General features: G+C 32.4%; 6 protein-coding genes across 7 annotated transcripts; 4 read left to right on the top strand and 2 right to left on the bottom strand.

Annotated features, from left to right (window-relative positions):
• The first annotated feature begins 2,488 nt into the window (after window positions 1–2,488).
• Window positions 2,489–41,416, top strand: MS3_00000396 (uncharacterized protein). 2 transcript variants are annotated; one of them, XM_051208178.1, is made up of 18 exons: window positions 2,489–2,549; window positions 3,010–3,157; window positions 3,197–3,308; window positions 3,346–3,436; window positions 3,476–3,706; window positions 9,195–9,710; window positions 12,435–12,870; window positions 16,642–17,018; window positions 17,370–17,576; window positions 18,615–18,839; window positions 19,486–19,671; window positions 26,042–26,178; window positions 30,447–30,516; window positions 31,473–31,777; window positions 33,134–33,215; window positions 34,032–34,451; window positions 36,380–36,678; window positions 39,583–41,416. In XM_051208178.1, the coding sequence occupies exons 2-18, from the start codon at window positions 3,061–3,063 to the stop codon at window positions 39,665–39,667; spliced, it is 3,876 nt and encodes a 1,291-aa protein (XP_051073712.1). In that variant the 5' UTR covers window positions 2,489–2,549; window positions 3,010–3,060; the 3' UTR covers window positions 39,668–41,416. The 2 variants fall into 2 exon arrangements, with proteins under 2 accessions (XP_051073712.1, XP_051073711.1); XM_051208179.1 differs by lacking the exons at window positions 26,042–26,178; window positions 30,447–30,516; window positions 31,473–31,777; ... (2 more) ...; window positions 36,380–36,678; window positions 39,583–41,416 and having other exon boundaries at window positions 2,489–2,573; window positions 2,622–3,157; window positions 3,343–3,436; window positions 19,486–20,146.
• Window positions 40,889–43,027, top strand: MS3_00010093 (uncharacterized protein; the record flags this gene model as incomplete). The annotated part of the gene is made up of 2 exons (XM_051218429.1): window positions 40,889–40,928; window positions 42,693–43,027. 2 exons carry the CDS (start codon window positions 40,889–40,891, stop codon window positions 43,025–43,027), a joined length of 375 nt encoding a protein of 124 aa, XP_051073713.1.
• Window positions 43,028–45,897: 2,870 nt separating this feature from the next.
• MS3_00010094 (uncharacterized protein) lies at window positions 45,898–69,776 on the top strand (the record flags this gene model as incomplete). The annotated part of the gene is made up of 14 exons (XM_051218430.1): window positions 45,898–46,317; window positions 48,757–49,038; window positions 50,466–50,594; window positions 52,301–52,571; window positions 53,262–53,527; window positions 54,632–54,853; window positions 55,255–55,649; window positions 56,523–57,012; window positions 57,154–57,468; window positions 58,912–59,271; window positions 59,920–60,309; window positions 61,788–61,973; window positions 67,820–68,047; window positions 69,567–69,776. The coding sequence occupies 14 exons, from the start codon at window positions 45,898–45,900 to the stop codon at window positions 69,774–69,776; spliced, it is 4,164 nt and encodes a 1,387-aa protein (XP_051073714.1).
• Window positions 69,777–79,336: 9,560 nt separating this feature from the next.
• On the top strand, window positions 79,337–97,179 carry MS3_00007473 (uncharacterized protein; the record flags this gene model as incomplete). Its single annotated transcript, XM_035731469.2, has 8 exons — window positions 79,337–79,393; window positions 81,061–81,182; window positions 83,147–83,216; window positions 89,835–90,088; window positions 93,165–93,246; window positions 95,330–95,499; window positions 95,550–95,658; window positions 96,353–97,179. The coding sequence occupies 8 exons, from the start codon at window positions 79,337–79,339 to the stop codon at window positions 96,635–96,637; spliced, it is 1,149 nt and encodes a 382-aa protein (XP_035586904.1). The 3' UTR covers window positions 96,638–97,179.
• On the bottom strand, window positions 87,017–89,288 carry MS3_00007484 (uncharacterized protein). The gene is made up of 2 exons (XM_051215765.1): window positions 88,005–89,288; window positions 87,017–87,971 (listed from the first exon to the last, which is right to left on the bottom strand). Exons 1-2 carry the CDS (start codon window positions 88,025–88,027, stop codon window positions 87,260–87,262), a joined length of 735 nt encoding a protein of 244 aa, XP_051073715.1. The 5' UTR covers window positions 88,028–89,288; the 3' UTR covers window positions 87,017–87,259.
• MS3_00007495 (uncharacterized protein) lies at window positions 96,120–123,027 on the bottom strand. The gene is made up of 3 exons (XM_051215778.1): window positions 120,250–123,027; window positions 96,879–97,291; window positions 96,120–96,608 (listed from the first exon to the last, which is right to left on the bottom strand). The coding sequence occupies exon 1, from the start codon at window positions 122,645–122,647 to the stop codon at window positions 121,919–121,921; it is 729 nt and encodes a 242-aa protein (XP_051073716.1). The 5' UTR covers window positions 122,648–123,027; the 3' UTR covers window positions 96,120–96,608; window positions 96,879–97,291; window positions 120,250–121,918.
• Window positions 123,028–144,179: the final 21,152 nt, after the last annotated feature.

Genomic DNA, 144,179 nt, shown 5'->3' on the forward strand with positions numbered 1-144,179 from the left:
ATTTTATGCATCATAGTTGTCCACTCAGCACCACTTGAAGACACTGCCTTGTACAGTTTTCCGCAAATCTATAAAACATTCACCGTCAGTTTCCAAACATTTGATGTGCTCGAATGGAGTGCGTTTTCGCATTGTCTTTAAACCATATCTGTTTTATTTTTCAATAAACAAATAAGCAAATTTGTTATGAAAACAAAAATAGAACTGTCAGTATGAAATAATTTATAAATTGGGAAACAATGCTTAAAATATACATACCTGATAGGAAATGGATTGCATTTCCTTCAATAAAACCTAATTATAAATTCTTCGAGTAATAATCTTGACTATGTCAGTAGAATAAATACACGTGAATTGGAAGTCAAGTAAGTATGATAAGTTTATGATACCAATGGATAGACGACTTGGTCAATTGTACCTCAAAATAAAATTAATTATACGTTTATTGTAAAAGGATGAAACTGTGATAAATAAACACTCATAAAATATTTTACCTTTGTGTAATGAAGTAGTTGACTTCATTATATGAACTAGGAATCCCATTGAGTCTGGCGTGACTTCTTTCACCCCTCGCCGTTAACAAGAGGTGCCCAGTTTTCACTAACAGATTACAATATTTAGACAGTAACTAGGAAGACTGAAACGTCTTTTCTCGTAAAATTCACCAGAATGAGACGATATCTACTCTGTAATCTTGAAACAATGAAGGTGAGCCATCAGCACATCTGTAATTGATCTGTTCTAGAACTCACTAGAGTCACGTCAGCTGCAAAAGGAGTGGAAACAGTTTACTATCTCTAATATTCATAGGGACAGATGAAAAAGATCCAGTCTGCTACAGAACAGCAACATTGCTGCTAGTACTTTCCAACGTAATCGAAGGGGTGATAAATGAAACAAAAGGAATACATACATGGGAACATCATCTCGTATGATGTTCAATATGGGTTTTGTAAGGCCAAGTCTAGTGTGTCGAATCGTCTCATACCATGGGTCAACCCGTCGGATGAAAAGGAATATATTCATATAATATTCCTTAACGTTGCAAAAGCTTTCGACACAGTACCGTAAGATGTGATTCGTTGACCAACTTTATTCTAGACTCCGACACTATCTAGAGAACGAGTGTTTTTCCTACTACGGTAAGTAGAATGGGTGCGAGCTGGAGGATCTCAAAGTCGGGAATTTCAAGGGGGATAATCTTAGGTCCAGTCCTGTTCCTGATATTCACTAATGAACTTTGGAAAAATTAGCTCAGCAGTACTAGTTTATGCGGGCAGTAGACTATAGGTTGAAACTTAACTTGTTGAAAGGCCATCTAATGACCGTTCTGCCCACTTTGACAAAAATAATTTACGTCCTCCGTGGAAATCTGCTCCCAGTTGTCTTCTCAGAGCGTTATCTCGAGCTAATAACCACAAGAGCCCTGACATCTGTTGAAACTTCACAAGGGATGCATTCAAGACGAACGCAACACCTCACGTTAGAAGAAGACAACTTGGAGCAATCACCGTCGAACTGTTCCTAATTCCTTTGAAAGCATACAAGTGCTCCCATCTTGAAGTTCACAGTGCTGGCGCATCCACCTTTTCCAAGGGTGACTGATATCTTTTGGGCTAAGTAGAGAGGCGAGCAACTAAGTGGGTAGTGGGGCAAAAACATATATCTTACAAAGTCAGATTCCAACACTTGAGACTATTTCTCTCTGAGCTACAAGAGAACAATAATGGCGCACAACATACTAAGTACACTAATTTACCCTAAAACATGTTTTGGACTGAAAATCAACAACATGCTTCTCAAGGCAGCTCCTGAAAAATCACATATGGACGAGCAAACATCCTACTAATCCATTTTACTCGTTAAGATTTCAACTCGTTTTGGATGCTTTCCTAGAAGGAGTAAGTACAGCCCTCTTAGTAGATAGCTTCAAGAGAACATTTGGTTAACACTTCATCATCCATGTAATACAATCTTCTGCGTGAACCAGCTTTACATGACCAACGTCTCGTAATTTACCTTCTGTTACCATTATGACATGCCAGTAACACCTCTGTATCTCTCTTAATATCACCTCTGCTTTCACTTCCATTCTTTGACTCCGATCTTCCCACACTATCTGGATTGCCAACTTATAAAGTTTTATTTATTACTTGAAACAATTATCTCTTAACACTCGAATTATCACCTTATTGTTCATTACATTGCAAAGTACCTCCTGATTATAAATGTTATAGATGCCGCTATCCGGAAACCCTACTTCCCTGAGGCAAATGAACTTACTTGAATTACAAAATCTACAAATCTACAAATAACTACCAAACTGGCTGGAGCAGTTAATTCGCGTGTCTAGACTGCCACGCATTGAACGCTACCAAAATCGTAAAATCGTGCCAAAACAGCAAGAAGTGAATAATAAAAAATCATTCGGTGAATACGAGCTTTTAGAAATATTGTATGTTTTGAATTCTAGCATTCTGAGGTTTCGGGGCGGTATCCTTAAATGTGTCGTTACCTCAAGAAGAGTTTTTAAATTATGGAGAGAGACGGTATGTCTATGTACATGAACAGGCGTATGTAGCTCTAAATTCTAGACTGTTGAAAATAAATTCTTTCGTTAGATGGTTTGATGATGATATGTAAGAAAAAGCACCCAAATATGACTCAATTATCACAAATTACAGTTGGAATTGTTTAGTTTATCACTTAGGTCGTGAAAGTTTATGAAATAAATAAATTTACTATGTGACTGGTTTTTAGGGTCTATATATAATTGACTTTTTGAGTTTACTAATAAAATGTTAAAAAGAATAGCTCGTATTTTTGCCCTTCCTACTCCTCGTTCTTAAACTTTATTATTAGGATGCCCAGACAGATGTCGCTCTAACAGTTTTCAAGGACTTATTCTTAGGTATATCCTCCAACCTTTTGTTCTTACCCTTAAATTAGACTTTCTAGTAGGCTGACTTAATATGTTAGATTTTCTATCGTTCTCTCGTAAATTTACAGAAATTATTTTGTGGCACCTTGAAGTAATTTAAGTTAAAGGAAAATCCAGAGATGACAGACAACCACTCGATTTCAAGCAACCGACATTCACCGATTTTAGCTAAAGATATAAAGGACGTACTCCTAAGGAGGTACGCTATATTCACAGGTAAGATCATGTTGTTCCTAGTATTTTCTTTAATCATAGGTGGCCATGATAAGGAATTCCGCTCCCTTATAATTTTCCAAGATCGCGGTCTAGATGGATTAGGTGATGATTCATACATTTTTCTTATGCAGTATTTTTCTTCATTATCAACGTAAGTTGCTTCTCGTAATTATCCCTCAAAAAAGCAGAATGCTAACATGTGTTCAAGAGTTTACTGTCGTTATTGATAGGCGTACTGGTAATTGGACAGTTGTCAAGTCGATTGTTGCCAGGCTAAATGTTAGTAATTGTCCGAGTTTTCCTCACTGAAATATTTAGGAAAAGTTCCCAGGAAACTTACATCAAATATTTATTATCAAACCTCAAGGTTTTATGCAAGGTTTTTTCTTGGAGAAAACAATAAACTCAATTCGTGATGGCTGTAAAATTCCGTTAATTTTCGTCGACAAAACTGAAGAATTGCTTCCTTTCATAGATCAACAACATTTGACAAGTGACTTGGGCGGTGAACTTAATTTCGACATTGAAGACTGGCTTACTAACAGGATAGTAAGTTCTTCTAAATACGTGGATTCATTATTAGTGCCTTTTTCATTGAAGTATTTTGTAATAAATTTCGGTCCATATTTGGCTTTGTATCATGATTCATAGTGGCTCTTTCGTGTTATATTTACTTGTGCCTGTTACCCCTTGTGGAGGAGCACAGGCAGCCCACCAGCATTGTCCATCGAACTGTTTCCTGGTTAGTCCTTTCGAGTTGTTTTAAGTCGTTATTCGTTATTTCGATGTCCATTCCCAATTGTCGGCGCGAAATGTTCTTCGGCCTTCCTCTTACGTTCCCGCTCACGACTCCTAGTTATCCCTTGCCCTGCATTATTTGTTTATTTAAACACAAATATTGGTACAAAAGAGGCACCGGATATACATGCGCAACACAAGTCACTTGATTAGTGTGTGACTGGTTATACTGCCTGGGTGCGCAGACCGAAGCAGTTGGTTCTCCTAGAGAGCCACACCCAGAGCCTCCGACCTAAAAGTCTAATCAACGAGACAGTGGAGCAACGTCAAGAGAAGCCGTCACATGGTAGCCAGTCACCGGCAGTAGGTTAATACTCCATTTCTTCCCTCCGGGTCCTGGAGCCCATGTACACCATTGTTCAGAATCAGGGTTTTCTAACTTCCCTAGGTGGGTCCTCTATATCCACCAATCCGGTTAAAGCACCGGACATTCGCTTTTCGTTCTCTCAGTTTCGTAAGAAACAGTAATGTCGCGAGAAAATAGTTATCAGGACATCCCTGACAGTGGTTGTATGCACATGGCCATGTGAGAGCATTTTGAGAGGGAAATAGGTCTCTCCCCACTCGGTCGTACCAGGGCATTTGGGAGCTTGCTTTGTGATGCAGTTTGGTGTTTTCCTCAGTGTGTGCCCTATCAACCTTCAACGTCTCCTAATTTCCTCTTCAGCTGGATGCTAATTTGTTCTCTGCCACTGTAGACCGTTGCTGATGGTGTCCAATCAGCGGACATTCAGTATCTTGCGTAGAAAATTGTTTATAAATATTCATACTTTTTTGGTGATGACTGCAGTAGTTCTTCAAGTTTTAGCTCCTTACAGTAGGATTGTCTTGACGTTCGTATTGAAGATTCTGACTTTGGTGTTGGTTGACAGTTGTTTTAAGTTCCGTATGTTCTTCAACTGCAGGAATGCTGCACTTACTTTGTCATTCCTCGTCTTTACGTCTGCACCAGATTTTCATCGTTCATCGATGCTGCTCACAGGTGCATCAAAGTTTCCACCTTTTCCAGTGATTGGGCTGGTGTTCTCCTTGTTGTATTTGAGGACCTTGGTTTTTCTCTTGTGTATGGGATAGAGGGGCCAGGTTATCTGCAAAGTCCAAATCCTCAAGTTGCATCCAACCTGTCCATTTCATTCCGTGTTTTCCTTGAGACAAAGATCTTCACAATCCAGGCAACCACCAAAAGAAAGAGAAAGAGTAAAAGTAATTAGCTATATCTGACACTGGTTCTAGAACACAGACACATTCAGACGCCCCACAATGGTAGTATTTCTCGACCTTAAGGCGGCGTTCGACTCTGTTGATCGTAAGGTTCTATGGCAGTGTTTGTCACTGAAAGGAGTACCAAAAAAGTACATTAACCTTATAAAGGCTCTCTACTCGAACACAACTGGTAGAGTGAGAGCTTATGGCGAACTGTCATCAGAATCGATTACCTCAAGTGGTGTTCGTCAGGGCTGCCCACTCTCTCCATTCTTGTTCAACTATGTCGTCGACGTACTTTTAGAGATAACACTTTCCTCGTCTAGATTTCCAGGGGTTGAACTTCTACTGGGAGGTTCACTTGTTGACTTAGAATATGCTGATGACATAGTTTTATTTGGTGAAGACGCTGACAAAATGCAGAGTCTTCTGACCACTCTAAGCAACAATGCAAGCATGTTCGGAATGCGATTCTCCCCATCGAAATGCAAAATATTGCTTCAGGATTGGGTTACATCGACACCCGAACTAGTGATAGGGAGTGAAGTAGTTGAGTGTGTCGACCTCTTCACTTATCTTGGAAGTCTCATCAGTCCTTGTGGTCTGGTGCGTAACGAGATCTCAGCACGGATACAGAAGGCTCGACTAGCTTTTGCCAACTTGCGTCATTTATGACGTAGGCGAGATATCCGTCTACCAACCAAAGGACGAGTTTACTGCGCAGCAGTTCGTTCTGTCCTACTTTATGGCAATGAAACATGGCCGGTGAGAGTAGAGGATATCCGTAGGTTACCAGTATTTGATCATAGGTGCCTTCGAAATATTGCTCGTATATCCTGGGACCATCGAGTAAGTAATGCAGTTGTTAGGAAACGAGTACTAGGTAAGGATGGCAAATCAATTGATGACGTAGTGAAACTTCATCAGTTGAGATGGCTGGGACACGTGTTACGTATGCCCAACCACTGACTGCTTCAACGTGTGATGTTTAATTGTGTAGGTGTAGGTTGGAAGAAAGCTAGGGGCGGCCAAACCAAAACATGGCACAAGTTCATGAAGTCACTGACAAGTGGACTAAGCCATGTTGGTAGGTGTAGACTACCTGGTTGAGATCTGCGAGATGATAGCAACCGATGGTTAGAGACCCTGAATGACATGGCTCAAAATCGTTTGCAATGGCGCAGGTGCATACACTCTTTGTGTTCTCCCAAATTCTGATCTTCTTATTCCTCCTTGTCTCTTTTTTTTCTCTTCCCAAATTTATTTCACTGTATTATACTCTTTAAGTAACATCTCCAAACACTAATCTTCCCGATTACTGCTTATACTCTTATTACCTCTACCACTACGGGGTTTAAATCGACCACTGCATCTCTGTGCTAATGTGGTGTGGCAACTCGAACTGATGTACGTGCGTACGAAGTTCTACGTTGTTACTGACTGACTGACTGACTTAGAATGGGTTCGTCAGCTGTCCTCCATGCACAACTTTGCAGTGTAATCCGTCGTATGAATTCCGTATGATGGTGACGATCTCCTCAGGTAAATCATAGTGTGGAAGAAGGTTCCATAAGGTTTTCCTATCCACACTATCATATGCTTTATCATAGTCAAGGAATTTGACGTATAGTGACGAGTGCCACTCAATTGGTTGTTCAACGATGATAAGCGATTTGGTTAGTACACGACAGCCTGTTGGTCTTGAAGTTGGACGTCTACTGAATCTTTCATCCAGTTCAACAGCACTGTTGAAAACTATTTCTGATATTGATAGTTGTGTGATTATCACACTTGCTAAGATCTTTCTTTGGTATCTTGATGGGATATTCTTCTTTCCAGCCTGTCGGTGACACTTGCTCCTCCTCCCAAATCTTCCTGAATAGAGTGCGAAACGTGTTTTCAGTTGCTTCTATGTGTGACTTCAGTGCTTCATTTGGTATATTGTCAGGTCTAGCTGCTTTTCCACTTGATTTGTCTGATGGCCGTGTTGTTTTCTTTGATCGTTTGTGGAGTGACAGTTATAGGATGGTCTGTAGATGCTGCTTCGATTTCCGGTGGATCCAACAGAGCTGTTCTATTTAAGGGCTTCTGAAAGTGTTCCACACATCTGTTCTTCTGTCCTCGAATCTCAATTATTGGCTTGCCTTCTTTGTCGTTGATTGGTCTCTATGGTTTACTATATTTCCCTGCTAGTCTGTTCGTTGCGTCATATGGCTGTCTCATATTTCCTTCTCTTGCAGCTTTTTCTGCTGTCGTTGCTAGCTCTTTCATGTATTTTTACTTGTCAGCTCTAATGCCCCTCTTCACTCTTTTGTTTGCTTCTATGTATTCAGTTTTTGCCTGGGTTTAATCTGTTCTTGTTCGGTTGTTGTTAATTGCTGACTTCTTGTTCATCCTTTCTTGAATCTTGTTCAGGATTTCCATGGAGTTCCGTTTTTTATGGTGCTTCTTGCGGCTCAGAGCCTCCTGACGCGTTGAAGCTAGTGCTTCTTTGATCGCTTTCTAGTTGTTTTCCATAGTAGTTTCTTCTTTGAATAAATCTTTTTCATATTTTTTAGTCATTAATTGTCATAATTTGTTAGTGAAACACCTTTCAGTGCAGGATTGCTCAGGTTTCTTTCCACCAGACCGAAAAAATCCGGTATTCTCACACAGTAACAAAGATCATTGTGGTGACTGTATCTAAGCTACGGATGCCAAATATTTCCCATTTAAGGAGGGATGGCAAAACGGAACCCCGTTATACTCTTTCGCTGGTTCAGAACGTTGAATTAGGTAATGATATTTACCCTCACTTAGTATTGTTTTTATACAGATTTTTAAACATGGTATCCGAATTCTGGTGTTTCAGGTGAAAAGTGGTTATTGGTAATTGTCTATACCTGTAATAATTGTGAATAAATTTTCCATTAGCCATTATGAGACGTCTTAATACTAACTACGAGTACTATATAAAGCCAATAATTAACATAATACAGAAGCAGTTTTACTATATTATCTCGACTCTAAAAATATCAATCGCAGAAATCTAAAACGGTAGTTAAAACCATTTTGTACAAAACCTGGGAGTTGAGCAGGATTCTGTCTTAAGGAGTTAGTTTGGAAATAATGAAACCTCTAACTATGTTTTAACATAGCTGCCCAATTTATATCATTGTCTTTTGTTTGACATTTCCAATCAATACTATTGAAAAATTATTACACGAATATCACACTTATTTATCCGTACATTTCTCACCAGGTTCGACAACATATTTTACATTATGCTACTCGAAAAGATTTCTGTCTTCAGTTTTCACAAGTAGGTATTATATATATATCAACCAAACCTTATCCATTTATTCTTCTAATCTGTTTTCTGTATATGGGCTTAGATAAATAATCATATTTTCTCATTGCACACTCATTTTATAATAAGGATAACACTTAAACATAAACACGCGAGTCTTACGCTTATATTTTTAATTATTCATGAATTTTCGCAATAATCCAATGATATTTTATGATTAATAAGAGTAAAATCACCAATGATTGGCTAATCTAACCTAAAACTAATTTTGTTTGCTTTTATGTGTGTCTAATCGTAAGACAAAAGAACAAAATAAAACAAATAAGTAACAGAATAGTGGCCTCATTTTATATGCATATTATTCACTTGTTGTTTGCCATTAATTTCTTTGATTTTTTTCGACTGTCTGTTTTATATGGTTATCATTTTAACCAATACTGAGTACTAAAATATACCCTGAGTATTGTCGGAGTATAATTAATCTCATCTATATCTGAAGCTTAACAGAATGGATTTGTAATCTTTGCGACAGATTTATTATCTGTTATTTGATTTGATTTAATGCTATTGCTTATTAATCTAATACGACTATCCCAATCTTTTTCGCTTCTTACTTACTTGTCACATCTCTTTATTCGAAGCGGAATTATTTTTTCTGTCTAATCATTTTGTTCCTGTATTTACTTCTTGTAATTATAAATAATGTGTAATAATTATTCGTTATCTTTACAATTCTTCAAATTAAAGGATATTGAAGAATACTTTGAAGAAGTTGAACATTTAAACACTGAGTTGAAAAACATCATGAATCAGTGTATTAATCAAAACTATAATCAACGACAGGATTATTATTGCAATCCAAAATCAAGAACTTGCTATTTAAACCAATTTTATAGTTGTGAAAATATGCTCGAATTACGTAAAAAATGTCATCATTGGTTACATCGCGTTTCACACTGTGAAGTAAAGGGTTTGAAAATACGTGAAAATTTACTTAAGAAAAATTTAAATCAGTCATGTACAACTATACGAGAAGAAGACACTACAATAAAATGTGATATACCATCGAAAACGGGGACATGGGCTAATACAAGTGATGCATATGACTTACCAGTCGATTATGTCTTTCATATAATTACTTTTGATCGTATACTCATTAGGTTAACTGAGGCTCGTACCGAATTAAGACGATACTGGCGTGAATACATGAAACGAGTACGTGTTACATTTCTGGTTGATGATGTTGAAAACCAATATTACGAAGTAAGTATAAGTATGTTTTGAATATAATATTATTTATTTGTAGTGGAATTTTTATTGTTTCTGTTTTGTGTGTAATTAAGACTTTTTAGACAATAAGTATGACACTAGACTGATAGTGTGAGTGTGATAAGTAAAAGTTGTGTCCAAACACCTGATTGAAGTAGCATTAAACTCTACATTTTGTATTTCCACTTTGAAGATATGTACATTATTCATTTTAACCATTTTATCCAGGACAGTGAAAGCGTGTTTTGTTCGAATCTTCGTTAAATAGTACAATTACGATCAGTATACTTAAGCACAAAATCTGTAGTTGAATCACGGTTCTCTGAAAAACCTGTTATTGAAATGAGGTTATTTAGAAGTACATTTGCAAATAGAAATTAAAATGGATATATCTGACAAACCTTACTTAACAAAGCCTTTTCTCAGATAATAGCTCTATTCAACCTCTCATTTAACTCCTTTTTGGTACAAAGCCTCCAGTAATGTTATTTATTTGTTAAGTACTTATTTTAGTGCGAAACTATTTAAAGCTTTGCCAATTGATTGGTTCGAATTCACCTTATCTCCATAAGACTATTCATTTTCAACATAACTTCTAAATAAATACATTTTTGTACACGTTGTTATTCAAAACTTTCTTCGTTAGCTCGAAAGTAATCAAATAAGTAAGATAAAATAACATATATCTCTAAACACATACAGGTTAGTGTACTAGTCTATGGACTAAATTCTCCATGTAACTATAAACGATTCTACCTGGTTGTCAAAACTTTGATATGTATGGTCGAATTTAAGTCGGTGACCCATTAATCGAGTCCTTTGACCAGTAAACCACAGCTCCCATTTGTAAAAACTTCATTACTGATATTATAAACCTAAATCTTAATGTACAGACAAGAAAATTACAAAAAGTGGGGAAAGCGTATTAGAATTAACTCAAAGGTTATGATTGAATGAATTATACCTAAATATAGAATAGTAAGATTTTCAAAATAGAGACGAAGATATTTGTCGTCTAGTATACCTTCAATACCATTGAGGACTTTGAATAATCAGTGTTTATTTCAAATCATCATGAAATATCTATATAATATATAGTTTGAAATTAGTTTATTATGGACAGTAAATCAATTAAAGAAGTCCAATTCATTGTGGGTCTGCTAATTGTGGTGTGTATAAACAACTCTGGTACTCTCAATGATAAATATATTTTTGTTATATCCCAATGAATAGGAAAATCGCATTTCTGACGTTTTGTGACCTAATGTAAGCCACTTCAGAAATGCAATTTTTCTACGCATTAGGATATAACAAAAATATGTTTATTATTTTATTTGAAATTATCAAGTCCAACCTTGGCATTGATACCTATAAACACATAAACAATCTGGTATTCTTTTTTTGAGTTTCTCATCAACTCCCTAATGGCTAATAATGATCTCGTTGTCATAAGACGAAGTTCGGTAATATATGCTACTTATTTCACATAACTCCAACCAATAACCAGTGACCTAATGAATTTGTGACAAGTTTTATTTTTACCATATTAGAATTTTATAATCCTATTATGACCACCCAGAAGATGCATCATTACATATCACTAAGTGCACGCAACACGTGTTTTAACCACTTCATCTGTATCCGATTTACAATCTCATTAACTAACCTTAAACTTTTAAGTTCCATTGGTTTGTTTTTGTCAGAATCTATGTCAAAGGTATATTTGTAAAATGCAGATCGGAAATACTTTAAAAAAATCAAAACAAGATGAGTCATACAAATGCGGGTTGTAAAGGTTATTTTAAAGTTATTCTGTAGTCATATGATGGTTGTACCTGCTTTCAAACATAAGTTTTGTAGCACTAACAAATTATAAATGAGATTATTTTAGTACAGTATGGATAATTTCGGAATTATTACAAGCTGAGAAAACATGTTTTCTGTGTATTATTTTTTGTAACTAAACTGGGATCAAACTACCATGAGAAGTGTTGTTGCCGTAATTGACCTATACTGAGAGTTGTGCGGGGATAACTTATAATCAATGTTGTAAAGTGTGCATCTGTTAGTAATATGTTTGGTTTTAATGTATGTGAAAATCTTCTTACAGTTTTACTAACTTACCACTTTTGAAATCCAAATCAATGCTAATATAAATCTAAGTATACATAATATACTCCATGAACAACAAGTTAAATCTGGGAACGAAAGTTTAAGGTTACGCTATGAATTCGACAGATGAAAAATAAACCCATTGCAGTAACAAATTTTGGGCAATTCTCTTCAAGGTTCTCATTCATTAACTCCAGTTAGGAAGTGTTCACTTTTCGATAAGGCTCAGATCAACAAATAATGACTTCTTAAACTGATGCTATTTATTGATCCTTTTGCAATCTAATTTTTTTACAACCTATGTTGGTCAGTGTAGTAAGCTGAGGTAGGTGATGGCAAAATCTACACCTCATGTCTGTTAGTAATGAAGTTCAAATCTCTTGATCCAGCTATCGAGCACTGAATCTTTCAACTAGTAAATCATGGTTTTAACTGGTCAGTTATCACTACATGTTGGTTATGGGACCAGAGATTTTTTGATAAATCGTAAAGTGATTTCAGTATAATGGTTTAATTGAGAATAACTTCCATTTTTCGTATTGATAGTGTTTCAATATGCGTAGAATCTCATTCTTATTTTTATCTTTTCAAAAATTCTTTTCATAGTTTACTAATCTTGCCAGTACATGGAATAATCTAATTGAATCTCTAGTTGATTATTTACCTGTTAAAATGTCCAACTCCTCCACTTTATCTCCAGCACATCAACATTATCATAATCAATCATTAAAAGATGATAGGGAGAACAGTTGCATTCATAATAGTAATAATTCACCATGTTCCCCTTCACATTTCATTATACTTTCTGCATTGAAAAATGATGATGATGAAACGGATACATCGTTAAGTAAAACAATATTGGAAAGTTTAGAATTACTATCTTGTCGTATATTGGAAGCGGAAGCCACTGGTAATCGACTATTAGCAAGATTAAAAGAATTAGATAAGATTGCAAGCAATTTTGCTTTATTTATAATTGATAACGTGGAAGAAAAAGAAGGAGTGTTACTGAACAATTCTAATGAGAAAGACAATCATCAAGGTAGTTAATTGCATTTAGCATTTAAGTATTTGTTATTGCATGTTCTGTGTAAATATGTTCGTCGAATCTTATATCATGTGGTCTTTTTTTGTATTTCAATTTGGTATCCAAACTCTGCCTGCGTATAATTGATATTACTTTGAAGGAGGGATTTGAATTTAAAACCTAGTGGTCAGTAGTCAAGTGGATTAATCACTAGGTCAAAGTTTCGTACTTTTTTCTGTGGGTTTTTTTAGATGATAAATATTGAGTTGACCAAAATGCAACAACGTTAAGTAAGCAGAGACGAATACATAAGCAAAATAATTTTTTCAAATGATTCCACGAGATTCATCATCGACAGTGCTCAGAAAAACCTGATAGATGCGGTTGAGAAGCGTCTTTTGTCAAAGTTGAAAGGGCTCTTGAAGAAAAACTTGATCAATAATCCTACGTACAACAAATTGATGCCGAAAAATCTCAATTACCTTGTACTGCTTACCTAAAATGCACAAGTCAAACATTACATTGAGGCCAATATTATCGATAACCAAATCGCCTTTTCACAATCTCGCCTGCTAGTTGACATGGTGTTTAGAACCAATCCACCAGAAAATAGCCTTCTACAGTCTGAAGGATAGTTTCGAATTTGTACAAAAGCTTGATGGCTTAAATATTTCCGAAAAATTTGTGGTATCTTTCGACGTCTCACCAATTCTGGGGGAAACGGCTGAAATTATATGTCATTATCCTCAACTCCTTCCTTCCCTAACCAATGAATTCAAACAGATCTTGTTTATGTGTACCAAAAATATTCAATTGCACTTCAACAGTGTGTTGTACTTCCGGATTGATGGAGTTGCTCTGAGTCCAATTTTGACTGATATACTTATGGGAAACCTGGAACAGAAGAAGCTTAAGCACACTCAGTCGAAGGAACTATACTCTATCGTAAATATATTAATGACACATTTCTTGTTTGTAACAATTAGAAGTTTTCTGTGTACTCGCTCAGTCTGTTTAACACAGCACACAACGATAGAGACTTTACTATGAAACATGAAATAGAAGGTAAATCCCATTTCTTAGATGCTAGAATCGAACGAACTTCAAAAGCTACACAACTACTGCAAAAATGCATGGAGTGGAGTTTATCTAAACTAAAACAGCTTCTCTCTAATAAGTTACAAAAACGGGGTTGTACGAACCCCTTTTTGACTGCGCTCGTAAACTTTTCCTGAAGGAAAGCTTGGAAGAAGAACTCATCTTCATCACAAATTGCTTACGTGAAAATGCACATTCAGCGAAATGTATAGAGAAATATGCAAAAACCAACCTACATGTTAATAACGATACAGTTGATAAGAAAACCTGCTTCTTATATTCACGCTTCAAAGATGAAATCACTGGAATAATTAAATACATAATAAATGTCGCGATGAAGATTGCGTATTCATTAGCAAGATTGACGACGTTGTGCGAAACTAACTGTTCGCTCAAACAAATAAAAATTGACAAGTCATCTTTTCTCAGTACCTCCAGCTGTATTTACCAATCTACATGTACGTGCCAAAACACATAGATTAGAAGAACAAAGAGAAGAGTACATGTTCGCACTTCTGAGAACGTTCCGAACAACTTGAGACTGAGAGGTGCAAAAACTCCATATAGTGCAATAGCTCTGCATTTGATTGATACCGGGAATACGTTTGATATTCCTCAACCCTTCAAAATTATCAGCAGACATACAAACACAGCGTCTCTTTGGTTTACCGAAGTAGTGGCAATAAAGATACTCAAATCTAAATTATGTATCCAGAAAGAGACAGTAATCGACTTATCACTACCCTAGTAGATCGTTATTTCCCATTGGTATCATTATTATTTTATTAGTGTTTACTTTGTTATGTGGTCTTAATCAAACTAATTCTTATTTTACACCGAAATCACCCCTTAGTTCGTTAGTTTTTTTCATTCACTCAATTCTCTAAACTTATGTAAGCCTCTTCAAATCCTGTTTAATTATTACGCAACCCACCTTATCGATTCCTAATTCTATACAATTATCGTCTCAACGCTTCAAATCTTCTATATCTATTTTGGTGATTTGAATTTTACGTAAGTTCTTCACAAATTCTATACTTGGCACACAATCTGTATTATCTGCCTCCGGACTTCATTTGATTACTGTCTCACCCGCCCTCCTATGCTTTTAGGACTCCATCTCCAAATGACCTCACACAACTGTTATTACACGGATATCTATTTATAGTTACTATTGATAAACTTTGTTGTTCTAATTCTTTCCGTCATCAATGCCAATTGATGCACATTATATCATAACTCAATGTTACATTTTAATACATATATGGTTGTAAGCGACAGATGGGAAACCACGAAATGTAATAAATCCATGTTGTTTTGGCTATAGTCAACTGTTATATTAGAAATTATTGATGATCTGAGTCACTGATACGAAATGCACTCATTCTCTGTGCACTCTTCTGAATCTTGAAATTCATTTTTACAATTTACGTACTAGTTTCCTTTTAATTCATTTTTGAATACCTTTCAATTCGTTGATATTCTTTCCTTCTCACCGAACGTGTGACAATGTAAATCGATTGTGTTCCGTGAGAGTTTCTCCTGACTATGTCAGATTAGTATTTTTGTTTAGTAGATTATTATTAATCTGCTTTTATTAGCTTTAATATTCATGGTGTAATATTGCTTTTTTTCTGAATTCAGCTCAAAAGTTTTTTTTCCAAAATGTGGTCTTCTTCATCTCTGATTAATGGAATTTGACTTTTTGAGTAAATCTCGATATTATTTAATTTATCCTGTATATATGTTCATCTTTTTGATTTTTATGAACGCAAAATATTCAAATTTTTTATTGTATGTTCGACAAACTATTTTAAGGCTCAGTCCCATCTGATCTTGAGAGCAGTTGTTTATTTTAAGCATTCTTATGAAATGGTCGACCTTTGGAATATTGAGATATTCAATCCAAACGGACCATCTTTCAGACTTTAAAGGAATATAGTTCATCTGGTAATGATTTCAAAGCTGCCACTGTTTTTATGTTCGATGTCTCGTTATTAATTTTATTTCAAAATGGCGAAGATTTATTAGTTAGACATAGCTTATTAGATGCGGTCGTTTGATTTCAAATTTTCATTGTCAGGCTAAATAATAGTCCTTACAATTTGCTTGTGATTGGAGTGCCTCATACAGTGATTTCTGTAAGTTATTACTAGACTGTTAATTTACCAAATTCTTTACACGATCAGCATGGATATAACATCTAAACTTTGTAAGACAATTATCTAGCTAAGAAAAACCATCATTGCTAAATTAATATTACTCCATATTGTGTAGTTATAGTATTTTTGATCGTTACTGTTCCATCACTTTCTAGTTATCTATTCATTGATTTTCATTTTTGATATACTTTTTTAGAATTCCATTTGAACAGTTAGTTAGTGGTTAAACCATTTGATTTTCGATCAGTGAACTACTTGTTCTAATTCAATTTCATTTAATTTGGTTTTGAAACCGGACAGTATCGCTATTAATAAATGATATATACATATACCTAATCATTAATAAATCAATTGATCGGATCACTTCACTTACTGTAGTATAATCAGTAGTATTAATACTTCTCGTTGTTATATAATAAAAGTGACTCCTAGTATGATTATTATTTTGTATATTCATCTATTGTTAAGTAAATCGAGTGAATTCGTTTTAGTCTTAAATGATAATTGATTAGATATTCTTTTTCAGCTTCATTTCTCTGTTGTGATGTAAATCGATTGGTCAGTACAAATTTAGTCTCAAATATTATTTGTCCAGATTTGTCAATAAAATTAAATGGAAGTAATCAACAAAATGATGTTAACCTAAATACCAGTTGCTTATCTCTATATTCTGGAGAGGAAGATGAATCATCTAATCTTGTTATGTCTGATGAAATTAATCATAGTTCTAATGAAAAAACTGATGAATCCATGCAACAATATTTTCTTCCTATCAAATTTCCTTCAAATGTAAAAGAATGGTCTTTGTTATTTAAAAATATGATTGATTTAGCTAGTATAGATTTACCAAAAGCAGCTGATCAAATTAATCGTTTGCTACAACTGTACACAGAAATTGATAATGTGAGTAGTGTCACTTTTTATATTTACAACATTGTTATTAATTGTTCTTTCATGTTTCTTGTCTTTTTACTCAGTCTTCTCAATTACCTACCTAAATTATGCATTCAATGGATATATATATATATTATAATTTCTAGTAACAGAAAAAGATGTGGTTTGTATATAAAGGACCAGAACTTGTACTTGGAATATTTTCCTCATATTTAGGTTTCTTATGGATAATATATGTGACTGTGATTGAACTTTTTCTTCGACTATTTAATGTAGCTATTTCGTTCGGTTTTATAGCGTTTTAACATTTTCTGTTTTTTCGACTTTTCAAAGATTTACTCTAATCTTTATTCCTTATAGGCTGCTTCATGGATTAAAGAAGGTCATCATTTATTGAAGACAGTAACACCACCGAATAAGCTCACTACAATGAATTTAGTGGAATGTCGGTCACGTATGGATGAATTGATTACATTTACTTCTTCACGTCAGAGTAGATTAGAGTTACTTCGAAATCCTAAACTGTTTCATTCACGATTAGTTGGATTATTAGACGCTGACTTGAAGGTGGGTTTTGTTTAATTATTATCGTGAAACATTGCTACAAATTCTCTTTTCTATCATATTCGTTCTTTAAATTAAAATGTTTCTAGTTTTAAATAAATGATAAATAATTGAAATGAAATTCACATGACGGTGATCTCTACAAACAAAACATGTATCACTTTAAAAATCCCCATAGAATAATTCAAAAAAGAGAATTATTTGTTTTTGAAACATGTATCATTCTGTAAACCTCGTATATTTCATGAAATAAAATTATCTACTAATACCAAGAAAGTCGAGTGCTTTTTTGGTTGGAATAGTCTTTTCTCTATTATCATTTCGTAATGCTTGAAGATTCATATTTATGGCATAGTATCTTGATAGGACTTTGGTTCCGTGCTGTCAGCTTTTAGCATCGATGAAAACTGTAGTTCAAGGCTTGAGCCCTTGAGATGTTGGAAGTCGATGGTTTAAGATAATGGAATATAGCTCAGAATTCATCACCATAATGCTGATTCTCGTACTTTTTATCCCTTATTTTTAACTTCTCAACTATGTTGTCACCATGAATGTGATTCACTTGCTAATTACAAGTTTATTAACCAGCATTTGGGTCACATTTTTCTGTGCAGTCTGATGATACTACCCAGTTGTCCAAATGGGAGTTTGGGGAATAGGGTTTGAATCTACGAGCAACTGGTTATAATCGGGATTCTTTAACCACTAATTCAACCCCTCACTTATTACCATTGTTTTAATACAAAAAACTTAATCAAAGGTCTATCTGTACATACTCTGTAGTTCCGCAGTGTCAAACATTGCCAGTAAAACTGCTTCAGTAATAATCTATTCCCCTGTAAGACTATATTGTATACACATATTGGTTTGGGAATAGTAATAATGTGATTTCTACTCCTCATTGTGAATCTAATTTTATATCTCTTTACGATACACTGATTCCGCAATTGAAGATTTTTCTAATTATGATTGTTTTATTCTAGTGTTTTCAATTGATATCCTTCTATGCATCGATGTGTTGTTTTTATTTTTAATCTGTAGAGTCATTTAAGTAAATTATTGAAACAAGTAGAAGATTTAGCACAAAATTGTAATCTTGCTACTGCTTCAATTCGTCAACACATTTCACGAACAAGTTTCCCAAGAAATCATCCCAACTCTAAATCTTTTAATAGTAGTACTAATAGCAGTGGTAGTACTTTGACTAGTCCTGGGACAAATTCACCCATTCAAGAAGCTATTGAATCAGCATCATCATCTTCAGAAGTAAGTTTTTATTTCTAATACTATATACTCTGGCTACTTTCCCATAGATCTTAGAGTTGAACAATATTTTCAAACTTTTTATTCATGAATTAATGAAAAATTCATCAAATAGTGGTTTTTAAAATCACACTTGTATTGATCATTCAACATAGATGGTTTTGTATGATGAATTTTCCGATTTGAATTATTGTTTTATAAATAAATAGCATACTTCTGTGAGTGTTGTTAATTTGCTGAAGTTTATAAACCATCAACTCACCAAATAATACTTCATATTTATATCCGACTTTAAGTCACACATTTTATGTAACAGGTAGTGATATCACTTCAAGTAAGCGTAACCATTGTTTGAACCTTCAGCGCAGTCGTCATAGACTGAGTGTTTTAATGACTAAGTTACTTCTCCTTTGAGGTAACTATTCAGTAGGCCTACATTTCTGCAGTGTTTGTGTCACTTCTGTCAATCTACGGTTTACGTTTTAACGTCATGAATTTTTAATAACAGATCAAGCGAACTAACCTAATGTATCTACATTGAACGGGACTGGAAGTTCTACTCATTTATAACCTCGTACGATTTTATATTTTGTAGGAGAATCTTATTCTTACTATACTAATTAAAGTTTTCTGCTTTTATTAAATGTAGGGTCTTAACAACCACAATAACAAAGTTTCCAATTCCATTCAAGGCTCAAACTCAACTTCATATCAGCTATCACAGTTAGAATCTCCAACTTCATTATCAACTCCAGGTAAACGATATCAATTAGCATGGAAAGAACTGGTAGATACAGAAAAATCTTATGTGAATTTTCTACAACATGTTTATGATGTAAGTTCAGTATGTTCCAATGTATTATCAAACTACTATTAAGTGATGCGGTTATAAACCTCTTGTTTTTTGCTGGTAATTCTTCATTGCATCTCTTACAACTGATTAATCTTAGCTTTCCTCACGCGGTACACATACTGCACATAGTCTTCAGGAAAATACGCCTGTTGTAGTGATTGTTTATGTGTAGTGTGTTCTGTGCTTAGACAGTGAAGGTTCGCTCTGACGTTTATAAAATTGACAATAAGATCTGAGTTATTTAATTATTGATCATTATCTTTGTATTCTACTAACTGTATCTAAGAGATTTGACACCATTGTTGTGTGTATCAAAGATACAAAAAATACCACAGTCTGCAAATAGTTTTCTAACTTATTAGCCTGATATATCATTTTTTTAAAAGAGAAACTTGTCAATTAACTTTCATTGTTTACTTACTCTCACTGTATAGGAATTGTAAATGTAAACATTTTCTACCGAAATATTTTCATAAGATAAATTGTATTGTTTATTTTAAAAATTCAACCTTAGTTTATTGATTTTCAGATGAAAATAAATAGTTCATTTTTTAATTTTTAACTGATTAATAGATAAGTTTAAGAAATGCTTGTAGTTGAAATATTCATGTGTTTAAGAACAAAACCTTATCAAATATGAATCCTTTCTTTCTTATCTTAGTGTTAGACCGTTTTCATTTGAAAGTTGAAAATTTGTATTTTTCCATATGGTGGAGATTCGTAGCTCAGGTGGATAATTTTGATGAAGTTTTGTTATCTGAGCTGGATGTTTTGGTCGCGGAGCTTTCATCGTTCTTCTGAACGATATCATCAGCACAAACTTCAAGTAGAAGTGAAGTGTTCAAATTTCTGCACATGTGGTTCACAGCTTGTCCTGTGAACTTCGATGTTGATTTGCTCTTGTTGACCTTAAACCTGTTATTGTTTACTTATTTATTTTGGTTGTATCTCCCATTGGCTTGGTTTTCTGTCCTATGTCTCTCCGTAATTTTTCTGATTGGTTGATAAATTGGATCGATTCCAATGTGCTTGCTGATTGCTGATTGATCCGAGTGACAAGCCGCCCCAAAAAATTCTCTGGTGTTTTTAGTATTGCCTCTACCAAGATCTCCACATATTTCCAGTTGAATGTGTATCCATAGTTGTCCACGTGCATTGATATAAGTGAGGATATGTTATGGCGCTTGGCCGCTAATTGATGTTCATATAGACGAAGATGAAGAGGGCGTATTTTTCCATACTATAGTGCATGGCTGAGACAGTTTCTAGGTATTGAGTGACAGGGTAACTTGATTCGGAGCCCAAGTAACCAGTAATTATGTGACCGTTTCTTTTAAATTTCCAATTTAAGTGGAAAAAAGATAGTAAACGTTCTTTGGATGTAAACCTATATCTCTACTTTCCTCTATTTATTCCCTCATTTTTTTTACCTATCTCTTCCTTTATATCACCACAAAGTTGTCTTACTGGTTTTCATATGATATCTGTTTATGTAACACTGATTGTCCAGTGATTTTATCAAGTGAGAATGATTCCCCGAATCCACTTGTGTTCGAGTACCTTGCTCCAGACTGTTCAGCAAATCAGAGCTCATTGATTTCCTAAAGTTTATTAAGTACTCGCTTAGTGGTGAAAGCACTTGTTTTCTAATCAGTAGGTCACAGATTCAAGCGTCGCTCTAAGTAGTTTGATAGTGTCCTTATTCTTCATCCAAACAGTATGGCTCCATGCAAAGCAAACTAGGTGGAAACCTGTGTTTGGTAAACGGGTTGAATATTAGTGCGTATGTGTTAGTGCGCAAAATTCAGTACTATTTTCTATGTGGATATCGTTTTCAGCATGGGCTGACATTATTACCACGGTTATTATGTGATTCCCGACCCCTATTGATGAAAATTTAGGAGCATGATTATAATTATTTAATGATAAGTGATTTGTTAGCTTTTATTTCGAAATCTGCGCTCGTGTTTCTAGGAACAAGCATTCTTTTACTTGTGATAATTTGTTTATTGGCTATAAATTGTGCATTGTTGTAGTATGATTAGTTAAAATCAATTTAGCATAAACTGTTTTGATTGAATGTTAGAACTCACATTTTAATTTTATTTTAATAAAAACTGTCAGACGAATCCATCATCGTTTAATATAAAACTGTAACTTCTGAAAAAGGCCACATCAATCATATTAGACCGGGGTATTCTACAACTGGCTGTTAATAGATATTGAGATCCAAAACGAAATTAATTTTCTTATTGATCACGTGGAAACAGAACTCAGTTTGTGTCCTTATTTCGATTGAAACCGGCAGTAATTGTGATGAGAGAAAGGCTATGTATATCATTAGAAGCAAAATGGAAAAAATAACTTTCGAACAAGACACAGATTTGTAATTACAATAATGATTTTTGTGCCTGAAAGCTAATAAAATTCTTAATACAAGAGGAGAGAACTGATTTTCTTTTCAGCATTTCAACGAATTATTTTAACATATCGTTTGAGCTTGTAATAATCGTTATATGTGTTTAAACATGTGAATAAATCACTGTTATAAGATCATGTAAAAGGTTTATTTAATTCGTCCATGACAATTCCAAGCAGACTCCAGTTATTGGTTGAGCTGTTGAAGAATTACAGAAATCGTGAAAGTAGTACTGAAATTAAATGACGAATAAAGAGTATGGAGATTGGTATGGCCATTAGATCCATATCTAAGGTCATAGTTTGAATGAGAAATAAATTCTCGTTTCTGGGTTGTAAGGACACCTTGTGTCGCATATTAAAGACATCCTGCTGATTTCAGCTATGTCAGTAAACCTCTCAGAAAGCAATATTACAGAATTGATCAGCTTACATTCATCAATTAGTAATTGTAGATCATGTAGCTAGTGCCAAGTAAATTGTTAACGTTCATGTTGTAACGTGTGGACTGCAGGTTTTGATAAGCAGCGTTTATATCGATCGATTACAGTGACACGGAAAACACGTAGTGGACGACCCAGTGCCCTGATTGGTCCCGCTTCCATGTCTAGCCCAGCCAGTTGAGTCCAGAACGCAAGTCACAGCCTCTGAGTTATGAATCATTATATTTCAGACATACTCTATTTATATACCAACCAAACAGACCACATCGTACCATAAAAATAGAAAACAACATCTGTACAACATTTAACGAATGAAATAAATCATGGCCAATACGGAATGCCCATTTAGAGTCCAAGGACATCATTAGACTTAACATGATAATGATTGGTATATTATTCTGCATCCATAACAGTTCACAGCTAGAAGAGTTGAATGTTGAGGAAATCATTACTTTTAATATTACTCTTCGAAAAATAATAACCGATAGCTTCCTTTGCAAAACTGTTCATTTTATTGAACAAAACGGGATGAGAAATTTTTTGATCTAAAAAATGTACCAGAATCACCGTGATGTAAATACTGGTTTTCATTTTGAACGTCTCTGGCGGTCTTATTTCATTCTTGTGAAACCATTTGTACTTTTTGATCACAAAATTAATTTTCGTCCAATACATCACATTGTCATCCAAACATAGTTTATTCATCTTTGTTTTCAAACAAATAGTGATATACAAACTAGTCTTACATAATTCACCTTATCTCTCTCCCCTTTGTACTTTTATGTTTGATATTCAGATGGGTAAGCTAATAATTTGTCAAATGGTCCACTGATTTCGTCTTGTTCCAACATTACTTTCAGTCCTATAGACGACGTTATATCTTTGTGTGTCTTTTTGTATGTATCTGTAGTTCAAATCCAGCTTGACATGACATATTTATATAAATATACATATATATATATCAGTGTTTATATACTACTAGCTAATGGTGTTAGGTTTGGTTTTTCAGTTGTTGATCAGTTTTTGTCTTTACTAGTTAACCTTCACAGTGTTTGTTCGCTGTAATTTGACTTACTGAAGTTTTGTTTAGTAATAAAAATACATGAAAACATTATTGTTAATTGTGTTTGTTTGTGTAGGGCTTGTTTGATCTTCCTGTCTTTCTGTGAATAGTTTTAGTTGATCGTAAGGAATCATTTATTGTTTTTATCTATAACTTATTTCTCTGATTGAGTCGATTTCAGACGACACGCAATCATCGATAGTTGTGTAATCTGCTTTTTGTTTTCAAAATATTTATATCAGTGATTATAATATTTGGATGGAATCCAACAAGAACTAAGATCTGCTTGCCTTTTTTTGTTATGAAAATAACGTTGTAAACAGTTGTCAATGTTCAATAATCGTACTAATTGATTTTTAGATGAAATAACAAGTTTCCTGCATAGTTGTTTTTCATCGTGTACGTGTTTATGTTTATGTATAGGGTAAGTACATACCTTGTACATATGGGGCTGATGTGCAAGAATTCAACTGTTCACTAATAAAATGATCAAAACTTATTCAAACATACAATGGTAAAAGTGTTGATAAGTCTTTTTTTAGTACTTCTTACAGACGTATTCCATTGATTGTTGTTCGTAATGCTGTCGTTGTAGTTATTAGTGCTGTATGTGTTTTGATAAAATGAACACTTATCGAAATCTTCCACTTCTTGTAAGTAGTAGTCAAGAGAATCACGATAGTGATGGATTTTCAGTTAAAATATTTCGGCTTTGAAAGTTAGGTCTTATTTCCGAACATTACTCCAGCTTATTCAGGTTACTTGCCGAGTAGCACAAAGATATACCGTGGATGCGCACTGCTGAGGGATTCCGTACTAGAATTAAACGGCCGTTTAGTGCTTCAGGGTTTTTAACGATGATTCATTATTTTTAATGAAATTCAATAGTCTCCGCAACCCTGTACTGAAAATATGCAGTATAGTTTGAATAATAGTGACAATAATCAATAAATCAATTTCTGAACTGTCTATTTGATGAAAATTAGAAAATTACCAGTGTATCTGTACTTATAGGATATTTGTATACAGAATTTATTCAAAATTCATCCAATTTTTTAAACGAAATATCTATTGAGTAAATTTTTCGCTAAAAGTATAGTGTACTGACAACCTTGAAATGACCAATCGGAATTAAGATAAACCCTCGTGCATTTTACGCAAAGTATGAAGCGCAGTGATGGATTACTTGTATATCATTATCAACTAGATGAAAACTGTTAATGATTGATTCTTAAAATGCTCGGAATCAATAGAAATAAGGCAAATTGTTTGTTACAGTGCTTAATTATTATTTCAACACAGATATTGGTACAAAGAGGCACCAGATACATATGCGCCACACAAATCTCATTCGAAATGTGTGAGGGCTGTGATACTGCCCGGGTACCCAAATCGAAGCAGGTGGTTTTCTTAGGGGGCCACTCCCCGAGCCTTCGACCTGAAGGTCTGATCCACAAGGCACTGGAGAATCGTCAGGAGATGCAGTCCCATGGAAGCCGGTGACCAACGATTGGTTCATACGCCATTTGTTCCCGCAGGATACTGGAGCCCATGTGCACCATTGGTTTGGAATCCGGTTAAAGCGCCGGACATTCGCTTTTCGTCCTCTCATTTTCGTAAACAACACCCCCGCCACGAGAAGGCACTGAGTAGGACTTCCTTGGCAGAGGCTATATACACGTGGCCATGTGAGAGCATTTCGAGAGGGAGAGCGGACTCTCGGCCGTACCAGGGCATTTGGGGGCACAGTGCTTAATGTGATTCAATGAGTAGTCAAGAGTATTTTGTGAAGCTATGTAGTGTTCGTCCTTTCTAACCCTTCCTCTAAATCTCGACCCTAAGTGGTAAAGCACTGAATTATAACTAATGTCAGTACTTATCGAAAATGGAAACCTTAATTTTTAAGCCTGACTCAAAACGTCAACCTTATTCTTAATGCTTAACCCAACCTTCCTGCTCTATAATCGATGTCAGTTAGTAACGAAAATTCTATGAAATGATAACCCTTATTCAGAATACTTTCGTAACTCCTCGTATGTAAATGTGATCTCTTTCCCCTACCAGAAAGAATAATTTTGCATGTAAAGGTTAGTTATTCAGATCATAGCTGTTATTCTACTGTTTTTTTATTGGTTTCTATTGTTTATGTTTTTGCAATTATGCATTGTTCCCTGATTGACTGATAAATCCCCCAAGTTCATCATTGCATCATACTCTTATCAATTTTCCGTCAGGTGATATGCTATTTGGCAAAAATGTTTTGATTTTGCTTTTTAAAATTTACTTGATCATGATCATAATAAGTGTAGTGTCCAAAATATTCCATTGTGATTTTAAATTAATTAATTTAGACTTTCAGTTAAACAGGCTAAAGTATGAATATTTGTTGAATTCTATGCATTTTCTGTATATATTATTTGCTTTTTAGGTAGTATGGTTAAATTCTTTTGATAATGCTAATAATGACGAACTGGGGACTCGTTCACATCCACAGCCAACATTTATGCGTGATAATCAAAATCGTCTTTTGTGTAATTGGCCGGAATTATTACGTTTCCACAGAGAGTAAGGATTGGTTTAGCTTTTTTTATTATTAAAAAAGAGCTTTTTTCAGAATGTGATTATCTGTTATCTGCTTTTACTTGTCATTTATAATTAGAAGCAATTGTTTGTACCGTTATATTTTCAATATCCTATTTTGCATACTTAATGTATCAAAGAGAATTTCTGAGATATTCATGACAGATATTTCCTTTTCACGGACTAACTTGGCGGTTCGATGTCGGACGAGGGCTTGCCGTGCATTCAATTTACCATTACTAACTTTTATCACTTGTAGTGTAGGTAAGATGTTCACCTATTAACTAAAAGGCGTGTAGATGCAGACTGACGGTTTGGGGTTCATGTGATAAGTAAGATCAGTGATTAGAGATGTTGTGTAACTCAGCTCAGAATCATCCACAGCGGTCCAGGTGCATTTACTCCCTATCTTTCTCCCTATATTGACTTCCAATATTCCTTCATTCACTCCTTTCATTATTATTATTATCATTGGCTTTATTCAATATTATATTTTTGGTACAATATAGAATTCTCAGCACAATGTATTTCGACAAGTATTCTTTTCTTATTTATTGATCGGTCCTGACGATAAATATTGAAACCTTGCGGTGATACTAAGCAATCTTCTTGTAAATCATTTAACCAGGATTCTTGGATTGTGATACATGTTTAGACTTAGTGGGAATTGAATGTACTCCACGTTGCCAATTAGTGATCTCCAGTTAGATATTAGCAGTTCAGGAGTCGACATGTGGATAGTGTTCATTCTTTTCAATGCATATTGCCAGCCACCATGATGTCTCTAATCGTACTTTTTTGTAACTAGTATGGCGAAATATCGTAAAGTTTTCGTAGACGCACCTGCAATTAGTAGACATAGCGATGTGTTAGAACAAAAAGAAACAGATATCCTGTTGAAATATCTAGATGGCGTAAACAGGTAGCCCGTATACTTAAGCAGGCTGCCAGTGGTTGTCGATTGAATTATATTCTCAGTGTTTATTTTCAAGATTATTGTTATTCATACCGTATCATTTTGATCTCGTCTTGCTCATGTGGAACGACTACTCGAGCCTATCCACATATGTCGAGATCTACGTTGTTAATGACTGGCTGAATTTAGTGTTAAAATCTAAGCGTGTTTTGATAGGGAACTGAGAGTTTCACTTATTAAATACATCAATGGGCTTTTTTCCATTTCTCTATGTGTACTGGATTTTATTGTCGACTTTCCTGTCATTTTATTATTATTTATTAATTAATTGACAAAAGATAACTTGATGAAATCAATCAGGTGGTTGTTAAATTTTATCAAACTTTTTATTCTGAACTTAATTAAACCTACTGGATTTATCTTGTAAACCGATGAAAAAAGGACGTTACACAAAAAAGGTTAAACTGTACAAAAGTAAAAGTCCTAAACATTGTGATTGCTAATTGTTGTTACATAGTGACTACTTGTTGTGGCTTGTGAAATATTTTTTTCTATTTTAAGGTACGAACGATTAAGAGACTTCTAATTTAAAACGGAATCTGCGCGAACTAGTATTTATTTTATTATTATTTGAACACATAAATGTTGGTATGAGGGGGCACCAGATATATATGCGCCACACAAAACAATGAGAATGGGAAGAGGAAAAAAAAAGGTAAAGTGCGTATAAAAAAAAAGCAATGACGACCACAGCTAAGTGTAAGGTAGTGTAATAGTAATAAAAATAATAGTAATACTAATGATGGGGGAAACGGAAAGGTACAATCAGAAGAAATCTTTCAGTTAAGGAAGTTACAACCACTTTTTATGAAGAAAGTAAAAGAAGGTTACAGCAGGATCGCCACTGCCTTCTGTTTTTAACCGTATCTGACAACGTCTCTAGCCACTGTGTTGCACCATTTCTCTGACCCCAGACAGGGAGTCGTGAAGGACCGACAGAAGCCAGTCCTTTGCAGCTTTCTTTCATACCCAGAAACCATATCATACACTGACCACCTCTCCGCTTTTTCCAACCAGTCCCAGAGTCGGCAAATAACGCACGACGTGGAATTCTCTGAAGCAACGTTCGTAGAACATGTCCAAGACACCGAAGTCGGTGTTTTAAGATGGTGACACCAATTGCATTATCGTCTCTGTGCCCGAACACACGATGCCGAACCTATGCGTTACTAACATGGTGTTGCCACTAGATGTCAGCAATCCGTTGGAGACAACGATGAACAAACACAGAGTCGTCTAACATCCTCAACTCGGAGAGGCCAGGTTTCACAAACATAGTGCAAAACTGCTCTCACTGATGCGTTGTAGATCCGAACATTTACAGCCAGACTAACATCACGAAGGCACCAAAGATGGCCCAGATTGGCATAAGCCGCTCTGGCTTTCACTATACGTGCATTGATCTCATCACTCACACCCCCACCAGCACTTATGCAGCTACCCAGATACACGAACTTCTCGACTACTTCTATCTGCTCACCATCCAGAGTGAGTACAGGATTAGAGTCCTGTCAGTCTTGTAGAAGTACTTTGCACGTCGAAGGTGCAAAGCACATACCATACCTACAGACACTGATTACCAACTGATTAAGTGCAGATTGTATTGCTTGGGCATTATCGCACAGTAAGACAATATCATCCACATACTCAATGTCGAGAACTTCTCCAGGCAACAGATCCACATAGCCATTACTTACATCCATCAGAGCTGTTTCCAGTATGTCATCGATGGCAAAGTTGAAGAGGAATGGTGAGATTGGGCAACCCTGCCTAACCCCACTGCTCGAATGGAACAATAGAGAGAGGTGGTTGTATGCCTTCACTCTGCCTGAGGTATTTGTATATAGGGCTTTTAGGATGTTAATAAACTCCTCAGGCACACCCTTCTTCAATAGACAATCCCAGAGAACAGTCCTGTTCAACGAATCGAAGGCAGCCCTAATGTCAAGAAACACTAAGATTGTTGGCCTTTGATAAGTATGACGGTGTTCTAACATTTGGCGGAGGGTGAAGATATGATCAATACATCCTCGGCCAGAACGAAACCCAGCCTGCTGCTCGCGAGTCAATCTTTCTCGGGTTCTGAACAACCTACGAAGTATGACGGAAGCCAATAGCTTGGACGCAATCGGAAGTAGACCTATCCCCCGATAGTTGCTACAGGGACTACGTGAACCCTTTTTAAAGATCGGGAGAGTTATATATAGCATGTGATCTTTAATAATGCATATATGATTGAGCATTAGAGAAGACAGGTCTTAGGCAGAGCTTTAATTTTTCCATAATAACTCAAATATGTGTTACAATAGTTGTATATGAGCAACGACTTTGTAGACCTGATAAAATTGCGAAGTAAAAGAGAAAGTAAGCTATAGGAGAATAGCAAAGGTCATTTTGGTAATGTTCACCAAGAGTTAGTGATAATTTATTCATCCGTCAGGATTATTAAGACTGAAGAACAATTTTTCTAACAAGTACAACAAGACTCATTAATACTAAGTAGTTTTTTTTCATATAAAAACATTAAATTTCAGTTAGTGAATAAAAATCCATATATACTTAGCTTGCATATATGGCGACCTGTAGATTCATATGAGAAAATATTGTAAAGCATTTCCAACGGGTTTTCTAGGGCCATCCAATCAGGTATGAACACAATATTAGTAAATATTAACCCACGCTGTTATACTTCATATCAAAATAAAAAAAACCCAATTGAAATTTCACTGTTATGCGATTTCGATTAAACTAAGACAATATAATTCTATCTGGAACGAAGAAATTTGAAATGTCAGCATAGATTAACATTATTACTCAAAATTTATAGAAATCGACCTAATTATGGCATATATACGATGGCTGTTTAAAACATAAAAACATCACCGAGATGTATATTCCTGGTTTTTTCTTGTAAAAATTGTTTCCTTTTGCTGAATTCCTTTTGATTCTATGCTTTTTAGTATTGACCCTTTTGATAGAGCATTTTTATTGTTTTCTGTATATGGCTTAAATCGATCGTATATCTTTTTACTAAAGAATTTTATTCTTGGGAAACACTGGTCTTTATCATACTAGTTTGTGTTAGAAAATAAATTATAGTTGTTTTGCAGATTATATCTACTTAACATAGAAATTTAAGTGTAGTTGATATATGTCACACATTAACTTCTTTATATGTTTTTACTAATATTTCGTCAGTTTTAAAATGATTGGAGTTAGTAATCGGTCTTTTTTTTACAGTCCCGTTTTTCTTTTTCTCGTCTCTCTTTTTACCTAGCGTATTACTACCGCATTTAATATTATGCGATGGAAATTCAGGAAAAATTAAAAACTGGGCATCTCACATGGTATGCTTGTCTTAATTCTCAACTAATATTTTATTTTGTCAATTAACTTACAAGCGATTGTGTGTCTTTGTTTTATCGATGAAAATATTTAGTTTTTTTATTGATTAACGTCAATTAGTATACGGCTCGTTTGATAGTGGATTTTACCTGTCGTATTGTACTCTAGTATTTATGTGCTAACCTGTCTATATCCTGATTGAGTGTTAGCTTAGTTGCTGAAGGACTAAAACTTTAACTAATGTGTTGATTGTTTGAACATTATCGCACCTTATTCGGTTTGGACAATCGGGTAGTGTCACTAACATTCACATAAGCCTATGTAGTTCAAATCCAACTACATACACCTGTATTTGGTAAATGATTAGTTAATAACGGACTACTGTAAAGAGTCTATGTTATCTAACCAAATCGATGCACTTTTGAAGTAAACTTGTAATCAATATATGTTATAGTAGATATACACTAGTGTAGGTTCAACCGCTTACTATCCACTTTGATATGTCCGATAGTCTATAAGTTCGTGTAAAATTTCAAATCAATGAATAAACTTGTCTTATAATTTTTTCATAGCCTTTGCCTTTCGCATGTGTTTATAGGTCATTGAGATAATATTTCAGTATTTGCGTCGATTGCACATTACTTTTATTTAATTATTTATCAATACATGTCATACTTTTATGTGAAACCGTAAAATACTAAAAAGTCTATTCAGTGCAGCTTTATCCATGATTCTATCTTCGTAAGGTATATTTGGATGGAGATATTTAAAAGAAAGAATTCATATGTTCCCTCAATCGGTTGGTTTAAAGTTCAGTAATGCATGAGAAATGCTTAAACATTATAATTTTAGGAACTCTATTTGACATATCCCAGTCCGCTTCATTTTTTTTCCACGTAAATAATGATTTGGAATGAAGGGCTATAAAAAAATTTCTATTGTTGCCTTCCATCTATAGGTCCCATATCTGGTAGACTTATACACAATTTATTGTTCGCTTCATGATTGTGCAGTTCAACTCGGTGCTGCCCTCGAAAAAGATCGCATTTATTCTAGCTGGTTAACTGCATGCAATGAAGAGGTGTATCGGAGAGAAATGTCAATAACAAAAATGAATGATTCCGAATCTTCTGTCCCACCTACTGAACTAAATCGTCCCATATTACTGTTTAGTTCTCGTCTTGTGACACCTGTACAGCGTTTTCAACGATATCATTTACTATTGGATAGACTTGTTCAACATGAAACAAATGAACTTGACCGGTAATTTTTCGACCATCTCATTTTTTGGGAAATACTATAGTTAGCTGTCCACTTATTGATGGTATGAAACTAACTAAAACCAAGTTATTTTGTATTAATGTTATAACATAAGGCAACACAGTTTTTTGATCATAGATTTTCTCTTCCGATCTTATCTGTCAATTATAAGACGGCGGATAGGTAACGGGTATTTCATGACTCCACTCAAGCCTGTGTTCTGGATTCCATGATTCATCAGTTCAAGTAAAAAATATTACTTTGAATTTCGGCGTGTTTATCTTATTTGCTTCTTCGTAATTATGAAGCTGTTTAAATATAAACTAATTGTATACTTCAGTAGTGACATGAGCAAGTTTGTTATTACCTAGCTCTACTATATGGTCAGCCTTATTCAAAGCTTAGTACACAAACGTGTATAGTGTTATTGAGTTGCATTAGCTTATCATTAACACAGCAGTGTTTATTCTTCCCTTGCATCTTCCATATTCACTGCCAGATGTATTTAGAGATTTCAAGCAAAGTTTAGTCTCTGGGTTTCTGTAAGTTATTTCATTGTGCTCATCATAGGTAGAATAACGAAATATAAGCTTAGCATTTATCAAAAGTCTGTCCTACTAACATAGCTCTGGTAAATATTCACGTCTTTTCGTCAATATCTTCATGAATTCTTAACAATTCATTACTGTCATTGTTTCATCGAGTATGGTGTCTTATTACAATTGACTGGCCCGAGACTGATATTCAAGTTAATGTGCATGAAGTGGATGAAATCACACAACAGGATATCAAGTTGTGTTGTATACCTTGTTGATTGTAGTTAAAAAAATGTTGCCCCTTGAAATTAAACCTAAAAATCCAATAGCTATGATGCCCTTAAAAAAAATATTCCAGGTTTCAGTTTGTTTTCAGTAGGAAAGTATATATGTTCAATGTAAGTAGATTTCCTTGACAAGTAGTAACAAATCATTTGCTATTAAATTTCACTGATTTTGCAAAATTATTAAATCAACATTAATTGCACCTTGAATAATCTTCTGTTTACCTCTGTGATTAATCCAATAAGCTCAACTGTAGGTCGACTAGGTAGCTCCCTCAAATATGTTGATACGTCGTGCTGCTAAGTATTGACAATCGTTAAATTTAGGTCAATGTAACCTTACAAGTCTACTCCATATATCTAATATCTAAACAAAACACTATCGTACCACGTCGTGTTGTATAATTACTAATCACCCCAGTATTGTGTTACAATCAGGCGATGAATCCTTCTTTTTTCTTATCAAAACTAGTCCAAATATTAACTTATTTTTCGTAGTATTTATATTAGTTGTATTATGTTGTTTGTTAATTATTTAGCTGTGACCTACAGTCGGCCCATAAAGCTATTTTGGAATTATGTGAAACAGTGAATATTGCTATGCAACTTCGTGGTTTATCGGTAAATTTTTAAAAAAGTTAATGAATATTTCCTAATTATCAGATAAATAATGTCTGTATTAGGATGATGTTGAAAAGTTGTAGGTATTGTTAGTAAGCTAATTAAGCAGTAAATCTCTAATATAATTATTTTGGACTTACTCATACACAAATACAAATAGTCAGTTAAACAAAGTACGTAAAGATAATGAACTATTCAAGAATAACCAAGGTTATTAAAACAAATTTTTATAATAGCGTTCATTATTAACTCATTCAACTGAGAGAACACAAAATAAAAATAAAAAGTATCTCCTATCCAAATATTCAATATTCAAATTGTAGCCACAAATAGTTGGTATTATAACCATTATTATAAGCTTTGGATAGAAAAATATTAACACATAGATCATATTTTACCCCAAATTAACAAGCATCTCATTGTATAATATTGGAATTTAAAGTATTACCGCCTCCACTGTGTACTGAGCTCTCATGTACACGATGATAGAGAAGTCATAATTTACTCAGTAGCACTGTTTTTCTATTTGTTGTCTATACTAATTGGATACATGCTTGATCATAGGCAATTATAGATAGATTTCACATGATAACTAACTGATTGGTAGATGAATGAATATGTCATCAATATTTTATTATTTATGTAATTTTCGTTTCAAATTCAGTATATGTATGCTTCAACTTAATTTCCAGTAGTTTTCATCAGTATCATTGTATTGCTGTTTTAAAAACTACAAATTAGCTATATTCATTCAAATTTTTTAATAACTGCTATAAAGTTTTACATTGATTCCTTTCACAAATATTTTTCATAAAGGTTCGTCCATCTGCATTGGGTCCATTTCTATTGCAAGGAGATTTTACGATATCTCGTGATGATGTACGATTTATGCCTAGCAAACAACGTCATGTTTTCTTATTTACTAATGCTATATTACTCACTAAATATCGTACTTCACCCAATTCATTTATACCTGTTTTGATTAATCCAAGTACAGTGATAAATTCTGCGATTTCAAATATATCACGAGATCATTCCATTGATTCGTATGAAAAATCTACAAATACTTATTCAGCATACAATCAATCTAATAATGGATTAGGTACAACATCCAATTTATTGGCTTTCACTAAATCACTTACGTCTAGCAGTGGAAACAGTAGTAATAATCTTACTTCAACTAATATTCCGACTTTTACTTATCGTCCATATTATGAGATTAAACAAGAATTAGAGGTAAGTGTCAGCACATTAGTAATATATTGCTTTTATTCCTATTATTATGATTAGATATTATCTATAATTTTCTTTTAACTCGTATCATAAAATTTATAAAATCACTTTGCTGCTAACCAGTATCTTCAATAAATTTCAAAACAACTATTTTCTCACTTCACTGTGCTCCTACGTTCTTTGTTAATTCGATAGAATAATCGAATAATTTTAATATCATATTCATAAACTTACTGGATCGCAAGGTTGTTTATAGTGCTTTCACAGATTAAACATGTTATCTTTTCTAACTGTAACCTTGAAGCAAAACCTTTTGTTGTATTACCATATTGTTTACCCGAGGTTGAATAACCTAGTGTTGAGCGTTTAGAGAAGTTAACTAAAAAGTCAATGCAATTATCGTCTAGTATTCAGGCATAAAATTCAAGTTATTTCTCCATACTTTTCATTTCTAATGTCTAGAAATGCTTGTTTCGAACAAATGTAGACGTTCTTCTTATGTAGAATTCAGTGTAAAATGAATTGGTAATTGTAAATCACAAATTGCAGCTCAGTTGGTTCACACTTTGTCGAAGTTCACTTGTCGTTCACTGGTTTACGTATTAAACCTTCAATTATTAGGTTAAAACTCTGAAACTTTACCTATCACGTTTATTTGTCAATCAGATAAATAAGTAAAACAGTAAAGCGATCTATTTTTAGAAAACCAACGTGGACAGGTCAATATCTTAGTTATTATAGTTATTGCCCTGTGCAATACAAACGTGGTTTGATAAGGTGTCTTTTCAACAGACTCGACCGTATTTGTACCAATGACGCCATTGATGATGATGTTAAGTTGTTAAATAAAACGTTAATAGAAAATGGCTATCCTCTGAAATTCATAAATAGATGGAAAGTCCATGGTTCAGCGAGACCTACTGTAGCCTCGGTAGAGAAAAAGCCTGTCTACATCACCTTACCATTCAGAGGTGATTCAAATAGCCTTTTACTGAAACAACGACTTAAATCAGTCATCAATAAAACCTATTGCGCAGCAAAGGTCATCATCAAAGAAAGAACAAGCTGCATGCTTCATTCAAAACCTAAAGTACATGGAAACGATTGCGTCACATCCCACTGTGTTTACCAATTTAAATGTGTGTGTGGTCACACATACATAGGGAGGAGTAATCGTGATCTCAACATTAGGGTGAGTGAACATGTACCCAAATGGCTTCAGAAACAAATACAATCAAATGACCCGATAAGAGCAGAGGATAAACATCCATCATCCTCTATTGCTAAACATATAATTGAAACAGGTCACAAGATTGATCTAAATTCAGCTTTTGTAGTGCTGTATAAAAGTGTAAAAGGGCGTATACTAAGGTTCATTGAAGCCTTAGCCATACGAAAATTCAAACCCCCTTTATGTGTTCAAAAACAGTTTGTTCTTACCTTAAACCTACCCTGGTAATATTGACTTATTATCCAGAGTGATTAGGTTTCAAATTGTGTTCACATTATTATTATTACTCTTATCATTATCCTTATTTCCCCGTTTCCTGTCTAGTTGACCTTTTATTTTTATATATAAATGCTCTTAACAAGTATATGTGTGACCAGATTGTTCGAAATGTATTGCGCTAATATATCACATAGTTCTGATAATCTTCGTCTTCTAATATCATTATCGAAAACAAATAACCTTATTTTCAAAACTGTAGTCACTGGATTCTATGTCCTTTTTTCCAGTTTATCGTAGCGAACATGTTCACTTCATAATTTTAAGTAAGCGTAACTAAAGAACTAAGTATAAATTTACGTGATCAATCTCATGGGACACATTGTTTAAAGATTATTGCAACTACCAGACTTCTTATGACAAAACTGATTTATTTATAAGGTTAATGTTTATTTGTTTGTTTTATATCCTTTTGTGTGTTTAGCTTTCCAAAATCGGTTTGACTCCTCATTTCCATGGGGACCGTCGTCGGTTTGCTATATGGACAGCTAAACGCGCAGTCACTTATATTTTTCAATCATCTGATCCTGCGATCAGAGATGCATGGGTTAAAGCTATAAATGAATTATTAATGGTGCAATTAATTCGTGATCGTTATAAAGTTCTAAATAATACTGATATACAGAGTGCAAAAATATTATATACTGAACAACTCTCTTTCAACTCAAATATATCTGATCGTAGTAAAAGCTTACCAGTTAGTAGCAAAACGTTGCCACATAAGTAAGTTTCTCTTCGTAATTTAACTTTGATAATATACCTAGTAGGAGTATGTATGGCATAGCCTGTGAGAAAAATATTAGTTGAGTATTTATTTGTTAATTAACAATGTTGGCTATCTGTTTAAGCACTGAAAGATCCTTGTACATTTATATGGTAGGTTTTACCCTCGTTTTTTTTCTATAACTTAGCCTTATGTTCATTCATCGAGTTCATCCGAATATTTGTTTTCCACTGTGTTATCCGTTTATACTTATGTAAGGGTCAATCCATTTTTCCCGCATCTAAACCTGTAGCCTACGTTTTAAAACGTTTGCTATTTCAAACATCACCCTACCTGCTTCAGTTTGACCTACTTGGCGGTATAATTAGCCGTCACGTAATCAATACACCTAAAACTCATATGCATGAATTAGTATTATAAATTGAGTAGCAGTAAAATTCTGGTCACTAAAAAGAAGTTGTGGCTATAGGTATGAATATTCCTCGATGCATTTTAACTTAGATACCTTTATAATATCTATAACTGTTAAATTCTGCATATAAATCCTAACGTTACACGGTTTAATGATTAAATTTTTTTCAAATGTTAATGGTAATAATAATGATGATAATTGTTTCAGTGTTTTAATTACCTTTCACCATGAAATGTAGCTTTATCTCTGTTGTTTAATTACTTAAGTTCTCATTACTAAGTTACAAATTCGGATTTATTCATTAACGTACTCACTTTTGGTCAACTGAAATAATAATATTGTTCAACCTTACACAGATTAAGTGAAAATAACAGTTTAGATTGTATAATTGTACATTTCATTGAATTCATACTTTTTAAGAAATTTTAGTTATTCAAATACAATGAACATATCGTATCTTTGATCATTACAAAATGGGGCTAATTATGTTAAATCCTGTCGAACAGTAATAACCGATGAAATATTTTTGATTTCATTAGGAATCTGAAATCATTCGTAAAATCTATCAGCGTTTAGGTTTGGAGAATTGTGATTCAGAATCAGTTACAATAGTTCAGAGTTACATTCACTTTTATTCTTTCCCTGCTCATTGCCTTTTCGCCGTGTGATTATTTACGAAATTGCGAAAACTAAAAGCAAATGTCCAGTGCTTTAACCGGGTTGTTGAATGTGGAGGATTCACATAACGGAGTTGAAAAACTCGGATTCCAAACCAATGGTGCACATGGACTTCAGGATCCTGAAGGAAAAAACAACGTATGAACCAATTGTTGGTGACCGGCTCCCATGAAACTACATCTCTTTATGTTGCTTCACTATCTTGTGGTTTAGACCTCTAGCTTAAATAGCCGGGGAGTGGCCTCCTGAGAAATCCACCTGCTTCAGGTTGTGCCCGTGCAGTATTCCAGTCCTCATACAAATAAATGATGACTATAACTGGAGAAATTTCTTTTGCTTCAACTCTTGTTCTGACAAATCTCATCCACAACCATATGATAACATTCGTTTTTATTTCTTTTATACTACATCACTTATGTTGTTCCTTTTATTGTCATTTTGCGTATTTTATTTTTCGACCTATACAGCAGCTCGCCTACGGTGGAAACCCTGTCCTATCTAAAGCTTCTCAAGTCACTAAGTGGTTGAAATTTGAATTTTACCACCGACTACGAATACTGAAACAATCATTCTGAAACCACGCATACCATTCAACTGGCCTTATTCAACTTTCGCACGCTAATGCAGGTCGGACACCAGATAGGGCTAACTGTGTCTTTCGAAAGTCTTAACATCTATGTCTGTTGTCTATCTGAGACCCATATTCAAGACTAGTAATGTACTACAAATTCGCTCTCCATCTGTCCCTTCGAAAAGGCTGTTTTACGTGTATTTATCCGGGCGTTGGTGCCGCACTAAGCGCTAGGACTAACGCAGCACTGACCTATTGGATCCTCATTAACAGTTGATTATGTACTGTCAGATTAGAAAGCTCTATCAAAGTGCGGAGAAACCGATGTGAGGGACGATGTATTTTCGTCATCCCCGCCTATGCTCCGATGGGTTGCAACCTGGATGCGATAAAGTATGAGTTTACTATCAGTTTACTGTTCTTCTCCAGGAAGTGCCTCCGACAGATATTGTAGTACTAGCCGGAGACTTGAATGCTCAGGTCGGGCGTCTAGGCACAGAATAGAGTCGTTTAGGTGGCCGATGGCGACTTATCGGTCGCAGATGGGGTCTGACAGGACTCCCCAATCTCACCATTCCTCCTCAACTTTGCCATCGATGACATACTGGAAACAGCTCTGATGGATGTAAGTAATGGCTATGTGGATCTGTTGCCTGGAGAAGTTCTCGACATTGAGTATGTGGATGATATTGTCTTACTGTGCGATAATGCCCAAGCAATACAATCTGCACTTAATCAGTTGGTAATCAGTGTCCGTAGGTATGGTATGTGCTTTGCACCTTCGACGTGCAAAGTACTTCTACAAGACTGACAGGACTCTAATCCTGTACTCACTCTGGATGGTGAGCAGATAGAAGTAGTCGAGAAGTTCGTGTATCTGGGTAGCTGCATAAGTGCTGGTGGGGGTGTGAGTGATGAGATCAATGCACGTATAGTGAAAGCCAGAGCGGCTTATGCCAATCTGGGCCATCTTTGGTGCCTTCGTGATGTTAGTCTGGCTGTAAATGTTCGGATCTACAACGCATCAGTGAGAGCAGTTTTGCACTATGTTTGTGAAACCTGGCCTCTCCGAGTTGAGGATGTTAGACGACTCTCTGTGTTCGATCATCGTTGTCTGCAACGGATTACTGACATCCAATAGCAACATCATTTTAGTAATGCATAGTTTTCCTTTATATAGAACTTTATTCGTTATAGTTGTTATTCCACTGTTTTGTTTTCAATTTGTTTTCTTGTTATCAGAAATCAAACGGGAAAAGGATCAGTTGTATCATTACCATCTGTAGTTGATCAGAATTCCAACAATAAAATAACATCAAATCAATAATTAGTCAACAAATGATTTCTCCAACTGCGCAAATCTTAATCTTTTATTTCTTTTCTTTTCCATCCATTTTTATCATATTTTAATCTCAACTATTTGTAAATTTGTAAGTGTACGTGTACAGTTAGATTTTTGATTAATTATCACATCAACTTTTATTATTTTTCTGTTTTCGATCGTAATTACTATTTCTCCTTTGTAAATCCACTTACCTGACTAATTACCATTTGTCTTTAAAAATGTGTGTTCATATGTCATCGTTTCTACTCTCGTTTCCTCTTCTCTCATTCGTTTTTTAATCTGTTATTTATCTTTTGATTTCATTCCACCCATCCATCCATTTGTTCATTTATACAATCCTCTTTCAAGTAATTTCATCACTGAAATAATCTCATTATCCCTAACTGTTGTTATATTATACCTTCTTTGTTTATATGTGTATTTATGGGATAAATATGGAAAGTGTTTTCCCAAACATATTCCGTTTTTTTTAAAAATTATTATTATGATTATTCTATCATGTTGTAAATTTTCCTTTTTTTTCTCTATTCAAGAAAAATTTCGTGTTTTCGAATAAACTTGTTGTTTATCATTTTTCGTTCTCTTTAATATTTTCGTTTCTTTTTTTCATAATAACTTACATTATCTATACCTTATTATTCATCATAAGTTTTCATTGTTTTTTTTCTTCAATTGGTTTTATTTTTTCTTATGCTAACAGTTATAAGTATAGTTAATTAATAAGAGATTCAATAATCAGATAAAATGTTGATCTTTTATCAAATTAAAGAAAATTCTTATTTCTTGTCAATTTTTTTTCGACTTATTTTGCCTCTGTTAATTTTAACAGATACAATTTTATTTTCACTATTACAATAATATAATTGTGTTTATTTAAGTTGGAAATTTACATAGACTAGTGTATTTCACTAATTTTATATTGTATATGTGCATACACAGAGTTTCACTTATTTAGTATACTCATTCACGTACATATACATATATTTGTTCTTTTCAGTTGTTTGTATTCTACTGTTACTGGATTGTATCGTCTTCCAGTAATTTCTTTACATCAATCAATGTAAAAATTTTGAAACAAAAGTTGTATATATTCGGTTAGATTTTATTATATAGATGTATAATAATGAATGGTTAGAATAAATATTTGCTGTTTTCTGCTACTCTACATTTTGTTTGTCAAAGAACGTTTCCTATATTGACTTAATGTTTATTAAGAACAGGCCAATTCGACCTCGTCAACTTGGTAATTAGTAATGTGCTCTCATGTGATTGGTGATGAAAATTATTAATTTAACTGTGATAAACAGGGTTGAATGTATATGCACTGCTGTTGTCCACATCTCTTTGATTTTATGCGATTTCCTAATTAATATCGTTTTCGTGAGAACAATTGTTTTTTTTCCCATAATCAATTGTGCATTTTGTTGATCGTTCTAATTTCTTTTTGTTTGTAGATTTCTATCTTTCGATGTTTCTATGTTAACACTTCTTTCTTCAAACAGCGTTCCGATAATCTTTCTCAGTGTTTTGATTTTTTTAATTCTATTCTTTTAATAGCAATGTTGTTTTATTTACAAAAATTTCTTCAGTTTATCTTTCGTTAATTCAATTTGACAGAAAAATTATAGTTTCTTCGGTTTATTTTTCAGACTAAAGAAAAGAGAAAATCAATCTGTTTTGTTTTTTAGGTATTGTTTGTACCATTACTACTTTAACATCATGTAGGATTGCTGAATATATATATATATATATATATATATATATATATATATATGTATATATTTCTAGAGAAATATATTTTGGTAATATTATACCAGACTTTTTACTTTGGATTATGCATGAAGTGTGTGTTTGCCTGATAATCAGGTTTTACTTCTATCCATTGTTTATTCCTGTCATTTAACGTTTTTAAGCTTAATAGTAAGAAGAGTATTCTCTCAAAGTTCGTTTAGTGTTATGTTATTTAGATGATTTTCACACCAATGCTTTATAAAATGTGTACTTTATTTTTTTTCAGCAGTCAGTTGATTAATTCATCAATTGAAATGATTCATTATTAGCCTAATAGTTATCTTTATTTTACACTGAATTATTTGATTGAAGTGAATATACAGTTCAAATATCTGGACTACAGTTTTAGACTTTCCTTTACCTACTTCGCTTTGGTCACGTGGATGGTATCACATATAAGGTGCGCTTCAAACATGAATTTAAAAGCTCTTTATAGTTAATTGACTCAATACCAAACTTCCATTTATTAGGTTCTATGTTTAAACGGTACAATAGTTTATAATAGTTGCTTAAAAGACTCTATAAGAAAATTTACACTGAAACTTATCACTTGATACCTTTATTAAGTTTTTATCCTGTAGAAACTACAAATTGTACTGAAATGCTTTCAATTTATTTTCGAAAAAAAATTTTAAACATCAATAAAACAAAATATTTATCGCTCTTAGTACGATAAGAAACGGAAGTACGTGGCCCACACCTTTCTTTCTTTGCCTACACCATATACGATAGCAAGTTGCTGTTCTGGCCATGAAAGTGTTTTGATATGTTTATTCTCAGTCTTAGATTATGTCAAACAGTAGCTCTCTGATTTTTATTTTTTAAACTGAATGTTGGATGATTGATTTTTTTGAAGCGGATACATTGTGTCACAGAATGTCAAAAACTAAATTTTCTACTCATGGGGATGTTGTAAATGTGTTTTATTATTTGTAATGTAGTACCTAGCTGAGTTAAACAAGACGAGTTCTATCTTGGATCACATAAGTATTATCTGTTTGTTGAAATAACTGGATGTTTCATGCAGATAAAACTGTTAATATTGTGTTTTTAAAATAATCCTACCATACTTGGTAGCATTTCAGTTATCACTGTAACACATTCATTAATACAGATTAGACACTATGAATTGTTAGGTGATTATGCGTTCAATGGAACTCAAATTTGGCTTGAACACTGTATTCAAGTTGTTTTTCGCTTCATTTTTAGAATTTAGGATCAAATCCCGGTTCTAGAATTCCTGAATTTGATCGATCCCATTCAGTTACTACTGCTTCGCTGAATTCCGATACTTCAAAAGAGAATAATGAACAAGATAGTAATATCGAGATAAACAGTAATGAACAGATAAAAAATGAAATCGACGATAATGATATCGATGATGATTGTCAACATTTGAATGTTAAGCAGTTTTCTATTGGAATATATTCTGTATTAAAGGATACTGTTGATAAATTTCATTTAGCATTTTGTGACTTACAATCATCTCAAAAACAACTACAAGATCAACTGATTGCCTTAGATCAAGGTTCGTTTAGTGTATTTGTATGATTACGTTACAATTCTGAATATCTTCAATCAACTTTAAGGATCATCACAATGTAGAAATTACTGTAAATTCTCAAACCTATACATTTATGTGTGTTTATGTAAGAAAAGATTAATGATACAAATAAACGATACAAGTGGAGTGAAATGAGAATGGTTTTAACTTCAGATGCGGTGATAGAAAATGACGTGTTTCAACTACTTAGCCACTTTTGATTGTAGTTCCTATGTACTAAGTTTGGTTCTTTTTAAAGTCGAGTAGTTTATTGGTTAGTTGAAAAATGACTAACTAAACTAGTATCTAATCTAACGGATTGTTGCTCTGATTCTTCATAATTTAATTTCTAATAAAGTTTCAATGTCCTAACAACAATAATAATATATTTAGAAGACAAAAATGAAACCTTCGCGTCTATTTAAGTATGATCAGGTAGGTGGGGAAGAAACGATATAAAATGGAGGTACATTATTTGAATAGAGGTAATTAGTAGATAAACTATTTTGATCGGGCATTTGTGAAAAAGTTGTTGATCGGTTGTTTTAATCTATTAGCGAATTATTGATCAATATCTATTCACTTTTCATCACAGTTTATTATTAATAATCGAATGTTTTTTATTTCCTCCATAATCTTATAAACATTTCTCCTGTCAATCCCTAAATAATTAAAAGCATCTTTTGATTAACAGTTAGCAATAACTAAAAGGCTAACCAAACATTCAAAGTTATTTTCAAACCTGTGCTTACTATCTATTCTAAAGTGATGGATTATCATTATATGCAAATGTCTATAAGTTTAATTAGTAACTGTCAACTATATCAATAATCAATGAGTGGTTTTCCGATTTTTGCAAGGTGGACATTCCTAACAGCTTCGTTTATTATATCTACTAACCTTTCCCATTAGTATCAATCTTCGATGTTCATTTTTATCTGAAATCAGAAAGCCTTTTACTGACCGTTAAGTTTCTACTTTAATGGTGTTTGTAATGTTAGCTTCTGTAAGACTGAAGTAAAATATATTTATGGGTTTCTGTTGAACAAATTAGCTCTTCAGCTACCCAACCTACTCCAATTATCCGATATTCTGTTTTGGCATTGCTGAATTGAATAACTAGACGGTTTGACGTGTGTACAAATAATTCAAATTTATCCAGTTATCAACTGATATTCTTCTTTAAAAAATTTATCTTTGATAAGAATTTATTGTTCTATTTCGATAATATTATCAATATTAAATTAGAAGATATTTTTATGTTGTTGTATCCCTTTTCTCTTTAACTCTTGAAATCAAGCACTAGGTCGATTAGCTAAAGCTCAAGATAGTCCTCTGAATCTAGAACCATTTGTGTTGGTACTACAAGAATATAAACAACGAATATCAAAAGTACATAATTCTTTACGTATTTCACAGGTTAGTGTACTAGTACGAAAATTGTTTCAAATTATATATATATGCATATGCATATTGACCCATTTTCTATCATAATACGTTTTGCTAATACTTAGTTAACGTGACCTTTTACAAATATTTATCTGACTAAACAGCTCAACTTCAGGCTCTTGTTTACTGTAATTGTGGTCACAATTTTAGCAATGCTCTTATATACATGCAAATACATGTATGTACAATAATGACTTTTTATACTATTTTCAAACTATGTGTCACCACCACCCATTTCAGTTTTTTTATCTATGAGTGAAACAATTTTTTGTCATTATATGCTGATTGTTTGTTCTATATACTTAGCTGCTTTTTATTTTTCTATCATTATGTATTAGAGAAGATTAGTTACTAATAATGTTAACTAATTAAAACTTAAAACTATTTCGAATGTTTTTATTATGAAACATTTTAAGTGCAATTTCGAGAGATACTCGAATAATAGAGAAATCGATGCTGTTCATTTTAAAATATAAACATTTAAACCATCGAATACCGGTTCAGTGGTTTGTACCTATTGAGCTGAGGAATCCTGTGTCAGGACTGAATAGCTGCACGATGCTTGTGGTTTCCACTAGTTATCTGATTACAGTTAATCTGTAATTATATAAACGATAATATTCTCCCTAATTGTCGAATATTTCGTTATTTACTTAACTTTGTTAGTTATCCGATGTGCTCATTTGTCTACATTGAATATTTTCGAAATTGTGTTATTGATCAGCCGAATAAGTTAAATTCATTATTAACAGCTAGCATATATTTTGTTCAGTATTGCATGTTTCATTATATTCATCACTATGGTATATCTTTGATTTGTGAATTCCCTCGTAGACAGCTTATCCTTACTTATGGATTTTGTCTAGGAAGTATTGTTGTTTACTGAAACAGTTTCGAAACCTTCACTTCTAATTCATTTTTGTATTGTTTGTTTGAATCTTCCTATGTTAATGTTGATGTTCAGGACTGAGAATGAATTAAAAATTCACCCTATTGCACACAAGGTAATGGCTATCCGGACTCAGTAGCTATGTGGATAACGCGACGGCATCTGAAGCGAACGGTACGGCGTTCGTGTCCCTGAGCCGACACCAACTCTGAGATGCAGGCACATCCAGCTGACGAGTCCCCAATAGGACTGAACGCGCTTCCTGTATTTCACTGCTATCCATCATCCATCTTTGTTTATAGTTTACTTCTAATCTATTACGTACTCATATTTTACATAATTTATCAATAATCGTTTTGTCTATGAAAAATCGTTTACCGTCTTTGAATCATTAAAATTACAATATGATTAGTTTTTAATTCGTATGCAGTTATTTATTTTTAAATACATAATTTCCATTTCATTTTAGGATAGAGTTATTCGTATTCGTCAAAATATTCAGGCGAAAAAAATCACTTAAAATAATTTCCTATTCTCAACATGGCTGTTGTTCAGTACTTGAGAGGTTTAGATCTATCTGGCATCAATTTTGAAAAGCACAAAGATCTTTTAGATAAACAGAGAGTTGCTCGACGTACTCAAAATAATACTGAAAATGATAATTCATCCCTTCCTCTTCCTTCAATATGGCCTTCTACTGAAATACTTCAAGATATGTGCCGTTTACAATGGTTAAAATTAAAAAACGTCGGTTTAAAAGAGAGATTTTTACCAAAAGAAATAACACATTTAGAACAGTTGGAAAGTTTATCTTTAGTTCGAAATGAATTAACTTCTTTATGTTCTATCAAAGGTTGGCCAAATGTTTTACCTAGTCTACGAATGATTACTTGTCGTAAAAATGAATTAACAAGTCGAGATGCTATTCCTGCTGATTTATTTGAGTGTAATAATCTTCAAGTAAGTCACAGTGATACAGATGCATATAATCTTCCTCTTCTTCTACTGTTTGAGTCCAAAGATCTCATTACTTTATTTCCTTTTTATAATTAGTCTTTTCCAGTACTGCCAATACTGCTACTACTTATTCTATTCTGTCGATATGTATTGAAATAATTTTATCTTACTATGCCAGTATGATGTGGCAACTCTAACAGATTGACATATATATCATGTTCTACTTTGCATATGATTAAGTAACTGACAGAAGATGTCTAGAGTTTATTCGCACAATTCTCATGAATAATTTGGTACGATTGTTCTTTCATATTTTCTTACTCTAAAGATTTCGGCTACTTCTATATGCTTCGGGATCGGTAATAGCAATAAACATGAGGCATTATTTCATTATTTACAGCTCTACCTTACCCTTCTCTTTCAATCCGTTCCGCTTCGATCTGGGTAACCTGATCACTGTTCCACTAGCTACTATACAATGTTTATTTATTTAAAACATATAAACATTGATACAAGGAGGCACCAAATACATACGCTCCACACTTCTTCATTCGATTTATATAGGGGCTGGAGTACTGCACGGGCACCCAAACCGAAGCAGTCAGTTTTCTTAGGAGGCATTCCTCGAGCCTTTGACCTAGAGGTCTTATCCGTAAGACAGTCGAGTAACGTTAGGTGATGCAGTTTCACTGTGGCCGATGATCAGCAATAGGTTCATACGCCATTTGTTCCTTCAGGATCATGGAGCTTATGTGCACCATTGATTTGGAATCAGAGTTTTACAACTCCTCTGGGTGGATCCTCCGTATCAGCCAACCCGATTAAAGCACCGGACATTCGCTTTTAGTTTTCTCAATTTCGTAAAAAATCACGCAGCGAAAAGACAGTGATTAGGACTTCCCTGATAGTGGCTGTATACGCGTGGCCATGTGAGAGCAGTTTGAGAGGGAGAGTTTACTCTCCACACCCTTGACTGTACATTTGGGGGCATCATACAATGCGTGGTCTTAAAGCCGTGTATATAAACTTGTGCTCGGCTACAATCAAAGTGTTTTTACATAATACAGATTGATCTTGTTAATATTCTGCAGATTCAGTAGAATACCATAAAGTTACAAAGGCGAACTTGAAATTAGCATATTTACTATACATTTAGATAATGACATTTCGTTCGCACTTGAAGCATTTTGGATTTGTGTTGTTTGATCTAGATTTTCTGCTATACCGCTTGAAGCTAGTACTCTGTTCCTTTGTGTAAAAATTTTATCTGCTATAAATTCACTGTCAGATTCATGGAATTCACAGTTAATAGTTTTTTTCTACCTACTATTATTATTTGACTCGCTGTGAACATTTCCATCAAGCACTATTTTTTAATTTCATTTGAAGGAACTGATATTTCTTTTGAACATGTTTAATTTCATCTCTACTACCATAACTCTTTCCAATCATTAAAATTCAAACCATACGTGGTGAATTAAATAAGTTAGGACCCATGGTATCAATGACCCATATCCATTTGATACGATTGCTGGTAGATTGTTGTTGAAAGTTCAACGCACAGATCGCAAGAGTATACACTTTCTCTTAACTCTATGTATATTACGTTTGGTAATTCAACTGTCTGACTAAGGTCACCGTATCTCAATAAAAGTATGTGTCAAGATCGACCCACTGCTTTTTTTAAATCATAAAAATTTTATTTTATGAATAATTTTGAACAAGAAAGAAAAGATCTGTGAAAAACCTTTTTTCTCGTATGACATTTTATGGAATTTAGCTTTAATATATATTATCTTGACTATTCTCTTAATTCTAATCTCTGTGATGTATGAGAAGATTGATATCGTTTGCTAAAAACTTTAGACAAAAGAAACAAATCAGTTTGAATTTAGATTATTAAAATATGAAGTTAATAGAGATTATTCGATTTAGAAGTAGTTTTCTTCACGGATGATCATCCTCTGCAAAAGTAATATTGACAAAATTAAGAAAGAGACCATTGTACAACTGTTCTGTGCGAGTTAAAAACTCCTTACCAATTTGCATACCCTCGGATCGACTTTCGCTGATCGTCCAACTGTTTGGGCTATATTATAAATTTCACTTCAAGTTGAATATGTATAGGCAATTGTATTCTCATTGATTTAGTGCAAAAGTATCATGTTTCATTGAATACCTCAAATTGATTAGTATGCATCGCTGATAAATCACAAGCTAGGATATTAAACAATCGTGTCTGCGTCCTTAGGTTAACACTAGTTGTCTAGTTGACATTAATCTGTACTGAAAAGATTAAATGGAATTTTATTTAAATTATTATTAGTATTACCATGTCTTTTTTGTTTTATTGTCTTACAATATCACCTTTTCATCTATTACACTTCAGTAATACTATTTTTAATGTTATTCTCTTTTTGTTCTATATTGTGTTTTTTGTAGGTTGTTGATTTTAGTTGTAATCAATTAACACAATTACCTAACGGAATTGAAAAAGCTAAAGGCTTATTAGCTTTAAATCTAAGCAACAATCAAATTGCATTAATTTCACCGGATTTATTTGTTCAATGTACAGAATTAATGTTTCTAGATTTGGGTAATAATAAATTAGAAAATTTACCAGCACAATTGCGTCGTTGCTGTTCACTACAACAATTAATCCTTTGTAATAATCCGTTACGTCATGCTCAACTTAGATCAGTGACAGCGTTGAAACAACTTGAGGTAAATATTCATTTTTCGGTCCAATTGAAGATTTTTTAAGAAAAAAATTATGTGTGTACTTCAGTAATTTAAACTCACTTTTGTATTCGAAATCGATTCTCTCTAGTGGTTGGTGTGTTAAGTACTTAAATGCTTGGTAACGACTTCTAACTGCCTCTTAGTCCCCCGGCCATCTTCTTCGGTGAGAATCGAACAGAAGGTGAAAGTAGAGAATCATGGAAAGTAGCTTTACTTTTGAGGTTATTTTAAGTACAAAATATAAGGATATTTATAGGTTTATGTGCCATTTTAATCTTCTAGGATCTTCTATGAACTTGCCAAAATCGGTAACTGTTTAATTATGATGCGATAAAACTCTTTGAGAAGTTTCTCCTAACATTGCATGAGCGAAGTTTTTTCTGCCTTTTCTAACCTTAAAAGTTTTCTGTGGAGTACTTTATGCCTCTTACTTGACAAAAGCATTTAACTTCAGACTCTTCAGTAGTGCGCATAAAATCAATTAGTTTGTAATTATTATACTTATCATGAAAGCTTACGAATGTTCTTGGTACAATTTTGGAACGTGGGTTGTTTACAATAATAAGTAACTAACTTAATCTGTTTATAGTTTTATGAATGTTATATTAAGAATTTTCTTTGTCTATATATTTAATTCCCTGGGAACTCTTTATTCCTTTGTCTCATTTTCGATGAATTTATTATTTTATAAATAAAAATGACTATCACATCTTCATCTTACAGATGAATATATTTTTATATGATGTTTGTGTTAGTATATTTCTCCCTCAAAATTTAGTTTATCGTCAGGAACATTCATTGTTTTTTATGTTATGTTTATCAATTATATTTTAAGATACACATTCATATAAATAAAAACCTATTGTCACTTTGAATAGAAAGTGGACTTTTTTTTCTCTATAATATATGTTTTAAAATAAATTTAGAAAATGTACTTTTTGAATACACAATTACGCTGGTCTCTCGAAGACGTTTTTTGAGGTTAGCACTTAATGAACAATACCACTAGAAACACCGTTCTAAAATCATCTTTGATAAGAAAAAAAACAAATTAAAGTTCAATTTTTTATTGATTTCAAAGTGAATCATTACACAACTTATATTGTTTTTGTATTCTAATTCGGATTATTCAGGTGTTATAGCAAGTATAACACTAATAAATATCTGACTTATAGTTCAATAGGTAGTTTTACTCAATTCAACTAGTTCTGTAACATGGTAACAATTTTTTTTAGTTTACTTCAATAGGAATTCATTTTCCACAAATAAATCTTGTTTGAGCAGTAACCTGTTATTCGATATAATGATTTTCGTGGTAGAAAATCCTAATATTTAAATAATCGTGATTATATAATTTTTTTACACCTTTGATTTATGTTACTGTGTTGTTTTTTTTCTTCATTTTTTAGGTTTTAAATTTATCAGGTACTGAACGAAGACCGGACAATATACCAAATGAATTAGATAAATTAGAACGTCTTATTGAATTAGATTTGTCCTGTAATTTCCTGACAAAAATTCCTGAACCAGTTTTATCGGTATGTTTCTGTATGAATATTTAGGTTTTCTTATTTATTTCTAAACCTTTGAATAAGAAAATAAAATTTAATCTTGATGGAAATTAACTGTTCTCTTGAAAGTACTTGAAATTTATTATTATTATTATTATTATCTACTTAATATATTAAATATTCCAAAGCGATCTGGTTTATTTAAATTTATAATTGTCATCAATTTTAAGTCAATCGAAGGTACATTCATTTTAATGTCCAAGAAAAAACTATAATTTTTCAATGCTAATTTTTTTTTAATTAGTTAAATGCTAAAAAAGAAGACAACAAAGTCGTAATTAGTTAATGGTATCCTGTTGATATTGTCTTTAAGCTGTAAATTATACACAGAAAATATGTTTATAGTTTAAGAAAATTTGTAAATAAATAGAATAATTTTTAGTTTTTAAGTGTATAAACTAGTTCATTATGAAAATATATTCTAAAAGTAATAAATTCATTGAATAACATTTATGTAAATTAAATTAAATGTCTAGTGTATTAAACTAATAACAATTTAATAGTTGAAATCATGAGTCAATTGAAGCTAGGCCACCATGGAAAATCTGGGAGCACTGGATGGCCGTCTCGTCCTAGTATGGGACTCCTCAGCAGTACGCGTTCACGATCCCGTCCCCTTCCGCGAGATTCGAACCCAGGACCTATCAGTCTCGCGCGCGAGCGCTTAACCATTAGACCACTGGGCAGGCATTCAACGGTGTTAATGTCTAACTCCAACCAATCCACGAAATTGCGCCACTGTACACCATTGTCTTCAGTGAGCTGATATCTCACAACTGATCTGGTTGAACTCCACTGGTCACGGCTTCTCACTAGAACTCCAGGAATGTCTCTCGGAGTTAGTCACTAGTGAGCAGATGATTATTATCAGAATAGGTTTTGTGGAGATTTTAGAAATTTAAATTTCCAGTGCTTCCAGGTTATTCATGGTGGTCTCGCTTCAATTAACTCATGATTTCAACTATCGGAATTTCTAAAACCTCCACAAAACCCCTTCTGATAATAACGATTTAGTTAAATAATTAAATGTCAGTTTATGTCCAACTAAAAAAATCATTTACTTATTAAATATTTGTTTTGTCTAATAAAAATTTCATTACAATTAACTAAATTATGATTAATCTATTATATGTAAGATTAGTTCCTTAATTCTTATTATCAACTTGCGGTGACATAATAACTCTATCTACTTAAAATTGGAAATAAAAAACAAGTGTTAGTTCCTCACATTTATAATAATAAATCACGATATTTATTGTTTAAGGAATTAATCATAATCAACTAAGCGGATAGAATAATTCACATTAATTTGCATGTTTACATTTGCAAATGCATTTTATCTAAGATGTGTTTAATTCATTGAATCATCGGATTTCATAGTTGTTTGTTTAGTCTATTAATATAACTAATTTCATGAATAATAAGTTAATCCAATGTTATGTCTCTCTAATATTCGAATAAAGCCAAAACTGTAACTGAGGTAGAATGAATAAGATTTTATTTTGTTTTGTGATTTTTCTTCAACTGCTTATAATCATATATATTCTTAATTTTTCCCTTATTGTTTGTTACATCTTACAACATTGTCAATAATGAAAATCACAACGATAAAACTGTGCAAAAAAACGCCAACAATAATAACAATGGTCATAAATGTGACAACGAAATTACAGCTTAAAAATCTTCGTAAACTAAATTTAGCGCATAATGAATTATCAGATTTATCCACTTTAACTGGTGACTGGCCTAAACTGGAATACCTTAATCTTAGTTATAATCAGTTAATTCATTTACCAACCGGATTAATTCGTTTGTCATGTTTACGTAAATTATATGTGAATAATAATCAGTTGACATTTGGTGGTATACCTTCAGGAATTGGTAAATTACAAGATTTGGAAATATTCGATGCATCACACAATGAATTGGAGACTATACCAGAAAGTAAGTTGTTTTAGCTTTTCATAGGTAATCGTTAAAAACTGCTATATGACTTTTTTCCATAATGGGCTTCACAAACTGATATTTGCTGAAGAAATTAAATTTCGTTAAATATAATTCAGTAGCATTGTTCTTCATAGACTTTTACTGCAGAAAGTCTTATCATTGTAACCATAGGACTGAATGTTTTGTTATGTGGTAATAATATTCCCTCACCATTTAGTAATTATGGTTTGGTAATTCTTTTGTAAAAAAATTAGACAAGCCACATAAAGATCACTTTTTAACTTTGGTAGACTATCACTAATTCCCGGAATTTCAGTAAAGAGCCATGTCTTGTGGAGTTCAATCATTTAGATTGTGAAGCCGCTACTCACCAAGAGAGTTGGAAAATGGTTGTACAATGTCGTGAATTGATTGATGTTATACATATAAACCATCAAATGCTGCTTCACTAGTCTAAAGGTTAAACTCTCTCAGTAGGACCAGGTGGTTCTGTGTTCGATTTCTAGTAGGGTCGTGAAAATACAATTCTGATTAGTTAATGAAACGGGACAGCTATCTAGTCCTTCCTGAATTTCGGTGGTTCGTTAACTGATTTCATTCTGTGATATAGGTTACGTAGATTAATTTTTGCTCGTATATTATGCATATAGGTTCATTTTGATGAATCATTTCATCCCTTCTTGCCAGGTCTATGTCGGTGTGGTCGTTTAAAACGTCTGATACTGAACTCAAATCGTCTTCTTACACTTCCTGATGCTATTCATTATTTGAAAGAATCTTTAGATGTTTTTGAAGTTGACAATAATCCTCAATTGAAAATACCACCGAAACCACCCGAGTTACAGAAAGGTGCAGGTCTAGCTTTTTATAACATTGATTTCTCACTGGACGCCCAACTACGTATGATGCGTGGGAAACCAGCTTTAAATACTGAAACGATTCATCATCCAAAGGTAACGTGTTACGGTTGTTAGTGTTCTGTTTTAATAATGTTTACACTTATTTATATAACCTTATTTATAACTTTGATTACATTTTCGTGATTGTTATTCCTCAACGAAATTATTAATCAGTTTAATTAACGTTCTGATCTATGTATGTGATAATTGGATTATTTAGTTCATTTGTATATGTTTGTTTGAATAATCATATGTTATCCTTCTTCCGACAAAGGAATGAGTTTACTGCGTAGCAGTTCTGTTTGTCGTAGTCTACGGTCGCGAAACATGGCAATTATTATTAGAGGATATTTTTAGGTTACTAGTATTCGATCATAGGTGTTTTTGAAGCATGAGATGTCTGGTGTAGGATCAGGTTGGAAGACGTTTAGGGGCACCCCAAACCAATATGTAGCCTCAGTCTATGAATTCATTGAAAATTAGACTGAGCCATTGTAATATATATAGAATACCGTGTTGTGGTATGTGATTATCGTACCCAGTGGTTAAAGATTTTGGGCCATTTGGCTCAGAGTCATTCGTAATGACATAGATCCATTCACTAATTGCATTCCTTGAAAACCTGAGTCTTGAAGTCTCTTTATACCTCCATTTTCTTTTTCTATACTTATTTCTACTACTACTGAAACTGGTGCTACTTCTACAACTCTGGAATTTCTCTTCAAATAGTTTTATTTCACTTTTCTATTACGATATAGCAACTTGAATGAATACATATAAGCGTCAAGTTTTATTTTGCATATGACTGACTGATTCACTTGGAGATACCACTATGTATTGTCATGTAAAAGGAATGTAAAATACACATTTAGCCCCCCAAATATTTCACTGTGCTGTAGATTATTTGATAATTGGTATGTAATAATAGGTCCAACATATGCGACCAAGTTAATTGAATTTTTTATATGGCTTTGGACCACTTCCATTAGGCTAATCGGAACGCTGGAAATTCCTGAAAAAATGCTTATAAGTTGTGATAGTGTAATAATTTTGTGATGATTTTTTGCTAACATAGAATGACTGTAGTTTCGAAATTGATGTCTTCCCTATAAAAACCTCGTTTTTTAATCATAAGTTTTTGTTAATTTGATTTAACAGGATCCGGCTGCTCGGTTACGACGTCTCAGAAGGCGTCGAGGAGGTGTCGGAAAAGATAGTAAATGTGTACTTGAAGGTATGCAACGAATAGCTAAAGAAAAAGAAGAACTACTTGAAAAAAAGGAACATGAGGTTGAAGAAGAAACACGTAAATTGGCGGCTAGACGTTGGCAAGATTTGTTGGCCAGACCACGACTCGATTATACAGGAATTTTTGACGAGGCATGTGAGCTTCAATTTTATTGGTCTTTATATTACTATTTAACTGACAACTCACGATCATTTTAAAAATACTTTTTATATGAAGTAGCTACATAAATAATTGTTCACACACATGCACAAAAAATTTCATGTTATTTGTCGTTAGTCAACTAGATCCTCTAGACATAACCCTTGGAGTTCAATATACCATCCTGTAACAATTTGTACTGCACATATTGTCTAAACCTTTGCTATTATGTAGAAGTACAAGATGATTAGTGTCATCTTCTTATGATATTCATTCAACAGATGTTAAAGATTTTAGTATTTTTCGTTCTTCTAACTGATTAAAATACTGTTAATAACCCAAAAATAATTATTGTAACGCGCATTAATATACGTTTCCTTATATAAACTTTCAGGATACTGGTATAAATCCTGGTGTGCAGATGTGGGAATTAGATCAGTTTTATCCTAAACGTGTTGAAGATGATATTTTACAAGGTCATTTGCTTAATGGTGATTGTTATGTTATCTTACAAACTACTATAAGTAATAATCAAGTATTTGAATGGACTATATATTATTGGATTGGTTCTCGTTCAACGAAAGATAAGCAGACTTGTGCAGCTATTCATGCTGTAAATCTACGTAATTTCCTTGGCGCTGAATGTCGAACTAAACGTGAAGAAGAAGGAGATGAATCTTCAGAATTTATAGCATTATTCGATGGCAATCTGATAGTGTTAGACGGTGCTCGTGGTGAGACTGGATTTATTCATGTTGAGGATGATGTTGTAGTACCCAGATTTTATAGGTATTTAATTAGTGTTATTTGTTCAGCATAATTTCATTTTTTTTATCTCAAAATGTTATTATTATTCATCTATAAGGTTGGATGAGGCGTTTTATCGAATATTTTCTTTTGTAATACTCCTAAGTCACTATTCAGTTTTATCGAAAATTCAATATTTTTTGATAATTAGTGTTACTAGGTAGAAGAGTATATGTATACATTATTTGAGTACACAATAAATTCCATGATGTCTCTTTCATTCTAATAATATAATATACAGTGACGTAAAACCTTTTGAGTTGTTTATAATCTTTAACTTCGAATTTCACGATCACTTTGTCGGTTTATTCGTCTTATATTTATTCTTGCCCAGTTATTTATCATTTTATAAGCTATATTATGTTGGTTGTATGCTATATCTTTAAATTATAGCTGAAATTCCTTGATTACAGTACGGTCAGTCACTCGGTAGTCCTATCTTCAAAAAGCTTCTTTTTTATCCTTAGTTTAGTCCAGTCATTTAGACATTCTATCAAGTCGTCTCAGCTGTCATAAAATTATATGTTTGAAATAGCCCCCTCACTAGTATTTGCTTTTTACAAATATCTCCATTGTTTTTTTATTCTCACGTTTGTTTTTATTGAATGTATTAATTCTAAGCATAATGCATTATGATCTGTGCTGCATAAATTTTTTAAGTATAAGTTTGTTTTGTTAGTTGACTCGTGATCTATTTGATAGTCAGATTCTTAACTCACTGGTTTACTAGTACAGGTCATTATGGACTGAATGATCATTTTTTGTTGAGCTCAGATTACGGACGCAACTAATATCTAATTTTACACTCTTTCTTAAAATAATCATTTTTGTTCACATTTTTCTACTCTTATGTAGGTTATTCGGTACAGAGAAACGTTTGAAAATTGTCTCAATGCCATTAACTCATCTCAGTTTAGATTCTAAATTCAGTTATCTACTTGATGCTCAATCTCATCTCTATTTATGGATAGGAAAAAATTCACGTTCTATTATACAAACTAAAGGACGATTATTAGCTGAAAAAATTTCAGTTCGTGAACGTCGAGGTGAAGCATCCATTCATATTGAACCGGAAACTCGTGAATCCAATGCATTTTGGGCTATTATAACCGGTGTTTGGCTTCCTGCACCACTGCCGAAACCAACTACTAATTCAGACCAAAAAGATCATATAATTAAACCTTTAGATAATCATGATGAGAATAAAGAAATCAATTATCCACCTGCTCCGGTAGTCCAACCACCGAAAGTAGTGTCTCGTGACTTCATCCCTACGGACTGGCAGCTACCTCAACCTATTTTATATGATGTTCAAATGGGAAGAGGTTATTTAGAATTACCACAAGTAAGCATTTCATTGCAAATATTGTCTTCCTGGATTATTATTTTATCATACACTTATTCATTACAATTTTACTTTTTTATATCTTATTTGACGTATTATTGCAAATGAAAATGATTAATTATATATCTATATTTTTTTTAGGTAGAACTTGAAAATGGTCTTTTGTCTAAACGATTATTAGATTCAAAACATGTTTATATACTTGATAGTGGTGGTCAGTTATTTTTATGGATGGGTGAGAAATCTTCGAAGTTCCTTCGATTTGCTGGTTATAAATTAGCATTACAACTTATGGGTTTAATGCCTAGAAGTCGTTTAGGTGGACTTGAATTATTATTTACTGAATCAAATATGTCTACACTAACACAAACACTATTAAATAATGATCATGTGGATTGGTGGAATGATTTTACAGATTCATTGCTTCAACCGTGTACACAAGGAGCTGAGACTCAAGTAAGTGAATTCTAGTTGTCATTTTAATATACGGTTGAGTTCTATCAAACGCTATTATAAGATAACAAGACCATTTATTTCGTAGGACAGAGTTTGAATTGTTTATTCTGGTTGACGCTTTTTAGCAAGGTTGTTTTCTATGGGGTGGGGTTGCTGACCCGATGCCCAACCCTCCTCCTTTAAGTGGCCTTAGGACTGTCATTGTTTCTAGAAGAGCTACAACCGGAGCTTTGTGATTCTTATTCGTTAAAACAACAAATAGTCACCCTTTCGTAGCTCTTCACAGCAGTTAAAGTTGTTTCAAAAACAGTATATTAACTCGAATGTTATGAATTCATTGACTTTATGTGATCTCTTCAATTCTTTACAACTTCGAAACAACAATATTGATTCGTAAAAATGGATGTACATACTTTAGGTCATATTTACAAAAAAGATTAAAGTTTGATATAAAATAGAATTTGATTAAGAAAATAAGTCATAAATATTAATAAATCAACTATATGAAAATTTTAGAAGACAAAGTTGCGAAGCGTTCGGAGACAAATTTTCAGAAGTGGAAACTGAATGCCAAAATTTAGGTATTATCAGCTATAGAGCCGAAATACGAGTAAAGCACAAATAAAAATTAGACAGAAATTGTAATCGAATAAATGAAATATACTGTTACTAATGAATGAACACTGAGGTCACTAGGACAATCCAAGAATGAAAACAGTATCATTTTTAAATTCATGAATTTCCTTTATGTTTTTTAATGATGGTGTCATCGGCAAATCACATTGAAGAGATGGTTATTGTGTGCACCTCTGAGTGTACCTTCTGCAACGTAAGACTATTGTCTCACAGTGATGAGCATTTTATATTCATGAACTTACCAGTAAAAGTTATATAATTACGGTAATTGATCAACTTCACGTCGGTACTGTTATCTATGCTACATTCACATCACCTCTATATGTAAATGCGATTTTATTGTTTGCTTCAGTCATTTGCTTCAGAATCATTTTGAATTTTCGTCTCTTCAAGAAATTACCCAGCTGATTTTACGCTTTAACTGAATATTGTGACATTCACATCAAACTCTTATCACGTGACGATAATAGATATACCATTTTTAACGTAGTACAACTGTCCTTGCTACTGTGCTAGGATGGAGTAGAATATATCTTGACAAATAGTATCCCATAATGTAATTCATACCACATAGACAGTATCAGTTTTCAATTATATGATTACTAGATCATGTGCAAGTGGCTAACTGACAATATTCGACCATATTTTTTAGTATCATCAGTTCAATGTTTCCGAATTTCCACTCGTTCTCAATCTTTGATATTCAAAATGGTTTTTCTCATTCGATACGACATTATTCATGTTAGTAGCGCTTTGCATGATAATAATCACATTTTTAAAATCAATATTGTTTTTGGCTTGTTTAAGATTTTCAAGTGTCAATTTTGTGATTGGGATGAGGCTTTAGCTGTAGATTTTACCCGTACTGCTGATTCTGTAGCACGTCGTGGAGTGGATATCAATCAAATTTTAGAAAAAGATAAACCAGTTACTGATCTTCGAGCATTATTAGCACCTAGAGAAACACCACTTACCAATGAAGAAGCTCTACAAATGATGGCTGAATGGAATGATGAATTAATTGAACCACCAGAAGAAAATATTGTAGAGTCAAGCAGTGCTTTACAACAATTTATAATGGTTGATGGGAAATGGAATCTTGTGGAAAATCGTTGGTTTGGACAATTCTTCAATCAAGATTCGTATATTCTAATTGCACGCTATTGGGTAATGAATATGAATGCATATATATATATATATATATATATATCCTTTTCATGCTTTTATCTCGAGTTATATACTTCCTTTTCATTGTTTAATTAGTTTACAACATTACTCGCAAGTCAAAATTGTTTAAAAGAATATCTTGTGACAATGATATCGAAAAATATGATTTCATGGGGGTTAGCGGTAAAGTTGGTTATTAGACAGGTCTAATGATTGTATAAGTAGAACTTTTAGTAACTGGAATATCTCATACAATTTCTAAATTTGAATCAACTAAGAACATTGTGCTGCTACTTTTGTTTTTACTCGATATTATTGATTTGTTTAAAAGTTTAATTAATACAAACCCATTTTTTAAAGTGGACCTAAAATCTCTGGTGAATAACTATTGTTATATGTAGATTATTAATATATCAATCAGATAATGAGTAAAGTGAGATTCCGACATATGCTTGAGTGTTTGTAATTGAATTACTGATGACCACCAAGTAGTTTCGGCTAGTTAAAATTTGCATATCTTGAGACTGAAAAGTTTGAACTATTAAGTTGATAATCATAATAAACTGACTTACGCATCGCTCATTAATGTAATAAAACGTTTTATGGCTTAACGAATTTTACTTTTTATCTTGAACAAATATTTTCCAGGATTATGATGATGAAAACAAAGAATTTTCAGAGAGTGATAATCAAGGTGATGATACTGACGAGGATTCAAATCTTACAAAAACTGTAGTCTATTTTTGGCAAGGTCGTGAAGCATCCGATTTAAGCTGGCTTCAGTTTGAATTCTCAGTTCGTAAAGATATGCAAGCTCGTCTATCACAAAATCCGGAAAATGTTAGTCGACCATTAAAAGTAGTATTTAAACGCGTAAAACAACAACAAGAAGACACTATGTTCTTAGCTCATTTTCAACGTCAGTTCATCATTCATTCAGGCCATTATCGTGATCGTGCTGAATCATCACGTTTAGAACGAATTCAAATGTATTATATTAGAGCAAATGGTAACCTTATATCCACTCGATGTGTAGAAGTAAGTGTCCCAATCAGTTCGACCTCTTTTTAAAGAAGCAGCTGGAATTTATAGATACCAATATATTTTCTTGAAATTCTCATTATTGTAAATCCATGTACATAATTCTGTCAAATACCTTTAAAGAATTACTACACACTCTTCCAATGATATATTTTGAGTAAATCAACTTAAACATGTTTCACATGAAAATTAATCTTGGCTGTTTAATTTTGGGGCGTTAGGATTAAAGCATTTGTGTATTATTGATGTCAAGTTTTTGTGATGCCCCATTTCTTCTTATCGTTGATATAATTTATTTTCTCATAGTCGTAAATTTATACTATACTCATAAATTCATTTTAAGAGAAACTCAATAAGTTTCGTAAACTATTACATTAGTATTAAAATATTTCATTTACAATGGTATTATATTTTATTAAGATGAATTTCATGTGTACCATAAGAAAATGTTTTCAGTGTTTGCTACTCTTAGAGTCTCGTAACGTGTGGGTGAGAAGGAAGGAGTGTGAGTATATAATTGCGTTTTATTTCTGTAAATTTATTTTAGTGTTTTATATTTTAAGAAAAAAAAGCTATTCAATTTATTGTTTAATCACAGAATCTTGGACACTTAAAACTAATACTTTTGTTTATTATGCAAATAAATCTTTTATATCCTTCACTGCCAACCTAATAATAATAATAAAATGTCGAGTAAAGTCTCTGTGATAATCAGTATATCTGGAATTCGTAAGTTTCTTGGTTTTTTTTTCTAATAACAGCATTTTCATCAAGAGATAGCTGCTTTTTCATTAAACTATATGCTTTTCTTGTATCTTTATTTTGACAGATATGGACAGCATATTTTCTTAATCATTCATTAACTATTTATTCATCTGGATTCCATAACTCAATGTTCCATATTCTGTTTTCTCTTGACTTTCAAATTATCAAACTATACTGTAGAATAGATAGAATGTTGTGGAAACCAACACGCACATTTCGTCAGCTCGATGTACGTGCATTTCAGAGTATATGACAGTTATGACTGATCAAAATTCAGTCAAAATATCAGCAACAGGATTATCGGAATCATCACTAATTGAATTACACTTTAAGATTAGTTTAAGATTATTCGTTGTGACGCAACATATTTTTCCTAATATGTTAGAAGCTCATTTATTTTAAAATGTAAAAATTATTAGTGAATTAAATTAGGTATACTGAAGCTTATAGTAAATCATTCCTTTAGCTGTATTAAGATGTTCAACAACATTTCATCTCATTACCTTCTCCGTCTTCTGTGAATGTGGAAGCCTCAATTTCTATGTACGGATACATTATAACCATCTGCGTCTTTTTGTTATCGATAATTATCAATATATGGATCACATTAGATTTTTCTCTTCATTTACTCCTTTGCTAATTTCATCGCTATTATTTCTGTCATTAAAACTCAAATCATCTGTTATTATTTTCTCATTGTTCTTATCCAGGTCAAACCGTCAGTTGTAAATTTAAACTCTTGTTTTACTTACATAATTAAAGTACCTGCACATATCGTTAGTGTACTTGAAAAGAAACAAACAGATAAATGTCATGTCTATGTTTGGACTGGAGGTAAATCTTCATCTGAAGATAAAGAGTTGGCTATTCGTTTAAGCGAGAAAATGTTCAGTTGGGTATGTTCATTCCCGCTTTTGTAACTATATATTGATAGTGGCAAACTGGGAAATTAATTATTTTTATGTTCCAGTTGTTATGTTTTTTTTAATTATTTCTGAATCAGCTATGTAAATTCTTTTATTATAGACCAAATTAAGTTTAAATTTTTCACTTCTTGAAATCATTACCATGAAATATTGTTGATTAATACGTTGATATCCGTCAAAATAACCGTTTAAAATTCAAACGAAATGATATTTTCTCGTGTTCAAAAGATTATAGATAATAATACACTAAATCGTTGTCCGAATTGAATTCGGGTCTGTTAGTTTATCCATTTGATCTAATAACTTTCAAGTCAACAGATATGATTCTTCCAGAATATTTTTGATATGCGGCCATTTATCCTCCGACAGTACATAACATTTCATTATATCTTAGCTCAGATTAAATTATGAGTAACTTCTGAGAGCGACTAATGGAATAATATTATACATATATTCTTATTGTATAACTATTGAGTAACTACGTTATGTATATTTATATTCCTATTATTATAAGCTTTATTTTGACCTATTATGACTATTTGACTATTATGGTACGATTTACTATTCTTAAATTTGAATCGGTTTAGTGATTGCAGTCTCCCACAATCACAGTAACTTTTTGGCTTGATGTTGTACAAATGTTATTTTCTATTTTATGGCATGATGTTGTCTGGTTGGCTTGTATGTAAACCAGGTATGTTTGAAATAAGTGATTCATGTAGTGGAATCTGGTATTGGCGTTGTGGATTCAACAGGCAAGGGTAGGCAGGAGAAAGGACCAATAAGGACTCTAGGGTGCTCACACCGTTCAATAGGTGATTGTTTTGACACAGTGCTGAGATTGTCTAAATCGTATTCTGATTGGCGAATAAATCACGTGTTAATTGGTCGGGCAAAAGTCACAACGCATTTACACTCTTTCTATGAAATCATTTGAATCTCTGATCGATAACTCCTAACCAATGTTGAATTAACGATGGGAATGTATTTTAATTGAATAATTTGATTTCCTCCTTTCAAAGCCTGGTGTTTCGCTCTTGATACAAAAATTATGCTATATTGTAACTAAACTCATGTCTGCTGTTCATTTAGATGTAATGATTAGCTCCCATTCATCTTAACACTCGAAGTGTTTTGACATTGTTTCTTGCGTAATTGATTTAATATATGAATTTCAATATTAAACAGGTCTTTTTTCCATCGAGAAATAAACAACCTGTTATGAAATTCCGTTTGCAACTTTTCGTCTATGTCATTAAGCATCACGGATGTCCATAGACATTTTTTTCCACAAAAATACGTGTTTGTTAAATGGTTAAAATAAATACGATTCACAGAAAAGGTTATCCCAATTTTTATTCAGTTAATAAAATAAGCGAGCCTTTCACACTGATCATATTTTAAATACTAATAGATAAAATAAGAATCTTATTTATTTGCCTTAGTCTTTATTTATATTAATACACATATAGTCATTGTTTAACCATGTTGTCATCACTATAATGTACATTGACTGTTTTTCTATGCTAACACCTACTCATCACAAATTTTTTTGAAAAATAAATGGATTTATTGTTAATCAATATAGGAACGAAAAAAAAGTTGACGCATTCTTTTGTACCACATTTTTTGTTACAAAGTAAGGTAGTCACTTTTATTATTATGTTCTCATTTATATTTACCATTACAAAAATTAGTCGGTTTTTATCGATCGAAGTATTAATGAACTTAAACTGGATGTGTATAAACTCTGAATGATCAATCATGAATATAATCTAGTCAAATGTATCGTTTGTTTTTGTTGTCAACAGACGAGAATGTGATGAAATTTTTAAGAATATATATATATATATATATATATATATATATATATATATATATATAAGGTCCTCTCTGATTGTGTAATGTAATGAAATTGATGTTTGCATAAGATTTTAACTATTAATACAATGATAATTTGTTATGGTTTATTGATTATGCTAATGAATTCACCATAGTTGGTATGTAAATCACTTGATGATAATTTACTTGCATAATTGAAGATTAATCTATCCACAATTAATTCATTATGACCAATAAAATTTTCAGTCATTGAACTTGTGAATGTTTTTCCTTCAGTTGTGTTTAATAATTTGAGTGGTTTAATTGGTTTTGTTTTTCTTTAATGAACATGGGTGTTAAAAATATAAGATTTTTGTGTTAATTAATCACGTGAAATTGGTCGGACTAATTATTTGTAGATTAAACTACAGAACTATCGAACACTTTTTGACTTAAGAATTTGGTAATTGCAATCGGTATCATATTTCACTAGAAATATGAAGTTGACAGTCATCAAATGAATTCGGGCTCGTGATCACCTCTCAGTGTCGTTAAGCAAATGTGTCGCTAATTCCGTCAGACTGTGAATCCTGCAGACGGCTGAGGCAAATGGTATTCGGATCAAAAAGCCAGAGCTTTACATCCGAAAGAAATACGTTCAGCCGCTCTTTTTACTCTGATCAACTTCGGAGCCAACTAGTTAATAATATGGCGACGTAATTTGTTTAATGTTCCTTTTTATGTCCCAAACTTATGTACACATCTTACCATTATTATTATTATTATTATTATTATTATTATTATTATTATTATTACACCTACTAACCTTTGAGAAATTTATTTAGCATCCAATCCTATCTACTATATCTGATCTAATTCATATTATTATACATATTACGTAATTTCTGATTTGTAATTACATTATTCTCTCTCTCTCATCCCACCTCATGTTGACCATATTTATTCTGATCATTTATCTCACAATTTCATTTCACTCATAAACTGATTGAAGTTAACACTTCATATTAGTCATCCCAACATTTCATTTGACTTTATATTACAAACAATCCTTAATTCACATGTTACAATTTTAAAAGATTTACTTACTTACGCCTGGATGTCGAGTATCTTGCGTAGACAGCTATTTATAAATACTTGCACCTTCTTGATGATGGTTGTAGTAGTTCTCCAAGTTTTAGCTCCGTACAGTAGAACTGCCTTGACGTTTGTATTGAAGATTCTCACTTTGATATTGGTTGACAGTTGTTTTGAGTTCCATATGTTCTTCAATTGTAGGAATGCGACCCTTGCTTTGCCAGTCCTCGCCTTTACATCTGCATCTGATCCTCCTTGTTCATCGATGATGCTTCCCAGGTATGTGAAGGATTCTACATGTTCCAGAGTTTCGCCATCAAGTGTGATTGGATTGCTGTTCTCCGCTTTGAATTTGAGGACCTTGGTTTTCCCTTTGTGTATGCTGAGGCCTACTGATGCAGAGACCGCTGCTACACTAGCTGTCTTTATCTGCATCTGTTCGTGTGTATGCGATAGGAGAGCTAGGTCATCTGCGAAGTCCAAATCGTCTAATTGATTTTGAGCTGTCCATTGTATTCCGTGTTTTCCTTCAGATGTCGAGGTCCTCATAATCCAGTCGATCACCAGAGGAAAAAGGAAGGGAGAGAGTAAACAGCCTTGTCTGACTCCGGTCGTTACTTGGAATGCATCTGTCAGCTGTCCTCCATGCACTACTTTGCACTGTAGTCCGTCGTATGAGTTCCGGATAATATTGACAATCTTCTCAGGAACTCCGTAGTGTCGAAGAAGTTTCCATAACGTTCTCCTATCTACCCTGTCAAATGCCTTTTCATAATCGATGAAGTTGATGTACAGTGACGAATTCCACTCAACTGATTGTTCGACGATGATCCGTAGTGTCGCGATTTGGTCTGTGCACGACCGATCCTTACGGAATCCAGCTTGTTGATCTCGGAGTTGGGCGTCTACTGCATCTTTCATCCGGTTCAGCAACACTCTGTTGAAGACCTTCCCTGGTATTGACAGTAGTGTGATGCCTCTGTAGTTTTCGCATTTGCTCAGATCTCCTTTTTTTGGAATCTTGATGAGGTGTCCTTCTTTTCAGTTCATCGGCACTTGCTCCTCTTCCCAAATCTTTATGAATAGAAGGTGAAACATGCTTGTAGTTACTTCGATGTCTGACTTCAGTGCTTCAGCTGGTATATTGTCGGGTCCTGCAACTTTCCTTCTCTTGATTTATCTGATGGCCATTCTGATTTCTTCCGTCGTTGGTGGATTGACATCTATAGGAAGATCTGTGTGCGCTGCTTCGATGTCCGGTGGATTCATTGGAGCCAGCCTATTCAGGAGTTCCTCGAAGTATTCTACCCATCTGTTACGCTGTTGTTGAATTTCAGTGATTGGCCTGCCTTCTTTGTCCTTGACCGGTCTCTATGCCTTAAATCTAGCCAATTTTATGGATTATTAATTTGGATTTATAATTGTAGAACCTGTTGAGAAATTATTGAAAAGAATATTGTTCGTTCATATAATTGTGTTTTAATATAATGGGGATTTTTCAAGGAATAAAGTGAATCACCACCTCTTACTGAACCAACGTACATAATGTTCTGAGATGTTATGGAATTATATATTCCAATAGATTATTGTAGCTGGTCATGAGCGATAGCTTTGGTGATTAAAAAATTAAAAATCCAACTATTTTGACTTATGTTTTCGTCACTGACTTCGATTTAGACTACCACCCATTAACGTTGTCTTTCACACGAATAGTGTGCTTTGGATTTCAGAACTGAATGTTTGATAGTTGTGTTAAATTCTCTCGTTTGATCAATATTATCCCGATGGTCCATATGAAATTGAGGAGCCAGCTAATTAATGTTTTAAAAAAATAAAACTGATTAATAGCTAGTGCTTATACCACGGCAGTACTAAGTGTTTTTTACTGCGTGGTAATCTTCCTGAAATAGTATACTATTTTCAGCGTAGACCAGTAAAACGTGTTGACAGTGAGATAGATGCAGTCGACTACGTCAGATAGTTATTATCGCATTATATTGAATTGATGAAGGTTCGAAATATGAGACATCACGCTTACCGTCAGACTAAAGTATCCTTGACTCGATCCTTGTTAAGGTCATGCTTCGGCTCTACTGAGGAGTTTTAAACTATAATGAATTAAAAACGAAGAATATTTGAGCGAACAATTGTTTTCAATAACTTCATCATCAGGCTCTACAGTTATAAGTCCATAATTATAATATTTTACAAAGGCCAAAAATAAGGCATGTTTTAATGAGTTTGACAATGTTATGTGTTAAAAATGGTGAACGTTTGCATCTGTTACGATATATATATATATACTTCAAAAAGAAAAAATTGTAATATTTGCAAATTAGAAAGGTCATTCAACAAAGGTCAGTAAATTGTTCAGTCACAATAAGATAATAGTACTATTGCAAAATTGAAAATAATTTTGTCAACTGAGATAATAATAATATTGTTGTGTGAATATAATATGTAATAAGGGGGGCAGTTATCAAGGTAATTACGGTCAACAAATTGGGAATGATGGATATGAAGATTAACATATAGATAATGACAAATAATGATAATAAGGAAAATAAATAAAATAAAGGAAGGGGTAAGAGGTTTATAATATTCAGTCTAGGTATTCGGTGACCCAGTCGTAGGCCAGGGTAAACATAGAGGCTGATGATGAAGTTATTGAAAACAATTGTTCGCTCAAATATTCTTCGTTTTTGAATATTCTATGGGGATTTTTATAATGAATTAGTTGGTTAGCCCTCCTTAGTTCTCAATAGTTGTTCAACCGAAATCAATCCGTACTGAAGACTAACATTTTTTTCGCTAGTTTATTTGAAGCATATTCATTGACAAGATATCAATCATACCCAGAACTCATTCTATATTGATTCTTTTTATTATTTGGTTTCTAGATTCCGACTGATTTCCATACTGTACCTGAAGGTTCTGAACCTCCTTTATTTTGGCAAGTGTTAGGTGGTCAGAAGAAATATGACACATCAGCAGACTTCCTTACTTACGGCCGACTCTTTCGTTTGTCTAATGAACAAGGTTATTTTTGTGCATCAGAAAAGTGTGCGGATTTTTGTCAAGATGATCTTGCTCCAGACGATGTCATGCTGTTGGATACGGGATCTCAGGTTGGTTTGGCATTTATAGTTTGTATCTCATTATTAGTAGTCGACTGACAAGTATATATTTTATTTTTGAAAATATATCATTGTTATGTGTCTATCTTTAACATTGTTCTTCTTTTCTCTATAAATCTGTTGAAATATGTCGCATTTTATCCGGCTTAAACTAACCATCCACAAGACAGCGAGTTTTATTAAACATTGGTGGTTGTTTTCATTCTCCCATTCTACTAGTTAGGAAATTTATATCTAAACCACTTTAGAGAATGTCTTTTAGGGATTTAGGCATATATATATTTGTAATTTATTGTAAGTTGTTAGTCGTCAGTGAAATAATTTATTATAATGGGGTTTTGTAGAGATTGTAGTGATTTTAATAGTTGCTGAGGTGTCCCGTACTAGGACGAAACAGCCGCCTAGTCCTCCCAGGTTTTCATTGGTAGTCTAGCTTACATCGACTCATCAATTGAACTATTAAAATAATTTATTGACTTTTTTCTAAATATGAGATAATGTTCATGAATAACACGGTAGGAAGATGGTGCAAAGCTTGAAATAATCGACATTAATAATTTAAATATCATGTTATCTGTCAAAGCTTTTAATTTCCAGTCACTTTTCTTCACTTCCTTCACCCTCTTTATTATCAAATGTTAATTTAATTTGGAGTTAATAAGCTTAAGATGTTTACGATTCGTTAAATTTAGGCGAATCATAAAATATCAGTTCAATATACAGTGACAGTTTTCTATGAAGGAAACTTTATTTAGTATTTTTGTTATTCAATAAATAATTTATCATGTGCTTTTATTACCGATAATTACACTGAGCCAATAAATAAGCATATTGTTGAGTCGGCTTTCCAAGAACTGCAACGGAGCCTCCAGAGGCCCTAGAGGAGCCGAAGAGTCCTAGCCAATCAGAGCATGATGGAGCTTTCTAGAATGTCAACGTGGCGTGCTACTATTGATCAGTAGCATAATATGTCTTTTAGCGGATAGGCTAAATTATGAGGTTGATTTAACAAATGTTAACATCCATAAATACCCGTGTTTTCTGTACAAAAAGGAACCTTGGAGTAAAGTATTTTCTCGCATACTTCGCGTCTTCTCTATTGTGTTCAGGTCGCTGATGGTTCTAGCTTGGGGGTTCCAAAACAGCCTAGGAGACGAATATAGCGTTCAATTCGCAAGACTTATCGCATATAGACAAGATTTATAGAATTGATAGTGTTCAAATATTGTTTCCTCGAACACATGTTACTCACTTCGAGCTATAAAAAGTAGGAAAAAGAAAGTTAACTGATTCGTCAGTATCTTGGATACGAGCCACACTCTAATTGTCAGGGCTTACGATACTACCCGGTTCCATAAAACAAAGTTGGTGGATCAAGGTTCTGACTTGAGACTTCTAATAACCGCTGATCTAGTTGATATAAAATTTTTGATTTGCTAAATTTATTCTCACATATTTTGACTTCCTCTAATTTTCTTCCTTTCCTGTATGTGTTAATGACATTCATTAGATATACCTTTGGTGGAGTAAACGTACATCAGACGTTGAACAGAAATTATCTTTACAAGCTGCTAAACTTTATCAAAGTCATTTACGTCAGATGCAACCGGAACGACCAAGACAACTTAAGCTTACAGTGAAAAATGCTGAACCACATTTATTTCGACAGTGTTTTCATGGTTGGGGACCATATCGTGAACCAAAAGATTGGTCAGGTTAACAAGTTCAGCTGCATTCTCTTTTCGTTTCTCCTTGTTATTTATGTTTGCTTTTATTAGTTATCTATTCCGTTTTGTATTTACAAATGAATACACAGTTTAGTAGTGCATATATCAAACCTAACTTGTATGTCCGTAAACTTTTTTTACTGTGAACAACTTTCTTATTACTGTTCTTTATTTGCAATCGTTTCAGTTTGATTTCTTTCTATACTCATTTCCTATATCAACATTTCATAGCGTTTATTCCTTCTGTTTCTCCCATCTTTCTAAATATCATTTTCGTTTCTGTTATTTTCTTCAAAGCTTTATTGTTTATTCAGTCTATCGATTATTAATAATCGTGAGCATACTACTTCTGCTATTACTGGGAAATATGTCTCTTTTACACTAATTAAAGCTGAGTATCGAATATTTGCAATACTAACTTTCTCTCTGACTTCTAGAACTGCCACTACAGTACAAATTTTGAACCTTAAATAACTCGGAAGGTGCGACAATCGAATAATAAATGCGACATCTTTGTAACGAAAAATACACTAGATGGTTTATTCCCTTTTGGTGCAATATAGTGTTTCGAAGAAATTCCATGTTCAGTATTAACTGGTGGATGTTATTACTATTGGCGGTGTTGTCCGATAGGGTCTGATACGTCATTCTCAGACAAGTAGTTGATTTCTCGATTCTTCTTGTTCATAGGACACAGCATTTGCTTGGTAGAAATCCCGAAACATCTTTGCGACGTAGAAGCTGTTTAGCTACGAGGTTAACATGGACTTCTACAACTAAACATTGAGATTGCTAAGTCTACCCCTATATGTTTTGATAAAATGACGTCAGTTGTTAATAAATAAAACATCTATCTTATGAGTTTTTTCGAGTCTAGTCTATTTTCTTTGAAAGTTAACGTGCGGCAATCGAACTTGTATGAACCTGTTTTCTGAAAGGTAATTTTGATTACTCAGAGGATATTTTAATTGATAAAAACTTGTTTAGGATACCTGTAAACTATAAGTGATAAAAAAGTAACTAGTAGCATTTTCGAAGGTTCTGTTGTTAATGCTTGCATTTTAAAGAAAACGTATTAATTGTTTAGCTCTCGACCGTTATATTGCAGCTTGTGTTCCAAAATGAAGACAATGATATGGTTGTATTACTCTGTTGTTCATACAATGGTATAAACATCGTTTTAGCCTCATCGCCTTGTATTGTTTTTTTCCTACTATAATAGATCCACAGTTTGATCAGTGTAAAAGAACGAACTAATGGTTAGAATTTGATGATGAAAATTTACATAACTATGTTTTCAATAAGATCCACATATTTAAAATACCACTTACTAATTTGTGAGTAAATTCTTACATTTCATTAATGTTATGAATATAAAAATGGTGAAAAAACCGTCCATTTTTTCTAGATTCAAAATTACATTGAAGTTCTATAATGTTTGGAAATCATGTCTACTTGAAATCCATGTTTCAACGAATGTCAAAACAAACCAATTTTCATGTGTTTACAGAAAGCTCAGACTTATTTGCCGGATTCCTAAATATCCGGCGTTCTAGATCTAAGTGAATAATCGGTTTGTAACTCCAGATGTCATAAAACAATTAAAGCTCAACTATCTGTCCATCCATTCATATCTACTTACTGAATAACATTACATTTTATTCCTCTGTAATTAATAAATCTGTTTAAATGATTTATATCACTATAGTTGTTGACTTGTATCATAGTATCACTGTCGATTAAATTACATTGATATTTGATAAGAAGATAGTAGGAAAACTTTAAATGTACATTTTGTTTTATTTTGTAATCTTCTGTTTATATTTGCATAAGTGTAATGACAATTACCTCTTACGATCCCTATCAGTAATTTGACGAATAAGAAAATTTTGTCATTATTAGTTCATTGATATCACTGATTCCAATAGCAAATAAATTGATGACCTCCCGCTTAATCAACATACCTTACTGTCCTTTACTTTAAAAAGAAATCTGTTCAAAAATGGATTAACTTGAAACAGTTTTATGAGTACATGCATGTTCAATATATAGGTTTATCTAAATCTCTGTAATCAGTTAGGGGATTATCTCATTTTTTGTAATGTATCCAATTAGAATTTTAATGATAGTCTCATTGAGTTATAAAAAGTTTAGGGAATCCTTCATCTATGGGTGCTAATCATCAATTAATAACTAAAAATAAAAAGTATCATTTATAAATCAACTTAACTTATAAATAATTATATTTCATCAATATTAAAATTATGTTTATTTTAATCTTAAGTAACACTTATATTACCTATACACACACACACACACAAAACATCTACTTTCAACATAACTAATAGTTTTCTAAGAAATAAGAACCAAAAAACACTTCTGACCTTTGATTTTTTGGAATTTCTAATGCATACTGAATTTTCATTATTTCTAAATTTTAAAAGAAAATTGGATAAGCTTTGAAATCATCTGTAAATCTCTGAATAGCAGAATTGAGATAATCGAAAATCAGTTACTATTAGGTTATTACATACATTTCATAAATAATGAGTTTAATAACATTTCTTTACTTTTCATTTTTTTACATTATTTGTTTCCTTTGAAGTGAAATTTTATTTTTCTTACGTACTTATGTCTGTCACCCCTCACAGAGGAACATAGGCTGCTCACCAGGATTCTCTATTGAACTTTGTTCTGGTCAATCCTTTCCAATTGCTATTCATTCTTTTCATGTCTGCTTCCAATTCACGATACAATGTGGTCTTTGGTTTTATCCCTTTCTTTTACCCTTCAGGATTTCAAGTCCAGCGTTCGCCTTGTGATACAGTCTGATAATCTCAGTAATGTATTTTCCACCATCTTCAACGTCTTTTCCTAATTTCCTCCTCAGTTGGAAGCTGGTTTGTTCTCTCCCACAGTAGGTTGTATCTGATAGTGTCCGGCCAACGGACATTGAGCATCTTGCGAATACAATTGTTTACAAATAGTTGTATATTTTCGATGACGGTCCTAGTAGTTCTTCAAGTTTCATCTCCGTATAGTAGAACTGTCTTGACGTTTGTATTGAAGATTCTAAATCTGATGTTTCACTTCTCACTCATTATGAAATTACAAATATGTAATTATTTTTTTTATTAACAGTCTATCCAATCTAACTATTTTAAGTTATCCAGTCAAATCCTTGTAATGATACTTAATGTATTTTTCATGTTTCGTTTCTAACCGTTCTTCCTCATAAATTTTGCTCTTTCAATGTATTGATCGAAATGTGATTAATTTGAACGATGCACGTTTGTATCGAAAACTGTAAAAATGACCATCATCCAATTAAATCTGATTTATTAACCTATTCGAAAAAGGTCAATCAACAACGTGATCAGAAGTCAACAGAACAAGACAGTTAATTAGAAGAGAAAGGTAGGGGAAACGTATGAGGACAATCAACCACAAATAAGACTGCCGAAATCAACTTATATGAGTCTCGTGGAATAATTAAGAAGTTCACTTCTACACAAATCAAGCACTGATAATATTTTGCGGAATGAAAATGAAAAATCATCAATTAGACCATTTATCTCAAAGAACTCAAAAACAAAAAAAATCAACTGACTTTTGAAGTACTTCCTAGCTCCTCCTCATAACTACCAGCAAAATTAGCAAATAGAACTACCTTCAAATATTATTTATCATTGTAAAATATTGTCTCCAATTGTCAACCTGTTTAATAATTTACTATCATCTTACATTCATTTTGTTTTATTTTCTCCTTTTTGGGATCTTTTAATTAATTTTTTTCCCATTCACTCCACAATTCTTTGAGTGATAATAAATCAAGTTTACTGTCCAGATAATAATCATTCTTATCGAGTTTATTGTTAATATACAATTAACGCTTCTATCAAGTGCTAATCAAATTAATACAGTTTTCTAAAAAAATAATTATATGTACAGTCATTATTGGTTGTTTTTTCGCCTTTGTGTCATAAATTATCACGAAATTGTTGTCTTCTATTAAAATGAAAATGATTCTGATGAAATATTGAACATCAAGAGGGGACATTAAAAAGAATTGTTCATATTGAAATATGCCTAATCAGTAGACTAGCATAGAATAGATTAGCTGTACACAAGTATGCAGAATTCATGTTGACAGATCAATTGTATACATAAATAGTATAATGCTTGTGCACAACGTGATACACTTTATTCTAATAGCACTACTTACTGTTTGAACGTAATCAAAATACAGAAGGAAATAAATAAATATACATTCGGTCATTATTATAAATTACTTATCAAATTATATTTTCATAAACATAAACACTATATATAAAAGTAGAAAAGTGGTTTTCAGTTTTTAGAAAAAGAAATATAGCGTACCACATTAATGGAGGACTGAGTTGATTTAGTGATCAGGCATTAGTTCACAATCTTATGAATACAATATAACTAAACCGTTTGGTCAGTTATGGATTATAATTATTTTGATCCCGTACAAATTTCTAAAAACAAACAGCATTTGTAAATAATCCTGATTTTCTAATAATAAGCAGTGATTTGTGGAGGTACCTAAGGATAGAGTAACGTACCTACCTATGACTGTTAAAAGTAAACAATGGTAAATTGTAAATCTACTGAAAATGAAGGGTTGACCTCTAAATTCCAACTCGATTATTGAGTGATATGATATCACTTCAAAACCTTGGAGTATTCATTTTGATACCCCGTGGAATCGAAAGTATCCACAGTCGAGGAGTTTCAAACCAGAAAAGTAAACCAACCTAATCTGCTTGGTCTTTATTAGTTATCCAGCAAATTGAATGAAATCATAATCCTATTCTAAACAGTACCGGTTTTTCGTTTAGAAATGTTATTTAAATACAATATAATCTGCTTAATAAGACTTTTCCATTTTCAAGCTGACAGTATGCCGAATATGAACATGTTAAATAAAAGGGGTAATACTGTTTACTAATAATAACAAAGATGAAAGAAAAGCGCTTTAATTGTTGAAGTTTATGCAACCGGCACTTTAGAGAAATGAGAATGAAACATATAATTAAGTACTTCATATTCAATTTAAAACAAACAATCCAGTAGAGTTATGTGATCACCAATGGATGAGTTATGTTAAATGTTCATAAGCATAAACTAATAGGTCTTGAACATATTCTAAAAACAGTCTTCAGTAAAAAAAACAGGACAACTGTTTGAAGTACATTCATGGTAGTTTTTTCCCTTACAGTTGTATTGTTCATATACAATAATTATTAATTACATAACAATGCGATTGGCTTTGATTTTCTGCCACAACTCGACCCTTGGAATCAATAATCATAGAGTTACTATCTGGTTATTCAGCATAACTCAACTATCCGTCAATTCCTCAGATCATATGATCACTTGAATATTTCGTTTATCTACATCTGTTTACATCTTTATTTAGCATTATTTTTTAGCATATCTGAAATATATCTTGTCATTAAAAGTCAGTACGATTACTCATTAGATTAAACGAATGTCAGTGTTATTTTTCTACGTATCCCTGAATCCAAATATTATTCAAGTAACATTACCATCTTATACGAACATTATTACGAAGGTAGTATTGATTGGACGGAAGGACACATAGGGGTTCAACATCCATAAGCTTCGAGTCGAACTAAATGCAATATTTCACTATCGTAGAAACGTCAGTGTGTGTGACAAGGAAACAGAATTCCACTGTTATTTTCCACTAGCACTTACAATCTCTCAAATATAAGAACTTTTTGGATTTTCACGGTAATTCATTATGGAAATTGGATTCAAAGACATAATTTTGTAAAACTCCTTACAATTAGTTATTCAGGAACTCTTATTGTCTGGGCAAGTGGTTAAGCTTATACGCCACTGCCCTGAAAAAAAATATCTTGAACATTCACAAAGTTGATAAACATTTTACTAGGCTATACATATAGCATACAGTATTGTCAGGGTTGTCTCAGTCATTCTATCCAAATATAATTCAACAAAGAAAAGCTAGGTAGAAACTGTGTTAGTGACTTAAACCAACAATTACTGTGTTTATGTTTTCATTGAACACACAATGAATCCACCAAACTCTGACGTAAATATCTTTGAAATATAATCATAACTATGGAGCACTAAACAGACGAATCAATGAAAAACAATCTATATTTTATGCATATAATAGTAGGTGATGTATTCTAAATATGAAACAGACAATATTTTTGATGCGAATTCGTAAAAACTACCTGTACAGATGATTTTCATAAATATAAGATAACTTCAGCTTTTGAAATTGAAACACATAGGAAACTTTCTTGCTAGAAATTTTAAATCAACATGGTTTATTTTTACTTCAAGGTTCCTTTATTCCTTTAGAAATACCTGATGTTTAGGTTATCAGATTCATGTATTTGCATTGTTGCACCTGTTGTAATCCATTAGGGAAATTTGTTTCATTGTGTGATTTGGAAATATTCAACTTCAAAGTACACAGAATTGGTATTGAAGTTGGTGACAAACGGACCATCAGAATGATACTTTCATGTAGTTTCACGATGGTGCTTAGAAAGGCTGCTCATAAAAGTTATAAATATTTTGTCTACGACATTATGACAACGCTACTAATCACCTAAATTCTATCCTGGAATTCACTTAGTTTTATGGGTGTTTTGAGTATTTATTTAATGAAGTTCTGTGATGACAGATCTATACAGTGTTACAAAAGAAATTCTTCAGTAACCAATAAGTGATTTTAGTTGTAAATACCATAGATGACAATAACTTATTTACGAAGCAAATATTAATTTACTCGGATTTAACCCACACTTTGTATAAAGGCCAGGCCATTACCAGTTACTCAAACAGATGTAGGTGAATCATGATTCGAACTCGATGCCTAATAATTTAGAACTAAATGCCTTTATCATCAAGACGTAAATAAAGGGAACTATCGTCCCTAAGTGATTAAATTCAATGATAAATTACGAAAAATAACTTTGATGTTTCTCACTGTTCATTTCTAAAATAATGTACTCACTTCATACAAGTTTACTGATATATTTAAATCAGAATAACCGTGATTACTATTTCTCTGTAGATTAGTGAATTCATTATTGAATAAATCAATACCTGACATTATAAATTCATTGACTTATCAATTTTGTAGATTAAATATATGACAATACGTACTTTTTTAACTATTAAAAACATTTTTACTTTTGAATAGATTTTGGACTTACTTTTCTAACTATTATCAATAGTTCTACATAACGACAAGGTTCATATTGTGAAACAGAAGAAACAAATAATTTTTAAGATAATAGTCCAAAACTATTGATTAATTATAAATCTCTTAGAATAATGCCAATATGTTACAAGTAGGTCTTATCAGAAAATATGTAATATGCAGTAGCGTTTTGTGTAATTTCGTTCAGAGAATACCTATTGATTTAACAAAAAAATTGTTAAAGGAATTCATATATTTACTGACTGGTGAAGCTAGATAGATATTGATAATGTTTTATGATAATTATACATGGATATTTGCTGTGAGAAGTTAGCTTTACACAGGTGGATACAACAAATTTTTGGTCACTTCGAAAACTTTGATCTTTTGAACTTATTTTAGAATACAATAATGGTTATGCACTTCTAAAGGAATACAAATGAAGACAAAACTGTTATTCTGTAATCTAGTAGTATACATTACACATGTCTATTTATCTTTCAGAAACTTGATAACAATTTTACATTTTTCAATGGTTGGATTTCAAACTAATTATGTACTGGGAATTTATTCAATACTTTTCTCTGCAGTTTTCTTTTATTGTGAGATGACCCGATTTTCTTGTATTCAATAATGAGCTTATTCAAAAAGGATTGACAGTTCTGATCAATAAATTTTAATTGATTTACTCAGTTTTAGCAACTAGACATCTTGAACAGTGTCTCTCCTTAGTAGAGGTGTTCTTCGTCTTTCTGTTTGAAACTTACTCGAGCCTACTAATATGAGCACTCGGGAAAGTGAAAAACTCTAGTGAGTTAGTTTTCTACGGGATGGGGTCGCTAACCCCATGCCCAACCCACCTCCTTTACCCGGGATTGGGACCGGCAGTAACTCTAGTAGAGCTAAAGGGGGAGTTAGTTTGAGTATTAGATAGTAAAAAATATTTTTCACTAATCAATGAGATTTGGTCAGAAGAATACTTAAACTTACAAGTTGATCTTACATAATAATGATTTCGAAAGTTGTTTAAAACACCTGCATTTTTTGCATAATCATTTGTATCTACTAAAACAATAAACAGTAGCTCAAATAAAAATAAAAACCTTTTATCTGGAGCAATTTCATTATCGGTAGATTTTAAAAGACTCCAAGGCGAATTTCATCAAAAACTGTTAATCATCCAACAATTAACAAACTAAAGAGCGAAAATGATAAGTATCAATTATTATTTCACGATTCTTTAAAAATATTTCAAAACACAAATTAAAGAGCTACCGAATTTAACGAGCCTCATGTATTTATATGTATCATAATGGTACATGAATTTGTACTGAACGTAATAGATTACTTAATAGTTATATGTATAAATAATATCTACTCTAAAGATTATTTATGTTGAAATATAACACCAAAGTAACACTACTTATCTAATGTAAAATACTCAATTTTCATAGTTTATTCATACATTTACGATTATATAATAATTTCTAATCAAATAAATGAATAGAATTCAGTATGGGAATTATAAAACTATAATATTTATTGAGTATATTCTCAGTTTGAATTCTCTAATACAATGAGTGTATATTCACACTAATGTAATCATGAACACTTAAAGAGATATATTGATAATATCAGTTCATACTTAATATATAAACACATGAAATATGAATTGAGATATAAGACAGTCACTAGTAAGTGTTGTCGTTTTTTTTTCTTCAGGTTATTTCATTGATCTCAATAATAATAATTCTTACTATAACTCAAATGTTCTAGATATTAGTCAACACATTTATATATATACAGCTTATTTGTTTTTGTAGCAAGTACTTCATATTATTTTGAAAGCTAAAAGACCAATGGTTAATTTAATACAGTTAATACTTCAACCCTTTTTCTATCTATCTACCTACCTACCTATATATATATATATATATAACACATTAATTCAATGTTGATTGTATATTAAGTTCATAGAATCTAATTCATTTTAAAGTTATAGTGATGATATTTTTAATGTATTTGATTCAAATGAACTTCTGTTGAATGTTATTATTAACCTTGTTAATTATCAAACAATATTGAATTGTTTATATCATCTTATTGTTATATTCATCATTTGTTTCCTGTTTTTAAAAAACAACAAAAGCAAAAAGAAATCTGTCTACATTATACAATAAAGGGAACTAATTATTCGATAAAAGAGATGTATAATTGATATCTGAACATTTATTAATTAATAAATGGATTGATAAATATCTTTTTATGAATATATGATTACTGATGACTGCGAATGTTGCATATCAGTTAGCCTGGATGGAATTATTGGATACAGAAAATAGGTATATCCATTTATTACAAGATGTTTATGATGTAAGTGAATATATTTTCAAATAACAGTCAGCTTTTTTTAAATGACTTCACAATTACAAACTGTTCAAGGTATAATAAGAACTTTTATTCGTTTAAGGGAATACACTTACATAACTGTCGGCCTGCTTGAGCATCTGGGCTACCTGTTCTTGTCATCTAGATATTTCAACAAGTTATCTATTTTTGTTTGTTTTAATATATCATTATGTCTATCAATCGCATAACCTATTCTGGTGCGTTTCTGAAAAGTGTATAACCTTTCACTGTTAAAGTTACAAACAGCCCAATAAGAGATAATGTGGTCACTGGCAATATGCAGCGAAAAGAATATACATTATTCAGATGTTCATTTAGTGAACTGCTAACATCTAACTGGCGATCACTCAATATTTATCGTTAGGATCGACCAAGAAGTAAGAAACGGAAACTTGTTGAAATACTTTGTGCTGAGAATTCTATATTGTACCAAAAATATAATATTGAATAAAGCTAATAATAATAATAAATGTTCAGGTTAAACTGTCTACAAGTTTATATCGGTTTTACTTATTTACTGTTAAACTGGATAAGTTTAAGGGTTACGTTACCTGGTTAATTGTGTATTAATATATGTTGACAAAATAAATAACAAACCTCAAGATTTTTAAGTTGAATTATTAAATAATCCATTCAGGGGCACTGTCACTAAGCTGAATGATTATCAACTAACACCTTTATCATATGAACCCATTTTATATTTTTGGTTCGTTTATTCTAATATTCTTAACACAGCCATGATAGAGTTTGTGTTTTTTCTAGAACCATCGTTCTAAGGTGATATTAAAATAATTAAACGAGTAACTTAGTTGATAACTTTCGTATCTTATCACCTTCTTGCAAGCAAACTATGTAACGTTTGAATATTGTTGTTATCATTAAGAAATGAAAATATAATATTCTAGATATTCTGACTAAAACTGAGTCATGTGAAAATGACTAGCCTCTGCTGACTGCTAGACTTTGTCAATAATCCTCCAAAGATACACTAGTGGTTTTTATCATGATATTTAATTTTGCTGTTCCCGGAATAACGATTTAATCAGGGGAAGATCTATTAACAGATTAAAAGTTATCAAATCGTAGAAACAGTTTTCATCTAACTATAACAAATCAATTAGCAGAAGTATGAGGTAAAATCAAGCAATCATATGAAAACTGATAAATTGGAGTATCCTATTTCTATGTTTAACAAATAAACTTAAATAATGTCATTTAAAACAAGCAGATATGTCTAAATAGATAAAAGTGATTAGTTAAGCCAGTCGAACACTAAGATTTCAAGAAAATTTAAGACGTTTAACCAGCAAGTTTATGTTATTTTCATCACAGTTCTGTATAGTTATACTTTAACTGAAACTGATCAATTTATATTCGTATATATGCCTCCTGAGCGAACCGGTTCAGCAAGTTTGGATGGATTTGAAGGGCAGTTAAAAGCAGATTCTAAAAAGCCTACTTTATCCAATTTGGAATCCATCAGTTAAAAGTACGTGGATCCAAGTGGTGACGTTTGTTGTACTCATTTCAGTTCTTGTTATAATATTGTTAAAAAAAAACTTTTTTAATACCTATTTCTAGCATTTACACAAAAACTTTTATTTTCGTTATTTCGTTATTTTATAATTCAGAAGGTCATGATAAACAAAGAAATTGACTGTAAAACATCAGTTGGTATTACACAGATTCCATTTACTCAATTAAAACAAAAATTACTTGGGAATTGGTCTGAATTACTGTCATTTCATAAAATGTAAGTTATTTACAACTGTTTAACATAATATATAAGAACTTTCGTTTAAATTTAATCGAATAATTTCACAGTATTTGGGCATCGAGTTCATGTTTAGCATAATATTCATCTTTTATAACCTGTAAATTGTCTAATTTTTCAGATAGTATAAGTAGTCTAAACTAGACTATAATGGTTAATTGATATTTAACTAAAAAAAATATTATAGTGAATTCTTTCGACAAATCAATTATTGGATCGATAACACTTATGTATGTGTGGAGATTTGAAAATATTTAAATATTGTCACATGATGGATATTTAAAATTCAATGAGAATATTTAAAAATTGTTGAAAACAGTTTCTTAATATTTATCTTATCTTGAAAATCAAATAAAAAATTATATTCCTTGTCGATTGAACGTTACTTGTTGATTGTTGTGTTGGAAACATATATCGCTTACATTCGAAACGAGGGAACTCTGCAGTTCCCACGACGCGAAAGTAAGAACACAAAGACTGGTATAAGTGAAAATTTATTGTCCCCAAAACACGACGACGAGCGTAGTCGAAAATACACTAATTTATATGTTGATTCGTACACCGATTTTGACCAATAATTAGAATAAAATCACATAGATGAAAAATGACAAATCACATACTGAGCATAGTTCATGTCAATGGAATACAAGAATATCGCATATTATACAGAATAAAATATCATACGAGAAAAGGAAATAAATACGACATTGAATGATCATTACATTGAATCAAAATGGAAATAATCTTGAACAATAACTCATAATGAGTAAATCAATCGAAAATTGACTTTTCTTTCTATGACATCAAGAATTAATGGACATTAACAGTTGAATTGTTTTTATTGTTTTTAATGTTAAATAACACAGTTTTAAATCTAACATTTTTAATATTATGAATAATTCCTGAAGTTGATGTTTAGGTCTACAGTTGAAATATTTAGATTTTGTTTTTATATGATTACTGTCAATATTTTGAAGCTCAGAGTACATATGTACCATACAGACTTACTAAAACCCAGCCCTGAATGTCAGCAACTGGAAAACCAAAAACTCTTAGGAATGATAAATATAATATCTGTTAAACATGCTAGTGAGTACTTATACTCAGTTGCTTAGCAACTAACTAGCTACTTAAGTGGTAGCTATGGGACTCGAATATGAATATCAACACTGAGATCCAGGTACCAGCGAATCAGTTATAGAGTCGCTTTTTCAATTTTTCAGATATTTTAATTTTTTACTTTCGACACCATTACTTCCTCATTTTATTGATTAAGGATTCTTTTTGTAAATTGCTCAAACATTGATTCTGGATGGTTTGGGTGTTTTCAAAACAGTGCATATTTAATTTTATTAAGATTTGATTTTTTTATACACTCGTCCGTTCTTGGTTGGTTGTTCTCTTGTTTCTGGATGCTAATTTTTGTCATTTACTACAGAGTATATGATCCTTAAATACCACTAGATCTAGGTACTATGTTTCAAATTAATGTCATCATTTACTTACAGGGTTTGACACGTAAAGCAGTCTTAGTTTATAATCCTCGGGAGGATTCTACAACTGAAAACGTAACTCTATTAGCTGCGATAAGTAACCACAGGGACCTTCAGTAGAATGCTATTCACTACATAATCAAGAACTGTATGAGTGATAAAGTTCACTTTTGTTAGGTGAAACTTTTCGAAATGACTGTCATTACGTAATAATTTTATCTGAAGAAAAATAGAAAGTTTCAACTAACTGGAAAGTATTGTATTTATAGATTTCAATTTACATGATAATTTTCTTTGAAAAAATATGTAGATCCAAGTTATCGAATTTATTCGGGTAATTTGATTTGTCCTTTTCAAATCAGTAAACGAAAAAAGTAGCTAAAATATTTCCTCTGGGATTCTAAACCTTTAAACAACAAAACGTTTTCCCCACTATGATATACATTACAGGCATGTTCTACCTACATTGAAAGAATGCAATGGAAATGCTAAGATGATCAAATATTGGGCTTCTGTCATGGTATGTTCTATTTCGTAATTAGTTTTCGAGTTATTTTATATATTAGTAGCCAAGTGATAGCCGTAATCCTCAATTATGCATATCCACTTAAAGTTTATTCTTCGAAGGTTTGTTTTATTGAGGAAGAATTGTTACACTCTGTGGTTTTACGCACTCATTGCGCAAACTATTAGATCTTGAAAAGACTAGCTATGGAGACTTTATTTCTAAAAACAAACAATGATTTCTACAATTTATGCATATTTTGCAGGTGATCAAATCGACACGAATAACGACACGCAGAGGGTGACTTCGGTTACATAAATAATTTGTCAATTGACACTACCTCGCCTACATTTTCATCTCAACTGAGATATTGTATGATATGTCTGGCATTTCTCAACATATAAATAACTGACTAAGCTACTGAGTTAGACAATTGTGTGTTGGTAATTTCGTGAGAAACACCTTCCATCCTTATATTTTGTTATAAAGTTTATGTATTTCCATGAATAAATGCATAATGTAAAAATAATATAAACTAACAATTTTTCGAATGGCCGGAAGTAGTTGGCTATAAGTCACACATAACTTTTAAGAAACTAATGCACCTTCGATACTTTAAGTATGCTTCAGTCAGTGACAGTAGAATATCTTCAGCTTAACTATTTGATTTCATCCGCCACAAAAAGTGAAGAATATTGGTACAATCAAAAACCCAATTTTAAGATTTTTCTAACCGAATCTATTCAGTTCTAACCTTATCTGGACGATAAAATTACGCTTAATCCTTTGAGATTTATAGTAGAAATTAAATTATCATCTGACAAATGGTTTATCTATTCTACGACTGTTGGTCAAATAATTATAAACCAAATTGAAACTCTCCCTCTGCTATAATAAAATAAGAAGTTAGTACCTAATATAACAGAGTACTTCTCATTGTTGTACTGTCAACTCAGTTCATTTAATTGGACACTAAAATATGAGAAGGTTAATCAGTTTACTCGGCTGCTCAAATGGAAATTGGTTGACTGTCCGTTCAGAATATAATATTCATTGGCTTATGCATAACAGTTTCTTTAGAAATCTGCTGCTGAATTATGATTTCTGTTGTGTTGATCCGTTTTAGTGAGTTCTCAAATATAAACATGCTATCAAATGAAAGGAACATCGTTTAAGGATAAATGGTGTTAATAAATGGAAAGGGATATTACTGAATTGTTGTTACTGTACTCAAATGGTACAGTTAATAAAGTGTAACCGTCATATGCTGAATTAATTTTTAAATAAGTATTACATTTAAAATTTTCAATAAACAGCAATTATCAGAACTATGTGATACATTAGCGCAATACCTTTCGAACAATCTGATCACTCATATACTTGTTAAGAACGTTTATATATAAAAAATTTAAAGGGTCAACTGGACTGAAAATGGAGGGTAAGCGGAAACAAGGATAATAAGAAATAATGCGAAAACAATTTGAAACCTAATCACTCTGGGTAATAAGCTAATATTACCAAGGTAGGTTTAAGGTGAGAACAAACTGTTTTTGAATAGACAAAGGGGTTTGAATTTTCGTATGGTTAAGGCTTCAATGAACCTTAGTATACGCCCTATTACACTTTTGTACAACACCACAAAAGCCGAATTAAGATTAATCTTATGACGTGTTTCAATTATGTTTCACAATAGAGGATGATGGATGCTTACTATCTACTATTATGGGGTCATTTGATTTCATTTGTGTTTGCAACTATTTAGGTACATGTTCACACATCCTAACTTTACGGTTGACATTTTGCCCACGGCAATTAAGATTCCCTACCACCCATTTCTAAAAAAATGTATGGTGTCAAAGAAAAATTTAGCGATCGGTGATTGGTGTACTTGTTTTGCAAGTGTGTGCTCAAGTGATAATGAACAAACATTTTGTCACCTTTAATAATTTTGTAATTGGTCGTAAACTGTTCATCTTTGCAATGTGATTAGTTGAAATTGAAATCGTATCTAGAGCTGTGATTGGATGTCAGAATTTTGATTTTTACATTTGAAATTTAACGATAATGAATAAATCTTTTTGTGTAATCGTAGTCTTGTAAGAAATTTAGACATTTATAGGAAAAACACCAACTTAAGTGCAATCCTACTGTTAGTGAATGTGTATTTGGATAAATTTTTGATTTCCGATCAACAATTTTAATGTCACGAGTACTTATATATATCACATAAAAGAAAGTTTTTGGAAAAAGCAACTGAAAACCGGTTTGAATATTTGATAATAATGATTACTGAATGAGGTCAGTAGTCAAATCTTTAATACCAAATTAATAAACAAACTATCACTAAAGTGTATGCATAGGTTTTTGGTAACACATGGTCTGTTAGTTCGAGAAACAAATCAACATAACAATAAATCATTATGATAACTTACTGGTTGCAATATTTATAATTCAGGTGAAGCAACCGTAGACCATCATTGAATGAACTGACTTTGACAGTATATGAATGTAGTAATAAATTTAACCGAAATAGGCACTTAATATTTAGTGAACGTTTTTTTTGTAAATGTTCATTCTTAATGAGAATTAGAAAACGTTAGATTTAAATGTGGTTAATTTTAATAGTCCATTGAAAGGGTTTATTGTGTTCACTTGTAAATTATTTGTAGTTCTGTATTTTAAAATTAATTTTTTGGTCGTAATAAAAACTAGTGTGTTTAATCAGTCATGTGTGAATATTGTTAACCGCCGTAATATGAAACCTGAACTATATCTAGACATAACGAATGTAACCATTTTTGACAAGCATTTGAAATATCAGTTTCATGAAGTGTAAATGAACAAGCCTACGTCGTCTGACTGACTCAACAAATATCTATCGACTTTAAACGTATAAATATGAATAAGGTCAACTGTATCAATGAACATTTACAATTCTATTATTATTTATTTTCCTTATTATTATTATTATTATGTCAATTGACAAGATTCAATTGTCATACTATGCATTTCATTGACACAAAATTTTTGCATTTTAAATTTTCCTATAATGCTCTTCCACTTATTGTGACTGAACACTGTACTGCAAATAATCCAGACCTTTATTGAATGACCTTTGTAATTTGCAAATGTTACAATTTGTAACTATATATATATATGTCGTAACAGATGTAAACGTTCACCATTGTTAATACATTACATTGTCAAATTCATTAATGCCATGACATATTTTTGGCCTTTATAAAATATGGAAATTATGGACTTATAACTGTATAGTGTGATTGTACCAGTAATTAATAGTTATATGGGTGTGCAAATGAATACGTTGATATAATCAGTGGTTATGAATAACAATGAAGGCTTAGTTGACGATTGGACTTAATTCATACGTACGCTTAGTTCTGGTTTCAGGTACTATTAATATAAAACTGGAATATGAAATTCTTGCATTTTGTATTCATGAAACGGATAATATTCTCATTTCTTTTAACACTTACTATATGACCTTTTAATCGGATTACTAATTTCAACTTGTTTTATAATGTCAGTATCTTATTCATAAGGAATATATTTTCTCAATTTTGTTTACATCTCTATGAGCTTTAATCACATTCATGTTTGTAACTATCTTATTATATTCACTACTAAATTTATTCACCTAACGACAAAATAACGATTTTCACTATATTAAAATATTCCTATTAAAATGTACTAGTAATAGATAGTTTAAAAATATGTTACTAAGACATGAACGGTAATCACATTATTTTACATCTAAAATTATTAGATAAGTGTTCATAAAATGACAAAATCTTGTCTGCTTTCTTAACCTTTATATGTATTATACATTAGAAACAAGTTTACGAATACATGAGCGATAATCGCTTATCGATTATTAATATCTAAGGTATATCGAAATGCATTCGACATTAAAAAGTGCTTAATCACTTGACCTTTGCCAAAGACAAAAACAATATTGGGAAAAATGCCTTTAAATCAATTTGTGGGTGGCCCTGAAAAGGGCCTTTAATCGTTCTCGCGGTGGGACGTCCAAACTATTAGTTGGTAATGGCGCCACACATCGGACAGTGTACTGCTCGTACGTTCGGTGATGGGTCATAAGCACAGAATCTATGAAACATAGCTTCACAAGGACAGAAAACCCAACCCACTTCATCACCAGTTTCATAGGGCGGCTGTGCAAGATTACAGATGTCACACAAACGGTTCTCTTCATCTTCTTCATTTTGGATGTCCCGTTCTGTTAACTCTTCTGAGTTTATAGAAACTACGTCATCCTCGTCGTTACTTAACGTTTCATCCAAATCGACATTTCCTCGATGCATCAACGGCGTTGTAAAGTCAGCAGACATTACAAACTCCGTCAAAGGAGTGCGCAAGTGCCGCCTCAGTACCTGACATGCAGCTGGTGTCAGTCGTTCCTGAAGTCCACGCATTGCTGGCTCTTGGCCGATGTTGGCTTTTACCCGGCAATCTGATGTATATTTCTGTAATCTTGCTTCCATCCAATATCCAACGCGAAGTAGCACACTAAATATAGATCTCAGCACAGGTGTTTTTCGACTCAGTTGATGCATCTTCAAAATTCGGTGACTTGTCTCAACAAAGTTCGTATTATTGAGTTGAAGTAGCGTTGCTGATGGTCGAAAAGCTGTAGACCATTTGTGTTTTCTCGCTAATAAGTGGTCTCTGACATATCGGGCAAACGTTCCGTCCGATATTTCGATCAAGGATAATACATTGTTAAAACTACAAAATAATGTTATGTTGCTTTTGATTTACCTTTCAACCGTTTGAGTAAACATCAGGTGAAAAAATAGTTGTATCACTTCTGATCGTACCCTCTACAATTAAGGTTACTGGGTTAATGTTAATGAACGAAACACTTACCCTCTTTATAACATTGCGAACAAGGTGGACGCGACACAAGATATGGTGAGCATTGGGATACACCTGCATGATGGCAGCAGCTATTGCAGGTGAATCATCTGTCACAATGCCTACCACCTGTCGACTGTTGGTTAACCCTTGGAAGAACGACAGGAATCGAGAAATCAAAGTCGATGTTTCGCGACTTATAAATGCAATACAAACGGGTATCGCCTTCAAATTCATATCAAGGGCTACGACCTGATATAAATAGATATTCTCGTTATTCGTCTTGTATGTTCCGTCCAAACCAATAACATCACCGAAACGGTCTGCAAAAATCTTTTGATCACCAGTGCTGAAGAAAAAGTACGATAGACAGTTCTCATCGTCTAATTCGTATTCGCATCGCCCACCCAAAGATGTTATGTGCGCTTTCAATTTCCCGTAATCACCTATCGTTTACATTATAAATTGGCAAATGGCTTACCAGGAATGTTCGCCTGTGAGAACACTTTGTACCGCATATTATAGATATCTTGATCAGTCAGTAGTTTCCCATAAGAATGGTAAGCATAATTCTTAATGTGGAATGAAGCAGTACCAGATATTAGCAGCGGTCGCACATTTTCAAACTGGGCCTCTGTTAACCTGCGCACCCATGAATTTCCTTGGTACCTTAGGGAATTGCACTCGTGATTGTGATGCACATTCCCACGTGCAACAGTCCAGTCCACAAATTTAATGTACGAGTTTTCATTTCTGCACAAATGCGAATCTCGAACTACATAATGACAGTAAGTTGATCTTTCATAATTTGTGATAGCGGACTTCAACGCTTCAATCGATGGGAACGCAACGAGAAACAACGTTGTCAAAAAGACTTCCTCTATTTCTGTTACGTGAGAAACAACAGCGCTTGTACTAGGCACGTTACTGTCCTCCATAATGATGATTAAAATGTACTTCGTCGACAAGTACTGATGTTTTATAGCAATCCGACAAAACATAACTAACAAATTAAAAACGAACTTCAAAACTAGCCATTTCATTGGACGAAACGGGATGAAAAATATTGCAATTTTGGGTTGAAAAAACATTTTTAAAAAGGGTGGGTGGGGGTTTTAAAAAAATTGCCGTGGGGCAAATGAATTTCCTAACTTTACGATCACATAGAGAAGATTAATCGTAATCTGCCTAGTTAACCTTTTATTTTTATATATAAATGGTCTTAACAAGTATATGTGAGATCAGATTGTTCGAAATGTGTTACGTTAATATATCACATAGTTCTGATAATCTTTATCTTCTTGTTACACTACCAAAATTTATCAAAAAGACTAATTGCTTCAAGCAATAATTCGTCTACATATGAATGACAGTAAAGAAGGATTTTGTGAGTTATATTTTGCACAAAACTTCAATTTAACTCGAATTAGATTGTATAAATGCATGAAATATCCAAAGGAGCAACTATAAATAAAAATAATATATTTGTAATATCCCAATGAGTAGAAAATTAGATTATCAAATCAAATCTTGGTAATGATGCCTACAAAGGAGCAACTGTTGTTGGACATTCCTTCATCATTTGGTAATGAGATTGAAGGGATTAAAACCTGGTAAGATCAACTCACGTACCAATTAAGATAAACAAAATTTTCGGTTTGAAACGTTTCTATTCATCACTTTAGATTTTATTCTCTAACATACTTTTTGTCGTCGTTTTCTTTTAAAATTTAGGCACCATGCTTCATTGACCTGTATACTATGTACTGTTTGTTCCATGAAAAGACAAAACGACTATGTACTTATTTAGGAAACGTTTCATGTAAAAGTGTGAATTTAAAAAAACCAAATGTAAAAAATGAAACAATTGGAAATTATAACACCAATACCGAGTTATTTAAATCTCAACTAACCAAACCTGTACGACGTATTCAGTCTTATCATCTATTATTGAATAAACTTCAAAAAGAAGCGAACTTATCTGATGTGTAAGTTTGACTAAGGTTTTCGATAAATCAACTAGTAATTACGGTATATTCTCTGTCAAACTTTCATTCTTTTAAGAATTTATAACTTAGTGTTATTGACCGGGTTAAGTTGTTTATTGGTTTCAATGATAGACTGACGAACCGATCAGTACAAATATTTAAGTCACATTCGGAATGAGCCGCCACCTATGTAATATAGTTTTAAGATCTATGAGAAACTGAGTTAGTAAAGTTAGTGATTTTGGGTGTTAATAAATTTCACAAGATTGCAGTTAAGAATTATGATGAATTTGGCTCAATACCGAACCAAAGTGGAGGATGTCCCCCCGACTAACTTTAGACAATCAACATCATACAATGTTTAACACACGTCAGATCAATAAAACTGGTGGACGCGACGCAAACATTGTCGAAATATCATACACATAGTTCCCTTTATCGAAGTAGTACAAATAACGCTAATAATCATATTGTGTGACATTAACCAATACACGTTAATCAATTAAAGTAAATACAATATTTAAATGTCAATGTGAAACAAGCTTGTTAGTATTTGAAAACTCGAAATAACAATGTGTAGGTTGACAGTGAATTAGGTAGTTCTCACCAACAAGTCCCAAGCCTTACAAGATCTACTAGAAAATGAGGTAACCTCTCTGGAGAACAGCTGAGAAAGGATTACAGAGACAACTAATTTAACATGTTAGGAGGTGTTGTACCCCAAAGAGTGTCAGTACAAAGAATAAGTTTTTGTAGACAGTTTAGAAAATATCCACAAGAATGAAAGACGAGAAGAGGTCACCCAATAACAGCTGAGGGAATCAGTCGAATGGAACTCATAATTATACATAAACTTTCTCAATTATGAGAGCATAAGATAACGTAGATATGAAAGTCCTGAGGAATCTTCTTTGAAATTATGGAGTAATTGGGAAGATCGTTGCCAACGTACGGAATCCTAATAATAGATTACACTTCAAAATCGGCCCTGGAGGATAGCTCACAGATGCATTACAAGTAAAAACTGGTATCAGAAGAAGCTTTCCACTATCACCCTTTCTCTCCCTTCTGGTCTTTTGACTGGATTAGTAAGATCTTTACATCTCACCGACAGCATGCAATATAGTAGACACCATGAACCGAGCTATATGATTTGAACTTTGCAGTTGACTTAGCCCTTCAACCATATATACGGCAACAAATCCAGACAAAGACCAAGTAGCGCGATCTTATGCAGAAGTAGCCATCAACATTCGAAAGGAAAAAGTAAGATCCTAACATATAAAACAGTGTGCACCAACCAGCTCTGGAAAAGGAGGAGACTTTTACGTACTTGGGTAGTATTGTTGATAAACAAGGTGGATCTAATGCAGATTTGAAGACACCGATTGATAAAGTGAAAGAAGTATTCCGAACATTGAAGAACATTTAAACTCAAAACAACTATCAGCTCACACCAAAGTCGAAATTTCCAAAGTTTATGTTAATGAAGTTCTGTTGTGCGGAGCTCTAACTTGTAGAACTACAGCCGTCATCATCAAAAAGATACAGGTATTTATATACAACTGTCTACACAGGATAATCCAGACCTATCGGTTAATGACCATCAATATTGGCTTTTTGTGTCAAAGAACAAACCAGCCTGCTAGTTGAGGTGGAAATTAAGAAAAGACGCAGGGGGGACAAGACATACTTTGTGGTACCCATCAAAATGTATCCCAAGGAAGCTCTAAAATGGAATCCTGAAGCCGGAGAGAAAACAGAGAGAACAAGGAACACATTACGCTTGGACTTAGGGGAAGACATTTGAAGAATGGATAACACTTGGGAACAAGTGAAAAAGAAAACATAGGAGAGGATTATTTAGAGATCCCTGTACGGTGGCCTATAATCCACGAAGGGTTTTAGGCTTGAGTAAGTAAATGTATTTTCACATAATGTTACCTATCGATCGTTGAATGGTCCATTTAATTAGATTAATTTTATCGCGAATTTAACCTAAGGCAATTTTTAAAAAAAGTACCTTCTAAATGTTTAGTAAATGTCGATAAAATTCGTTACCCTCGGCATGAAAACGTTACTATTCTGATATTCCGACTGGTAGCTCCAAATATTCTTTATGTTGCTAAGCGACTGAAGCAAAACTGAATTTAATAAATGTTCTGATTCTGAGATGTTTAGTAATCCTGGCGAAAGACTGTAGACATTACATAGAATACTCGTCATTAAGTACATTTTATATATCACTATAGCAGAGAATAATGATGTAGAATTTTTCATTAATGTCATATTTCCAAAGATAATTCTTCAAAATTGACCACTATCTTCAGAAATTTGATAAATATTCAAAGCATACTTTGATACTTACTTTTTACCTTACATTCTGCCATAATGAAAAAGGAAATAAACCAACATTTTCAATCTAACCTAATCAGAATGTTAATGTTACTTATCTTACAGTCGTCAGTCAGTCAGCTACAATGTAAGACCAGGCACATATATGCATCGGTCCAAGTTGCCACACCTCATTAACACAGCAAGATTAACACCAAATTCACAGAATTACTTCAGTAGTAGTAATATATAAAAGCAAGATTGTGTGTAAGGATATAATAAAGGAAGAATGAATTAGTTCGTAGAAAGAAAGGTATAAAGTGATTTTAATCTCATGGTTTAAGGGAAAACAAAGAGTGTACACACCTACGCGATTGTGATTGATTCGAAGCCATGTCACTCAGAGTTTCCAGCCATTAGTTACGATAGTCACTCGGACCCCAACCAAGTAGTCTGCATCTACCAACATGGCTCAGACCAGAAGTTAATGACTTTATGGACTGACACCATGTTTTGTTTTGGCCGCCCTCAACTTTCTTCCAACCTTCTCCAACACTAGTCAGCATTGTGCGTCGCGGTAAACGGTGCTCAGGCATACGTAACACTGTTGATTAATTAATTTTTGTAACTCCTTTGTAGAAAACGACAAATTTTATCATTCCTAATATTTTAAAATCCGAATTCTATATTTAAAGTTTGTGATAATTTAAATTACAAATATTTGTACTTCTTTAAATTTAAGTAAATACTTGGACGATGCCCGTCAAATATTCAACAGAATATGTGATACAGTAAATGTGACAATGAATCTGCGTGGTTTGACGGTAATTATCAACAAATATTATCATGACCTTTTTTATGAGTTATTAAGCTTTCCTAATTACAGATCAACAATCTATATACATCGAACGAATTCACTCATTGATAATGAACAGTTAACCGCATTTAATAAATGTAGATACTTCATACACCAATTATCCAGTAGAAAAGTAGAAATTCACCGTTATCTAGATAATAATTTATTGTTGGTTGTTCTCTTACGAAACTTGAAAAAAAAGCGAAATTCCTCTCAAGTCGAACTCAGTCAACAAAGTTATACAATTTTTAATTTGTATCAACAATAAAAAATATTTATGTTGCAACGGGTGGACTGCAGGTTTTGATACGCAGCGTTTATATCGATCGACTCAGTGACACGTAACACGTAAGGACGACCTAGAGTCCCGATTGGTCCCGCTTCCCTGTCTAGCCCAGCCAGTTGAGTCTAGAACGCAAGTCACAGCCTCTGAGTTATGAATCATTGTATTTCAGACATACTCTATTTATATACTAACCAAACAAACCACATCGTACCATAAAATAGAAAACAACATTTACACAATATTTAACAAGTGAAACAAACATCGACCAAATGGAAATGTCCATTTAACGTTCAAGGACACCATTCGACTTAACACGATAATTATTGGCATATTCCTCTGCATACCTAACAATTTATATCTGTAATATGTATTGTGATACCATGTACTGTTCAAACATTTCTGATCTGAAGATTAGATAATTTAATATCCTATTTCTTTTTTATATATATCCCAATCGAACTTATTCAATAGTCAATAAAATAAATAAAACATTTAAGATTTACCATTGTATATAGAAGTTTGGTGCACCAATCTTTGTTCTTACTCTTTTTAATCTGAATTTCATAAACAAAATGATATTTCATCATTATAGACTACAATTAAAAATGGCTTATTTCTGTATTAAAATAGCCATTATATAAGGGAAATATGAATGAGTTATCGTTGAATTACTTTGCGGCTAAAATTGCTGAAAAACATATCATTAGTAAAGTTTATATATGAGGTGCCAAGAAAAAAACATTCTTTAAGGTGGTTAGTAAAGTCATGTGACATGTAATGTCGAGGTAGTTATGGTAGTAATAATAATAATAATAAACCATATAAATTAAGGAAAATGTATGCGTAGTCAAGAAAGTTGAGTAGGATGGAGACAAGAGAAACAAATATAACCGTGAGTTAAAGTTAGGTGTTCATTATATGTACCTCAGTAAAACGTTTATCCTATTGTCGGCCATGGAAAACAGATCAGACTGAATATATATCATTTAGATAGACAAGTTTTGTCTTATTAAAACTGATATCACTATACATAGTCTTTTTAATAAATTATTCTTGGTTCATAAATTAATGGGTTTCCTTTTTATAGATATTAAGTTCCGTATCCATCAGGTAAAATAGAATGATACCGGATTTTACAACCCGTTTCCAATCAAACGAGTACATTTTTATTTGTTAATTTTTTTTTCTCATAGTTTATATTACTGATCGATTTTATTTAGACCAACCCTAAAGGCCAGATGCTACTAGAGAGCCGTGACAAGTCAAGTTGAACCATTTCGAGAGGAAACCAGTTATCCATATAAGGTAACGGAAGATCTCAGTGCAATATTGCAAACTGATTGAAAACGGATATTTAGATTACTAGAAATCGGCTCAATAGTCTGGAGTTTTTGCTGTTGCTTCAAGGAAGAAAGTTCTAAGTCCTATTTCTGGTGGTGTTTTGGATACGCACTGCTGATGAGTCCTATGCAGAGGCAAAACGTCTGTCCAGTGCTTTTCGATTTTTAATCGTCATCTATACAAATTCAGTCCGCAATCAAAACTATAAAAATGCAACACTCTCCTCAGAACCTATATACTAATTTATTATTTGCTAATAATTCACAAACTTTAATTACGCATAGATTCAATCAACAACACTCACGTAATTTGACTTATAGATCACTTTCTGACTAGTTACAAATTTATTTGTTTGCTTTACAGTCTGTTCTGTTCAATTTTAATTCTATTTCTAAAACTACTATCATTTTATTTTTATTTCCAGGTAGCGCCATCAAAGTTAGGACATTTTTTGCTAGAAGCTGATTTTACTGTTAACCAAACAATCAAACCTACAAAGTCGAAACGACATTTTCATGTAATTTTATTTACTGAAATGTTACTGTTAACAAAATACCGTGTTTCGTTTAAAACATCAATTTCTAATAATAAGAGGTAATCATCTTTTTTTACTGGATGTTATACGATAATTGTTTATTTTTCAGCTTTGAAGATCAGTTTCCAAATTTGGATGATTATTTAGCATTCTTTGATTTTTCACATAATAGTAAGCTCAGTGGTAATAAATCATATGAAGTAGAAGAAGAACTTTGTGTAAGTACAGGTTCTTTTTAACTTTTCAGTAAAAGTAGTTATTAATATTGTTAACTTTACAATTTGCATCATGGACAAAGTTTAGTTAAACAGCGTTTGAAAAACAGAATACACTTAACAGTTGTTATATCCAGATACGGAACTCTTCAGGAGAGCAAATTCCCTACCCTAACTGAGAACAAACCTAGGGTCTCTAGAATTATCTACTAGTATTTTACCTTCGAGCTGCTGAGTTAGTAACCAGCAATTGACATCTTCAACATTAATAAACTTTTAAAACCAAGTCATAAATTATTTAAGTCTGTATACTTCATGAAATCAACGTTGAGTCAAGGAGTTAAAACAAGTACAAATTATTCGAAGTCATTTTAAATTAGAACAGAATTATAAAAGTGTGTAGTCACTGAGTGATTCTTAAGATGATGAAGCAAGTTACTTCTTGATTGTTTGTATGATAATTCACATGATTTTAGCAACTAACAATGTTATGAACAATTTTGACTTAAGAGGATGTGTACACTGGCTACGTACAAAGTATTGGATAACTGTTGATACCATCGATTTGGCATCATTATAATGGCTATTAATTTACTGAAAAAACGACATACTGTCATTTCTTCATGAACACATTTATAATGAAAAATATATCAAAAATGAATCATATTTTCTTTGTATTTCTGTATTTTTCTAAAAGCTACATCAAATTGGGTTATTTTCAAATTCACATGATCGATGTTTCTCACTATTTACCGAAAACTATGGATCCACTTATACGTTTAAATCAAACGATAATACAGTGAAACAACTATGGACGAGTACAATCAATAAATTACTTATGAATCAATTGTACAATTTACGAGTTAATACGGATCCAAAACTACAGACATTCAATAGATTATCGATTTCAAGTAGTCACTTTTCTTGGCTGAATCCAAATTTACCAGTAAATTCTAAAGTAAAGCAATTAAAAGAGAAGTGAAAGTAACATTTTTAAAAATAACGTCTGATTTTTTATTTCACTCACATTTTATGAATATTTTGGACAAAGGCAATTTAAAAACAGTTTATAATAATATTGTTCACAATAGGGGAGGTTAGTTGTGTTATAAAATCCGTTATATATCAAAAATTACACGTTTTACTTTATTAAAATCGGAATAACGGTGTGAACAATGGTTTTATATAAAAATATTTTTCAGTTTTCTGATAAGTCAACTTACTTTATAATCCTTTAGGTCATACATTTCAAAAATAACGTATATCAATTAAATTTTATCAAGTATTTTTTGCCTGACTATATGCTTCGTGTTTTTTTGTTGTTGTGATTTTCACAAAGTACCTTACATTTATTTTTAAGAGTCTACATATGAAAAAATTTAATCCATCCAAGTTGATCTGATACATCTTTAGAAGTTGAGGTCATTTTCTAATTTCTCTGATATTATTTTAACTTACTTAATATATATAAGTAGCATATATTTTTCTTGTTAATAATTCACTTTTTTTTCGTAAAAATGTATGGAGAAAATTATTACCACCTGTTGATATGCCGATTTGGAAGTAGGTAATCAGTTAGCAGGCAGCTAATTCTTAGCCTTTGGAATTGCCATCGTATCCATGGGCTTTCGTAATTCTGGAAAGCAAAAAAAAATGAATAAGCAAAAGACTTACTAAACTCAACTTGGATGCTTCTACATAATAAAGGATATAAATTTTGTCCAATCTATATGTTGTCATACAAAAAATAAATACACAAGTACACCGAAACTGTTTACATTATCTCATATTTTTTAAAAGCAGTCTCTTTAAATGTATACAATGCCCCAGATCAAGGATTTAAGTTCACTGATGAATAAAATACTCTAGATTGCCATGGGTCTGCTATTTTGGATAATTAAATTCTACACGTTGCGTACTTAATTATGCCTTGGTGAACAAAAGACAGTATATAGATTTGACTGCTTTGAAATGCACTTAAATAGAGATGAACCATCCAAATGCATTCGGTCGATAATCTTATTACATTTTATCATTCTCTAAGCCTTTGTATCATCAAGATATAGCGAAACTGAAGTCATCATACGACTAGGAAGGTTATCTTTAGATATCGTTAATTCAGTGACTAGCTCTTTAAGAAACTCATTAAAGGCTATAACGGAAGTTGATGTCAATGAAATTCATACTATTAAACTACCGTTGGAGATTTCCATAATAAAACGGAACAGCTGTTTAGCACTTGTCAATTTTTTAAAATTATCCAACTTAGATTAGTTCGTGATATTACCCATAAAATTCAACAGTCTTCATAAAATCCTTGCAATTTTTGTGTTGATTTGTCCTAAACCGTTTAATTTTCAAAATCCTTATTTTCTAAAGAAGTTAGACGCTTCAAAAGCGCATCTTCCATCCAAAACTGCATAATGATCCATTATTATTTACATAATCTTTTTATTGTGACATCGTAGTTATTACAATTTTATATCAGCATTTTTTGTAATCCTATCTGAATGATTAGATGTTACGTTTCTGATAACAAAACAGAATGTTTGTTACAAAAATGCAAGTAATTATCTTGCAATTTGTATGGTGGACTTTATTGACTGGTATCAAACATGTAACAAGAAATATACTAAGTGAATACTCGAAATTTACTGATCTTGTTTCTCTATGGCTTTTAATTGTCTTAGCTGAATGTCTTGATTGTTAGACTGTTATTGCCAACATAACCAATACAATACTAAAAAGGAAGCAAATTAAAAAAGTTTGTTCACAGTTGACTAACAATTTTTGTTACTAAAACTTAATTTGGTTCACTGTCATCCATGCTTATATTCGCAATGTATATACACCTATTTCCACCATTTTTTAGGCTGAGATAATCATTGAGCCTGTAGCACTTCAAGCTTTTCCCTGAACGAAATATTGGGTCAACTGATTACTAAGAAATCTGGGTATCATGCTTTTCTATATTGAACTGAAAGGCTAAAACACCACCAAAATCCTGCTCCTGAACTGAAAATTTTCCTCCACTTCAAAACTATGTGTGTGTGTGTTTACATGAACAATAGTTTGTCTACCTTAACAACCTTAACCGGCATATATCACAGATGTGAACTGATGACAGAAATAACGGTTGGTTTGCCGTTTAGAATCACATGAATATGATTAGATTAAAACATTTTATACAATATTATATTCTAGAGATTGACATATATATGATACACAATAACCTCATTCCAGTAATTTTACAAGTAAATTGGTCTTTGATAACAAATTCCGAAAATTATGATTCTTTGAATCTTTAGATATCTTGTTGCATGCAGGAACGCTTTTGATGAGCAAATGAATAATTGTGGCTAAAGCGAATAGGATCAAGAAATACACATACCAATCTATATTTACTTATTTCTAATGAAAATAATAATTTTTTTCCATTTCCCTAGTGTTTAGTCTACCGGTTTATTGATTTAATAAATAGGTGTGTACTTTAGTAGAAAAACGTTATTAATTGGTTTTCTAACGATCATATCATGAGGTGATTATATCCATTGACTAGAAAACTGAACATTATCAGAATATGAATCTTAAACTAATTCTGTTATGTAATTGTTTACACTGAAGTAAACTATAAAAGTAAAGGATGTAGACAGGATAATTTATTAAATTTGGCTCCATAAAACCATTCTCTTGTTTATTACGATTTAATTTTTTTTACTGAAGTTTGTTTTCTGTGTTTTTAGTAAAAAAAAAATAGGTAGTTTAACTGTAGAAAAAAATAATGATTGAAAAACACTAGAATAATTTCGCAACCATAATTAGATTATTAAAATTAGTAAAATGTTTTTGCCATTGACTCCCGAAGGAATAAATCAGTGTTAAGGAAGAAATAAACATGGTTTCAGTGAAAACTCAATGATCCATGAGTACATAAATCTCAATCTTAAAAAAGATCACTCGTTAATCGAATAGCTGATGGTAATGTCTGTGGTTGTTACATTGTGAATCCCAGGGCGATAAATAATTGTCTAAAAGTTACAGATACACCTTCATAATAAATGCTAATTACCACGATGCTTAAATCAAAGGCTACTTATTGATTGTTCTCAACTACGAAACATAAAAATTTAGTGCATATGGTTTTCAATCAATTAGACTAGTGGAGACATTTAAATTCAATCAACATTAAATTTTACATCCTAGTGAAGATTAAATTATGAGTAACTTCTGAGAGCGACTAATGGAATAATATTATACATATATTCTTATTGTATAACTATTGAGTAACTACGTTATGTATATTTATATTCCTATTATTATAAGCTTTATTTTGACCTATTATGACTATTTGACTATTATGGTACGATTTACTATTCTTAAATTTGAATCGGTTTAGTGATTGCAGTCTCCCACAATCACAGTAACTTTTTGGCTTGATGTTGTACAAATGTTATTTTCTATTTTATGGCATGATGTTGTCTGGTTGGCTTGTATGTAAACCAGGTATGTTTGAAATAAGTGATTCATGTAGTGGAATCTGGTATTGGCGTTGTGGATTCAACAGGCAAGGGTAGGCAGGAGAAAGGACCAATAAGGACTCTAGGGTGCTCACACCGTTCAATAGGTGATTGTTTTGACACAGTGCTGAGATTGTCTAAATCGTATTCTGATTGGCGAACATGTCACGTGTTAATTAGTCGGGCAAAAGTCACAAAACTAAGGATTAAACAAACATGGCATAGGTAATCGCTTAAGGATGTTATCATTACATTCAACGAAACAATCTAATTTGTTTTTATTTGATACGATTTATATTTCTTGGTGGTTATTGTGATGCTTATATTGTGATGTATTACGGTTGACGTTTGCCTACACTACATGTGCTTTTACATCTTAAAAATATAGTTGATTAACATTATTTTAGCACAATCATTTCCATGTACTTTGATGACATGTATTCATTGAATTAAAAAAACCAATATGTCATATTTGGAGCTGACTTATTAGAAGTAATGTCGGACCACAAAGCTGTCCAATAAACAGAATAAAGCAAACCCTAAAAGCAACAAATGTTGATGATTATCTAAGCATAAACTAATTATAATTAACCTTTTATTTAACGAATCTTCGTGACATTCAGGTTTACATTTCGAAAGAATATTATATTCGCCGATATATTTGTATCATCTCTTATGTTTTATTGACAATGTTTTGACTACTGTTTATTTATTATTTATTTAAACATATAAATTTTTGTACAAAGAGGCACCGAATACATAAGCGCCACACATCGTTCGTTTTGTTTTAGAGCTGGGTTACTACTTGGGTGCCCAGGCCGAAACAGGTGGTTTTCTTGGAGGACCATTCCCAAAGCCTCTGACCTAAAGGTCTAATCAACAGGGAGGCGGATCAGTGTAAGGAGATGCGGTCTCATGGTAGCCGGTGACCAACAATAGCTTCATACGCTATTTGTTACCTCAGGATACTGGGGCCCATGTGCACCATAGGTTTGGAATCAGGGTTTTTCAACTCCCCTAAGTGAACTCTCAGTGTCCAACGACTCGGTTAAGGCGCCCGAAATTTGCTTTTAGTTCTCTAAATTTCGTAAACAATTCCCCTGGCTCGAGAAGGCAGTGAGTAGGACTTTCCTGACAAAGGTTGTGTACGCGTGGCCACGTGAGAGCATTTAGAGAGGGCGAGCTGACTCTCTCCATCCTCGACTGTAACATTGCATTTGAGAGCCTTTTAAATTACGGTTGTCTTTAGTAGTTTTTTATTTTAACTATTAAAAGATTATCGTATAGAAAGCAATAAAACATTATAAACCCAAATTGTGCTTAGAGATTCATAGGAAGTGAAAACATTTGAAATTTAGTGGCATGTATATGCTATTTTGATTTCAGTTTACTTTTGATAACAAGAAAATACACAAATTCATTGGGGAAAAAAATCAATTCTAGACTTGTTATTTGTAATTTTGTTTTGACATTACTTAAAATAATAATGAAACACTCAGTACTTTCTGAAAAATATCATTCATCGTTCACGAGTAACTAAACCCAGTAACAATGTTTTGTATTTTGTTGATAGAAATAAAAGGAATTTTGTTACGTAAGCTGTTAAAATTATTTTCAGTCATACTATTCAATAATTAGTTAATAGCGAATGTTTACAATGTGTTTCAGTAGTTCATATTAATTTATATTGCTTATCATATCAGTTAAATAAGACGTGGGTTACAACTTTCAGAGGCGATCAATGACATTTATATTTACAGTTACCGGATATCTTTATGATAAATTAGAGATTAGCATTATACTGTAGTAAAGTCGGTATAATAAATGTTTGTTTAATACAGGTTTTTAGTAAACCATTTCATAGTTAATACTCCATCACGAAATTTAAATTAAATTTTCTAACCACTCAATCATTGCTTCACATTAATAAATTGGATAACCCTCCTAATTAGTTCATTTTAATGCTGTTCAATACAACATTTAAAAGAATAGCATTAAGGATATATATATATATATTTTATATACACGATGAATTTCTTTATTACCATACTGTCAATATTGATATAATGATGAAAACCACCTGGTGAATACAGGATCCTATATATAAGAAACAGCTGATTAGATTGGTTGATTAGTATTGTTTTTTTTCCGAAAACCAAAAAATCAATCATTTTATTACTAAGACTAATCAATAGGTAGATCATACAAAAATAAAACCAAGTAATTACTCCTGAATTTATTTCAAACAATTTATTTCTGAATTAGAGGATTAAATAAATAAGAAGTTTAATTGTATGTAATAGATTTAACATACAAATGTGTACATTAGAATATATTTTTATTCATTATAGGCAATAATAATAATGATAATAATAATCGTTTATCGCTTTCTAGATAATTAACATTTATACAGAGATATAACTTTAAATCATAATTCAATCGCTTTATTTTCTTTTTTTCATTATAAATAATTCAGTTACGAATAGATTTTTTTTAAAATTCATACCATTATAAAAATAAAGTATTACAATATGAATTCATCGAGATTTTAGAAATTTCAAAATGGAAGAACCCGATAAAATATTTAATTGAAATCATGAGTCAACTGAAGTTAGACCACCATGGAAAACCTGGGAGCACTGGACGACCGGTTCGTTCTAGTATGGGACTCCTCAGCCGTGTGCATCCACGACCTCGCACCCCGCGAGATTCTAACCCAGGACCCACCAGCCCGGCGCAAGGCGCTTAACCATTAGACCACTGAGCCGGCATCCATTGGTGTTAATGCCTAACCTCAACCAGTCCAAGCCGTGATCAGTGGATCTAATCCGTGTCGGGTAGAAACAGGTGTTTACCTCAGTACAATGGAAGATGGTCGCGCAATTTCGTGGATTGGTTGAGGTTAGACATTAATACCATTGGATGCCAGTTCAATGGTCTAATGGTTAAGCGCTTGAACGCGAGACTGATAGGTCCTGGGTTCGAATCTCGCGGGGTGCGGGGTCGTGGATACACATGGCTGAGGAGTCCCATACTAGGACGAAACGGCCGTCCAGTGCTCCCAGGTTTTCCATGGTGGTCAAGCTTCAATTGACTCATGATTTCAATCAGAAACTTAATTTTCACAACACATAACCTGAAGATATTTAATATTGAAAAGATAAAGAAGATTTGTAAGTTGTGGATACTTAAAAAGAAGCTCAGTTCACTTACTCTTTTTTCTACTATTTTTAGTAATTTGTAACTTAGATGAACAGGTAATTCAACGATAATCTACATTTTATAATCAATACACTAAACTTTGACATCCTTAGACTGGTTAATATCTCTTTTAGTTCATTATTTTATTCTATACTTTCGAAGTTATTGCCGTTACCATATAAACAAAATTATCGTGTCACATCTTTGATTTCTTCTAGCAACAGGAAAAGCTCTTCTATTAAGAATTGCTTTCGCCTCTGTTTTTATTTCAAATTTGAGGAAATTACAGTTGGTGAACCTTTATTATTTAACGAATGCATTTAGAAGGCCCGAATATGAAAGTGAACGAATTTCATCCAAATATATAATCCGCTATGATTATTATACTTCTTTTTAATAATCAAAATAATTTTTTTCCATTTGATTTAAGCTCTGGTATTGTTTTCCAGACTGACAACAAAAGCAATGAAACTAAACCATTCAAATGAGAGTGTGGAAGTGTACGAAAAACTGTTTACAATTTTTGTTTTAAAAATAATTTGAACAGAGTATCGTATCCTACAAATATATAAGATCGAAGAGATTATCTAAACATTGATCTCTGGGTTATAAATTGATATTTTCAAATCATACGACTTAATGAAATTTGATACTCAATAATTTAAAGTGAGAATTAACCTAGTTCGTTGTTGGAACTGCACCGCATTCACTAATAAAGAGGGATTATTGATGAAATTGAAGAAACTTCAGTTACTTCCGATCGTGAAACGAACTACCTAAGTTACTCAAAGTATGTTTTTGAATTCAGTTCGAAGTGAAGGCAAGTGAACTGAATAGTTAATTGGTATAGGATAACCTACATTCAGCTAGCTATTAGCCAATGAAATGACTCAAAATTAATTGTTGTTCCCTTACAAAATGCCCTGATAAAATCATCCCAATATTCATATTTAATTCGTGGAAATAGTTTAGACGAATATGTTTTTGAGTGTCATTAATAAAATGACGGTATTTCTTGATTAGTCTGAGAAAAGTATCGCATTTGGCGATTCACACATATAAATGCATGAATAATTACCGATGTTTTACGGATAATGTTAACAGAAAAAGTAATTTCTCGTATACACTTTTGTTGTGAATTTGTTGCCTGTAATAAAAATAATGAATGGAAGTATTGACTTAAAAAATTATTCAATTCTATCATGTTTTCACATTTACTTTAAATGTATGAACAAAACTAAAATAAAGCCAAATTATGAGTAAAATAAATGATAAAATATGAAAGAATGAGATCAGCGGAGAGAAAAAGGATTTTTTTTCCCTTGAAAATACACTTTATGTGCAAAATGAGCTTTGTTTTCTTAAAATTACAGACATACCGTTCTGACAAATGCCAAATAGTATAAAACCTAAATCTAGGATTCCCAGTGAATTAATTTCAACCACCCATCTCAACACCGTGCAAGTGATAATGAGTTACCTAGACTTATGAGCATATTTCAACTTGATAGATGGAAATGAATAGCATACTTACTTACTTACACCTGTCACTCATCATAGAGGAGCGTAGGCCGCCCACAAAAATTGTCCATCCAACCCTGTTCTGGGCAATCCTTTTCAGTTCTTTCCAGTTGCTATTCATCCTTTTCATGCCTGCTTCCAATTCCCGACGCAGTGTGTTCTTTGGTCATCCTGTTTTCCGTCCTCATTCAGGATTCCAAGCTAGCGCTTGCCTCGTGATGCAGTTTGATAATTTCCTCAATCTATGTCCTATTCACTTGCAACGTCTTTCCCTAATTTCCTTTTCAGTTGGAAGCTGGTTTGTTCTCTCTCACAGTACACTGTTCCTGATGGTATCCGGTCAACGGGTATTGATTATCTTACGTAGACTACTGTTTATAAATACTTGTACCTTTTTGATAATGTTTGTGGTAGTTAGTGCTTGAGGGATCAGACAAATATAAAATTAGTCACAACTCAGTGATTAATCAGTTACAAATAGCTTAGCCCTCTAGGAGGTCAAATTTTATCTGAACAGTCTAATGATAACGTTACAGAACATGAATAACAGCGATATCGGTTCGAATCTCATAGATAATAACTGTTATCTCTATATTACAAATACGCTTTCTTAATGAGTGACAAATAGTGCCAGGGTTTCCTGCTGACTATGAAATTCGTAGCCTCAATGTTTAATAAGAAGATTTCAACTAATTTTGCTTAAACATAACATAAAAGCTTAACTGCATATGTAAACGAAAAGCACTCTTTGCTCAAAAACTCGGTAAATAGAAATACTCAGGTAATTAATTTAAATATAAGGTTATAACAAAAATTAAGAATCTTGGAAAGTTAGTGACTCTATCACTAAAAGTATTGCTGAATAGGACTGATCGAAGTCGATATCGCTGTAGTCATTTGTTAGATACGTTAGAAATAGTAAAGTTTCCTAATTACACATGGTCTGTCATCGGTTGTGTTCTGCGTTTCTCATAACATCTTGTTCAATTTTAATCACGTCTATTCGTTGACTGACTTCATTTCACTTCATATGCTAGATTTCTGATTTCCCTATTAGACTAAGTGTGATTGGAATATTAATAAAATCAGTCAAGCCACAATCTTACTAAATTTTGGTGATTATTCAATAAAACACTAGTTATTGAAAGAAATTCAGTGACAACCATTGGAGTAGGCTGTTACAAAATCTCTTCGTTGCAAATAATACTAGTTGTCTCAGTGTTTCATCGGAACTACATTTTTAAAAAATTTCCGTTTTACTTACAATGCAAAGTCCCTTACTAGGACGAAACATCTGTCATCTGCTCCCTAGTTTTGAGATGTGATCTAGCTAGGATCAGTTCACAAGTTAAACTATGAAAGCTACGGTCTCCAAAAGCTCCCCTGTATTATATGTTCGATTTGTCACAGAAAGCTAGACGTGATTGACTGATGAGAGAATATAGGCACACTCTATGCTGGCTTATTGTATCTTGGCGTCAGTAAAATATTATCTCATTTTTAATCACTGATCGAACTTGGGTTATCTGAACACTAGAGCTTATTGAGTTTAACACCTAGTGTGCTATCGGATGATTCAGTATCACATTGCACTGTTTAACAATTCCAGAAATTTATTCCGTTATTTCTAAACGATTTTTATATAACGCGAATTGTGAATCATCTTTTGACCTTATTGTTCATTCTTTGCCTGTATAATCATATGAGTTAGGAGTCTAAATAATAAAGATGTTTATGACCAACGGTCTGACCATCTGATGTTATGATTTGAAGTTTAGAAAATTGGAAATTCACTAGGAAGAATTAGTCTTATGCACGATTACAGTATCGGATAAAGTGGTGTACGGAAGACCACTAAAAGCTCGGTGTACTTCCATATCCTTTTCTGAAAAAAGTTACATAATAAGTAGGATATCAATTCCATTTCAAAGTTTACTAAATCCTGATATGACGGGATTATTTTACGGATGTGAGCAGTTGGTTACTTACTTACTTACTTACGCCTGTTACTCCCAATGGAGCATAGGCCGGAGCAGTTGATTAATCTTACTCAAATAGATATTCCACATTTAATCTAGCTACATCTTTCATATCACTGATCACCAATAGAAAAAACCCCACTTTTATGACAAACTGCGAGTTATATGATAGAATAGGAAATTCCTAAGTTAAATATCATGTTTCGTATGCAAATCAATAGAATAAATTAAATTAACAAATATCAGAATGGGTTTTGTGGAGAGTTTCTTAGAAATTTCATAGGTTGACATCATGAGTCAATTGAAGCTAGACCACCATGGAAAACCTGGGAGCACTGGACGGCCGTTTCGTCCTAGTGTGGGACCCCTCATCAGTGCGCATCCACGATCCCGCACCACGCGGGGTTCGAACCCAGGACCTATTGGCTCCGCGCGCTAGCACTTAACCACTAGACCACTGAGCCGGCACCCGACGGTGTTAACGCCGTTGGAGTTCTAGTGAGAAGCCGTTACCAGTGGAGTTCAACCAGGTCTGTTGTGAGATAACAACCCACTGAAGACAATGGTGTACGGTAGCGCAACTTCGTGGATTGGTTGAAGTCAGACATTAACACCGTTGGACGCGGGCTCAGTGGTCTAGTGGTTAAGTGCCCGCGCGCGAAGCCAGTAAGCCCTGAGCTCGAACCCCGCGTGGTGCGGGATCGTGGATGCGCATTGATGAGGGGTCCCACACTAGGACGAAACGGCCGTCCAGTGCTCCCAGGTTTTCCATGGTGGTCTAGCTTCAATCGACTCATGATTTCAACTTATGAAATTTCTAAATTAACAATTATTTAGTGATCAATCTTTTTCTAATTTACCATTCCCTTTCTATTTGAGTTTTCTCTTTCACAATCTTCAATTATATTTATATTTCTCAGCATATTCATCAGTAGACACAATTTTTCATGTTAACTGTAATTGACTGATGAAACAATCTCTGAACTAATGGCTAAGGTATTTAATGGACAGATAAACATTTTAAAAAATACTGTAAAGTGGCCTAGCGTGTGAAATTTTTATGAAATTTTTGTACCACAATAGCGGACACTCCGAAACTGTGTGAAATAAATTCAGATATGTTCTTGGTTGTTCAGTTAGTAAATACTAAGTTGTAATAACAAGATTTTCATTTCTGAACTCGCATACTCACTTTGTAAGGCGATTCAATATGCAAGTCTTACTTACTTACTTATTTACATCTGTTACTCCCACTGTAGCATAGGCCACCGGCCAGTATTTTCAAACCCACTCTGTCCTGGGTCTTCCTTTCTAGTTCTATCCAGTTAGTGTTCATTCTTCTCATGTCTGTCTCCGTTTCTCGGCGCAATGTGTTTTTTCGTCTTCCTCTTCTCCTTTGGACTTGAGGATTCCATGTGAGGGCTTGTCTTGTGACGCAGTTGGGTGCTTTACTCAATGTGTGTCTTATCCACCCGCAGCTCTTCTTCCTGATGTTTTCCTCCACTTGGATCTGGTTTGCTCTCTCCCATATTAGGTTGTTGCTGATAGTGTTTGGTCATCGGATCTGAAGTATTTTGCGTAGACAACTGTTAATAAACACCTGTATCTTCTGGATGATGGCTTTCGTGGTTCTCCAAGTTTCGGCCCCGTAAAATATCCATGTTATATTAAATTTTAGGGAGAGAAAGAATAAATATTCGACTCGGATAAGATAGATTCATTTTATTTTGTCTGCTTCTCGTCAGCCGCTTACTTGAAACTCATAATTATAAAATGAGTTCAAATTATTTACATGAAAGAGTTTGGTTGAAAGTTTCTGTGATCACACATTAGTGCAATATTGTAAGGATGTAAATAAAGTTGAACAATTAAATAAAATATTACAAGTTAATCTTATATGAAAGAACATTCTATAATAATGATATTAACAAAAAACCAAACAGCTAGAAGCAAGTAGTTACGTAGTGAATAAACTCTGATAATTGGTAAGAAGAAAATGAGTAAATCTCAGCTAGAATAAAATGACAAATTTACAAGATAGTCAGCATAAAAAGACCTGATGATTTAGTAACTGGAAGAAACAGTCGGACGAAATTTTCTGATATAATTAAGCAATGTTTATGCCACCAAGGCAGAGAAAGACTAATAACCTCTTAGTGTTCTATATGCTTGTAATCTCTAGCATTTTTTCATTCATTCAGTGAGTATATGTTGCATGCACAGGAACAATTTTTATAGGGCATTTCACTTCAAGCTCTAACTTTCAATTCATTTGGTTTTTAAATGAGGCACATTGGGATATGCTGCTGTAAAGTGCTCATTGGAAACATATTTAGATAGCTTTAGGTAATTAGCATAAAATCCGAAATAGAAATTATATTCCTATATGCAACATTGAAACATAAAGTGAATGAAAGTGTTTGAAAATGCCAGATATCGCACTCTTATTGAAGATTTTAAAAGGATGGATATCTTCACAAGCTTATATCGTGTGATTTATTCAAAAACAAAGAGAGAACTATTGTTTTTTTGAAACTTCATCCTTAGGTTGTTAGTTATAAATCAATAACTACTATATCATGAAGGCCATTGTTAATCACACAGAAATGAGATGAAATGGAATTATTAATTGGAGAAATATTACGTAGAAGAAATTTCGATCATAGTCCTAAGAATAAAGTTGTGGATATAGTTCTTTACTATGCTATTGTTCAAAGCAGTTTTTTTACAAGGATAAAAAATCCAGTAAAACTAAATGTCAGGAATGAAAGGGTTCATAAATGTATTTGCAGAATTATTGATGCATCAATGTGTACGTAATCTAACCTGACGAATTTTAAGATATCCTCAGCACAGCGTACCCAAATGCGATACTATGCGGATGCTTGACTGAGCTTTCTCAGCTAGGGGTTTGTCCTGTAAAGCTAATGAGGTCCAAATCAGTGCCGAAGACTTACAAATCCATTCATTTTAGTAATCTATTTACCACCCCAAGAACATCTTGTGATTTAGAATGTTCTAGCAGAAAAGTAGGAGTTTATAGGGGGGCATAATAGGACGCTGTATGAAGGATTAATAACATTGATCTTGAGAATGTAGTGATCCTGTTGCGAATAAATAGAGGGTCTCAGCAAAGATGTGCAATCCTGTACCGTCCAGTTGATTTGGTGTGAGACTATAAAGACGTCTTTTATTTTGATACAGTACTCGCTTTCTAGTTAGTGAGAAAAGATGACATGTCAGTTACAGAACACATAACGTTTCTAAAACATGATTTATTCTAACAACAGATTTCACTAAGTTGCTGTTTGGTGATGGATTTGTACATTTATGGATAGTTTGTATGTTCACCAGTTAAGTTATATGAACTACGAGCTACTTACAAGGTAACTGGAGGATAGAATTCTTCATTGACCAAGGTTTACACTTAAAAATCAATCATCATACTTGTAAAATTACTTCTTTCCACTAACCAATGTTATCCATAATTCATCGATAGTTGGTTTTCTGTCCACCATGAAACACATACTATATTTTTGTATACTTTGTAAACATCGTAGGCATTTCGTTTCAGTCTATTAATCAACATTTCGCGACTTGTTTTACTTTATCATTCACTGATGATTCAGCATCCAGCTTTGACGTAACTTTTCCACACTCACATATGTAAATATATACATCAATGTATCCTACAAACAAGCACATACATGAATTTATGTTTAGTTATCTGATAATGCTATCGAACTACGTGAATAAGTGTGTCACCGTTTACGACATGTTTGAATTTACGCCAGATCTATTTAACATAAGTGAACGTAACAAATGCAAAAGTCTACATTGATTAATGACAGATATGTCTATTTAGGCTAGAGACAAACTATTGAAAACACGTTAAAACGCATTAAAACTATGGCATTGAAATTTATTGGATAGATCAACACAACGTAATTGCTGTATATTCTACAGATTTTATACATTTGGTGTAAGTGATTACTCAATGATAGCCATGAATCCAATTGATGGTAAACATTTTATTATATTTAGGAATCTTCAACTAGATTCAATAAGGTTTCTTTAGGCGATACGTAACTGTCAATGTGTCACATAAACTTGCATTTCAAGTTAATAATCAAAACATTTCTGACTTACAGAGATTACACAATGTAAAAGAGTTTGGCACTTGTCTTCATGGTAAATTCAAATTCACATAATATCTGACCAAAATCACCAGTTACATAGAGCACATTCAGAGTGTCTTATCCTCACACGTTTAAGAGCATGTACCAGAGTGGCTAGGAAGTGGACTCACCCAATCTGTCAACACCACCATCCTTTTTCACTTGGCAGATGACCAACATTAAATCAAGATGGATAAGACACGCATGAAAGGGGATTGTGAGGTAATGGCCTATAATATGTGGTTTGTGTGTGGAGCGACCCAGTCACTGCATATGGTACATGTAGAGGTTGAATAAAACTCTCTTAGCTACATGAGTTTAGTTTTCTGGAGTTGATGCCGATCGCTTCATTTATGTAATCCTACATATTTGATTGGATTATTCGACGCTTGATAAAGAACCTTTAAAGACTCATCCATTTTTATCTGCCGTTAACTATCTACCAGGTATGAAATGGTAGCGCTGTTAATACATTACCGTGACTCCTACTTCCGACTATATTAATATATGTTCCTGAAGAACATTTGACATCACAGAGCAATGGATAGTCGTGAATACCCACTCACATACTGTGTGTTAAGTGGTGGACTCAGCTAAATAGTTCTAATGTAGTGTAGCGGCTGGTACTATGTCAATACCACATACGCTATTCTAGCCTCTGGACAGATCAATCTATTCATTCTTCTCAAGCCACATTTTCACCATGTCACTTATTCGTGTATCAACCTTAACTGTTTTTATGTAAGCGTATGTGTGCATTTCTTATCTTACTCATCACATCACATCGGATCTAAGTTCGACTGTAAAAATAATTTTATCACAGAACATAGTAACATCCAGTTGAGGAGCTGTAAACGTAACTCAAGTTGGGAGAAAATTTTCGTTGATTTAAGTTTGATTCTTATGATTATTAACTATTGTTGAATATATCAGAATAGTATTTCACATGTTGATAATAATTATTATTATCTAGGGACTTACTGATCGCTCCGATATAACTAAGATTGAAATTTTATAATTGTGAAAAACATTAGACTGACTGAACAGTTAAGAACAAATAATGTACATGATTAAAATCTAAGGAAAAAAAGTTACGAGTTAATCAATTAGAAAGTTAAACTCAAATCGGAATACAATGCAATAATATACAGTTCTTAATTTACAAGATTCGTTACTTTATGGAATTCATAATTGTGTTAGGAAATCTAAAAAACAACACGAAGAAATCATTCATTTGACCAAAATATAATACAGTCGGTAGAAATCAGTTTGCTGAACTACACACCGAGTACTCAGATTAGATAGATCGTAATCGAACTGATTTAGTATTGAAGTTTCCGACTTCAGCATTAGTTTGTAGGAAATTAAGCCTCTAATATATTACCAATGTCCACAAGGTGAGAGATATACCACGATAAGGAAATGTATGAGCATTGAATTTAACATCCAGAATTTACTCTGATTTCCTATAGACATATAATCTTAAGAACTAGTTTATTTTAACACTTACGAAGTAGAAATGCATTCAGTAATTATCTATTAATTGTAGAATTTTAGATAATAAATAAATAACTATACTTATCTATTGCAACATAATGATAATAATTTCGGATTTATGACTGTAGAACTAGATGATGAGTCATCCAGAACGATCGTTCACATTATTATTCTTTGTTCTTAAACATTCTATTAAACCGATTACTAAACCTTATTAACTGATTATTAAAGATTCTATGGAAACTTTTAAATGATCTTATTTTGGGAATCGTATTTTTCCTGGTAGTTAAAATATATGGTACTCATTCATATGATTTAAACTGAAAGGTGTAATTAAAAAGAAATCAACAAGGATTAGATAATATAAAATCAGCGAAACTCAACAAATTTGTTGTTAAAAGAAATCAAATGACTACAACTAAAATGATTATTACAGAGATATATACATGCATGTCTTTTAAGTCCATGAAATACTAAGCGGCTACTTGTACCAGTTAAAAAATTCGAAAGTGCTCATTTACGACATCAAAAAGTATCAAAATCCATACATTTTAGCGTTGAACTTGGAACCAAAACCTTCAGAATGCAGAGCAGACGTTCCCTACCTCAATTTCAGTAAATATGTTGATATACCAGAAGGGACTTTGCTGAGATATTAGTAATTTCAATAGTTAAGATCGTGAGTCAATTGAAGCTAGACCACTATGGAAAACCTGGAAGCACTGGGCGTCCGTTTCGTCCTATTGTGGAACTCCTCAGCAGTGCGCATCCACGATCCCGTCTCGCGGGAGTCGAACCCAGGACCTACTGTTGATATACCCTGAGATCCCTATCGAATGTCATTCGCGAGTTGCTGTCTTGTTCTTAACCTCATTTTCTTCACAATTAAGTCTTGTTAATTGATCAATAACAGTGGATAGGGATTGAAATACGTTTCTATATTTGAACGCTTCTATGGTTTTTAGTGTCCACTGTTGCAAAGCCTTTATCTAAGACAACATATTTGTTTTATTTCTTGATATTCAGAAATGTTACTGTTGATATCATTTCGTACTAAGTTTATCTTCAACAACACATGAACTGTCTGAATCTATACCACTATTGAACGGTAAACTTGCTTTATTCACGTGACTCTCTGCTACCTACTCTGTAATGACATGTAAATTAGTGTGGTTTATATAAATTTATCAGATTTAAGACTTTATAAAATTTAATACTCTTCGAATGGACCTTGAACTTAGTCTAATCATTAATATTATCTAAATATGAAGATAAATTTAATATGACAGGTTGTCCATTTGTAATGTTCTTGAATTTCATATAAACAGTTGAGTATATGTCTAGCCTTTATTCACTTGAAAAAAAAATAATTTAATTACAGCAATATTATTCTCAGAAAACATGTACACGAAAAACTTGATAAATTTAATTCAGCAATCTTTATAAACTGCAACAAATTTATTTATCCTCATTTTCCCGGAAAGTGGTTGGATTTGCAATTTTTCACTAATATAAACAAATAAACGAATCTGTTTTGTTCCACCCATAGTTCATCCATAATTTTTAATAGTAGAAATCGTCAGTTCTAGTTTTATCTTATTGACCTTGTTGTCTTCAAGTTTTATTTTGTTAGCGAATTCTGAAATTTTAGTCATTTTAATTTCAGAATCACTGATCAAATCATTCCGACAGCTTATTTAAACATTATTCCCTCATAAAGAGTTTAGGAGAAACATAGGTTGACTTAATAAGTTGTTTACAGCAATTTGGAATGCCAGTATAGGGTTGTGAAGATTGTTGAGTTTAAACTGATATGATAAATGGATGAATGTTAGACAACCACTGTAAACCTGGAAGCACTGGACGGCCATTTCGTCCTAGTATCGGACTCCTCAGAAGTGCGCATCCAAGATCCCACAAGCGAGATCCGAACCCAGGACCTTCGGGCTCGCACGAAAACACTCAATTTCTAGACCACTAAGCCAGCATCCAATGGTGTTAATTTTTAACTTCAATCAATCCACAATATCGCGCGACCGTCCACCATTGTTGTCAGTGAGTAACTACCTCCCTGAGGACATCCATACTAGTGCCCAGTGCTTCCAGGTTTCCATTGATGGTCTAAAATTTGTCCGTTCATGATATAAATTTAAATTTGAAATGAATCAAAGCAAGGCAATTCTATATCAGCTATAGCTAGGCTACAGAAAGAACTGCAGAAATTCTATTGTAGCTGCTACCTGTGGAGACAACAACCTCAAAATCGAAACATTTGCCCATTGATGATGTGGAATTATAGTAGGATCATACCATAAATTGACTAAGGTTGATAAAAATTAGTAAACTTTCATGTGCACAACTTGGATCATTGTAAACAAGTATTTTAAACGAATACTCGAGGAGTTTCTTTTACGATTAGTTAGTGTATTGGCAAATAAGTTTCAAATGGTCATAGAGAAATTACCTATGTATATAAATACTTGTTTATTATTTTGTGTGTTAAACATTTGAAATTTTGTTGTTGTTCTGTTAAAATTCCTTACTCGAGGTCTAATCTTTTAACTACTCCCGACGTAGCTTTTTTCTCACTGATTTGTAACTTTGATGTGCTAATTTCTTGTCTAACACTCAAGGGTTTATTTGTAGACTACTTTTACTTGTGTGGCCTTTTGACATAGATCTTCAGAGCAAGATTTATCTTTTAAATTAGCAAGATCCAGAACAAGAATCAGGTATTCTATTCAACTGGAATCGTAGCTAAAAGTCCCTGACTGCGTAGACAAGTAGTATCGTGTATCCAGACTTGTTCAGTGTAGATTTCTTTATAATTTATTACATACATACAGACATACAGATAATCTTAAGAGAAATACGGGTTAAATATTAGTGAAAATAATTTAAGATAAATCTTAACTACAAAACTGGAAATTTTCTCAGATCAAACATCATAGATCATTTTTATTTCATACTGAAAACCAAAGTAGTAGATGACAGTATCCAGTCATTTTATAAAGCATATCTTATAGCAAAGATGGATAGTGGCAATGGGAAGATACAAGTAAAATAACACCATGTGAATTTAACGTCTTATAGTTTTGAAAAATACATTGTATACTAAGAATATAAAATCTCTGCAAGAAAGATAATTAACTGGTAAGATTAAATGTTCCGTAAATCAATTAATGAAATTATATTAAAAACTCAATATTTTAATTAACAGTCATACAGAAAACTAAAATGAATAAGAAGTACAACATGGAGATATAATAAATGATAGAATTTTAATACCTAACTATTTTTATTCACTTCGCTCAGTTTAGAAATCTAAATAGTTACCAACAGTTAACAAACGATGTACAGTTTATATCTGAATTAATTCATTGATACTTATTTATATTTCTAAGCATTGAACATATTTTCAGTATCCATGTAAAAGTATATTAGGGCAGATGAATATAAGACTGATTTATGAATTGCAGTAAACTATAATATTTGATACTTCATGTACAATAATACCATCTATTTGGATAACTTTTGCTGACATAATGAATTATTTGATATGAATCATTTCCCAGTGTTACAGCTTTGAAAATATTTCCAGAAAGCGGATTTTGAAAAAAAGATCTTAATTTTGTAGTTTACATCACATAATGACCTTCGTCAGGGAACCGCTGAAAACAAGGAAGCACAAGACGGCTGTTTTATCATAATACGGGACTCATTAACAGTGCTTATCCTAGACTCCAACACAAATTGAATCTAACTCCTTCAGGTCTCTTTGCAAGCTGTTAATCCAACGTCAATGAGCTACCGTTTAGTAATTCAACCAATTCCTAACCTTATCCAACTACTGTCCAATGAGATGGGTAAGTAACCGTCTAATATGAATTATTATGAGTTAGTTATTAGACGGACATCAATATAGTTATAAAAAACAATTTAAACCATAACATGTTCTGCGATAGTTTCTCCCTTAAGGTTTTACAAACATAAGTTAGACTTTTATTTCTAGTATTTCAGGCTCCTCTGGTCAGTGGAATTTGCGTAGGTGTATATCAATTACAAGGTGACAATGGTGATAATGTTTAGTATGAAATCTTAAAAACGTTTATATAAATGGTTCAGAAAATATCCATATCCATATAGAGTGAACGACGAGTCTCGTGTATATTACAAAATGAATGAATCATTAATAAACTATGTGGGTAATGCGCATTTCAATTAAAACCGAGAGTAACCATAAAAACTAAAAACGATTAAATGCATACAAAAGAATATATATCTTAATCTATTCAATAAGTGTAGGACAGAAAATGACTATTGTTAAGAATCAGTAGTAGCTGAAGGCTATGAATAGAAAACAGATTGATTTATTGATTTCTATACATGTAAGTTCGGCCGAAAATTTCTATATGGTACTTACTTTGCCATGATTAGCAAACCAATCTACTTGTTTGAGCATCTTAAATCTGTAGGAAGAAACATACAAAAGGTTTATGGACTACCAAAAATTCTTAAACTTTGTTTAATAATGTAGTCAGCCCTGAAAAATTTAACTCTTTATATTATGAAGTAGTTGAATAGCTCCCGAGCATACGTATACCATTACAATATAATATCGATAAGTATATCTTGAGAGTTATAATTAGGGTTTATCAGTACAGTTATAGATTAAATATTGACAAAAAAACAATGGTTTTATTAGCTGTTAACTTGTCATCCACTATTGTTCGTTCAATAAAAGCCAAGGTTGTGAATCACGGCATTACATAAAAATAACCATATCGCGAATAATTTCAGTTTTAAAACCAAGATTCTTTTCAAATAGATCATGTAACATTAAGTTTCATTCTCTATTAAAACTCTTCTTGGAAAACATTTTTACTGCGAGGATAGAAGATATCTCATGATAAAATAATAATAATAATTGCCCTTGCATTAAAGAGATATAGAATGGAATGTTTTCTGTACTATAATAATGTCAAACTTACTTTCAAGTTTTATCTATTTAGTCTTATTCAAATTTATATGTGAAATTCCCGGCCATAATACATAATCTGCTTCTTTTTAGCGATTAATTTGTAAATATTCATTTAAATTTTGTAATATCCACGTCACTTGTTTTTATCTATTCATTACAGAACATTTATTTACATCATGCCTTATCACAATTATCTTCCCTACTAATATTCATGTTTAAAAATGCAGTAAGAATAAGCTTGGTAAAACAAATTTAATAATGCTTTTTTTCTAACTAAATTACACGTTTTCTGTTCAATAAAATAGTTATGATGATGCGTGGTAGATGTTGTTGTAACAAATCAATTGAATGTGTGCACACGTTTACGTCTCAACGACAATAAAAACAACGCAACATCATTCATGCTATAAAGGAAACCCGCATACATTTATATATATGTCACATATTTAAAGTCAATAATATGATTAGAATATTACTAAGCATTTGTGTAGAGTAGATTTTAAATGTTTATTGATTCAAGGTTGCACAAATCTATCAAATTGTATATGAAAGCCAATCGCTTACTAATGTAAGAATATAGTTTGAAATCACAGCATTTAAACTCCATCAATCAATACAACAGCATATGATTTGATATGTAACTTTGATGTTATACTTTGTTGTCATTTAATGCTATCATTAGATTTTATCTCATAGAATAGCATTCAAGGAAATCTAATTAAGTTTTGTAGGCTTAAAAATGAAATTGTACTAAACAGTAATTTCTTTCTAGTATAGGATTTCTTAGTAGTGTACACACCTTTGTATTTAAATGGAATGAAACCAAGGACTTTCAGTTCTCATAATAAGAATAATGTATTTCTACCAGTAGTCTGAAGATAAAAATGGTAGAAACCTTGAGTTTAATAATTAAAAATTAATTATAGTTATATCCTTCGTATTTATTGCCTCTTGACTTTGGATAAAAACGGAACACATTCCAATCTCAAGTTATTATCTAAGCGGTTAATCGATAAGGTAATGTGGAAGATGGAAGCCAGTTAAGAATAAATATTTTAATGAGGTTTATGGATAATAACATGAATAAATGAGTCAATCTGTATTTTTATTGATTCTACAACCTAGACAAATATTTTCGCATCGAAAGCCAAATGACATCCAGTTATTAAGTCTCCGAGAGTAAATTTAATAAAAAGGTGGTTTGAATAAATCGATTGATAGGTAAATAAATGAAATCAAATACCTAAATGAAAGGTCTAATATTTAAAACAAAAATAACAATGACTAACCAATGACGACTACTGTGACTTAATGGAATGTAACAAAACTGTAGAGATGCAACATTTACCAGATAATCAAGAGTGATGAAAAGAGAACAAGTAAATTCACCATCAGTCTACACAACCGATTAGTGTCAGGGTAAATATTTGAAGAATCTTTTTTTCTAACTGCTCATTTACTAAGTACATAGAAACAACCTTTCAGTATAATTAAACTATAACAGTAGAACACTGAATGATAAAAAACTATCCATATCTAATGTTTTATCACGGTAACTTTGTTTAGTAGATTTTACGAGTTGTACACCATTTCAATTTGAATTCAATAACTGAGCTACCTTGTACTGCCAGTACATAAAGGTTTCTAACTTTTGGAATTAGATGATATAAACGCCCAGGCTTGCTAGATATCAATGATTCTTTAATCGGAGTCACTTTTCGTTGAGAATTACTTCTAAAATGACTTGATATTTGGGGAATATCTCAATGTTTATTTATTAATTATGCATATTATACAGTCAATAGGATTGACAATGATGTAGCTTTTGTGTTATTGTTTAATCATGTGATATATTTTACTGAGATAAATTTTATAAAGCTTAAAAGCCTTCAATGTTTAACAGTGAAGATCTTTTTGGTTACTTTATAGAATGAATACTGAAGATTTTTATTGCTAACCTAAAAGTGACAATCATGTGAATGGTTGAGTGGAAACATCCGACATATAAAATTTTTCTTACCCTTAAATTTGTTTAGTCATATCAACAAATCTTTCTCCCCGTTCTTATGTAGTTATAGTTACTAAAATCATATGTACTTAATGATCACACAAGTCAAGTTTTACTCAGTCAACAATTGATTCTTTAACAGATTATTCTCTCTGTCTATTGACCTATATTTCTCTTTAATTAATACTGCGAATTTTGAAAGGAGTTTATTACTCAAAAGTTGTTATGTTTCAAATTCGCCTAAAATCTAAACTGAAACTATTGGTCAAACTCATTTAAGTAAGAGTGCATTTTGACATAAATCAAAACAGGATCAGGGTAAATATATGGAAAATTTTAGTGATCCGATGAGTTGACGGAGTTCACTATCAAATTAGATTATGGACATCCAAAAATGTACACCAGAAAAGTTTTGTTAACAATACTTCTGTATTAATTTCAAGTACTTTTGCAATAGAAAGTCAGTGAAGTTGACATTTAGGACGGGAGTAAGTATTATGGGGCAAGTTTCGAAATTGTTTGTGTTGACAATGTTTGAACATTAGACGATGGACATCAAGACTTTGGAAAAAAGCAAAAAAGTCATTTAAACAGAATAATTCATTCGTTCTCCAAAAGTCCATGCATATCATTTCAAACTTCAATGGTTGGATGGTTAATTTAAAAACATCATTTTAATCGTCATGTTAATTAAATTTTTAGACTTACTTACTTCTTTTACTCTTCATGAAGCTGCCGACAAGAAATCCTCAAACAATATTGTCCTGGGTAGTCCTTTCCAGTTGTTTCCAAGTGCTAAACACTCTTTCCATGTCTCTCTCCAGTTCTCGGTGAAATGTATCTTTAGTCTGCCTCTTATATTTTCTCACTGCTACGATAAAAATTTACCTTCATGATCTCTATCAGAGTAGTCAGGAATTGCATCTATCACCAACTCTTGTAAACAACCGATTCAAGTCACGATAAAAATATATCCGAGATGTTATTTAGTTTCATATTATATCCCTGAACACAGTACAAATACCTTAATTGTTTTGGTGAAAATACTACACTATTTGGTAATGTTATCCTTGAGAAAATGCTTTGCACAGTTTCTTAAAGTATTGCGCGGATACTGTTTAAGTATTACAGTTGTCGTGTCCTTGAAACGAACTAATACTGAAAACCTGTCAGTGACAATATACTTTCTCTCCATTTCACTTTAATAACCGAAGCTCTGTCGAGCTCAGCTTACCTGAATAAATATTACTTTTCCGTTTGTTTGCCAATATCATTTCTTAATTATATTTTATTTCGTATCAGATACACAGGAGAGTATTTAAATGTTGCTTCATTACTGTTTAGAAATTATTCTTCTATATGGAGTAGGAATAGGTCATCTTCCGGTCTCATTGGTTGATTCTCACTCTGATGTCTGACATGTAAAATTTAATTTGCTTGTAATACATTTTATTTTTCTAAAGGAAATTCAACTGATTAGTCGTAGCTGACTAAAATCAAGTGCCTAGAAAACATACGATTACTACTCCTGCACACTAAGACTCATTTTTATCAAATTCATGAAAAAATACTAATTATAAACAGCTTGTAATAACTTGAAAAATGCGAAATTTTTTTGTCACTTAATCGGTCTTTATTTTTAAATAAGTGCGGAAAACGCTAACGGTACTCATTATTGCTGACATTTTAACAATCGGTAGCATGATTAACTATAACGATGATGATTATATTGAAGCAGAGGTGATAATACAAATGGGTATGTAGTAAACAATTAAATATATATTTGTTTATAGTAGAGCAATGAGTTTCATTCCAAAAGTTCAAAATGAATTAACTTTACGTGTACATTGTTACTAGTCGGAAGTGAATAGGCTCATGCATACCTAAATCCATCAGTTTCACAATTCAATATATATTACACATGTATTCTGGAATATTATTATCAGCATTTCATACAATTAAAATAATTCCATCCATTTATACATTATTTTTATGCATATTTGGTCAACACATGTAGTCCTCATAATAGAGTGTACAAATGAAATCGAATAATCATGATCACAGCTCTTCCAAGATGGTAATATACATTGAACTCTTGTATTTACACAATAAGGTTCCGATTATCAATAGATTGATGCAAATGAACGTATGTGTTATCATTATCGATATAATTATTTGTGATATGCATATAATCTTCTCTAGTATCAACTTATGAAAGACATTGGCTGTTCGTTTAAGAAAAACGGAATTATTTTGAGCTTTATGAAAACATTTTTATGTGCCCATATTTCGAAATAAGAAAGGGAAAAGACTTCGGAATATTCGATAGCATATTATTCCTCAATTTTGTTATTTACTCATCATTTCTTGCATGCAATAATTCACCGTTTTCTTAGAAAACAAAAATAATTTGAACTGGAAATACGTCGTTTCAGTCCAGAGCTTCGACGTGTAATAACTGAGTTCCCAGTTACTGCACCGTTTGAAATTGATTTCTTTCTATGGATTGGAAGTATGTTATAGAATTTCGATGCTCGAGTATTTTCTCTTTCTACATCTAGTATAATTCGTGCGGCTAATTCAAACAAACTATTTACATTGGATCTTGTCAAAGCAGAACATTCGATAACAATTTGTGCACCTATTTGTTTACTAACCTTTTCAACATCATTTGGATCGATCAAAGCTGTCTGTGATGCATTCATAGTTAAATTATTAGATTTTCCTGGTGCAATGACCACACGTTTATCAGCTTTACATCCGACCAGTATAAGTGGTATTTGTGGACAGTAGCATTTGACTTCATCTAGCCATGTGTGCACAATATTTTCCAAACTAGTTGGACAATCAACTGCGTAACAAAGCATAATTAAACTTGCACCAGGATATGCAAGCTGCCGAATTTGATCAAATTCCTCTTGACCCCCTGTATCCCACAAACCCAAAGTTAAATGACGACCATCTGGCAAATCAACTTCTTTAGCTGATGTTTCAAATACTGTTGGGATATAGCAGTCCTGAAATGCACCATTTACAAATGCTGACAATAAAGCAGTTTTTCCAACCATTCCATCTCCAACAACAACGATTTTCCGAGTTGTTTCAGTCATTACTACTAAATGGATAACTCGTTTTAATCTTCATATTGATTCCAATTAAATTATTAATTTAGTGTCATAAAATGTGAATGAGAAACTGTTTCATCCGACTACCATATATTCGGACTAATTTAAACCAATAGTACTTTAATGCTTAGTATGTGCTCTATCATTATGTAACCTTGAAAATGGATTGGTTCATTTTGAGAGTGGTCAACATTTGTATTCAACCAATCAGATGACCGTCTTAAATATCTGACCGACAATAAACTGTTCTTTTACAAGACTGATCAGGTTACAGTTGTTTCAAAATTTTAGTTAAAAATACATCACAGTCATTGTAACAGATACAAATAAGCTGAAATTCATTTAGTCAGAAGTTTCAAAAACAGTGAATGAAAAAATATGTTTGAAATGATTCAAAGTGAGCAAAAAAGACAAAGTTTCATGTATCTAAAAGAAAAGAAATCACCCTCATTTTATGATGAAGTTTCGAAGGGAAGCAATGTTTCAGAATTTTAGTTCAAATGATAGGTATAATCTGAGACAAAGCTTTTCTGATTAGGAATCGATATAATTAAAAGAATGATTAAAATGTCTGATACACTAGAGCATAAACTTTTGAAATATTCGTGAAAATAACATAAAGTTACATAATTACTTTCCTGTTAGTTGGTAAATATCATAGGATAACGTTTGAGGCATGTAATATAAGTATTATGCTGAAAGAGATGTATAAAGATGTCTTAACTTCTATGAAATCAGATAAACTAGCTCATTTCTAAAGTAACCGTAAATTTCCTGTTCACAAATTATTCAAGTGTTGTTTAAAGTAAAAAAAACTTAGAGACAACAAACTTAGTGGTGTTAACTGAAGGACATATTCAGAACTAATCAGCAACATAGAGAGATTTCTTCACAGTAAACGACCACTTATTCGCATTACGCTTCCCATAACTAAATGAGAAAATGAATCCTAGTTTTTCAGATCTTACGATGAGAACTTTAACACAGACCCACTAAAAATATTTGAACTTCACTATTAACAGTTTCTCATAAATACTTCAAAAATCCATTTTGAAGTTATTCATTAGTAAGAATACTACTGTTATTATGAGTATGGCAGGAGGGATTAGGTTTACCGACATTTCTTGTCTATTAATGGAAAAATTACTACAAACTATTCAATATGGCATTTTAATGCATAGAAATCAATTCATTCCCTTTATTTAACGCAACCACGTATCAGCATTATGTAGGGAATGCTTGTAAGAATTTGAATGAAGACAACTTATCAGGAGATCATTTATTGCTCTATACATTTTTTGTTTACCTTGAAGATTTTGGAATTGTAGAACATTATAAATCAACGGATAAATCACTCATTAGTATTTAAGAAATAAAATATGTATTTATTTCAATGTAAAAAGTAATGAAAATTTAATATGAACGGGACATTTTGTTTAACCCAAAAGTAACTTATTACAACAAATAATGTAATGTACAGCTGTAAATTTACTTCAGCCAGTGGAAAACTTATAAACAAGTTTAGCCGTTTAGCAGAGTATCGATTTTATAAGTTGATTGATTATACCCTCAGTTGACATACGTAAAATTGTGCGAAACAAGATTATTTTGTAATTTTTTTGGTATAGTACAAAACATCACAAATTTTTGTGTCATTCCAAATGTTTGAGTGATTGCACCACCAAATAAACATCTTTTGAGATTAAACTCATAAAACCAACGACTTACCACTTTTCAAGGCTTCAAGATGATTTAGGCAGACACAAACCTGACTAAATAGATTGGAGTATGAAGGACATATGATTCGAATCTCGCAAGCGGGATCACGGGTGCGCACTGCTGGGGAGTCCAACAATAGGACGAAACGGCCGTCCAGTGCTTCTAGGTTTCCAACGATGGTCTAACATAAATCGGTTCATGATCTCAATCAGAAACTTAATAATCTCTACAACCCCTATACTGAAAATGATTTTTCTTTAATTTTTTGTGATGTGTAATCACATCTTAAGAGTGAGTAGTTATATAACTTAACCATCTAGTTAAGTCTATTAGTCATATATCCTTGATTGTATGATGCTGTAAACATATGTTCACACAGAAAGTCATTGGTTCGTTGATACTAAATGCTATTCAATTCAAACATGGCAGTTATTCTAACTTAAAAAAGATCGTATAAAAGGTAGTGCATCCATGTATTATTTCGATTTATTTTGTGGGTCATTATCTATCGTGTTGCTGTTCTGAATCGAGTCATTCGATTCAAGATTTCTGGTATCAATGACCAATTTTCTTAAGAACTCCGCAAATTCATTTGTTACTTCTACTCATTTTAACGAAAAATATTTGTTTTAGTATGACTCATCGGGTAATATTAATATAACCACTTGATAACCCTGCTATGAAGATAACAAATCAAGATATATAAAGATGAACGAATTTCTTACGGTATATTGATATTAGACATTTGAGAGTAATCTACAAATACTTGAACTTATAATCCATTTTAAAAAACGTGTTGAGATTGACTATGAAAGCTTTGCAGAATTCAAATTTTCAGTTTAAAAAGATATACCATTACCAAAATGTTATACTGAACTCCTTATGTTGTTATTGAGTTCCATTTTGAAAATACTTAACAATAGCCATTGTTTACTCTAGATAACGATCCAAGAAAATCTCATTTAATTCAGAAGTAGAATGTTAATTAATAAGATAATAGTAATTCAATAATTGATATACTTAAACCTATTTTGATTAGAATCATTAAAATATATACATAGTCTTAGAATATGTTGATAAATTTCCTTACATACTTACTTAAGCCTGCTACTTGTCGTGGAGCAACATCAGCCGCCCACCGGCATTTTCCACCCAACTCTGTCCCACTCTAACCTTTCCAGTTGTTTCCATTTGCTATTCATCCTTTTATATGCTTCCGATTCCCGACATAATGTTTCCTTGTTCGTTCTCTTTTTTTTCCCTTCAGAATTCCAGGTAAGGGCTTGCCTTGTAGTGTAGTTTGGTGATTTCCGCAACGTATGTCTTATCCGACTACACCGTCTTTTTCTAATTTCCTCTTCAGTTGAAAGATGGTTTGTTCTCTGCCTTAATCTGAATAAACCTCAATATGAACAAAAAGAAACTGTTAATGAAGAAAAGAGTATAACAAGAATATCGTTTGTTGCTTCCTATTCACTATGATTTTGTTAAAACAATAAATGCAATGTTTTATACGCAGTGTGAAATGACGAACTTATCAAGAGGAACAATAACAAACTTAATTAGTAAGATTTATGATTTAATTAGTTAATAAAGTTGTAATGAACACAACTTGAATGTGTCAATCAACGTTAATTTTAACTGTAAACTCTAATATAATTTCACATTACTTTTAATGATAACAACATACAAGTTCTGTGTTTGCACGTATACTCACATAAACAAACATAAACATAATTAATCACGAATACAAAATTACAGAAAATTATTAACAATCATCTAGATGTATTTTTGTACCATCGTCCTATTGACATTTTGTCGATAGATACTTTTGGTTGAAATTATTCATACTACATAGAATTTATAATCAGTAATTTGATTTAAAATGATGTTCATTATGTGTTTTTTTTTATTATTTATGTGCTAATGAATAAATTATTTGAGAGCGAAACTAGATAGTCTGAGAAAAATATTGGTAATAAAATTAATAACTATTGTTATGACCATAGAACTTCCAATAAATGTATCATCCATATACAATTTTTGTCACAGACATAATAAATATTCATTTAATTGAAAATTGTTCAGATTAACTAAAACAATTATGTTTAGTTGTAGGTAATTTCGATTCTCTTCTTGTGTGTGGTCTAAATGGTTTCATTTTGTTTTTTTACAAGAGAAGGGTTTTGTTTATTGTAGTGTAGAGTGAATTAAGTCTATCGGTGTTATGATCTACTGTATGACAGATAATATTATAATCAGTTTAAAGAAAACACAGTGCTTATTTTAAGTGGTCAAACATTCGGAAAATTTAATAAGAATATTGTTGTGCAAAGATGGAAGATTCATTTATGTTGTAATTATAAAAAAGATAAGTAGTTCGATTAGGTACAAATAAAGAGATTTGTTTGTAATTATACTATTTGATGTTTATTTTATTGATATCTCCCCATAATATTTTAGTGAAGTAAACTGTATTTTAACAAAATTTATGTTGACATTAGAAAAATGATTATACCAGTCAAATGAATAACTCATGCACATCGAAATTTACCTAGTGAATCTTTAGTGTTTCTATAGGTACCTCGGTGTATTTTGTTCTGCAAAAATCTTTTCATGCATCTTAACTCTTGAATGGTATTACAGTTTATGTCATGAGATGTGTTTCAAAATTAAATTATAGTTTAATTAACATTAACTTACATAAGTAAAATATATCCTTATATCTTGTACGTTAAAATCTATGTAAACAACGAACAACAATCGTCGTACAGAATACATATTTTTTTAAGTAGACACATTATATACCCACCTTATATTTTCTGAAATCTCAACAGAATAACATTGTAAGTGTAATAATTATTTGTGTGCTATAATTTAGCGTGATTTAAATAATGATAACATGCATCTTAAGAACAATGTGAATATAACTCTGATATTCTTTGGATAGAGTTAGAAATTATCTCAGAATAAACATTTTTAGCCATCTAACCATACAGTGCAAGTCAGCGAAAACAGTAACAATCTGTAAAGCACAAACAATGCCTTTACATTGGTTAAAAGTATAAATGTCTTTCAGTGGAATGTATGTTACTTCTGTGATTAGTACTGATTTTGATAAGTATAAATTTTAGACGTTTAGATTTGCTTATTTTTTATTCAGTTTTTTATTTTCTCTGAAGACTGCATTTTCAGATGAATTATGATAATATTTATTGAGAGGAACAGACAGTAGATTATCAACATGAATATCCTAAGAAATTTAAAGTATTTCAACAAGATTGTCGAATTGTTTCATATATCACTTAGAGTAGAATTTATCTCACATCTGGAGGGTTGTCTACCAAAACATTCGAGATCACTATTATATAGAGGTAATGCTAGTATTTTGAGGTACTGAACGATTACTACTATCATCATTAGCTTAGTGGATAACTTGTTGATGATGTTTAAGTCCCAGTGGGAACATCAACATTAGGATACACGGTCATTCAGCTGATGATTTCTGAATAGGACAGATTACGCTTCTTAAATTCCACTGTTGACCATATAAATAATATATTATAACTTACAACCAAAGGTAGCATCAGAGGAATCCACTCAGGATGTACTGATCAATTGCAGCTTATAATATCAACAATGAAAAGACTTGAACGTCTAAGTATTCATTATCACCAACACTTTAAAATACTTTTTATCAATTTAGTGATTATAAACCGAAATCACAATCTCATATAACGTCATTTTATACTGCATAAATAAAAGATAAAATATTTATAGTGATTACAGATGTTCATTTGTAATTTTAATGGCGAATAAAATATCTTATCAGAGTTTTTAACAGAAGCAAAAGCATACCGATTAGGATGCACACATGCCAATAAGAGACTGATCAATTGCAGTCCTAAATATGATCGGGAAGATTCAGACAACTAATAAAGAATTGAATTAAACTTCACCCCAATACATAAACTATTGGCTGTCTGAACTCAGTAGCTAAATGTATAATGCGATAGCGTTTGAAGCGAGTGGTACTGGGTTCAAGTTTTGGAGTAAATACCGACTCAAAGATGCAGGTACATCCAACTGATGCGTCCTAAATAGGACGAAACACGCATCCTAGACCCCACTGCTAGACCCTATCTTTTTTTGCTTATAATGCTTGTGAACTAAGGCAATCCGCAGAGGATGTACATATGCTGATAAGAGACTGATCAATTGCAGACCTAAACATCAATGGGAAAATTCAAACAAGCAATACAAAAAAATGAATTAGACTTAACAGTTTCGGTTTTGTGTATATCACATAAATTTTTATAATGATTCAATATATTTTAACTTAAGATATACAATTCATTAATCTTAATTTCTATCTAATGCACCTTAAGTAGTCAGTACTTATTTATTGTTGGTTTATGACATGTACGATTTTGGTTCAGTGATCTAGAGGTTGAGCGTTCACGCGCGAGACCTACACATCCTAGGTTTGGACCCCGCGAAGTGAGATCGTGGATGAGCGCTGCTGAGGAGTCCCATACTTGAGCGAAACGACCGTCCAGTTTTAAGAAGTGATATTGGACATTTAAACTGAATATTCCAAAGTTTGTAACAATATTATTGTACTGTATTATAAGGAAGTAGGTTAATAATTCATTCATCAATTTGTTACTTAACCGGTAAAACAAATCTATTCTGTGAAAATTCTTGTATTGTTTAATTCTTCTACTCAAAGTGTACTGTTAAACGGTATGGAAAAATAGATTATCATATTACAACTTTTTATAAGACATTGCGTTTATTGGCTTTTCGTTTTTCCTGTCATAGATCATTTGAAGAAAAAAACCCCAAAACTACCGATGTATAGGTGATTTGAAGTGAAGTTTTTCCTTTTCAGAGAAATTGAATGGTATGAATAAAATTATGGTATGGCTTATGGATCGGTCTCTTTGAGTTCGCAATCATACATTCAATGATTAGCTAAATGTTGGCCACAGTTACTAATAATTCATAGAAAATATATTAAAATTATTAAAATTATCTATAGTTGAACATAGTTCAACCGTTTCATAGCTCACCTATTAATCTCATTTGTATATTGTTATAATTCAATAGTGTTGGATATTAAATTTCATAGTTTCTCTTGGTGTGGTCATTGTTGTTCTGGAACTTCTGAACTTATCAAGTGCCGCCTTTAATTTTCCGAATCAATAAGCACGGATTTAAAATCTTAATAGAAACATTTAAACCCCAGGATCCAGATGAATCATGTTGAAGAGGACAGATATAAGAAAATTGAATGTCTTTGGACTGATTACCAGTAAATAACAAGAATACTTGTTTATTTTCGTTTTTTTGATAAAGAATAATAACATTTCTGATATATATATATATATATATATATATATATATATATATATAGAGAGAGAGAGAGAGAGAGAGAGAGTATCCACCAAATTAAAAGAACACATTTAAAATTCAAATAAAACTATCATTATCTTAAAGAGAACAAGAACGAAGATTGATGCATAATAATATGAATTCATTATATTTCATTAAATTATCATCAGTTGCTTACAACCTATGATATTGAAAATCAACGTTTGTACAGATTTTGACATACTTACACATATGAGGGTGAATAAGGATGAATGTGTGTCATTATGTAGCAAAGATTTCTTTCTTGTTATTTGTTTCGTTCTAAGTAAAGACCGGTGTTAGGCAAGGTTGCTTACTCTCACCCGTTTCCTTTCTTCTGGTGATCAACTGGATCATGAAGACACCAACATCTGTGGGAGGATGCAGCTGGACGATCTAGATTTCGCAGATGATCTGGCTCTTCCATCGCAAACGCAACAACAAATGTAGGAGAAGACAACTGGTGTAGTAGCAGCCTCAGCATCAGTAGATCTCAGTATACACGAAGGGGAAAGCAAGATTCTCCGATACAACACAGCATACAGCAATCGAATCACACTCGACGGAGAAGATTTGGAAAATGTAAAAACCTTTACATATCCGAGCAGCATCATTGATGAACACCGTGGATCTGATGCAGATGTAAAGACGCGAATTGGCAAAGCAAGAGCAGTATATCTGCAACTGAAGAACATCTGGAACTCAAAACAACTGTCATCGAACACCAAGGTCAGCATTTTCAATACAAATGTCAAGACGGTTCTACTGTATGGGGCAGAAACGTGGAGAACTACGAAAGTCATCACCCAGAAAATACAAGTGTTTATTAACAGTTGTCGACGTTGGCCAGATACTATCAGCAACAACCTACTATGGGAGAGAACAAACCAGATCCTAGCGGAAGAAAAATCAGGAAGAAGCGCTGGAAATGGATAGGACACACATTGAAGAAAGCACCAAACTTCACCACAAAGCAAGCCCTCACTTGGAATCCTCAAGGTCAAGGGAAAAGTGAAAGACCAAAGAGCACATTACGCCGAGAAATGAAGACAAGCAAGAGAAGAATTAACAACGGTTGGATAGAACTAGAAAGGAACGCCTAGGACAGAGTGAGATGGAGAATGTTGATCAGCGGCCTATGCTCCATTGGGAGTGACAAGCGTAAGTAAGTAAGTAAGATGATTATATAATGAAGTAACTGGAAACAGATTATTGGTAATAAACTATCATTCGTGATTCGTGAATAAAATCCAAATTATTTATAGAAAAAAAAACAAAATAAAATGTATAACATGATCAAATAATTTTTTATTCCATACTTATGAATGATCACAGTATTAATTAAGGTAACAAGTACTTTAAATGAATTGAAAGTTTAAAATTCTATCAAATATAATAACAATTAGATCTATTAAATATAAATAAGTCCAACTAATCATAAGGAAGTTGAAATTCAAAATATTTGAAATGTAATTAATCTCGACAATAGTTTTTGACAATTTGACATCTAAATTATTCATTCGAAATTCAGTGATTAACATGTTATCATCAATTTCAACTGAGTTCTTATTATATATTCAATTTGTTGTTATTGTTGCTGTTGTTGTTGTGAATGATCCTTAAGAAAAATTCATGGTGTCAAAGATAGTTTCTAACTAATTAAATTACCAAGTCTGATATTTGAAATAATTTTCAAAAATTCATAAAACGTTTTTAAGGACACATTATTAAATAAAATCAATGACCTAGTTAAAAGAATAATGTTTAGTTATCATGTTTACATAAATGTTGATTTCCGGTAAGATAATTTATTAATTATGGCACAGTCAAACTCCTATTTTTAATAAAACTTTCAAAGTATAAGACAATAAACAAAACATGTAATATATAGTTGTAAATGTTCTCTTTTTATGTGATACAGAATCTCAGCTTAATGTGAATATTTGTGAAATGACATAATTCAATTATTGAGCTTTAAATTTATTTTTAAAATATAATACTAACTTGATCGCGCTCGCGCGTGAGACTGATAGATCCTGGGTTCGAATCTCGCGAGGGGGCGGGATCGTGGATGAGCTCTGCTGAGGAGTCCCATACTAGGACGAAACGGCCGTCCAGTGTTCCCAGGTTTTCCATGGTGGTCTAGCTTCAATCAACTCATGATTTCAACTATTAAAATTTCTAAAATTGCCACAAAACCCCTTCTGATAAATAAAACCCAAGTAGTTTTTCTCAGGAGTGATCAACCATTGTTAGACGGTTCTTTTCAATACTTTGGAATTTTTACTATAAATGGATATTAGGAGGGAGGGGGAGGGGGAGAATCATGTTATTTAACAGACCGACTTAAATTTAGAATAAAAACTGTTAGGTTTCAAACTTTTGGTTCAGAGATATCATGTTTGCCTCACAATTTAAAAGTTACGAGATCGATTATGTATGAAGTTATTTATGCTCAGTACAAAGAAATAATAAATAAAGACAAGACACTGTTTGTTGGGTTGTGACGCTCGAAGGTTCTACAACTGATATCAGTTTATGATAACAGTCAACAGGGCAAATTATTTGTGAATGGAAATAATGTTTTCTTACCTGCCGCTACTGTGCTGCTATCCATAATCTGTAATTAAATACAAAAAATAATTTAAAACCATTTTTAAGAACAATAAGGCAGTATGTAGTGTGATTATAAGTTTGGTCATCGTCCCATTTTGTGATGCTAACCTGTTAAAGTCAACTTGAATAAATTAATTGTTCAAGTACCGCTAAATTTTTCAGGAACATATTAGACAGCTAATAAATTGTCGTTGAATATTAATAATTTTGCGTGCTTTGACGATTGCCAAATACACACCCAAAGAAGATATTGTAAACCATACTTAAAAACATTTTATGTCCGTTAGTAAATGATAAAAATCTATTATTTTCAAATCGTTCATACTTTGTTTCATTTCCCCATTTATATCGGAAATTTTCGTTAGATATTTCTATGATATATGATTTCTTGAAAAAGAATGAGAACAGTTTGTAAGAATTTTTACTAGAGAAAATGATAATTACTGGATATTTACACTCAAGTCACAAACGATATTATTTAGCTATGTCAACTTTTTTGAGATTCTAGATAAATCTTGTGAAATGTAAACAAGGATTAAAAGTAGTTTCAATCTGTTTTGAACCTTACTCTTGAAGCTTTAATATTAAATGTACTCTTGTGTAGTGTCCGCTAACTTCGACTACTAACATACATCATTGGTTGACTGGTAAAAATTGAGTCATTACTGATAGTTGGGCAATGAGGTCATTAGTACTTATTATGTAGTTTGTGCTTAAATATCTGATTTACAAATTATTAGTGCAATTTACCGTTTTGATTAAATAATCAGATTTTCAAACTTAAGTTAGTTCCAAGATATTTGGGTTGCGGCTAGTAGTAGAATTCAGGTAAAGCTTTGCGTTCTGTGTGAAACTCATCAAATAGACACCCTTTGGTCTTAGCTTTAGTATTTATACTGAAATTCATACACGGTACCCTTTACTTCAAAAGACGATAGGTAGAGCTACTAAATTCAGGTGACCACCAATGTTAGCAACGGGAGTGAAGGTATTAATAATGGTTTGAAAATATTCTGTTATTGTAATTTAGGGCTACAGCTGAACAATCTCTGTTAGCGAATATACATTCTAAAGGGATCGACTTGATGTAACCTTTAAAAACTATCATTAATATTCATCACATCTAGTGAAAGATATAGTGGCTATCTGAATTTTGCAGTTTAGTGAATAATGCATTGACATTTAAAGTGAAAGATACTAGGTTCGGATCTGAATGTGAATATCAACAATGAGATGCTGTCACATGCAACTGACAAGCTTCACGTACGATGAAACATGCATCCTATGTTCCATATTTAAATACAAATTTACTGAAACTTGTTACGAAATTGAATATCGAAGAAATCAGCTCAGTACGTGAATATATCAACAGATATAGATTATTTGCAGTCCTGAATTTTAGCAACAGTGAATTACTATCATTGTTAATTAAATTAGGTTTATTCACTGTTTATTATCATTATGATTATAATTTTACAGTGCTAGTAAGTTTCAGTCATTATTTAGGTATCCATTCGACGGCATTGTAAACTTTGATAATTCAACATTTATGTCATTTGAACTGTTTGACCCTTCAGCAAATTAATATTGTCAAACTTAATTTTTTTCCCCACGTGAATTGATTTCTCTCAAACTATTCACATTTTAAAATAGAACCTTAATGATCTGAGTTGAATTAAAACAATCGTGCTGAATATTGACTATGAAAAGATTAACATAAATCATTTTAGTTTAATTGAAATAAGAAGAAAAAAAAGAAACTGAAATATTAAAACAGTAAACTTTCCAAATAGAAATAATATTAAGTAGTTTGACCTAAATAATGGACCATAATGAAATTCATTTCATCACTTAATACAGTACCTAATTACAAAAAGAGATCTGTTAACTATGATGAAGTTGAATTTGTATCAAACAAACTACTTGGCGACTATGTAACAAGCATTATTTTTAGATAAATGGAATGTGTTTAATACGTAGATATATAGTTGCATGGAAATTAGTTGATGTAATAGTGGTAAAGTTTATTAAATTTTTACAAACGACCTATGTAAACATACATTTAAAAAGAAAATCAACACCTGTTTATCATTAGAATACTTTTATGAAATTTGTTTAATCATTTGTTTGAACACTAATAGTGTATCAGCTTCACATAACTGATTATTTTATTAAACTATAGTATAGTAAAAAGCATTTGTGCAGATTGTTTAATTCTCATAATTCACATCATAAGCTGATCTTAGTTAGACAATCATTGAAAACCAGGAGGTTCTGGATAACTACCACATTCTACTATGGAACTCTTAAGAAGTGCACATTCAAAGCCTTAAAAAGGATCGAATTCAAGACCTCCGACCCTTAGACCACCAAGCGAGAATCCAACAGTATATGTGTTTATCTTCAGTCAATTTACGACAACTTATTACTATCTTCCATTGTCATAGGTGAATAACTGAGTTAATTCAGACAATTAAACTCACTTGTCTAATCAAAATCATTCCATGATACAAACTATAAGTTATAATCTTATATTAATTAATCTATAGATAATGATTGATTATAAACAGCAAGTTTGGTCCATTTAATAAGAGTTTAATTGTTCTTTAGGCAATTACTACCATTAATAATTTACACGTAGATTTTAAGTTCCAATTTCTAACAGTCAAAAATTTTACTACTGGTAAATCAAATACTAATTCCCTACTGTACATCTATGTAATTATGATCGTCTAAGTAAAAGTGTATACATAGAAGAATTGATTATTTGAGTCTTTACAGAATTGATTGTCGAAGTTGGATCTACATATTGAATAACGTTCAGAACAGACGAAAAGCAAGTAAGTGAATGATATTATAAACATGCATGTGGTTAGTACTTTAGTCCCCAAGATATACGTGCTGTCCAGCCTATCATGAGATGGTATTTGAAGTACTATCAAATTAAGTTAACTCTGAGAGTGATTAAAATAGTTTACGGCTTCATAAACTCACAGACTGTTTGTTTGATTCACAAAGAGATGTAGATTTTCTGGATGTGGTTCCTAGGATGGTACAAGTCAGTGGTCGGTTGACGTAGGCAACACTACTTGAAGTGGATCACAATATGATAGATCCATTCATTCGTCTTTCATATGTCCAAATAACTAGTCATCGTCTGAATATAACTTAGAACCATCTTTTCAGATCATATTAAACCAAGTCTAAGTATCTGTTATAAAAGAGCAATATTGTCAGTATTTTGGTTTGCTTATGTCCCTGAAAAATCACATGGAGCTTCAGTTTCCTGAAAATCTTAAATCCAAACCTTTTCGATCGTCACCTTTCGAAATTGATTAAAACTCATATGAAATATTTGATTTCATAAAAGCTTTAGCCTTGTCATTCATAATTATAACCTATTATTTCCTTCTTCTTGGCCTATCATTAATAATTACTTTATCCTTTGGGAAAATTTCAGAAATATTTATGAGTATCGATATTCTAAATAAAGTAATTCCGGGGGGATCATTTTGTTCTGTAGGTGACATTTGTTACTTATTGATATCAGCTAAGGTGCCATTGAAAACCAGAGACTAATGGACACTTTTTGTCCTAACATGGTACTCCTCAGATTTCGGAAGTCGTGATGAAGACAAACAATACTCAACAGAATCAAATGGATATCATTCTATCTCACCAACTAACTACAATTGGGAATGTTTACCATTAGATGCTGACCTTATAGTCTAATTGCTAGGTCCTAGCCTAAATATTTAAGTTCCCTGACCTCACCCAGGATAGTGAGTGTTTACTGCAGAGATATCCCATACTAGGATGAAAAAGAGATGTAAAGCTCCCTGTTATTCGATGGCAACTTGACTGAGATCAGTAATGGAAAATTATTTCCAAATATTCAGTGGCAATAAATATCAGATTAATATAAATTAATCAGTTATTTAGATCATACGAAAGCTATTTCCAACAGATTTTCAGCATGCACTTGGTTTTTTGGACAAAATACAGGAAATCATCATTTATTAATAGCGACAGAAAAGTAAACGAAAAAAACAAAAAATCATGCTTCATTGCATATGTTCCTAGTTAGTAATTATCTTTAGTTGACTCTAAGTAGACAATTAATTTAAAGTAACTTCTATTTATATTAACACTAATTTGTGTATATGTAGGTGTTTCATCTTTTCTCCTAAAGAGTGACAGTTTAATGTATTATGGCACTGTTATGTGTCGTTCATATATTTATGATAATACGAGTATGGAGTTGATTGTAGTCCCGTAAACAATAACGACTCTGTCAACTAATTCTCACTTTCTAACTGACCATTATTCAATGAAGGGTTCTGATTGAGACGATTTCAAGATGGGTGCCATTAAAAGCCAGTGAGTATTAGACAGTTGTTTCTTTCTAGTAATTACTGTTAAGAAGTGAACATTCACGACTATGCCAGGGGCCAAACTAAGGACCTTCATATCTCGCTGCTAATAGTTAACTTTTAAAGTCACTGGGTCGGGATTCAGTAATAGTTTCAACCATTTCGTAATATTGCATGACGATCATTTAATACCATTATCAACGACTGTTTCAATACATATATGATCAGCACTATTTATCAAAACACTACTTAAAAAACATTGATCACTTTAAACCTACTATTACAGAAATTGTAATCTGTAATAAGTGGAATACAAATCGAATAGTTGTTGAGCATAAACCGATCACTGTAACTCATTAAGAAATTAACAGGTAAATTTACATCACTAGATATCATGTATCTGAGTTGCTATGAGACTTCCGACAATCTAAAATAGTTTGTTATATTGAATAGTCGTAAGCAATTCAAATAACTACGCTGACAAACAAATGAGCTATGAATAGTTCCCCAATTAAATCATTAAAAACGAAGAGGAACCATATGACTATTTTGTTTGTCAAGGTGATTGTTCTCCAGCTCAACATTGATGAACTTCTTAGTCTTATGATGAATAGAGTACAGTTAATCAACTAGGCTAAAATCTAATGTTCAACATTTTTGAAATATATACAAAGCAAGAACGACAATATTTGCAGTATACGATGAACTCATTAAATTTAATCGCTTTCCCTACCGTTACATATAAGCCTTACTTTTTTTCAACGTCGAATCTACAACTCTAAATTATTATCCGTCTAACAAATAATTCTTTTTTATTATTTGTACCTTCTTCACCGTTAGGATTATTATCTATATCTATTTGAATATCTTAGATATGCTCTAAATAATAAGAGTTTTAGAATGATATTTGTGAACATGTACTGAACTGTTAAAATCAAAGTATTATTAAGGCATAAATTCCTTTCCTAGATTATAAATGAATCTTTACTGTCAGAAACAAACACAATAACTATGATTAAACTTATAGATTATCATTGGCCAAATAAATTTATTCAACAGTTGGTACGATGTTATATAATCATGAATCATCTAGCAACCTATTTTATACAATTTGAATACTAACTATTTAAGATTATAAAATGAGACTATTATTTGATTTCATAAATAGGTGCCAGTTTCAATGTTAACAACACTATGTGACTATCATAACTACAGTATACACATTGAAGTGATTGAATTAACAACTCAATGTTTAAAATATTTTAATCCTTAAGATATATGTAAAGCATCTGATTAATGATTTTCTTCTTATTTAATTCTACCCCATCTCTATAAATTCAACTCATGGATCACTCTTTTCTGTATTTGTTTTTTTAAAATTTATTATTTAAGATATAAATAAGTGTAATTAACTAAATTAAATTTCTGATTGAAATCATGAGTCAATTGAAACTAGACCACCATAGAAATCCTGGGAGCACTGGACGGTCGTTTCGTTCTAGTATGGGACTCCTCAGCAGTGCGCACCCACGATCCTGCCGTTCGCGAGATTCGAACCCAGGACCTATCAGTTTTGTGCCAGGCGCTTAGCCAACTAGACCACTGAGCCAGCATCTAATGGTGTTAATGTCTGGCCTCAACCAATCCACGAAGTCGCACCACCGTACACCATTGTCTTCAGTGAGTTCCTATCTCACAACAGATCTGGTTGAACTCCACTGGTAACGACTTCTCACTAGAACTCCAGGAGTGTCTGCTGAAGTCAGTCACTAGTGAGCAGGTGATTATTATTATCAGAATATAATTTTAACTCTAAAGTTTTCCTTTATTTGCTGATCACAGTAACTTCTGTTCAACCTAGCTATTTATTGTAAAATTTTCTTATATTCACACTGAACAATCTTTTTTCAAATAGTAGTTAAGATCTATGAGAACAATAAAGCAGTAAGCTCTTTTCACTTGATTGTTAATTGTAATAACGTAATTTTAAAAAGAATGCTTTCATTGCATGTTCTTTTAATAAATATTAAACTAAATTATTTATTACACTTTCAGTATATAAAAATCACGGTTTGATATATGTCGTTTGATTTTTTTCAGTGTGTAATACAATAAAATTACATAATAATACACATATAAGAAATCAAAATCAAAATAAGTTAGTTATTCTGTAAAATAGAGATCACTTGACAATAGATACAAAGGACACTGTTTAATGAATTAGTAATTATCAGAAGGGGTTTTGTGAAGATTTTAGAAATTTCACTGATTGAAATCGTGAGTCAATTGAAGCTAGACCACTATGGAAAACCTGAAAGCACTGGACGGCCATGAGTTTGATAGGTCCTAGATTCGAATCTCGCGGACGGCGGGATCGTGGATGCGCACGGCTGAGGAGTCCCATACTAGGATGAAACGGCCATCCAGTGCTTCCAGGTTTTCCATGGTGGTCTAGCTTCAGTTGACTCATGATTTCAATCAAAAACTTAACAATCTCCACAACATCTAAACTGATAACTAAATTAAATTATTTTAACAGATTAAACATTCATGGTTAGTTTATTATTCTTATATCAATCAATGAATTTATAATAAACTTTGAATTGATGTATTACATGTTTTATTTTTCAAAAAAATAAATAAATTCTTTCTACCTCAATTAAAGGATGTTTACAATAATACTATTCTAATTATTTATTGAAATTTGATAATTTAAATTGAATAAATAATTTCAAATTTAAATTTAATTGTACAATATTTTTTATTTTTATTTTTTAAATTTTTTTTGAAGGACATATATCTAGGACACACATGTGAACAAACATGAAAAAGTCAACCACTATAAATACATGTATACATCACCAGAATTCAACTGATGTATGAAATAAAAATTGCAGCCCTCTGCTAGCTATTGGTAATTGACGCCAGTTAATATATGTTTACGTGAAGAAAAAAATATAATAAAAACTCATCAGAGAAATAAACCTGAAAAGAATTAAAGTTGATTGCTTTATTTTTTCTCACATTATTTTTCATCAATACAAATAGGGTCATAATATCAAGTGTATTCTTTATGGTATATGTGCGTTTATGGATAGAGATTAATCTAACTACAGATAGAAATATGTATATTTGATGTTGTAAAATCGATAATCATCCTCAGCACTTTGAACTTGTTCTTTTTTTCATGAAATTTTGAATCGCCTCTTTTCTATCAGTTTCGAATTTTTTTTTGTTATACAAAAATAAAACAATGTTTCTATCTGAAATTTCGATAATGTTTCAAGGGCTTTTGTGTTTACATATACATATAAGTTATAAACCAAAAGTAAAACAGAGATTTTACCTGGCATCTCAGTTACCTAGAAAAAAATAGTTTATTTTTAATGTTCACCTCTCAGCTTTACTATACATTCCATAATAAATTTCAAAACTTTATGAAGCTTTTATAGAAACGTCAATTCGTTATATTTTATCATTGTTCTGTTTGTATACGTGTTTTTTAGTAGAAACATGTTAGTACGGCTATGACTAATGGTTTCAAAGTCTTATAATCAGGACGTCATGTTTTATTAGCCTGGTATAACAGTAACCGGTATTGTTATTTTTATTTAGTTGTGAATGATTGTCAAAAAGTGATTCAAAGTTAACGAGGAGAAAAACAATTTTGTCGTTAAGATGCTTTTTTAGCAAATGTATACGTGTTTGTGATTTTCGTTTAGAGTCTTAAAAATGTGTCAGGATTTTTAGCTTCCTGATGAGAATGAAAAATGTTGAAATTTTAGTTTATAAACTCTAGGCGACGGCTAACAGAAGAATTCAGAATGTTCGTTTTGTTTGAAATGTAATAAAGCTCTTTATCATAGTTACAATCAACAGATCCGCTCACTGTACACTTACGCCAATACAGACCAGCCCTAAATATCATTACCTACTAAACACAAACCCTTAAAAATGAAATTATCACAATCCTCTCCAGTAAATTATTGCCTACAGTTACACCTCAAGAGCTATATTCGAAAATCTTTTAGCCTGAGTAGTTTTTCGGTGAAAGAAATAAGATTTTACCGCTATTCAGGTTAGTGTCGTCTCTTCTGTAATGCAGCAGCTCGAAAACATAAAATATAAGGTAAAGTAAGCTAAATGATAACTCTGGTGTTTTTAATTCCCGAAAACCTTCTTAAAACGTTTCATTTCGTTAATATTTTAGTAGTTGAGTAATCTGCTGACTTAATTTTTCATATGAGACGTCAATACACCAGGAGTAATGAAGCGTCTGAGATAACTGAAGTGCTCAACGTCCTTAACTACTTCACTTCGCATAATCAATTTACGCTTTGACACAGACCCTTCCTGAAGCAACATTTAGCATTTAGTGGCAGAGAAATGTATCCCACACTTGCTTGTGTTTCGTTGCTCGAGGTGGTCAGAAGACTCTGGAATTTGTCAGGGTCCTCACTAAATGAAACTAATAGTAGATAAATCATCCAGATGTCAGATAAAGAAAAAGTTGTCTTTGAAAGCTTGTCTGTGATTAAATTAAAAATAACTGGAATAGTGAACAGGCTTGAAATGCACTTTCTGATGTTGATAATTCCGATGATAGTTTGCCAAAATATGTGACCTAATTAATAGTGTTTGACCAAAGATCCATTTGGGAAGTTATATTGACTAGGAAAATATTTCGCATACTAACTATAGCTCACCAACAGTTTAATCTGTCTTTTCAAGTAACCTTGAGTTATCCTGTGACTTGTCTCGTTTGCCCAATATATCAAATACATGTACTGTTCTACTGAAATGAGTGGTGACACTGGTCTGGTAAATTTGAAGTTGGTCATTTAAAAGCTTACTAAACCGGGAAAGTAATGAATAGATATCTCCTGCTGCTTTAATACTCCATAACTATTCACATTATATATATATATATATATTGTAATTTATTGACTCATACGACTTTAGATTATAAACTTTAGTGTTTTAAAAAAGTATAAATTGTCATGAACTCCTCATATGAAAAAGATTTTATCGATCTCGCACTAAATATTTTCTGCTAAAATATCTTATCCTCATTAATAAGTCCGTACTTTATTTAAGATTTCACTGGTACTGAAATTCAGTAGGCCTATTATGCTTTATTCGGGAATCATCAGAAGAATAGGCTAATAACACACTGTTGATGTTCAAACCGAGACTCGCATAGAATGAAACACCCTCCCTTATTTACACTAATCATCGCAGAATTCACTGGTTTTAAGTGCAAGGTACTCACTGGATTCTTGTCTCAGTGTGAATTGCAATGCTGAGATTCAGGAACGTCCAGCTAACACGTCTCAAGTAAGACGAAGCATACATCGTGGGCTCCACTGGTAGTTACGCACCAAATATATCGAAACTTGTATTCGAGGGGCGTACAGAGACATTCCTCTTAGAATGTACAGCAGAGATTGATTAATTAAAATTTTGAATACCAACAACGGGGAATTACAAGCTTTTGGTGAAAAGTATTTACATCTTTCAAAATCAGTATGTTTAGAAATATCAAATTTCCTAATGGTTCCGAACACATTCTCAATATCATTGTGGTGAATGTGGAATGCAACGTGATTGAAGTTTTACGATATACAGTCATTGTTCACCAGTTAGCATACAGATATAATTTCTCTGATGATCATCCTTATTACAATGTGTTTCCAAGATAACTCATAATACAAGACGGTAAAAGTTGTTAAATTTCGAAAAGACAACCTGTATATATAGTTGTTATGTCTAAACGTAGAATAAGTGAATAGTAACTGCTAGGATCTAGGTTTGGACTATTTTTACATATGTTCTCATTATATAACTATTGAGTAACCATATCATATGTATATTCATTTTCCTCTCATTATAAGCTTCTAATTGACCTATTCACTATTATTATACGATCTAATATTCTCAGGTTACTCACAGTTTATTAGTGACAACATCTCACCATCACACCCACTTTTGGTCTGATCTCGTACAAATGTTATTATCTATTTCATGGTATGATGCGGTTTGGTTTGTTTGTATATAAGCCGAGTATGTCTGAAATTCATGATCCATATAACGGAGGCTGATATTTGTGTTCTGAACTGAACCGGTTTGGCTATTCCTGAAGCTACTATCTCAGTAGACCAATAAGAACTCAGAATTGACTGTAGACTGCTCGTTCTGGTTTATGTGTCATTGGTCTGGTTAATAAGTCGGTGTTCTAATTGGCGATCGTATCACGTGATAACTAACAGGCCATAAGGACATAATAATAATGTGATCAACATACATGATAGACAAAAGTTATCTAATAAGATCAAAACTAGTAAACCGAGAGTAAAATTATTGGTTAAGGGTTAATCAAGACCATAAGTTTGATGACTAGTGAAGAGAGTTTATATGAAATGCAACACTTATCTAGTACTTCATGATGTTCATTCAATCAAAATAAAATCATTTCAACCAAATTTTCTCAACCAGATTTTTCTTTAAAAAGAAACTCTTTTGTCAAGTTTCAAATAACTTACTCAAAAAATAACACTTCAAACATATAATCAAGTATATGAAATGAAATATAGACAAAATTACTTATATACATATATATATAATAACATATCATGAAAATTTACTACATTCATATATAACATTTAAATTGAAGTGTATACATGTTTATAAACTGATTAAAGAAATTAAAACAATCGGTTAACTTATTTAATGATCCTTTTCATATTCAAAAAGAAAAAAACACAACATCAAATAAAAAAAGTTTTGTAACAGTAAATAAACATTTTATTCGAAACAAAGTGTAATACAAATAGTTCCTGTCTAAAATTTAGGATTCTATCTCATTTTAGATGAGTAATTTCAATTATGACTACAATTTGTTTTTAAATAAGGAATCAAATGTAGATAAAGTATAATATATATATATATACATTTAAGGAATTAGTGGATTATATACATCTCTCTCACTCTCTGTCTCTCTGTGTGTGTGCTTGTTTATAGGCGTAAAGCTCAGATATTTAATGAATTCTTTCAGATAAAACAAAACAAATGATATGAAATAGAGATGAATTTTGGTGATTCATCACTTGATTATCTAAAATTGAACATCAACTCTGGGATGCAGATACATCGAATTGATGAGTACTGAATAGAACGAAATGTACGTTCTGGATTCCATTGCCAGCTACCATCTATTTTTATTTATAATGCATGTGAATTAAGGTAATATCGAAGCAATCCACACAGGATGCACATATGTCAATAAGTGACTGATCAATTACAGTCCTAAACATCAATGGGAAGATTCAACACAACCAATACAAAAATGAATTATAACTGAACTGGTTTATAACAGAGTTCATGATAAACTGGAT

The sequence above is a fragment of the Schistosoma haematobium genome, chromosome 1, assembly GCF_000699445.3.
Source record: "Schistosoma haematobium chromosome 1, whole genome shotgun sequence".
Classification (NCBI taxonomy): Eukaryota; Metazoa; Platyhelminthes; class Trematoda; order Strigeidida; family Schistosomatidae; genus Schistosoma; species Schistosoma haematobium.

What these genes read in the sequence shown, in the direction of transcription:
- MS3_00000396 (XM_051208178.1), top strand. Translation starts at nt 3,061, where the DNA reads ATGACAGACAACCACTCGATTTCAAGCAACCGACATTCACCGATTTTA. An exon ending in AAAACTGGGCATCTCACATG is followed by an intron (nt 30,517 to 31,472) that starts GTATGCTTGTCT and finishes TTCCATCTATAG; the next exon opens with GTCCCATATCTGGTAGACTT. An exon ending in AGCAAAACGTTGCCACATAA is followed by an intron (nt 36,679 to 39,582) that starts GTAAGTTTCTCT and finishes TCTTGTTATCAG; the next exon opens with AAATCAAACGGGAAAAGGAT.
- MS3_00007484 (XM_051215765.1), bottom strand. Translation starts at nt 88,027, where the DNA reads ATGTTTACTCAAACGGTTGAAAG. An exon ending in TTTACTCAAACGGTTGAAAG is followed by an intron (nt 87,972 to 88,004) that starts GTAAATCAAAAG and finishes ATTATTTTGTAG; the next exon opens with TTTTAACAATGTATTATCCT.
- MS3_00007495 (XM_051215778.1), bottom strand. Translation starts at nt 122,647, where the DNA reads ATGACTGAAACAACTCGGAAAATCGTTGTTGTTGGAGATGGAATGGTT.